Source organism: Myripristis murdjan, chromosome 21, assembly GCF_902150065.1.
Source record: "Myripristis murdjan chromosome 21, fMyrMur1.1, whole genome shotgun sequence".
NCBI lineage: Eukaryota > Metazoa > Chordata > Actinopteri > Holocentriformes > Holocentridae > Myripristis > Myripristis murdjan.
Window position 1 is genome coordinate 16,395,739 of NC_044000.1, and position 136,762 is coordinate 16,532,500.

The 136,762-nt window shown below is 40.6% G+C and overlaps 5 protein-coding genes across 11 annotated transcripts in view; 3 read left to right on the forward strand and 2 right to left on the reverse strand.

Annotated features, from left to right (window-relative positions):
* The first annotated feature begins 1,259 nt into the window (after positions 1-1,259).
* rapgef4a (Rap guanine nucleotide exchange factor 4a) lies at positions 1,260-37,057 on the forward strand. Of its 4 annotated transcripts, none has more exons than XM_030081426.1 (28): positions 1,260-1,367; positions 14,267-14,339; positions 18,930-18,994; positions 20,283-20,333; positions 20,459-20,565; positions 23,488-23,609; positions 23,706-23,889; positions 23,998-24,082; positions 24,695-24,755; positions 25,058-25,134; positions 25,295-25,441; positions 26,863-26,978; positions 28,209-28,294; positions 29,210-29,288; positions 29,447-29,597; positions 30,294-30,382; positions 30,647-30,677; positions 30,770-30,848; positions 32,372-32,518; positions 33,280-33,377; positions 34,219-34,344; positions 34,550-34,728; positions 35,160-35,250; positions 35,334-35,384; positions 35,575-35,662; positions 35,918-35,982; positions 36,097-36,151; positions 36,302-37,057. In XM_030081426.1, the coding sequence occupies exons 2-28, from the start codon at positions 14,282-14,284 to the stop codon at positions 36,427-36,429; spliced, it is 2,616 nt and encodes an 871-aa protein (XP_029937286.1). In that variant the 5' UTR covers positions 1,260-1,367; positions 14,267-14,281; the 3' UTR covers positions 36,430-37,057. The 4 variants fall into 4 exon arrangements, with proteins under 4 accessions (XP_029937286.1, XP_029937283.1, XP_029937284.1 ...); XM_030081423.1 differs by lacking the exon at positions 1,260-1,367 and adding an exon at positions 2,999-3,095 and having other exon boundaries at positions 30,614-30,677; XM_030081424.1 differs by lacking the exon at positions 1,260-1,367 and adding an exon at positions 8,595-8,913 and having other exon boundaries at positions 30,614-30,677.
* A 1,081-nt stretch (positions 37,058-38,138) lies between these two features.
* map3k20a (mitogen-activated protein kinase kinase kinase 20a) lies at positions 38,139-62,910 on the forward strand. 3 transcript variants are annotated; one of them, XM_030081014.1, is made up of 20 exons: positions 38,139-38,210; positions 40,111-40,372; positions 41,024-41,111; positions 45,219-45,320; positions 45,857-45,922; positions 46,024-46,052; positions 47,023-47,160; positions 48,504-48,590; positions 49,169-49,243; positions 49,351-49,457; positions 52,030-52,165; positions 56,625-56,669; positions 56,782-56,812; positions 56,934-57,073; positions 57,238-57,300; positions 58,803-58,892; positions 61,040-61,156; positions 61,358-61,432; positions 61,564-61,714; positions 61,965-62,910. In XM_030081014.1, the coding sequence occupies exons 2-20, from the start codon at positions 40,214-40,216 to the stop codon at positions 62,711-62,713; spliced, it is 2,448 nt and encodes an 815-aa protein (XP_029936874.1). In that variant the 5' UTR covers positions 38,139-38,210; positions 40,111-40,213; the 3' UTR covers positions 62,714-62,910. The 3 variants fall into 3 exon arrangements, with proteins under 3 accessions (XP_029936874.1, XP_029936876.1, XP_029936875.1); XM_030081015.1 differs by having other exon boundaries at positions 38,193-38,291; XM_030081016.1 differs by lacking the exons at positions 56,625-56,669; positions 56,782-56,812; positions 56,934-57,073; ... (4 more) ...; positions 61,564-61,714; positions 61,965-62,910 and adding an exon at positions 53,597-54,560.
* Positions 62,911-63,360: 450 nt separating this feature from the next.
* On the forward strand, positions 63,361-67,006 carry cdca7a (cell division cycle associated 7a). The gene is made up of 10 exons (XM_030081017.1): positions 63,361-63,515; positions 64,422-64,559; positions 64,675-64,797; positions 64,916-65,116; positions 65,223-65,300; positions 65,408-65,599; positions 65,715-65,843; positions 65,927-66,076; positions 66,179-66,315; positions 66,405-67,006. Exons 1-10 carry the CDS (start codon positions 63,495-63,497, stop codon positions 66,436-66,438), a joined length of 1,203 nt encoding a protein of 400 aa, XP_029936877.1. The 5' UTR covers positions 63,361-63,494; the 3' UTR covers positions 66,439-67,006.
* Positions 67,007-97,445: 30,439 nt separating this feature from the next.
* Positions 97,446-109,380, reverse strand: sp3a (sp3a transcription factor). 2 transcript variants are annotated; one of them, XM_030080769.1, is made up of 7 exons: positions 109,205-109,380; positions 108,748-108,845; positions 108,472-108,567; positions 104,347-105,601; positions 101,704-101,890; positions 101,372-101,568; positions 97,446-100,372 (listed from the first exon to the last, which is right to left on the reverse strand). In XM_030080769.1, the coding sequence occupies exons 1-7, from the start codon at positions 109,209-109,211 to the stop codon at positions 100,080-100,082; spliced, it is 2,133 nt and encodes a 710-aa protein (XP_029936629.1). In that variant the 5' UTR covers positions 109,212-109,380; the 3' UTR covers positions 97,446-100,079. The 2 variants fall into 2 exon arrangements, with proteins under 2 accessions (XP_029936629.1, XP_029936630.1); XM_030080770.1 differs by lacking the exon at positions 108,472-108,567.
* Positions 109,381-114,428: 5,048 nt separating this feature from the next.
* Positions 114,429-136,762, reverse strand: part of LOC115379886 (obg-like ATPase 1) — a 43,578-nt gene continuing 21,244 nt past the window's right edge. The window contains exons 6-12 of the mRNA XM_030080844.1: positions 136,617-136,762; positions 132,394-132,474; positions 131,939-132,036; positions 121,773-121,913; positions 121,062-121,158; positions 117,073-117,195; positions 114,429-114,921 (exon numbers count right to left, since the gene is read on the reverse strand). The exon at positions 136,617-136,762 is cut by the window's right edge and continues 30 nt beyond it. Of these exons, the coding sequence (XP_029936704.1) occupies positions 114,820-114,921; positions 117,073-117,195; positions 121,062-121,158; positions 121,773-121,913; positions 131,939-132,036; positions 132,394-132,474; positions 136,617-136,762 (788 nt within the window). The 3' untranslated portion in view covers positions 114,429-114,819. The remainder of the gene's footprint in view (positions 114,922-117,072; positions 117,196-121,061; positions 121,159-121,772; positions 121,914-131,938; positions 132,037-132,393; positions 132,475-136,616) is intronic.

Here is a 136,762-nt window from a genome sequence, read left to right on the forward strand (position 1 = left end):
TGAATGCTTAGAGAGAGGCATCACCTGTAGGTCAAACCACAACATCTATACAACTGTCATGTACCTGGAGACAAAATAATCCATCAGTGTGAATACAGGATTATGTCCTCTGATAAGAAATATTTTTTCCCCTCAGAAGGTAGTTAACTCATTCTTTATTTGTTTCTCAAACTATGCTGTGTTTCTTTAGTGTATCGCCAGGGAGACATTGGCACCAGCTGGTATGCGGTCCTCTCTGGCTCACTGGATGTTAAAGTTTCAGAGACAGCAAATCATCAAGTAAGACTAATATAATTGATGATAAAGCAAATTGAGCTTTTGAACAGATGGGAATGGCTCTGCTTATTTGTCTTTTAGAGTGTCACATTGATAGATCTGTCTGGTGTACTCACATTATTTTTTCTTTCACAAAAAGGCACTCACTAGAGCTCAGACATCCGCCAAGTTCCAGCTGGAATTTACAAATGGGGCCTTAAAGGACACTCCCCTTTTGGCCCCATTAAGTGGATGTGTTTGTAAACTAATGTGCTAAGCCACACCCATTGCCATGCCCCCTTGTAGCTGATTGAGGCCGATTAGCCAAGTTTTGTGCAGTACCTTCCAGTAATTTCCTGCTGATGGATGGACAGGCAGGTAGACAGACGAGGTGATCACAACCCCCTGCAGGAGGTGTCACCCTATTTGAGGAGATAATGTTTTGTTGTGCTAATTTTGAGAATGTGCCATGTTGTCATATTAATTTTACAATCTTGCCTCCCAAACATGTCTTTTTTTGGTCAATAACTCCCCAAATGATATTTTGTACTCATGCAAATGAGAATTCTCATCTAATCTCAAGTTTGTTTAAAGTGTGGGCTGTAAAGAGTGTCTAGCTTGTAATGCCAGTGAACAACATTGGTTATTTGTCATTATCACAGCCCTATGTGCCTCAGTCAGCCTGCCTGGGCGTTGATTGGAGTGATGCTTTTGGAGATTGCAGTGTAGCCATCTATCTAACACAAGTGCTCAGCCGAGTTGGATTACCTCCCACCTATGAGAGTGATCTGATCAGTGCAGAGCAAAACACTTGAAATACCTCTCATAACAGACTTTTTTTTTTTTTTTTAGGAGGATAAGCACATTTCATTAACTTAGCATCCTTGTCCTCTTTGCCTTTTCATCTTCTGCTTATGATATGGAGGAAACATCCGAGTAGAACACTGTGTTTGGTTCTCCTCCAGGATGCTGTCACTATATGCACACTGGGGATCGGGACAGCATTTGGGGAGTCGATCCTGGATAACACCCCCCGGCATGCAACCATTGTCACACGGGAATTTAGTGAGCTCCTCCGCATCGAACAGAGGGAGTTCAGGTCACTGTGGGAGGTGAGTGCCTCCATCTACTCTGCCTCTACTTTTACCAGCCCACAGGAACCCTCCAGCTACGTAACAGGTTGAGACCCATCTCAGAGATTAACTCTGTACTGCCTGTAGTAGGAAATATGAACAGGTAATGTGTTCATTGTTTGGTCTGTTTTGCTGTGTTGCCCTTTAACTGGTAGTTATTTCACTTGAGTCAATAAAATAAAGCTTTCAAATTTCTGATATAAAAAACAAGATTGTGTATAATTACATTCTTTGTTTCAAACAGTAATTTTACATGATAGTCCAGTGGTTTTCAAAATGGGATCCAGGGACCCACAGGGGTTCTTTTTCATCCAAAGGATCCACAGCAAAATAAGGAATAGTCTAATTTCTCAAAATGTAATTCACCCGAAACTGTTATAATACAACAATACATGTTTTGATTTAAACATTCAGTTTTCATCTCTCTACAATACTGTCCCAGTATTGCATCTAAACAGTTTAGTACACCAACCAAAATGTATTTTAGTATTGAGGTTTCTGGGGCAAAATCACTTCAAATTTGAGTCCACAGCTTAATAAAAGTTGACTTGGGGGTCCAAAACATGAAAATGTTTGAAAACCCCTGGCAGTTCCTGGTAAAAACTGTCTCTGTTTTTACATAGTTAAGCAGATACAATGCAGATCCTGAACAGCTAGTGGGTTGTCTCAAACCAGCAGGGATATCTGTCCCTTTAGCTTCTCACTGTTGATACAAATACATTGTCTGATCTACTGAGGGGCCTAGTTACAGCCAGAGGATCAGCCAACTCTTTAGCGTACTCTTAGAGAAAAATATGTTGAATGTGAAAACTGTGGCAAACTGGGCTGAGTGCAGGCCAACGTTTAGGTGCTGCATAGTGTAAATGCAATCTTGATCAGGTTGGATTAGTGCTGAGAACTTGTGCAGACTGAGGGAATTAATTACTGAGCCCCCTGCAGGTGTCATGTGAGGGGCCCACTTGAGAGACTGCAAGTTTCTGGGTAAGCAGCACTTACTGTAGTATTGGATGCAACGGCACGCTAGGGATGTTTTTCTATATATCCTTTGGCCACTAGATGGAGGTACATGGCCACACAGAAACAGCCAGTCCTGCTGTGTGTGTTTACTGATGTCTTGCCTCTATGTTCTTGTTTAGTATACTCAGCCATTAACACTTACAGACATCATCCCATCATCCACATATCATCACATGATAGTAGCACTGGATGCTAGCATATCTTGTTGGATCTGCACAAATGTGACTTTGTAATATATTTCAAAGAAACGTCTTCAGAGCATAACTTGCATGTGAGAAGACAATAAAGAGAAGCAGTGTTGTTTATGGCCAAAGCAAAGTGAGGAAGGGTAAAGATAGAGTGGGTGGAGGTCAGCAGCAGGAGAGATGTCACACCACTCAGCTGTCCACCTCCTCAGGCAGGAAGGCAGCATGTTGGCTGGTAGGTATCCTGCTGTTTAGTGGCCCCCTTGCCTCTCTGAGCTCTCCCTCTGCTGGAGCCACTGCTCTGGGTTGGTTTCCTGAGTCAGAGAGCCCATTTCCTCTGAGACCGGAGGGCATTGGGGCTGTTAAAGCTATGGCTTGTGTGTCTGTGTCACCACACTGGCCCACAGTGTGACTGGATACTTTACCCTGTCTGGATGTGCACTCAGGACCACGTGGAAATACTACACGTTTTACCTCCATCCAGGGGGTGACCTCTCCAGTAAAGGTTGGTCTCAGCTGATGTTTATGGCTTCTGTTTCTGACTGCCAGTTTTTTCCATCTTGTCTTTAGATCTTTCCAACCTTGGCAGTTTTTGAATAAGAGATCAAAGAGGAGAGCTGGTAATGATGCACTGTGAACTGGCTGTGAATTAAATTGGGACATAGTTATAGTACACAATGTTTTGCAGTTATTATCAGGCAAGTTTCTTTGCAAAACATCTATCATGTTTTCTTTTGTATTTCTGCAGTCTAGCTGTGAAGGAACCAAAATGTTTTCCTATCACTGACACTTTTAATTTTTTCACTTTTTTTTTTTTTTTTTTACTAATGCAGGAGTTTTTTTTTTATTTTTTTATATTAATCTAGTTTTTTGGCTGCAAACGAAATGTTTAAATACAGTTTAAAATTGTTGATCATGACAGTACTGGAGTCACTCATTTTTGATACTGTGTCATCTTTCAGGTTTACACGTAACACTCATTTAGCCACATTGCACTCTGTTGAAGTTCCCCTGTTCCAAATGTGTGTGATGCCAAAGTATGTGTCTGCATCTCTTAAGTTAATGTGTCTCCTTGGGCTTTCTCTCTCCTTCATCCCCCATGCAACTCAAGTTGATGTACATATTCTCCAACAAAGTCTTCATTATATTTGCTGCCAGTGGGGTTTATCGCACACAACATTCCCTGCCAACGGGCATGACCAACATTTACACCATTAACATGAATCTGTCATGCCTCTGCTGTTAGATATGCTGAATTAGCTGTGTCACACAAGTTGCACAAGCTGTGACGAAGGGGATATCAGGTCAGAATCAGCCTGTTGACAGATTAGCATTAGACCTGGCTCTTGACATTTCACATTGGAACTGAATATGTTGAACCTACAGAATTTTTACAGAATTATTCTGCCTGTCAATGGTGCCCATTTATTCCTGTCAGTGTTGCCGCAATGCAGGAAAATTGCTATTGTAGCACACTGTTACTGGTGACATCAAGCTTGAGACTTTTTGTGCCGGTTCTGATGTACTTGGTATTGCAATACAATACAATACATCACACTACACCGTGATGCAATGCAAACTAGTGTACTCCCAGTGGCAGCAAACTGCCTCCAGCTGCCCTGAATGTGTTACTGATAGCTAGGGTGAATGAAGTTCACTTATTTCAGCAGGCTGTATTTAAGCTGAAATGTATTCTATGGTGCACTAAATACTTTAAGCTAAGTTCAGTTTTCATGTCACTTATATCCCTGATAAATAGGACCAACTGTTTATTGAGGAAGAGATCCTAGCATTGATTGATGCCAACTGACATGGGAGGGAGATGGCATAGAAGTGTGGTTGAGAAACAGAGTATGCTGAGAGAAAGGAGCCTCGTACCGCGCTTCAGGGTTGAAGAAGGCCCTGGAACAGACATACACACCTCCTCCTCCTCCCACACAGATCTGTCTCCCTGCAGAACACCAGGAGCCAGGCGCTCCTACAAAACACTGCCAGAATGAACACAGTGCCGCTTGAATGAACCAATAATACCCGGTATTATTTTTTATTCATTGCTGTCATGTTAATTATTCAGCATACACATCCCCCCTCCTTTCTTTGCTCTTTCACCTATAATCACTAAGGAATGTATTCAGCGAATTTGAGCCTGTGTATATGTGAGTGTCTGTTTGAATATGCTTTTTTAAATGCCATTTAAAGAGTTAATGCATGTTTTCAAAAGGCATTCACTGCACTACATCTTTTTCTCGCAAATTCAGTGTTAAAATCTTGTTTTTCTTCAAACAAGTGAAAAAAATCTGCAAGCGGGGGTGAGATAATCTCTCTTGTTTCAAATGCTAATCAAATTGTTTCCAGGACTTTTTTTTTTTTTTTTTTTTTTTTATAAAGTGTCATTTTCTTGATACTTGTAGGCTAACCTGTCTTGTTTTATCATATTTATACTCCCAGAGGAATTCCTGAAACAAATGAAACTGGTGGTTTTTCACTTGTTGTAAGAACAAAAAAAAGATCTTAGGACAGAATATGAGACTAAATGACTTGTTAAGATTTTTTGTTTTGTTTTGTTTTACCCATTCCTCATTTGTTCAAACATTTCTTGCATGTGAATGTGCTATGTGACATAAAGCGGCTGCACATTACTCTGCATGGCAAAGTCACTAAAATAGCACGCATCCATGTTTGCAGCTGATGCATGCAATTTTAATATTCCTTTTTTCTCATGCCACTGACCACTGCAGCCACCATTAGCATGGCTTTTAAGCAGCTCGGCACATGACGAATGCTTGCTTCTGCTTTTGGGAAAGGCAGGCATAGCGCTTGTTTGTTTAGCAGAGCAGACATGAGCCATGCTCAGCACACACAGGCACACTGGCCGAAGCTTAGATGGCCTGATCATCAGTTTGTCTCTTCACTTTGCTTCCTGCTTCCGACAGCCGCTGTGATTGAAACAACACAGTTGTGATTTGTGTTTTTAGTCTCACAAGGCAGCTCTCTTACACGGCACGTAGTTGTGGTCTGAAAAGATTTGCTCTCGCTCTCTGAATGGTTTGTTCTGTCAGACTGGATGCCATGCATTACACACCACAGGTGCATGGGTTCTATAGAGATATGCACAATGCATGCTTTGAATTGCACAGCATTATGGATGATCATGGTTGCATGTGGTTGATGTTTGTGCTCAAGGCATATCTGCTGGCTGTTGAGCTGAGAGTGGGCAGGGGAATGGTTTGTCACTGTATCATCAGCCCATGGAGGCAGCCTGGTGGGCAGCCAGTACAAAACGATGATGAACAGGAAGTGGCAGAGACACAGTGTGCCCTCTGGGGTCTGAGGAGTGGGCGGGGGGTGGGGTGTGTGCATGTTTGTGTGCCTATGTGTGCACATGTGTGAGTATGTGTGTGTATGTGTGGGTGAGGCCACATGGAGCCTCTGAGGGGTCAACATCCAAGGAGCAAGCCACAACCCAAGCCAGAGTCCCTCCCAACACAAGCAAGCAGATTGTATCAGAACATTTCTGTTTATTTCCTTATCTCCGCTCACAGAGATATTACATCATCAAAAGCTTTGGATGTTCATTCCAACCTGAAAAACAAAACAGGACTTATGAAAAAGCACCACCACATTGCAGATTATTATTATTATCTTACGTTTAGCTCTGTATGTACCTCAAGTGATTGGGTTTTAGGAACTGTTTGTATGGGATTTGTTTCAGTGTCTCGTTCAGTCAGAGGGATTTAGTGACATTAGTTCAATGGGATGAAAAGATATGGGATGAAAGTGATCCGTTACATCATCTGTAACTTCACAGTCATGCATTATCTCGTACGGAATAATGCTTGCAGTAGATAGGACCATACTGAAGTGAAATCATTCAACTGATGCCAACTGGATTTCTAATAGCTTTCTTGGTGCCACGTAACTGTTTTTGACCTGTGTGTGCGTGTGTTTCAACTGTTTTGCCTTTGTGCATAAACGGTAGATCTTTCAGTTCAACAGGCATACACTGTTGTTGCTGAAGCGCATTATGTTTTAAAAGGCTATGCAGATGCACCGTCCATAAGTGAGGCATTTAAATTCTCTGCATGTTTAAGTTAAATGATGGCACCTAAATTCAAACAACAAAAGATGAAATGAAAATAAAAGCTCTTTCACCCATTATTTGATAAAGACATCACTAGTAGAAAAACAGGGCTTTTTCTCTTCTCTCTGCAGTTGATGACCTTTACCACAGTGCCACTATTGCCTCGCACAGAATCTGTTTTGTCTTTCGGTCATGTCCATAACTGGTGTGTGTTACCGCCATGTGGTCATGTGTAAAGCCCATTTCTATGTGACGGATCACCCATCAAAATCAGAAAACCAGTGGTATTGCAACACTGTCACATGATTTCCCCTGCACTATAGCAACTGATCTCTTACGGTGAGATCCACAAATCTGCGTCAGACCTGTCTGTTCAGAGGGCAGGGAGTCAAAAGTGTCAGAAAGTCGACTTTGACATGATGATTCAGTGACATGCATCTGCACCTGCGCCACCCTTGTCCTTGTTTCTTCTTCTTCCCAATCCCCTCCCTGCTCATCCTCTATGTCTCTGAGTATTTTTGTTTTCTTAACAACAAAGTCAGAATCTATATTTCCACATGTAGCTTTCTCAAATGTCGCACATCAGTTATGCTTGTTATGCTGCCATATTTATTTATGTTATGCCATTTGTCAGTGTATGAGGTGTAACATGCATCACTTCCTGCACAGTATAGGATTTTTCCCAACAAAGACCTACAGGATACCAGGTATTTAGAACAGCGAATGTTAGTGATACTTGGTGTCTTGGTGAATTGATTGACGGAATGATGGGTGAATGAACAAATGAATGAATGAAGACTTTTATTACCCCTCATAAAAACGCATAAATCATTTACAAAGGCATGCGGCCACAACATTAACACATCTACCAATTGTGCATGTAAAGGGACATGACATAGGCAGGGACAAGACATTAGCAAGGAACACAGAATAAAAGATGAATGAACACATAAATAAGTAATACAAATACATGAGAGTTTGTTAAGTAGCTGAATGTCACATGGAAGGCAATTCCTCTTCTTGTCGTCATTCAGATTGTTATATATTTTCTACAAGGAGGGTCTATTCAGCGAACAGAGGGTGAAAAGGGTCAAATATGATCTGCTGGGCATGCCTGTCTTTGCTTGCTATTAGATTATATTTATTATGTGACTGATGAAGCTTACATTGTTTCTTTTTAATCAATATAGTGTATATGCAAGAGACGGAAGTGTATATGTGCCCATTTATTAAAATGAGTGAAAGTTAAAGCTTTAATGAACTGGATGTTGAATCACAGTAATATGATGTCAGTCTTCAAAACAGAGTCATTTTCATGAAAATGCCGCGAGTTATTACTTTAAAGCCCAGCTCTCAGATATCTGTTAAAGCACACTGTCAAAGCTCTGGAGAGCACATTGATGGTTTGTTGGTCATTAAAAGTACAATGAGTTTTAATGCAGCTGTCTGGTGTAGCTTTGATCAGTAACAAGGTCAAAGATAAGACACCATCTGCCCTCTGTCCTTGGAGAGGAAGGAGCTCGGTGATGGCGACAGGGATACTGGACGTACTGTCTCTACATGTTAGGGTTGGGATTAAATAAGGAGCGGATAAGGGATTCATGACTCTAAATGAATGCTGCCTGTGTGTCCTCATAACCCAAGGAAATGTGTCAGTGGTGACTTGCTCTCAAGAAAACCAGCCACCCAGCCAAGACTTTTATTATGTTGTTTTTGAAAATAAAATTTGTAAGTTATTGGAAATTGCACAGTAGTTTTTACAATTTATTTTGATATTTATGATTATTGCTCTCAACATCCAGTCTAACTGATCAGTGATCACACACCCCTTCTGGCATGTTGACAGATTGACCATGCTTGATGTTAGCTCAGTTTGCTCTGTGTGTGTAGTGTAGCCAGTACTGCTGATAGAGAGAGAACGTGCACTCCTGGGTGCTTGGTGATTGGCGTAGAGTAATCACCTAGCAACCGCTGCTCAAAGGAAGTCAGCTGCCGTCTGGCACTCTACTGAGCTCTGGCAAGCTGGGCTCTCAGGCTAACGCAGTCTGCTCACACTCCTCTGACAGAGCAGCATGGAGGCTGAGGCAACGGAGCTGCTGGACTGTGCTGGATATGACCCGTGACTGGTTTGTCACAGAATTGGACTCACCTGCTTGGAAAGTTTGTTAATCTGGATTAAGAGGGTGTGGAGGACTTTCCAGGCATTAACAGTGCATACATGGAGAGTTGGTAGCATCCTTAGGTAATCTTTACTTCACCAAACTTCTTAGCAATGCAATGCTTGTTTGTTTAATGGGAAATACTGTACACGGTAATGGGAAAACAAATTGCGAGAGAAATGTTCAAAACCGTGATTTTGCAGATTACTAATTTATCTATATGACAATTATGAATTTACATTCCAAATTATAGAAATGAAAATCTGGAATCTGTGCTCCAGCTGTTTCTGTTTGGAGGAAAATCTAAGAATACTGAGGTGGAGTAAAATGCCCGGGAGGGTCTTCACCAATGTATTCCCAAATCGCTGTGCCTGTTAGGAGGGGGTCCAGAATAATTGGAGTGTGGCTTGAGAACAGAGAGTTTGTACTACGTGTGTTATGTAATCTGGGGTGAATTATTCAATGTACAAGTGTGCATTCATGCACAGTGATGCTCAGAACGCAAGACGTGCTCAAGCATGAACGACTAAAGAGGAGCCTGATCTGAGAATGCACTGACATGACTTGGTTGCATCTTCTTTGATTCTTTGTTGTGACACAGTTAATAGGATTTTCAAAGCATTAGCAGCCATGTGCATCAGATAGAGGTATGTATGTTCAGCACTTTTTTTCAATGCATGCAGACAAGTTGTGCACAATAGTTTGTAGACAATGTGCACAGGAAAAACAATAAAATTACACATGAATCATTATTGGAGGACAGTTTTCGGTGAGTTGGAGGGCTCTTTTCTCTCTGTGTGTGTGTTTGTGTATATGTATGAGAGAAAGAGAGGAGGGCAGTCAGTATATCAGAGTGAATTAAGTAAGACAGTTACTTGGCCAGGCCTCCCCAGAGGAATACATAATGGCACATCTGTCATTTCAGACGTTTATAAAACCTCTTTTTTATGGAGGGATAAGAGATGTTGTCTGGTGATAAATGCAGAATCACACAGGACTCTGGATGTCTCTGAGAGCTCTGTACACCCTGCATCCACAAATATAGTACTTTTTTCGGTAATGATGATGTCCAGAGAAACTCCTTATTATTCCATTTCTTGTAAAATTACTAAGTGAACACTGTTAGTCTCACATGTCATATATAATGTCTTCTGTAGAACATCCAAACCTGTACCTTTCAAAGATGTGTAAAAATCAGTGTGTCGCTGCTATTAATATATGGTAGAAGTTTATTTTTATTGTATGCATGTGGATATGAATTTAGGCATGTTCCAAATTCCCCATGAAGAGTATGGCTACAGCAAAAAGGACATAATTCTTATTCTGAGCATCATTTTAAAACCTCTCACCTGCTCAAAAGAAATCCGCTTGAAGCAACACATCTGATCATAATCTCTGAATATAATGGAATCAGTTGAGGGAGATTACATGGTGCTTGACGTGATTTGGTTCGCAAAGTGAAATCAGACGCTGTATAAAGAGTATAAGCTGTTTGACTTAACCGTTGTTTCTGCTCATATCTGGTTGCCATACTGTGACTTTGACAAGGAGCATTTGAGCTGATGGAAAGTCTATAGGCTTCAGATGCTGCATGCAGTCACACTACTTATCGCACTGATGAACATTGTGTATTTAGGTGTAGGTTTTTCATTAAAACATGTGTTTAATTCTTCAAACAGATTATACAAGTGGAATATAATAACTGCTGTTTAACATTGCTCTCACATATTTACATTGCTCCAGTATTTCTGCAGTTTTAATCTCTCTTGTTGATGCGTGAAATGAAATGATGCTCTAAATCCTCTGAGATATAAAATGATGGGGGCAATTGTATGGGCAATCAGACTGATAAATTTAACTGTTCTAGTAGTGTGAAATTGTACTCCTAATGCTATGAAGTGGCAAGAGCAGCAAGAAAGTAGAGGAGGAATCTAAATGGCGTGCTGTAAAAAGTGTTTTTCCACTCATGCTACACCTTACACAGCATTAGTGTTACAGGGATGCCCTGTCATTTGATAAATCACTTGTCCATCTTGCTGTTCCACTGGCAAAATAGACTAAAGTAAATTTTGGCAGTATGGGATCTATCACTATTGATCTCCTATAGCATCTTATAGACACAAGTGCACTGTGTCCCAAGAGGGAGGGACATCATTACTAACAAAATAAATACTGAGTGCTTTTAGCCCACCTGACAATAGTACTAATCATCCTCTAAAACAACATCCCCACCCTGCATTCAGCCCCTGAGGGACCACAGCTTTGTTGGTGCAAAGGACTCATCCCCTCAGTTCATTTGTTCATGTGCTGTCCAGTTTAAGTGCTCCTCCCGATCCCAAATCCTTTAATCGCCAACAAAGCGAGATAGACATGTTGAAGTGACTACAAAAGCTTAATTTCTGTTGCACTTCCTTGAACTGATTGACAAAGAATATTTTTTGTGTGATTACATTTGCATTCATTTTCAGTAGGAAAACCAACAAAAATGCATGATACCTATATCGTGACATAAGTGTGACATAAAAAAAAACTATCTTGAAGACGGGACAAGGGGTGTGTGAATTATTATATAAATAGCCAGAGACTGAATACATAACAAAGTAATGAATAAAATAAAATAAAATAAAATAGAATTGAAGGGTTTGAATTTAAAACAGCTGCAAATGCATTGCCATTTAGAGCCACTCCAGAGTTCAGGCAGTCATTTGGTTTCTTCTGACCAGAAAATGAAGAGAATTGGTTTGTCACTAAGTGATCCTCAATCATTTTGTTGTTGACCTGCAACCTCAATTCACGTGCATTTAACCATTTGTTCTAATGTTTTCCCACAACTGAATGCTGAACCATTGATTTACTGGGTTTACTTTGCAAAATGTGAAATAATTTTATTTGATTTGTATCAGTTTGTGTTGGAGTGATGTGCAAGGGTGGTAGATTTTATATGACGAAGGAGGGCTTGAGGTTTTTTGTAACTGCTGAGGAAATTAAGGCAAAATTCCCTCCCAGAAAAACATCAACACTGTTTAAAAACAGGGATTGGCGACTTATTGTACGTTGCATTTCTGGTGGCATTTTGTTGTTTTAGGCTGTAATTCCATTTCTCTGTTGGTAAATTCACCATGACATAATGCAGATAGAGAGCAGCTGCACGTACAGTGGAGCTTTAATGGGAGTAGTGTGCTCTCCTTCTTCAGCAGAACAGCACCTTAAACACCAACCCACCAACCCAGGGTTTTAAACAATGAGCTTTAGGTTGGAAGTTTTCCCTCTCAGTTTGTCTGTCAGCAGAATATGTCAAACATATATAAATAAATTTCCATGAAATTCCATGAAATGGACAGATAAACCCCATTAGCAGGGACAGAAGGAGCTGTAGATGTGCATAGACTTGATTCCTAATCTTAAAGGCATGTTTTCGGGATTTAAAAAATTGACTGAGCTTAAAATTTCAGTGATATTGAATGAATTGCTTGGTGTTGTTAGAGGTTTGTTCTGTCTGAGTTCCCTCTTGTTCTGCTGTTGATCTTGTCATGTAGTACATATGGCCTATCCTACTGTAACTTGTATGGTTCATTGATACAGGCTGATGTGACCTCATTATGCACCAGTGTCATGAGCAAAGATGTGACATTTACATGGGTGCAGTTTAATGTTCATTATGTAACAGTTGTAATGCTGTAGGCACAGTGGTGGTACAAACCACTTACAGTCTATTGTCATGCTCTGTTTCCTCTGTGGCTGTCTCTGCAGCTTGTGTTGGGAACGAGTCCTTTCAGACGAGCCCGCTGAGGAGAGTCATTCAAAATGCTTCACCTACACAGAACAAAAGACAAGTCAAGTAAAAAAATAAGTTGAAAAATAATTATGGAATAGCAAGGATCGAAGTTTATCTAATTTTCACTGTATTAAATAATAACAGTACTGATTTTTTCCTTTTAATTGTGACTGTTTCTCAAGGTTGAGAAACAGTCTGAATTAGGGTTGAATTAGGGTTGTTCACACTCAGCTGGCAAAAACATAATTGTATAGTTGAGTCCGCATGGTTGTCTGACCAATAAATTACGTGCTTATTGCACATTTTTTGTCAGTTGCATCTAAAGGTTCTCACGTAAGGCTGTGAGACACCAAGCTGATTGTCGGTTGTCGGCCGTTGTTTGGCTGTCAGTGAGCATCTGTGGCCCTACTTTTTGCGGTGCGTCCCATACCAGCTGGACCCCTGTGGCTTTTCGGCTGAATACTCATGTTGAACTGGCAGTGGAGCCAGTTTGTAAGAGCTCACTCTGATTGGCTGTGCAGCTTAGCGAATCAGTGCATGAGAAGAGAAACAGGTTTCATTTAACCCCAGTTCTTGACACAGGAAAACCCCCTTGAGCCTGTCGCTGTAGTAGCCTTGATATCACCCATTTAGTTTGATTTCTCCTCATTTTCCGCCTCTTCCTTTCTTCTTCCTCAACCTAAAGACCAATGGCTGGCAATGCCAGTACAACTTCTTATCAGATCTATTCTTGATTCTGAGAAGCTATTAAGAAACCATCTGTGCTGAGCGAAAGTAGTGTGAAATTGGTAAGCAAATGCTGCTTTTTTATGGTTTTTATGTCCTCATTCCTTGGTCTTCCGGTTTGCCTTGTTGAACGATGAATACAGACTACTGCCATCTGCTGGTATGGGGAGTTACTTCCTCTCACACAGGCGCACGATGTTTGTGCTCGTTGATTGGTTAGTCTTTAGCTTGTGTTCAATAGCAACCTTCAGCTTCAGTGTCAGAAAGACTGCTCTGTGATTCCCGCTGTAATCTGTGGTAATTCCTTTTGATCTTTGAAGATGACAGATGACTTAGCCGCTTTTATCAAATTAGAGTGAGCTACTCCTTGGTACAGCTAGTCTTGTGTAATGAGGAGTCAAATGCCCCATATAGGGTAAACAAAGACCACCCACGGCAAGTAAAGTCACCAGGAGCACACTGTAGTTCACCGACTGGTACACAGATTTATATCAGGAGCTTTATAGGACTTTGTAGAGATGACAATCTTAAGACAATGATTTTTAGCCTCTCCCCAAATAAGCCGTTGGATGTGTGGATTTGATTCTGGTCCTAATATTTGAAATCTCAGTATTTATCTTAACCGGCAGCTGTGAATGTCAGCTGGTGATTTAAATCCTTCCCATGGCCTTATAACTCTGCCACCATCTTAAACTTGTAAACTTTGCAATGATTGATTAGTAGTATAAGCTAAAATAAATCATTGTGAATGTTTATGATATTTCTGGTTGTGTTGCATTTTCACGCACTGGGTGAAATTGATATTTTGTTGATGATTGTTGAGCGATTGTTGAGTGATTGTTGAGTGATATTGGAGTCATTGTTTTGTTGACGAGCTGAATGACTGTGTTATAATTTATGTTTTGTACACTCATGTATCTTCTTCCTTCTTACAGAAATATCGTCAGTGTATGGCTGGACTGCTTGCCCCGCCTTATGGTGTAATGGAAAGCGGTCCAAACAGTGACAGTAAGTAGCCTGGCGTTACTGCTTTATTATTCTTCTGATTTCTGATTAATTCAGAACCAATCACACATTGTTGATTTGCATCTTGTTGAGCTCAGAGTAATTGTATCAGTCTTCTTTACAGGATAAGCCACAGTAGATTTTGAAAATTACTGTATATAATAACATGTTTTGAAAATATTTGGCTGTAGAGGATTGCAGTGCAAATGAGTCATCATCATCAACTCATTATTCACAGTAATAATTGGCTAATTAAAGGCTAAAGTGCCATATTTTGTGTATAAAGGTATACACAGGAAGAAATCAATAATTACAAAGTTCCAAAAATGCATTTCTTCAGAGTGCCTCGGTGTCACCTAAAAAGTATTCCCAGAGGTAATCCTTTAATTTTTCACAAGTATCTGTATAATTAGAGGACATTGTTGTTCTAGGCAATGTCATGGTTGCCTTCTCTGCATGTAGTATATATAACACCATTAAAAGTCACATTGCTGTAGTTTCCAACCCTGCCTGTGCTTCTATAGCCACTTGCATTGTGAAAAAAGGCTGATATTTCTATTTATGCATTTACCATTGCAAGTTAACTCAATATTGACTCAGCTTTCCTCAAACAGAGCACTTAACTTTGCTCAAAGTCACTCACCATAAAAAATTATGAACAGCACTGCATATCAGCTCAAAAAATCAAGAGTCTATTGGCTACTGGCAGTGGGCTTGTGTTGCTTTGTAGGCATTTATTATTGCAAGTCAACTACTGGTATCGATTAAAATACATTTAAACTAAGCAGGCATGCATCCATTTCTTTTCGGAGGATCAATTTACATGTGTAAATAAGTTAAGTGCTGTCAAGATCTCAGTATATGTGTCCGTTTTCCTGATCTGAGCAAATGCTGTAGCTTTGCTTCTCTTTTTGCTGCTGTCACATCGGCTTTTTGAAATCAAGCATTCATCAAAGAATGAACCAGAAAAAAGACTGGCCAGGATAGCAAACTACTTCAATGCCTTATTTTCCTTCCATACCACTGATTAAAGTCGACATTTCACATTTTAATTTTTTCATGAATGATGGATATATTATTTTTAAGCGAACGTTTCCTGCATTATTTTGCCCAAAACAAAAAGGGCCTTTAATCAGAATTCACAAGCTCAAGCTGACTCACACCACAAGATTATATTAATTAGGCCTCCAGGCTCCTGTTCAAAAAAAGGTGATGATGAGCACTTCTATAAGCACCCTCTGTTGCATTTGTGGGTCGCTTTGTGTCTAATGCTTTTTGTAAGTGCTTAAGGGAATTGCAGCATGTACTCTTTAAACTGCGCAGAGCCCCAAGAGCCCTGCATGAGGAAAATAGTGTGTGCACCAGCCAGTGCAGAAGACGTCACACAAACCTCAGCCAACTGGTGCATCCACATAGAAGGAAGTGGCTTGATTTTCTACCTGTAGTGGCTAAGTCGACATATGACTTTAATATATATTTTTAGCAGTTTTCTTAGTTACAACACTGTGTAAACACAGCACCTCAGTGTTAACAGGCGAAGATTTTAAAGCCAAAGTGGATTCACTCGCTGCAGTCATGCGTACACTACTCATGCACCCACCCCTCCACAGGTCCACCTGAATGGCTGGAAAGTGCCAACACACTTACTCACCATAAGTTCAATAGCAATGAAACGCCCATCTCTCAACTCACTCATACACGTTCACTTCACTGAACCTGGACCAGCGCTGCGGCTTGAATGACTGGAACTGAAATATTCATACTCTGCTATTTCATGTTCCTAGCGTGTGTGTTGGTGTGTATGAGGATTAAGTCGGGGGGTGTCATCCTGTTATGTTTGTTGTAAGCTTGTGGGCATGTAGAAGCCTTTGAGACTGTGAACAGTGATGTTGGGCTTTAAATGAACTGGAACTGGAACCTTAACTTTGGACTGTAGTAATGCTGTTTTTAACCAGTGTCTAGTTGGCTTGACTCTTCATTGCTCCTGATTAGCTAGTTAGATCATGGGGCGGGCGGCCAGCCAGTCCACCATAAAGAGCCAAAAATAAAAGAAAAAATCACCATTGCAAACAGCTGCACAACACATGCATGCCCACAATGACTTGTAGGTCTAATAACATAGCCACATAACAGTTTCCACTGGTCTTTTCTTAAGCCGGTTTTCCAACCAAATTACCCAGGTAAAGTAATCCCAGGGACTATTTCTCAAGAAGTAAAAAGGGTTCCTTCATCCCATTGCTGTTTGTGTTTCCACTGCGGCCTTAACACCTGCACAGATATACTAACTAGCTGCTAGATAGTAAGCTGTGATACAGTTGCAGTAAACACTGAATACAGACTGCTGAATCCATACATATGTACGAACAAGCCAACACACACACCATATGATGAACTAAATGACATTTCAACTTACCTGCGTGTGTACAGGTAGCAAGCCTAATTCACTCCCCTCCAGCTGAGCAATGGGTGTCACTCATGGGACTCAGTTAGGGAAATTCAGTATTCTCGAGAAGTCTGGCAAAAATGAAAATACTTATCGTATTAATTGTTTTTCCACAAAGGTGAAATTTTGTGTAATTTTAAATCACGCCTCTGTACGTACAGTCGCCATTACTATTCTTGTGAAGATATTCACATGTGAATGAGTTGATGAATGTGTGACAGCATCAAAGACTTACTGTCATGTTGGCATATAGACAGAAAGAGAGGAAGAATGTGAACGAAGGTGGACACCATAAATACACTGCGCTCTAATAAAAATGTTAATATTCACGCTATCTCTCTCCTCCTAATGAGGCTGTCATAAGTGCCATTTATGGTTCTTTTCACCACTTTTGCTTGCAGATATTTTTAGCCCAGTGGCCAGGTGGTCTGAAGAGTCACACATATTGCGTAACATAAAGTTAACAGGACAATCTCACACACACAAAAAAACAGGTTCTTGATTTTTATTCCTAGATATCTGGCCACCAGCATAAATGCTGCATCTCTATTTGACGCAGCTCTTGTTCCACTATAACTGTATTTTTTTATTTTTTTTTTAGTTTCTGTCTCTGTTTTTGTGGTATCAGCAATCAGAAAGGCAAGTCCAAAAATAGCTGGGTTTTTCCCTGTAGATACAATTGTGACTGAGCAGGCCTGACTGATTATGCTGTTTGTCCTGGAGGGTACAGTGCAACCTCCTGACACTGAGGAATAGCCGCACCCTTCTAACAAACCCTCTCTGGGACTGTTCACACAGAGTAGGAACACTGAAAAAAAGAATATAAATTTATGTATTTTTAAAAATTATTTTCCATTTTTCTTTTTTTGCTGCTTCTATGCGGTAATGTCCATAACTCCACATGTGAAATGAGTTTTAGCGTATGCTTAGTAAAGGAAGAATCTATCATAAACAAAATTAACACACAATTCAGTTGGTTTGGATATGTGAACATGACCAATTTAATATCGTCCGATGGCAAATATGTCAAACCACTGAAAACTAATACACTGAAAATTGATACTTTATGGACATTGACAGTGTATCATGGATGATTTTATAGGCTATGGGCACATTTTCTGCTCTATAATAGTTAGCATGCCAATGAAACATAACTCATTTGACTATAAAAGCAAATGAAAATCAATTAGAAAGACAAGTTTGAAAACGTAGGTCCACGTGATCGAGTACTAAAAGGTAAATGATTCAAGATTCAAACACTGAATTGAATAAAGCTCCGAGGGCCTTAAAGACACATAAAGACACTTTTAGAAAACCACATCAGCAACTCATGGTGGGAATTTTGCTGGGAAAAAAACCCTGTTTTGGTTTTACTCCCAAACTGAAGTCATTACTGCTTACCTAACAAGCACAGGGCGTTTCTGTGAGGGCTTTTATTTTGGCGGACTAGACTCTAGGTAATGGAGCTCTCCCTTTACAGCCTCTATAAAGCCTTTACAACAATTGTGCCACATGCAGCTCCAGGTCAAATGGACTCTTGCAAAATAGTAGACATGCTTTTTGGGCATGTCTTTTGTGCTTACTTATCCACATTCACTATGCACTCTTTCCTCAGAAATCACAATGTTTCATATAATTTCACATTTTGACATGATGCCGGTGTTCTGTACATGCAATCAGTTAACAATATTTTATATTTTTAGGCACTTGAAGGCCAAGTCACGTAACCTCGGACATTAATCTGAATCCATCATAGTGTTTTTAGTCTCCGTTATCTACATAGACTGTGAAATTTAAATGGAAAAATGTATGTATAAAATGTAAAGAATTCTGTACTTTTTTAGACCATAAACTGTTTTGTAACCAAGATGATGACTGTTAACTGTTGCTTGTTTGTTTTTGTATGGAAAAAAGTGAAAATTTAAAAAACAATCAAACAAAAAACAATAAGAAGGAAGCAAAAATATTTGCAATAATTTTGGAAGACCACACATTTAGTCTCAGATTTATTGTTAGTGGAGCAGTTCCAGAATTGGATTCCCAGTTGCTTTATTTTGAATGTATTTTTTTTTTTTTTATTATTATTCACAGTTTAAAGACAACAGTGTCAAAGTTACTTTACATATTTATTTTCTGCTTTTCCCATACAGGAATGCCGGACAAAGAGAACATAAGCCACAACTCATTTGTTTCAGTCTCCAAACATCAGAATAAGGTAGTTGCAACTCCACACACATTTTTAAGACAAATTGTATTATGTCATTTGCCGTTAATGCATCTCAGTAAAACTTGGGTGTAGCTCGCTCGGGCCATTGCTTAGGTTTTCCCTGATGTAACAACATGCTTTCCTGTTACTCACCTCTCCAACAGAGGATGCCAATATGTCTGGAATGAGGAGTTTGTTTAAAGCTTGTCTAAATATAAACACAGTCCTGTCTCCATTTCTAGGAGTTCCTGTCCCACCTTACTCCTCTGGTCATTTCCTTTGTCACTGCACTGATAACATGGCCCTTCAGCAGATTTATTGTGGCTGGTGTTTTGTTCCCCTGTGGGGTTTTAGACAGAGGTTGGCCTAAACAGGTCCTCTATAAATATCAGCAGCAGAAATGGAATTTATATCCTTAGCATGACCCTCCTCTGTTTGTCCCGTCAGCCTCATCATGGTATTAGCAAATATTTATACTATTTTGAAATTCAACATTTTGTTCATAATAATAAAAAACATGTTTTCCTTATGTTCATTCTTTGTTATGTAATGAAGAAACACAATACAAGTGTGCTGTGGCACTATGTAAATAATGACCATACAAGTCCAGCTTCTGTGGAGACTAAATGAGCTTGTTTCCTGGTAAATAAATGATGAGAATTTAAAGCCGTCACATTAATGCATGTTTACTGCACATCTGTGAGTTAAAATGTTCTCTGAAGCATGTAGAATGCATTTTAAATGTCACAGTTTCCCCGCACCCCATGCCTCACACACACACACACACACACACACACACACATGCACATGCACACACGCACACACACACATAGACATAATACATTATCATTATCCTATTTGAACAGTTTAAGGCATCAGTCAAGACTCTGGTAACAAACCATTATTTTATCTCAAAGACAATGCAGCAAACCATAAGTTTAATTAGATCTGACAACAAAAAAGCACATAATGCCAAGTGTGAGTCATAGCAGTGAAGAAGACATTCACATGGGCCATAGTGAGAGGAAAAATACTGATTATTTAGCCTGACCTATCAGACATGTTGTGTCGCCCAGTTGTCTGTAGGAGCTGCAGTGTTGTGTTTGATTTGGATTTATAAATGCACCGTCTTATGAAGGATATTAAGGCAACAACAGAGAGGACTTTCCTTTCATCCATTCCTATATTGTTGAGTGCTATGTCATGTGCACAGCCTTAATTTTTTGTCATTTCTTGTCATTCATTGTGTGTTTTTGTTCTCATTTGTAGTCATGTTTTGTTTCGTTTTATTTTGCAGAAGGCACTCATTGAAAGTCCAGCCAAACCCAACCCTAAATCCATTTCTCAGGTAGTAAAAATGATTATAGGGGCCTGATGTTACTGTTGCTGTAATACTGTAGATACTCAACAGGGCTCTATTGGGGGACTTTATTTTGTTTTTTTTTACTCTGCCAACCCCCTCTGCTCTGACAGGTGCCGTCGGAGAAGATCCTGCGGGCGGGGAAGGTTCTTCGTCACGCCATCCTCTCCCGAGCGCCTCACATGATCAGAGACAGGAAGTACCATCTGAAGACGTACAGGTGGGTCAGCATCCTGTGATTTGCTGTGTTTCACATACTGGAGTTACCAAAAGGCTTTTTTTGGTCAGTATTTCATCATTGACAGGTTTAGGTTTAGATTTGATTGCCATTACCAGTCACGTCATCAAAACTCTTGTCTTTAATTAATCCATGGACCCCTGTGTAAAGTGATTGTGCTATCAGGACCCTACTATGATAAGACTTTGTTTTAAGTATTGCCGTAAATTGTTTAGTTGAACAAGTAGTTCAAAAAGGGGTGCAGTTAAAACATAATGTTAAAATAATCACATAATCACGCTCACATTTTTGTGTAACAGTTTCTAGTAAGTTAAAATGTAGTCAAATCAAACTATTCCTCAGGGAGGGGAATGTGAAATCTCATGAAGAAAAATATTCAAAGCACCGCAAAGTCAAATTAATTTCATTAAATTTATCAAAGGTTGGCTAGACCAAAGAACCTTCTTCAGGGTACAAACAGAAAATTAACCCCCTTCCTTCATAAAGTTGAGCAGCAATCACAAGAAAAAAAAAACTTTTTTGAATTAGGTTCTTAATTAGGTTGTAAATACTTTATAAGTCATTAATAAACAAGTATAAATTAAAAGTTGTAACACATTTTGGCACGCTTAAGTCACTGCTGGCTGCATTTATTCTGTTAAATCACAGATCTTGGTAGCTGCTTAGCTTACTGGTGCGTTACTGGTACAACAAGACTACTCTCATAGTGAGCCTGCATGGACGTATGAAAACTGTGTCATAACTTCTTTATAATTGTTTGTTAATGATTTATAAAGTGTTAACACCCTAATTAATAACCTAAATATAAACCATTCATAAACCTTTTATAAAGTCAATGGGTAACACTTCATTCAAATTTCATGGTAAGTCATGATAATTATCAAGCAATGTATTTGAAATTTCTTTAAAACATTTACCAAAAAACGTCTTGAAAACTGAAACCTTTACTTATTCTGTGTCATCAAACTCATCCCAAATGATGTTGCAAACTGATTTCCTGCTTGTTGTTCTATGGTTTTCATGTAAAACTCCAACGAAGCTGCACAGAAGTGAAGCAAAGTCTGAAGATTTCATGATATTCAGGAAATTCCGTGACCAGTGACAACCATGGTTTCATTTCTTCTAATCTAATGAAACTGAAATATTCATCTAGAATGAGTTTGGTGATACAGTAAAGGTAAAAGTTTGGGTTTTCACTAAATTTTGAGGTAAAGGTTAATGTGTAATTTCATAGAAATTTTGAATACATTACTTGCTAATTATCACCGACATACTGCGGCCCACTAAAATGAAGTATTTTAGAAGTACTAAAATGAAGTATTACTGAGTAGTTTTAAGTGGTACCAGTGTTTCTCCACAGTAGTGTTTCTCTTATTTAGTACTGTTGTGTCAGTATCTGATAAGATTGAATATTGCAATATACACTATATTACCAAAAGTATTCGCTCACCTGCCTTTACTCATACTGTGAACTGAAGTGCCATCCCATTCCTAACCCATAGAGTTCAATATGATGTCGGTCCACCTTTTGCAGCTATTACAGCTTCAACTCTTCTGGGAAGACTGTCCACAAGGTTGAGGAGAGTGTTTATAGGAATTTTTGACCATTCTTCCAAAAGCGCATTGGTGAGGTCACACACTGATGTTGGTCGAGAAGGCCTGGCTCTCAGTCTCCGCTCTAATTCATCCCAAAGGTGTTCTATCGGGTTCAGGTCAGGACTCTGTGCAGGCCAGTCAAGTTCATCCACACCAGACTCTGTCATCCATGTCTTTATGGACCTTGCTTTGTGCACTGGTGCACAGTCATGTTGGAAGAGGAAGGGGCCCGCTCCAAACTGTTCCCACAAGGTTGGGAGCATGGAATTGTCCAAAATGTTTTGGTATCCTGAAGCATTCAAAGTTCCTTTCACTGGAACTAAGGGGCCAAGCCCAGCTCCTGAAAAACAACCCCACACCATAATTCCTCCTCCACCAAATTTCACAGTCGGCACAATGCAGTCTGAAATGTACCGTTCTCCTGGCAACCTCCAAACCCAGACTCGTCCATCAGATTGCCAGATGGAAAAGCGTGATTCATCACTCCAGAGAACGCGTCTCCACTGCTCTAGAGGCCAGTGGCGGCGTGCTTTACACCATTGCATCCGACGCTTTGCATTGCACTTGGTGATGTGTGGCTTGGCTGCAGCTGCTCGGCCATGGAAACCCATTCCATGAAGCTCTCTGCGTACTGTACTTGGGCTAATCTGAAGGTCACATGAAGTTTGTAGCTCTGTAGCAATTGACTGTGCAGAAAGTCGGCGACCTCTTTGCACTATGCGCTTCAGCATCCGCTGACCCCTCTCCGTCACTTTACGTGGCCTACCACTTCGTGGCTGAGTTGCTGTTGTTCCCAAACGCTTCCATTTTGTTATAATAGAGCTGACAGTTGACTGTGGAATATTTAGGAGCGAGGAAATTTCACGACTGGATTTGTTGCACAGGTGGCATCCTATGACAGTTCCACGCTGGAATTCACTGAGTTCCTGAGAGCGGCCCATTCTTTCACAAATGTCTTGTTTCACAGTCTGCATGCCTGAGTGCTTGATTTTATACACCTGTGGCCAGGCCAAGTGATTAGGACACCTGATTCTGATCATTTGAATGGGTGAGCGAATACTTTTGGTAATATAGTGTATGTTGCCATATTCCATACTTTATTAGCTATTATTATAATTAATTGATTTTATACAATATTTTGGTGTGTCAATGCAGTGATATTAATCTCTGGATATTGCCCGAGGTTAATACTCAAGAGTATGTTTCCATTAAAACTCAGCCCTGCAGTTAGTACTTACGGCATGGCTGCCGTGAACCACACATATCAGGTTAATTTTGCATCTGAAACATGTCGGCTCTGTTTCACAGGCAGTGCTGCGTGGGAACAGAGTTGGTCGACTGGCAGATGCAGCAGAGCTCATGCGTCCACTCTCGCATTCAGGCTTTGGGCATGTGGCAGGTGCTGCTGGAAGAAGGTGTTCTCAACCATGGTGAGAGCCTGCATGACGACAGTGTGTGTGCATGTGTAAAGGCACGCCAACCGTACTGAATTTAAGCTGAGCTCTCTTTATTGTGGTGCGCCGCAGTGGACCAGGAGCTGAGCTTCCAGGACAAGTATCTGTTCTACCGCTTCCTGGATGATGAGCAGGAGGACGCTCCTTTCCCCAGTGAGGAGGAGAGAAAGGAGAGCCAAGAAGAACTGCAGGATACCCTTCTCCTCCTCTCGCAGATGGGGCCCGATGCCCACATGAGGATGATCCTGAGGAAACAGTAGGGACCCACTGCAGCAATCTACAGGAGCAATGGCTGATGTTTAAGGTTTAAACTTCATTAATGTGAGACTGATCTTTTATTTTTTGTATATATCCTGTTTTCCAGACCATCAGAGAGAACAGCTGATGATTTGGAGATAATTTATGAGGAGCTTCTCCATATAAAGGCCTTATCGCACCTGTCTACCACTGTGAGTATAGATTTTGTGTCAACATATGAAGTTTGTGGTCATAGGAATCCTACTGAAACTGTGCAGTAATTGCATCTGTCTCCGTCCCCTGTGTCAATGAAAGTAATGTCCAGCTCTTCACATTTTCTGTCATGTTGAAGAGCAGAGCCTTTTTTTGAGTTGTCAACAAGAAGTAAAAGATACAAGCATATAAAATGACAGTGGCCAGTAAACACAACTTAAAAAAACAACAACAAAAAACCAACACCTGTTTTATGATAAATCTTGTGACACAAAACAATTCCCATTCCAATTAGTTAAAACAGAATTAGCACAATGCTCTTATTTGACTAAGAGCATAATCACATAATGTATGAAAATGCAGTGTATAAATGATACATATCTACATGAGAGGCTAGAGGATGGATACAGCACTGTTAAAAATAATATTGTGATACTCCATATTGATTTTTTGCAAAGTTACACTTAGGAGCACAATGTTACACTGGCAACATTTTAAGATTGCAAGTCATGTGCTAGCAGACTAGTAAAAGTTTGTATGGATCTGCTTTTTTGGTTCTCCCTCCTGCAGCAGTAAATAAAACAAAACTTTGTCCCCTGCCTCTTCTGCAGGTAAAGAGAGAACTGGCAGGAGTGCTGATCTTTGAGTCCCATGCCAAGGCAGGAACAGTGTGTAAGTAATCTGACAACAAAAGTAAGCAATGTGACTCGGACTCTGCTGTCAAATCCTAGTGAGCTATATGACCTTCTTACATAGTCAAGTGGCACTAATTATTGTTTTATAAATGCATTACCCAGAGGCAAATTAATCCAGCAAAACCCAGATTAAGCTATATTAGAGGACCAAAGCTTCTCTTTGTGTTTCTGAAATCAGTTTATGTAACCTGTCATTGACTTGGGGTTGATGCTTTGAAGGTGTTTGAAGGTTGATTAGAGGTGAGATGCATTTATGTAATGATCTCTTTTCTCTCTCAGTGTTCAATCAAGGGGAGGAAGGCACTTCATGGTACATTATTCTAAAGGGCTCGGTCAATGTTGTCATCTATGGCAAAGTAGGTATCTTTAATTACCCCTTTAGGTATAAAGATTTTGAAATGAAAAGAGAGATGAAATTATGTATAAGTACATTTGGCTTCATAATACCATAATGAAGTAATTTGCCAGGGAATTGACTCATTAGCCAGTAAGTGGTCAGTACAATGTGTTGCACAGGGTGTGGTTTGCACGCTGCATGAGGGAGACGACTTTGGGAAGCTCGCTCTTGTCAATGATGCCCCCCGCGCCGCCTCCATTGTCCTGCGAGAGGATAACTGTCATTTCCTGAGAGTGGACAAGGAGGATTTCAACAGGATCTTGAGGGTGAGAATCTGTTCATCATCTTCGGATGCAGAGACCACCAGAAAATGGCACTATCACCCTCTGTTGGTCAAAACTCAGTATTGCACCTGTAAATGTTCCACGTTAAAACTCCATGTGGTCTTTGAAGTAGCATGCCAACCCCAACACCCATTATCTTCCACATCCCATTAACGGTATATAAAATGGATTGTGTAACTTCAAGGTGAACATAAAAGGCAGATTTGTTTTTTCAGTGCCTGTAGATCTAAACTTGTTTTGTGGGAAAACTGCCAGCTGTGAGCTGTGCCTTCATTATACAGTTCCTCTTTTGGCTTGAAGACAACAGCAGTGTTTTGATTGGAAAAGGATGGTGTCCACATAGAGTTGAATCAAGGGCAACTGGACTTATTTGTAGATAGATGATTATGTATGTGTTGAGGGACAGAAGGCAGGCACGCAAATAGACTTTGTATATACAGTGTAAAGGAAGGGGCCACTTTGACAAAGTAGAGGAGGTTTCAACAAAGTGACTTTGTTTAAGCTCCTGTTGGCTCAGGCTGGCTTGGCTCAGGTCTGGCAGAGTGCTGACCTCCTGACTCTGCCTGTACACAGGACAAGCCCACTAATCCAGTCCGCTTAGTGACCCCGGCCCAGGCGTCAACGGGGAAAACCCACAGCTAGATTTGAGTCAGTTTGCAGAAAGCAGATTCTCACTGCAATTTTGGGATGATTGTGTGGTGGTCTTAACACTGACTTTATTACCAAACTGTTTTCAGTTGGTGAAGGAAAGGCCACTTTACCAGATACAGTTACATACCAGAATTGCACACAACCCTCCAGGATATTGCAAAAGTGCTTATGGCATGTTTTTAGTGCTCACGTGCCTTTATCCGGTCAAGTAGTTTCATCACCAAAATGTGAACTGGACTTTGTTGTCACTGAAACATGAACAACTCTGTCTCCTTTTTATTTACAAAATCTTGTTAGATGTGCTTACTCCTTACCTGACTTGTCCTCCATATTGCTGGATTGTAATTTGCTGACAGTACCTTGAGAATCATCTAGCTGGCACAAATCTGCCTTCAACTACTTTGTACGTTTTAAGTGGAATGATCTGCAGGATGCTCTTGGCCTAAGGGCTCTAGATACTTTCCCACAATTTGCTTCTCTTATTACATCATAACCACAATCTAACATACTCTTTTTTAAAATTGTAATTTAATTTAATTTTCTGTGTTTACCTTACATTATTTTTCATCTCCACTTGTTATTGCTTTGAATTTCATATTATAAACTGGGTTCCCCGTGAAAACAAGAGCTTGCTTTCAGTGTATCAGTATAAATAAAGGTGATTTGAACAGAATCAGCTCTATCGCGCATATGTTAATCATGTCATGGAAATAAAACATATATTTATGTGCATTTACTGTGCTTGTGTCAAGGATGTGGAGGCCAACACGGTGCGTCTGAAGGAGCACGATCAGGATGTTCTGGTCTTAGAGAAGAGTCTGAGCAGCAGTCGAACCTCCATCCATGGAGCCACTTCCTCCCATTACAAGTAAATATGCTCAGCTCACACACTCACTGTACTATACATTTACAGCACAATTGGTTTATCTATGCATTTAAGCCTGTTAAAGGTGCATTATGCACAGTTAGTAAGGGTGAGGTCTCTTAAGACTCAGCTGACAGAAAACATGGAATAGACCATCATTTGATGGCTGAGTCTGCATGGCTGTCATGTGCTTATTCCTCATTTTTGTCAACTGAGTCCTCACTTTAATCAGCCCTTTGCAGTTTTGCCTAGTACACCTTTGAATATGCTGGACTGTGCCACTTCAGTGTACCGAATAAAGGAAGCCATAATAGTGAGTGGCTTTAGTGATATGTTCTGTGTTAAGTAAAGGGTCAGTGACAGGACTCAATTACTGAGAGCATCTCCTGAATGCTGTCTGCACAGAGCAGCTTAGCCAACAAGTGGCATTATTGGAAATTACCACCAGCAACAGACTACATGCTGATATGAAAGCTGAATTGTAACCAAGGCTAGTAAATTTATCTGCTTTACTAGTCACTTAGGCAGGTAACCAGCCACCATGTAGAGGTGTGATACAATAAAAAAAATCATATTTGGCTGTTAAAATAGTGAAAGGTCCCTTGAAATTTTGAAATCCATCAGCCAGTATGGTTGGTGGATGAAAACAGTATTTTCTTAACTGCACCGGCAGCACAATCAGAGTGTAAGCCTGTGAGCGAAGCAGCCGAAGAGTGTTATCTTAATGGAGGCATCTGTCACTGAACCACGGTCGCTGTAATATAGAGAGACACATTAATGGTAATGATGGCCTGGCTCCTGGGGGAAAGGCAGGCCTGGCAAGTCACAATTACTTGGCCAGGGTCGCCCTCTAATCAGCTCCGCTCCTCACACATAAAGAGTGTCAAGCTTGTGTCCTCCCCCCTGAGTGGCAAAGACACAACATTCCAGCTCCTTCTTGCGATGCTGTTAGCGTGTAATGAAAACAACTGCGGCTGGATCGTGTTGATTCTCCTTCACAGAGTGGCTGCCGCAGCCTTTTTTGGCTTCTTTCGCAGCACTTGCCCACACTCTCCTTAATCTTCAGCCGGCCAAGATCTCTGTGATTGTAAATAGGATTGTTATCTAATGAAGCAATCACAGACACATATTCAAGTAACACAAATCAGTCAAGTGCCATAGCCGTGTCATTAAGCACTAAGAGCCAGTGTTTCATGATTAGTGAAGGGCGTGCTTTATTCTCTGTCACTCCAGATACACTGTGATGTCGGGGACGCCCGAGAAGATTCTGGAGCACTTCCTCGAAATGATGCGATTGGATTCTGAATTCACAGAGTCAGGTACCACTCAGCATACAACATTAAGATGCCATTTTAATACCATCTAATCTAGTTAATTTAGCTTGGACTGGTATCTGCTAATATTGAGTAACCCTTGCAAAAGTTGCAATAACATTGTCAGGCCAAAACATAAGAACTAAGCAAGACAGTTCTTTAGTATTTAGCCTCTTTTTTTTTTTTTTTTTTAAATGACATTATTCTAAATATTTTGTTATTTATATCAGTTGGTGCAATTTTCAGATGTTTGATGATAATAGTATATCTATGCTATTTTTGCAGTCTTTACCCTAAGGTGCTTCTTTGACTGGGTGGGATTGTGTGTGGGTGTCATGAATAAAATAAAATACAAACTAAAAATACATAAAATAACTTAAAAATTAAATTAAACTTAAAATACATAAATTAAATAAATAAATTATCTTTGAATATTGATAAGACAATATTGTGATATTACATTTTGGACACTGCCCAAGCCTGTAGTCTATCAATATCATGGCCATTAAAGATTTACTCAAGGGCGTCACTACCGCGCAGTTTATCTCCTCTCGCCCTCGCCCTGGCTCAGATTTTGTCTCCTGTCTCCTCCGTCCAGTGCTGACCTGTTTGTTCTCATCTATAATTAGCCTCACATCACGGAGCTGATCTAATTACTCTTGGTTGTGTGGACTCTTATGGTTTTCATTTGGCAGCAGAGGTGACAGAGACAGGGCAGTGTGGATCAAGGCCTCATGGGCCATAGTTGGCCTGCAGCTCTGGCCACTCTTTGATGTGCTCTTAAGCCTGCATCACAGGTGTCTGGCATGACCACCTCTCTCTCTCTCTCTCTCTCTCTCTCTCTCTCTCTCTCTCTCTCTCTCTCTCTCTCTCTCTCTCTCTCTCTCTTTCTCTCTCTCTCTCACTCTCTCTCTCTCTCAGATCCGGCCCTGGATGATTTTGTGCTCATGCACTGCGTCTTCATCCCCAACAGTCAACTATGTCCAGTGCTGATGGCCCAATATCCTCTCAGCATTCTCACCAGTGTTTCCTAATGTGCATGAATTGTCTTTCCCTCCTCCAGGGGAGAATGATATGAAACTCTGACTGCTGTGATACACTGCTGCCCTGTCGTACTGTATTTCACTGTTGTGGTTCTGATCTTTAACTGCGGCGCACCTACCATGCCCAGGCGTCTCAGGGCTCCGAGCAGGAGAAGCTGGACTACACCCTGAACAACAAACGCAGGGTGATCCGCCTGGTGATGCGGTGGGCCGCTGTCCATGGAGATCACCTACAGGAGGAGGACACATCAGTCGCCTTCCTCGAGGTCAGCTCAGCCTACTGTTACACTGTAGGAGCAGCACAGTAACTGTAACAGTACAATATAATTATCACTGGCAATAAAATTAGTGTTCTATAGATGAACATAGATGTGCTTATGCTTTTATCTAACTTTTCTCAGGTGTCCAGGTAGGTCCCATTGAGATTACGATCCTTTTTTCAAAGCCGACTTGACCAACATAGCAGCATCAAGACAAACCAAAAAGTTGCACACCAGCAACATACAGCAAGACACAAAGTCAAAATCTCACAAAGAAAGAGCAATCAAAATCAATAAAAAACAGAAACAAGTCAACAAGTCAGAACAACATAAACCCAGAAGAATTCACAGGGTCAGAACTGATTTATCTCTTGAAGCTAAAAAAAAAAAAAAAATGCAGACAACTCCATGTTGAGTTTGCCATGTGTTTTGTAGAGCTGGTTTTGAGAGCCACTAGGTGTTGAAGAATGGCTCTTATTTGTATACTTATATCATTGTGTATGAACAGTTGTAATTCCAGCAGGTTGAGCAATAAGGCCAGATAATGCATTTTTGTTACATTTACACTTACACTTACACTAGCTGTGGGAGCAAATTTCCCAATGTGCAGGGCCACCTCAGCTAGAGGAAAGTAAATGATGTAAATCCTTTCACTGCCTGGTCTGAAGCTTCCTCTTACTGAGCATGTGTTGCGTTTTACAGGAATTTCTCATCGCAGTATCAAATGATGCAAGAATGATTTTAGCCCTCAAGGATCAACTTCCAGAGTTGGAGAGAATTGTGAAGCGCAAGTAAGTATGTGTTTGCTCAAGGCCACAGCAAGGTGCATAAAAAAATCAATGATTTACAGGCCCCAACCTGGAGACTGCCCATAAATCAGTTTTTGTGACATGCTCTTAGACTAAATGTTGAACCTGAATCTGCTCAAAATCATGTCTTTGTAGGAGGTATTGTCCTCATGTTTCCCTTTCATTTAAAAAAAAAATCCAGATTGATCAAACCTGTCTTTCCTGTTTTGCCAGCAGTTACTTAACAATCCCTTTTTCACATTCCAGCACAGAAAATGCCAGATCCACACAGAAAAAGGTATGTCTTCTGCTTTCAGGTGCGAGTGCCCATTCAGTTATGGTCGTATGGTGCTGTGCTGTCTTGATCAAAACTGTTCTCACCTGTTACAGCACAAAGTCCTGCTGAGGCAGTTCAGCATGGGAGATGAGAAGCTTCAGAAGCGTCAGCCAATCAAGAGTAATGATGAGAGTAAGTAGAGGGCATGTCTCTACATGTTTGTGTCAGCTCAGGATACAGGGTTTGGTTTAATAAGGATATTTGTTGTTGCCAAGCCAGAGGGCTGCTGCAATTTCAAAACCAACTAACAATCCTGAAATTAACCTGTGCTTTATGGAGACTTTTGTACCTGTAATTCTATAAACCAATACCAAAGTCAATAGGCCCAGCCATTTTGCTGTTTTTCACCTCTTTTGTGCCTTTATTGTCAAATTATGGCCTGGAATGTAGCCCCGCCCACTTTTCCTCCTAGAGAATAAAACTGCCGCTTTCCCCCTCCCAGTTCACCTCCTCACCCCTTCAGCTTCATTCAGATCTTCTCTGAAAGGTCACATGCTGCAGATAAACCTATCCAAATTTCAGATAAGCCATAAAGTTCTTTCAAAGCAGTTGTTTACCTTGTCACTGAAAGTCCGCTTCACCCAATGTCTGAACTGGAGGTCAGAGACACAAGAATCCAAGTAATGCAACAAAAACCTTGTGAGGCTGAAATGAATCCCTCATTTCCGTCACAAACACACATTTTTTTCACCTTAACGTTCGGTTTTGTATTGCCATGTTGCCATGAACCCGAAAGCAGGATTGAGTTTGAGCTGTCATCACCCCCTGGTGGTCAGAAATCACTTAGTGCCGCTCTAATGAGAGTAAATTAACATGGGGGTCGTGTACGCACACTTGCAGACTTGAACAGGTGCCTAGTAAAAACAGCACGGCAGTGAAACAGAGAAAAGGTAAGGTACACTGGTTCAACACAGCATTCATGGTGCTTTGGTTTACTCATCAACATGGAGGTCAAGGTGGGGGAGGTCGGAGTTGTGTGATGGAAAAAAATCTTGCCACTTTGTCATTGTTTGTTTCAAAATAGCAGGAAACAATGTCGTTGCTATGTGGAACACTGGAAATAGAGAGGAAACATCACGAAGGGGTGGAAAAAAAACTCAAACAGAAACATTTTGAAACTGTGCTCCTAGACTCATAGAGTCAATGAGGAATTTGACATGGGGCCTTTTTGATGATGACCCATATTGATTGATTGTGTTGTCTCTCTTTTTTTGTCTCTCTCAAGTCTCCAGATGATATACTGGCTTAATATGAATGATTATTATGTGGTGATTTACACATTTGTAATTTGGATGATTCTGAAGTTAGGTCCATCAGGCTGCACATGCTCTGCTGATTGCCATTTTATACTAGAATGACAGCTTTGTCAGCAGATAGTTTTTGTTATTAATATCGATTTTGTGTGTAACAGGAAATTAATCAATTAGGTGTCCTTTACCTTGGTTATCTCTACACAAACACACACACGCGCGCACACATGCGCACACATACACTTGTCTAAGCATGTGCCTAATTCCTGACGGATGATTAATCTGTCATACAGCCTCTTTTTCTCCAAGTTAATTTGTTGTTAACGCTTCCACTCAGTTTTGCTCCACCACTCCTTCATTCCTCCTTGCCAATAATCCTACATTTGTTCTGTACCCCGTTTCCAGTTCTATTCAAAGTCTACTGCTGTGACCACACCTACACCACGATCCGGGTCCCGGTGGCTGCCTCGGTCAGGGAGGTCATCAGCGCCGTGGCCGACAAGCTGGGGTCAGCGGAGGACCTCCTGCTGGTCAACCTCAGTTCAGCTGGAGGTGAGAACGGCAGCAGCCACATGCTAATCAAATGATGGAAGAAACCACACAGTCAATCTGCACAAATCCTTCTATTTAGGGAGGCCTGTGCATGGTATTAAGCAATCAGCAGCTGATTTAGTGGGAAATTAGTGGCTTTTGGCTGTGGGTTGGCCGCTAGGTGCAAAGGAAGCAGCTGTGGACTGATGAGAAGCAGCTTGGAGAAAACCTCAGCTCAGTATTTCTCTTTGGCTCCATCTCATAACATTCTACATGAGGCTGTCTCTGCTATACCATGTGAGGATGTTCCACTGTCTCTGCCAAATTGCACTAATGCAAATCTTACTGGCCCGTGCTTGACCTGCACTTTCCCTTCACCGGTGGCAAGTAAATAAATACTGACCTGAAACTGCTGTGTTGTTTGGAGTTGGTAATTATGTTGCTGATATACAAATCATCTTAAGCTTTGCAATATAAAATCAAGGCTCCCGCTTCCCCTGTTTATTTTTCAGCTGCAAGGGGTCCATTAAAGGCATATATAATACTGCATTTATTGCATCTATTGCATAAAAGCACTATAATCTTCTGATACTGTCTCTCATATTTTTATGTATGATCCTGGTTGTTTTTGAGTTGGTATACTCCTGAATCTAGCCTCTAGCATCAAGTTGAATTTGTTAAATTGGTTGTGTGCAATGTTTTCCATTTGTTCTTGAAATGCTAGTTGCAAATGTACAAACTTCATTCACCTTCATGGTATCTTTTTTGGTTTTGTTCTTCAGAGAAAGTGATCTTCAAGCCCAATGATGTTTCAGTGTTCTCCAGTCTCAGCATAAATGGGCGTCTGTTTGCCTGCAGCCGGGATCAACTGGATTCATTGGTGCGTTAACGCCTCTCAGAATAGACACATTACCCAGCACATTATCACAATGTAAAAACAAGCGTTCAAACAGATTCAGTGAGGGCCTGCCCAAAGCTGTATTTTTCTGGCATCTGTTACCATGACCTCTGTTGCTATTAACATTTATTTGGTCATAGCATCTACATACATTTGTGAAATCTTGCATGCTTTTAGCCATAAACTAGCTTTTGAGATACTCTGTGAATAAGGAGGATATTATATTGGTTATTCCTTGCTCTGATGAAAGCTGATAGCTGAAATGTGTCCGAATGTGTGGCTACCACAATGTTTAAATTTATTGTAATAAAGACCTGAAGAATGGAGAACAGAGGTATCATTCATTTTTGGAGTGCTGCCACTCTATTGATTTAGACCAGTTTGTGCTTTAGGCTGAGCACCTACTCCTGAAAATACTGAGACTTGCCTGTTGTTCATTATTCTATCACTATTGTTCTCTATTCTGCAGAAATTTACCAAGGCTTCGAATATAGATAAACGATGCAAATGAAGTCTTTTTTCAGTACTTTAATTGTGTCTGATTGCCTCAGTGTTTTGTTGTTTTATGTTGGAATTCCTGTTTTAATTTGCACCGAAAAACTTTTCATCGTAAAATAATTGATCACACTAATTATAGGTACACTATCCAGAATTGCAGCTGGTCAGTTGAAGTGAGGAGCCTTTAGACTCAACTAATGAAAAACATCAGTGAGCCAGTCTGAAGATGAGAACCACATAGACTCAGCCATTAAATTGTGCACCTTTAAGGTCACATACAAATAAAGTATTTGCACACTGAATGAAGTTTTTTCTTTTCTTCTAGACACCTTTACCCGAGCAGGAAGGCCCCTCCTCAGGTTCAGTGTCCAGCTTTGAGCTGATGAGCTCTAAGGATGTGGCCTATCATATGACAATGTATGACTGGGAGCTCTTCCACTGTGTTCATGAGGTATGATAGAAAGAGCAGGAGCCATCAGCAAAATGGACTGACGTTTCCCTTAAGTTTGTCCAGATGGATTTTGAATAAAAGACAGGTGGCACGTATTTAATAAGGAGCATATCTTTGATTTCTTTTGAATGAATCCACTGTTTCACATGTTAGAGCAGCAGTTGTGTCTCACCTAAAGAAGCTGTTTTCATTTGGTGTCTAACAGCATGAACTTATCTACCACACATTTGGGAGGCAAAACTTTAAGAAGACCACTGTGAACCTGGATCTGTTTCTGAGGAGGTTCAACGAAATCCAGCTGTGGGTGATCACAGAGCTGTGTCTGTGCACCCCACTCAGCAAGCGGGTGCAGCTTCTCAAGAAGTTCATCAAGATTGCTGCTCAGTGAGTGCACTGTCTGTGTTTCAGCATCTCTGCTGCTCTCTGTCTCACACAACATACCTCTACTCAGTCACTGCTCATTCTGTTACTTCTCATTTGTGTTTTAAAGGGTGTTTCTCAGAATATTGTCACTGTCCAATGAAAAAATTGTATAACATTGAGTAATTGCATGCTTCTCTATGAATTCAGAAAGTTCTACAACCCTTGCAGTTATGAAACCTTCACAAAAAAATTATATAAACTGAAAAATGTATAAGTCATCAACCTGGATACAAGACTGTTTTCTGTTTCTGAAAAGTTGATAGTATGAGGTTACAGTGTTGTAGTTGGACAGAAGTGATATGAGAATATTCTCTATGAGTTTCAGTTGACTGTTGGTAAGACCATAATATCTTACTCTGAGAATACTTACCTTTTCATGTTTTCTTTCAAAGCTGTAAGGAGTACAAGAATCTGAACGCCTTCTTTGCCATCATTATGGGAATAAGTAACCCAGCGGTGAGCAGGCTGAGTCAGACCTGGGAGGTGGGTATCTGTCTGCAATCGGCACCTGCTGCCAAATTATACATATTCTGCCTGTTAACCTACCCTATCATCTGTGTTTACAGAAACTTCCCAGCAAATTCAAGAAGTTTTACGGGGAATTTGAAAACTTGATGGTAAGTTGAGACATGTCACCTCCCTGGTTTCTGCCCAACTTAACCTTGAATTGAATATCAGCATGCTCACGGCATCAGTTTGTCGTTAGATGCGTGTATGGATTTAGCAGCATTTCTCTTGGCCGGGGCTGTGATGGATGCTTTTGACACAGTGATGCTAGATCTCAGAACAGTGTGACTGTTTCCACAGGACCCGTCCAGGAACCACCGGGCGTACCGTCTGGCTGTTGCCAAGCTGGAGCCGCCCATCATTCCCTTCATGCCACTTCTGATCAAAGGTCAGGGCATCAGCATGACCTTGCTTTGATGTAGACACTCATTCATATTGCAGTTAGAGTAAAAATAATACTTACACCTTGGTCATACAATCATTTTTAGATGTGCATTAGGGACACTGTGTTCTGTAGCAGCACTATTCTCTGTGTAAATCACTTTCTTTGCTTTTACCACCTAAACAAAAAATCCTGAATGCCAGTTATGTTCCTCATTTTGCTCCAACCTCCTATTCACACTGCTCTTCCTTTTTTCCCCAGATATGACATTCACTCATGAGGGGAATAAGACTTTCATTGACAGTTTGGTAAATTTTGAGAAAATGGTAAGAATCTTAACAGATTGTTGAGTGAAAAATCGGAAAAATATGAAAGCCAGTCTGTTTGCCGTTCAGTTACCTGTTGACATCTGTTACTGATAACAGCTCTTTGTCTTTCAGCGGATGATTGCTAGCACAGTGAAGACAGTGAGATACTGTAGGAGCCAGCCATTCAGTAAGTAAACAATCAAAATGATCATGTCACATCTGTGACCATGAATTAATAAAAGCGACTGGTGAAAATACTCATGCAGGCGCCAGCGCTCTTTGTTGAGTCACAGAGATTCAGATTTAATTTATGACGCTCTTTTATCCACCCACTCAGGTCCAGATTCATCTCAGGCCAGCAAGAACCACCCAGAGGTGCGGAGCTACGTGCGTCAGCTCAGCGTGATTGACAACCAAAGGACACTAACCCAGCTTTCTCATGGACTTGAGCCTCGCAGGTCTTGAAACAACTCAGGGACAGAGGCGTTACATGCTGATGCTGCTGATCTACTACACATGAGCTTGTTTGGTATGAATTTATTCACATACAAGCAACTATATGGAGGACCTAACGATGTATAAATAAAGAGATATTATTTCAGATGCCATAGCTTGAGTTCTTAAGCCTTTTATTACTGTAATTTTGATATTTTAGCATCATGCAACAGTAATTGTTGGCTGGTGAAGTACCTCTCATATCACTGCGCTGCAGATTATCATCATCAGCTCAGAGTCACTCATGACGAGGGGCAGACCCGGGAGCGAATGATCCTTGGGGGACCTCATCCATCAGATTATTGTGTAACATTTCAGATGTAAACACTATGTGATGCCGATTCTTTACAAATGCAAATTCTAGATATTCCTGATATTCAGTTGTTTCATATATTTTGTATCAAATTATATTTATAAATATTTGAGTTTATGGCTTTACTATGTGTTGTAAAATGTATTCAAATATTTATTTTGACATTAGCATGCAAAGGATTTTGATGTTGGGCTGGATGTTCATGTGAGCACATTCCTCTTTGAGAGTCGTACAGTAAGTGTTGTTTGAAAACTTTTTACCCATGTCTGCTGTAAATATTAAAAAAAAAAACAACCTTAGATGTATCGTGTAGTATGTTGTCATTTACTGTTTTTATGTCATTTTATGGAGAGATTCATTATGATCATGCCTTTACGAGAATAATCCTTGCAGTTCACATATTATCTACGATTTCTCACACACAGTCAAACGGTTTATCACTTGAGTTATATTGGGGCCTTCAGTTAATACAATGGCTGATTTAGTGCTGGGGTTTTAAACCTTGATGTCAATGACACATCGGGTTCAAACACTTAGATAACAAACCCCAATTTGATACAGGCTGTGTGGATTTACGAGGCCTGTTGATACTGTAGGTGAGAAAGTAACAGCAGGAAGAGAAACCTATGATTAGCAGTTATGATTACTTTATTACACAATCTCCCGAATGCAACATCTGGTGCATAAAACATGAGTGAAATTAAGTCTCTCCATATTTTATTTGAACTTTTGACCAAACGTAGGTAACCACTGATTTAGTGCATGCCATCTCATCCTCAGTCTGGTTTCCTCATACACTTACATGTCATAGATACTTAAATCGACACATATTAGGCTTTGTGGACTATCCTGTGATTAGACTGAGTGTCAGAGACTTGAGGGATGAATAAGGTGGTTGGTTTAGTGCTGCACTATAAATATGAACACTGCACGGAGGAAATAGGAGTGGCAAGTGAAACCTGTGATATCAATATTAGCCCTTGTGTGTGCATCTCATGCCCATATGCTGGCTGATTATCTCTGATACACTGTTGTTTGCTCCTGTTGTAAGTTGGTGTTTGTGTTTGTGCCCCAGTAGACTGGAGAAACTGAATTGCCTTTTTTTTTATTATTATTATTTTTTAGGACAAATAAAGTCATCTGAATCTGAATCTGAATTCACGCATTCTGCTAATATCTAGTGAGATTAAACTCTCTGACACGCCCTTAAGGACCTGCTGGAGGACCCCGGACCCCAGCATGAGCACCACCGTATGAGGGGAGTACACAGCACAAGTATTGAAGTACCATTTTAGTCCAGTGAGGGGAGCTATTGCCATCGGAATTGTACAAAAAAGAGGCCTGACAGGTTTTGAAGGCTGGGGAAAGTTGGGCAACTTGTAAACTCCGTGCAGTGCGGTGAAGAAATCCTGTGAGTTCCCGGAAAGATTATATTCCAGTAAGTATTTCTTTTGCCTGCTCTCAGATGCGCTGGACTGTAAGCTGCACCTTTTCGCCTGTAATGTGACACTACATATCGGTATGTACGCTATACTAATGTCAGAGTTTTAAATGGCATGTCGTTCACCCAGTATTTATATCCTGCAGCCTCGGCGCTCATTAGGATGACGGTGTATGTGTTTCATGATGCAGACAGGCTGTGTACATACACACGATATGCAGTTGCTTTTGGTGCTGTTGTCCTGCCCAGGGCTATTCACAGTAATTCAGCTGATGCAGTTTCATGAGCTCTGTCAGTGCGTAACCGGCCAAACAACTTCAACAAATAATCCACATTATTTCCCACTACACCGTGTTGTGTTTTATTTCTATGTAGCGTTATGTGCCTAATTTCCATATCGTTTACGTCTTACTAAAACGTGTCTGATCAATCACGTCTTAATAAAGCCATCTATGGAAATCAGCCTAGGCATAATCAGTGTTCAATCATTGAATTCGGTTTGTTGAGATTAAAATCTGTAAATCTGTAGATGGCTGTGTGCTGAAACTCTCCTGAGTGGGAACGTCAGTGTGTCCCATAGGGAAGTTTTAATCACAGGTCATTGGGACCCCTCCCTCAACTTCATAAATGCACTAATGCTTGCCTGGCAGCTCACCATGCTCTAGTCCAGGAAGTACAAGTGAAACCGGGGAAAGTGTGTAAAGTGTCTGTGTTTGATTTATTTATTTATTTATTTATTTATTGTCATTGTTCTTGCTTTCCATTGAATTTGGGTTGCACTTGCTGTATCCACAGTGTGACATATGGTTATCTGAACATTATTATTCCAGTGCCCACCAGAGTGTTTGCAATGTAGTGAGAACTGGCAGGAAGCAGTTCAGGAGTGCTGCCATATCCAAGTAACCCTGGCTTCTTGAGTGGCCACACAATATGTCTATGGGCTGGTAAACTGAGTAGATTGGTGTGAAGCTAAGTATAGCATGAATACAAGTAAATCAGCAGAAAGCATTGGCTCCCCTCTGTGACAATGGAGGCATTTCCCGCTGGGCTGGATAGCAATCCCGATCAAGACCCAGGTAACAGCCTTTTAAAAGCCATAATTGCTTAGCTGTGGGACCCCTCCCACAGCTGTAAATGGGAAACCTATGAACAATAACAGAGCTACAATTTCCTGTTACGATGGGATTATTTCTTTACAAGATGCTTTTATGCTGTTATGCACAAACAAAAGGAATTGCTCATAATTTTGTGTGGGCACCACTTTGGAAGCATTGAGTTCCCATCTCTGTCTTACATAAATACAATATATGAACAATTGCATTTACATAGGCAGAGGTTGAACAGGGAATTTGAGCACTTCTTGAGGTTTTACATTTGTTGTTTTTTTCAGTTCTACACTCAGAGAAGGTTTATCATCACAGATTACCGTTATGAGTCTTGCATTATTCACAGCAGACTGTGCTAGAATAGTCTGTGCAACTTTAGCTGCATGATCACAGCATACCGGGCATGCCATAGTCCTTATACAAGCAGGCTCTGGATCCTGAGCTCATTGCTTACTGTTACTGATGAGGACTATGTGGTGTAACTCAGGGGTAGAGAATAGGACAGGGGATGGCCTATAAATCACAGGGCTAAAACCAGGGATGTTACACTGCCAGTCCATGCAGCGGTACAGTAACCAAAGGCAGAGGGGCCTCTGTAGGGTTAGGTTAGAACCCCATTCAATCCTCAGTCTCTAACTCAGATGGCCGGTTATAGAGTGAAGCTGTTCTTTTAGTATATTGTGCCACAGGGGCAGGATTTTTTGTTTGTTTGTTTGTTTTTTTTTTGTTTTTTTTTTACATTAAGGATTTGTGGAAATCTTTTTCCACCCTGATTTAAGCTCTGGCTCCAGACAGGGTTTTCTCTGGCAGACTTTGCCGTGGACTTCCTGCCTTCCCCCTCCCCACCCCCCACGGTCCTCCAGAAGTTGAGTTGGTGCTGAGGGTCATTATGAGATGTCGTCTCACAGTGCCTCCTTCGTGCAAATCAAGTTTGATGACATCCTCTTCTATGAGCACTGTGGCGGCGGCAGCTTCGGAAGTGTCTACCGAGCCAGGTGGATCTCCCAGAACAAAGAGGTGGCGGTGAAAAAACTGCTCAAGATTGAAAATGAGGTAGGAGTCATAATTGCCCGGGCTTTTCATATACTTTTTAATTGTCAGTATAGTAATCATTTTAATTGCTCCCCCATTTAGAGGGTTGTGGTGACTTCTGTACCCATCAGTCATAATCATTATACTCCCCCACTCTTAAATTGTGCATATGTTATGCTTTAAAAGAATGATTATTGCCAAAAGTGAGAATGTATTTGGTCCAATTAAAGCATAGGCGGTTCTTGAAATTGCTTTCAAATGACAGCCTCATTGTCTTAAAGACAGAAATCTTTTTAGGGAAATTCTATTACATTTGTTGGCCTATGATAGGATGTTCACAAAATTAGTCATAATTTCTTTTATGAAATTCCAAAAGATCACAGATATCCATTCAACCTCAGTCAAGTGTTGGAGAGATGATCGTTGAATGAAAAAAAAAAAAACAGTAGTCCTTTCATGGAACCAATTGTTCTTTTAATTATAGTGTTTGGTTACAAATGAATGAATCAATGTTTTTAGATTTCTTTTCACTCTGAATGGTTGGACAATAGACATTTCGGGGCTATGTATTATATTACCATAACTTTATATACATACACTCACATTTTCTGACCTCTGCTGCTATAAGAAAAGTTGCTAGTAATGTTGTGTCCTTGTGTGTTCAATGCACAGGCTGAAATCCTCAGTGTCCTCAGCCATCGCAACATCATTCAGTTTTACGGGGCAATCATTGAGGCGCCCAACTATGGAATCGTCACTGGTATGTTTTTTAATTATACAGCCTCAACACTCACACTGTCACACTATTTTTCAATGAAAAGCAGTATTCCAAAGAAATAACTATTGCTCAACACTGGTTTCCCATTATGGAAAACTTTGCAACTGCATCGTGTTTGTACGAGTTGCACAGTTTGTTTAACACTGAATGGTAGTGAGGTTGCTATTGAGGCAGTAGTGAATGCCCGAGGGTTCAGGAAGTGCACACACTGACAGTTGTGTGCCCCTATTTTTTTGTCTAGGTTAGTAGCCAGGAAGAATAAAGCAACCTCTAAAGCTCATGTAAACAGTGGGCTTTTTGCTCAGGGTGTGTGTACGCGCATGTGGGTATGTGTGTGTGTCTTGCTGGGGGGTTCTTGATGCTTGTGCACTAACTTTCACATGGCAGAATATACTGTACACTGTTAGACCATCCTGTGGAGAACCCATATGAATTTTAAGTTTTATTGCATTTATGTATTTATTAATTAAAATCTCTCTCCTGGATAGGTAGCAGCAGTACCACTGTAATGGTTAACCCGCACACTGGAATCCCAGACTAGATCATCCTGATTCTATCTTTGTTCGCTGTGCGCTCCTTTTTTGGTCACTCGGGCAGTATTTTTATCCCACTTCTTCTGATTTGCTTCTTTTCCTAGTTTGGCCTCTTTTTAATATGAGCAGTATGGCAAATTTTTATGTAGGCACAGTGTGCTCTACTGCACAAATGATGGCCCAAATCAGAGATTCAATTAACTCCACTGCAGCTCTGTATAGCCAACATATATTTTTTTCCATTGATGTGACAGCCATTTCCCTCTGGTGAATGTAAGTAAAAATATAGCTGCAAGCAGTATTTTGACAAGCGGAAGTTATATACCACAAAAACCTGTGTTAGACCACTGTCTACAGGAAGAATGTTTAAACTGCATTTCTCTCTAATAATGAAGTTAGAGGAGGCCATTGATCAATATCAGACCTCAGGTCTATCATTGAGGAGCAAGATGAGATTTGAGCTGTCATTCTGCCTGTGACATCTAACTATTACCACTGAACTAATGCAGCTTGATAATGACAAATGTCATCAAGTCTGGCATGCAAGGCAAACTGAGCAGTTTAAACTTCAAATATTCACAATTAAAATGTTGGCCACAAGAATCTGAAAAAAAAACAACCAAAAAACACACACACTCCTGCTAAATTCAGGTATATTTTCAAGTATTTTGATGAAATTTGATCAAACTTTGGGCAAAATAGAAAATGAGCATACAGTACAAATCAGAGTAAGATCCTGAATATCAGTGCGGACTCACTGTTTGACATATCTGAACAATATCCTTTTTTAAATGTGATATCGACGGTCAAAATGTCAATATGTCATCAAGGGCCAAAATGTAAATATGTCATGTTACAGCCCTGCCATCGGGCCAGTTGGTATCATTTTTGTTGCCTGATTAGTGGGTAAGATTTCAAACCTAGCTGCAAACTTTGGTCGCTTTAGGTGTCGGAGTTTCAGATACTTTCCAGAAGAATGGAAAGAAAGAATCAATCATCCGAGAAATCATAATAGGGCTGCTGAAGCCTTAACAAAGGATTTTCTGTTCCAGCACCACCCGCAGCCAGTGATGATCCACAATGCAACATTAGAGCAGCAGTTACATATAAATACCCTCTGGTGCACAGACATAGGAAGTCCTGCTGGAAAAAGGCTGTGCCCTTGGGCACGTCAAAGGCTGGACGCCCTGTGTTCCTATGTTGACTGAGAACTTTTGGGGTGAAGCAAAACTAAACCATGTTTATTATGTGTTATCTAACAGGCTATCATGTGTTTTCATCCGGTAATCATGGCTGTATGATGTTTATATCCTCTGCTGCTGTTTGTTGCTTTTTCCATGTGTTGTTTTTATGCCCTTGATGAAGTCTCAACACCATGGTGACCATACATAATGACTAAGTGCTGCATGCTGTCTCACATCCAGCTGTAAGACATGGTTTCTATAGAATAATAGTGATTATAATACTACTACTACTACTACTACTACTGCTACTACTATTAATAATAATGATAATAATAATAATAACAATAATAATAATAATAATAATTATTATTATTATTATTATTATTGGTATTATTATTATTTGTAAAGAACCTTTCAAGAACCTGCTGAACAGAAAAAAGGTAAAATGAAGAATAAACACTGAAATAATCAAAGTGGTAGAAGAATCTATCTATCTATCTATGTAGGTCTCTCTCTGATTCTGTCTGTAACTGTCTGTCAGTGTGGATTGGAAATGACCCAGTAAATGTGTTGAAATGTCTACCAAAATGGGCACATAATCACTTTAATCACTTTAGTGACGTAAGCCATTGCAGTATCTTTCCTTAAATTTTCACAGAAGATGTATAGTGGCTGACTATGCATGCAATCTCACATCCTGCTGCAAAAAATGGCTTTATATCTATATCTATATATGTAGCTATATCTACAGATAACAACTCTGCTCTTGGTAAGCCATTTTTAGTCACGCAGTAGTTTTAATAATTTTTCTTTAAGTTCAGCATTGTGTTTTGTGGCCATGAAAGAGAAAGGGTTGGTTGTCAAGGAGCTGGAGTCTCTATTTATCAAAGCAGAATCTAATTAGCACCAGATAAAGGAAAAATGTTTATGGCCATTCTGACCATGCCGTGTCCACATTCATCAGCTGAGTTACAAATTTCCTCTGTCTGCTGATCTACCAGGTCCTGCAGCTCCATCTTCCTAACAAACAATATCTACAAAGAGAACATATTTGTCTCTGTTGACCATCGCAGCTTCAGCAGTAATTGCTCTTGCTCAGCAGGCTTATAAACCTGATGAATGAAGAGGCTGGTCTTTCAGCTTATGTTTGGACAGCGGTACCTTCACCTGTTACACATCAGGCATTATTGGTTTCACTCAAGTCGGTTAAGCACTTTTACATGACTTCAGTGTTATTTGCTCCGTGGAGGTGGATGAGACCGAAAGTGAAATAAAGTTTACAACAGAAGCACAGGAAGTCATATCTATGGAATGTGGATGGTCATGTTTTAGGTGCAAAGTACAGGGGAAAACAATTTTTGCCCCCGTACTTTGCACAGGTGTTTTAGACATTTGTAACAACAAAGGGGAAATAAGGTGAACTTGTTGCTTATACACTGTTTTCTGCAGCAGCAATTTAAATTTTAAACACATTCATTTGTAGGTTTGCAGTTATAAAGCCAGATTTTCCCATCATACAAGCAGAAAAAAGCCATGGAAAAAATTATCTCTTAATAATAATCATCCTCGGTGTATTTATAGTAGTTTGTTAACCACAATCATGTCTTATCTCAGTGTCTGTGAATGTTTACATTACTCATGACATGATTGGATTATTATGTTGCACAAACATCATTTTCCTCCTAGCTGCTATCAGATAGTGTGTGATATAGACTTTTATCCTTTGTGAGGCAGGAGGTAGCTGTATGCCTCTGTCTATAGAGGCTTGTGAGAGGCTACATGGATGTCAAGATGTGAAATGTACTCAGAGCAGCTGTAATGACATTTGTGGGGGGAAATGGGCAGAGAGAGACTGTTCCTCCGTGTTTTAGAAGCGTCTGAATTTGACTGACATTGATCGTTGTAACGTGCCGGTCCTGTCAGGCCCTGGCAGAGCAGGAGAGTGCGTGTGTGTGTGTGTGTGTGTGTGTGCCTGTGTGAGAGAGAGGTGGGGGGTGCAGGGTGTTAAGTTGTGCCAGTATTTCTTCCAAGCGTTGTGATAAATGAGCTCATCGCCAGTGACAGGCCAGTGACAGGAGCAATCTGTAAACAAGACACTGTCAGCTTGCTTCCTTGAGTCTTCTGGCAGAAATTCAGTTTTCAATTGTTGTCACATAATGCTCTCACATACCGTGCGCATGTGTATAATGCAGCACCTCATGACAACAATTTGTCATTGTAGAATAAAAGTAATAGAATAAAAGTATATTTCACCCTCAAAAATGTTCATTCTTGAAGTCTGTTTTTCAGAATTTCAGCTGGATATCAGATGTTTAGCACTATGCCAACTCAAGTTACCAATTTAATTTGATTCTGATTTTTTCCCTCCACAGAATATGCAAGTGGGGGATCCTTATATGACTACCTGTCTAGTGATGAGAGTGAGGAAATGGACATGGGTCAGATCATGACATGGGCCATGGAGATCGCCAAAGGTAAACTTGAGGTGTATTTATTTGCTTGTGAACAGCAGATAAATCTTTAACAGCCTCTAGAAACAAAGAATTTCCCTTTTTGTCTGCTCTTTTTGCTGTTCCGTTGGCATTGATGATACCAGGTCTTGTGCGGTTTACTGTGTGCAGTCTGGCTTGGGCAGTGTAGGTGAACTTTTTGCATGGCAATTTGACTTAAGTAAAGCAGTCACTGATTTATTTATTTATTTATGCTCATTAGCAAGTTGCTCATAGAATGCATTTCCTCTCAAGGCAGCCTCTCCAAGGTCTCTCACAGCTCATTGTTATTCTAGACATATTTCAGAAAGCATGGGGTCCCACTTAGAACATGTGTGGTTGGAAGACGCATTACTTTTCCACGTGATTAATCAGAGCTGGTGGTTTACACAGGTACTAATGAGCATTGGGCTGGATGGAGGATGGTGACCTGTAGGAGAGAGATGAGAAGCATGTTGGATTGTTTCCTTCAGTCTGGTTTCCCACAAAAAAACAACAACTTTTCTTTATTTTTCCAACAGGAATGCACTATTTACACTCAGAGGCGCCTGTTAAGGTTATCCACCGAGACCTCAAGTCCAGGAATGGTAACAGTTCTTAATATATTTGGATATAAAAGATAACCTATACATTTTTTGAAGTGAATGGCTATTTTTACTGACTTAAACATCACTTTGTTCTTTTGCAGTTGTTATAACAGCAGACAGAGTCCTCAAGGTAACCTGAATATTGACCATTGATCCCGGTTGGGTGGTTCCGATAAAAATGCATGCTTTGCCTTGTAATATGAAGTAAAAACTCTGTAGAGTTTGACCTCAAGCATGCAGTGTTGCCGTGTGCCAGCTCTGATGAAGCACCATGATGCTGTAAGAAGGAAATTAGAGGTTTTGTGTCAGAATGTGTAAGGAAAATGAGCATGAAATGTATTATTTACCTACAATGTACGGACACAAGAGGGCAGTGGCTAACTTATCACACACCAGGGAGAACAGACAGCACAACAGTGTGTGTCGGGTGTTGTGGTGGATGTGACTGAGAGGAAAGGAGGTTCAGAATTAAAAAAAAAAAAAAAAAAAAAAAAAAACAGTGGAGGATAGAAAAGGATGACAGCAACACATGACTCTAGTGGTCACAAATTTGCTTATAGACAGGAAGCCTGGGGTGAAATTAATGATAAAAATAGGCCCACCAACATTACAGCTCCTATTTGCAAAAGAGGAAAGACGGCATATTTAAGCAAAACTCAAGGCTTCAAGAGGTGTGTGTATCATAGGCGGGACAACATTTTCTAAGATTAAACAAGAATGAGAACTTGCATTTCCCTGTGAGACTGCAGATGTGCGTCAACTCTAATGATGCATGTAGCAAGTGAAGTTATTACAAGAAACATGACAGATTTATGGCACACATGTATATCATTTGTTAATCCCAGCTTCACCACCAGATGCACATGTGACATATTTAAGAGTCCTTGCACTTTTTTTGATGGGGGAAAAAAATCCCCATGCTGTGTTGCAGGGTTGAGCTGTGCCATGTACGGTCTGGCCTTGTTTTGTTGCTTTGTTTCAGATCAAATTTTCCTTGGTGGTGTAAGCTCTTATCAAGCTATGAATCATGGGCTGGGTATCAGAATTAACATTTTGATTTTGCTGGAACATCAGCCTCAACTCTGTATTTGTCACTCCAGATCTGTGATTTTGGGGCGTCCAGGTTCCTGTCCCATACAACACACATGTCCTTGGTGGGCACGTTCCCCTGGATGGCTCCAGAGGTGATCCAGAGCCTGCCTGTGTCTGAAACCTGCGACACATTCTCATACGGCGTGGTGAGTGACAAAGACGGCGGCGAGACGCACAGCCTCACAAAGACGAATCTAAGTCCAACCAAAGCAGGAACCAATTTGTAAAGGGCTCTCTTGAAATAAAATGTTTTTTTTTTTCTGATTAGAATACATTTCATTTGAGTCTTAAAAGTCAGACTGGCCATAAATGAATCCAAAGCTTCTGTTCACTGCATTATCTTAGAGAATTTGCTGTGATTCTTCTCCTGCACACAGCATGGCTGAGAAAATAAACTGTCAATCAGCCAGGCCCACTCGCATCTGAAAGGACAGGACTTTCAAAAATGACATTTTCATTTCTGCATTTCTTCCTTTGCTAAAGTGGACTATAGCAGCGCTTTTGACCTTTGCAGAAGTACAGCCTCTTAGGAAGTTACTGTATCTTTCTTGTTCTTTGATTCTGGTGAAGTGGCTGTCGACAGAGTTCGAAAGGTTAGTTTCAAATTGTAATCTATTACCGATTACTGTTTATCTTTATTAAAAATTGTAATCACTAATACATTTGACTGTGTAAAACTACAGCTCATTATCATAATCTGAATGCTTTGGATTATGTCGTGTCTAAGGTTTGCATACAAGTAGACAATTTGAACAGACAATGCTTTCCACTTAACTGGCTGTCAGTTGAAATGCATCATTATCATCATCATCTACAACCGTGATTGCTCTTAATTTCAGGTATCTTGCAAGATGATGTTTTCCCAAATTCAGCATTCAATTTTACCATTCAAACATGTTTCCAGGTTCAGTTTCACAGTAAAATAGATACACGTGGTGAGATGCAGCGAGCAAGGAAAATTGCAGTAATAGGGTACACTTTTAGAAGCTACTCAATAACCCACCCATGTCAGAATGGGGTGTCTGAAAATTGTTGGTTTATCTGCCTTTTTATGACCTTACTATTTTGAGATGTTGATGCAGTTTTGTTTTGTAGACACCACTGAATGCCAACTAAAAAGAATTTAAATTATCCAGGAAATACTGCTGTTGCACTTCAGAAATTATACTTCTAACGTTCAAACAAAAAAGTAGTCGAATTCACTATATCCCACAGTAGCAAAAATAAAATAGGGTAAGATATGTCAACATTTACACAGTAAAAAGTCGAGTAAATCAAAACAGATGTTACAAAATTAAAAAGAAGAGGACATATTTATGTCAACAATGTATGTTTGAGTGCATAGATGAACAGTCAATATAGTGTGTGTGTTATTTTTTTAACCTCTTGGTGTTGATTTGCCTGTGTTCAGCAGCTGGTCCTGACCAGAGGAGAGGCTGGGATTTGGTTGTGTTTGATCACTGACCACAGCCCTTGTCTTTTGTCTCAGGTTCTGTGGGAGATGCTTACACGCGAAATCCCCTTTAAAGGCCTGGAAGGCTTACAAGTGGCCTGGCTGGTGGTGGAAAAAAACGAGGTATTGCACTGCCCCCCTTCCTCTGTTACACAGCCTCTCACACAGAATGGCTCCACTGTTCTCTCTCATAAATGCATTATTGTCCATGCATAAAAATCCCTCCTTCATACTGAATCAATATAATGCTTCATCATTCTGTGTTTTATGATATATTTACTGTTGTTTTGCTCTTAAATGTGGGGAGGAGATTAAAACACAAAAAAAGTTCTGTCTTCTCTTTGGGGACTAGATAGGAGCTAAAGGAACAGTTCACCCAAAATACATAGAAAGATGTTTTCCCACTTAAACCTAGAGTGATCTATCCATCCAGATCTACCTCTAATTTATACTTTTTGAGGGCAGGTAGATACAGTTTACTGGTGTTCTTTGACAGAAAATAGTTCCCAATGAAACTCAATTATGTTTTTGAACATAGCTGTTGCTGTCATCTTTTCAAATGTAAATTTTGGATGGTTTGGACCCATCTTGCCTGATTGTATTAGAGTGTTGAGAGACAGGGGAGACTGGAAACTTCACCAAATCACCTCACTAATCTCACTAACCACTGGGCCGTCCTGCTGCCTGCTTCTGTGTTTCAGAGGTTAACTATTCCCAGCAGCTGTCCTGCCAGCTTCGCCGAGCTCATGAGGAAGTGCTGGATGGCGGAGGCCAAGGTGAGAGAGCCACAGAGTTACAAGAGCCTGGCCTGGCTTGAAACAACTTATGTTTTCTTTTGAATGACACACAGGGAAAATGGAGGCTTGTTTTTTTGTTGATTTAGGACAGGCCGATGTTCAAGCAGATCCTATCTACTCTGGAGTCCATGTTAGACGACAGCCAACTTCCTCAGCAGTGCAACTCCTTCCTCCATAGCAAGGCTGAATGGAGGTAATGTGATCTCCCATTCTCCGGGCTGCTTTTTTTTTTTTTTACGAATATACAGCTTGAGCCTAAGGAAATTTGTAACTGTTTCAAAGAAAGATGTGGAAATGTAGCTGACGGGGGCTATGAAATACAAAAAAAGGACTTGAGAGCGTGCATATAGATCTTTAATAATTACACTGATAGCTACATAAAGGCATGAAAAACTCCAAAGAATCATCCATCTGGATATACTTCCTCTCTTTACCCATAAGGCCCTAAAAATAATCACCATCTTTTTCAAGTAGAAGTGTTTAATTGGCCTGTATGAGCAGCTGGAGGTTTGGTGATGTTCAGCACAGCCTGAGTCTCAGCTGTTACTTTATTCTCTCCCTCGTTGCCTCTCTCTGGGGCTTGTCTGCGCTCTGAGGCTTTTCCTCACAACTCCAAACGGTGGCATCTTGTCCAGGCAGCCATCTGCAGGTGGAGCAGGTGGAGTGAATCTCAATGCAAACTAAACACAGTCTGAGCATGTGTGACACAGAGAGATGGGTGTTTTTTCTTCCTTTTGTTTTTTTTTTTTTTTCTAAACAGCTGATCTTGTAGTATGAGTTCCTTGGAAGAGGGTGGAGCAGGTTGTAGGGGAATAGAGCGAGAGTTTTCCTCAGTAGAAGTCAGGACAGGCAGATGTTATGTTAACTCCAGGGCAGAAGGTTTTCTTATTGCCTGTTATGACTCTGCTCAGGTAGCAGATGTGATGCATGTATTACCCACAAGTAGACACGCTGTGCATACACAGTTCACATGCCTGAGCTCAGAGTTCAGTACTTACAAGCAGCTAATCCATCTGTTTTACCTGGCCATGAACTTGGATGAATGCATTTGCATTAAACCTGATGACTGAAATCCATACAATAGTTTTATTTTCTGATAGTATGCTGGACATAATATTAATTTATGCAAGAACACATTTATTAATGAAAATTTTTGCAACTTTGGCACTTTTTTGATGTTCAAAACATGTCCCCTATCCTTAATCCTGATATCCTCTTTTTTTCAATACAATCTCAGCTACAAGTGTATCTTATCAAAAAGATCAAGCTACTTAGAGAGCCACAGGGAAAAAACCAAACAAAGACACACAAAAAAGTAATAGTAGACAGAGAATTTAGAAATTGATATAAATGTGTTGAACGTACACCCATAATAATAAGAGAGCAAAAAAAATAAATAAATAAAATAATAATAATAATGACAGTAGGCATGTTGTTTTATATGGTAACTGCAGTTCCATGGGTGTTTAATGTCATGCATTATTTGAATGGAAAGTAAGTTTAAATGTAGTCTAATAACTTCCATTCTTTAATGTCACATGTGCAAAGCTGCTTCGCTCTGTGAAACTTGCACTCTGCATCCGGCCAGTTTGGACACAAGCCAGAAGATCAAGAGGAGCACGTTTATTTCCTTGTTTGTCTTGCCACGGTTTAGATGAGTTGCAGAGCAAAGCAGAGTTAGCCTGGTCATTTTTAGACGCGGCTGCAGAGGAGGGAGAACGCCATTCAAGTTATGAAAACAATGCAGGGTAGGGGGAGATGAGAAATGCCAAGGGCGCTTGTCAGGAAAGTGGGAAGCAAGAGAATAAATTATGAGGAAGTCGAGCGAGTGCAAGAGTAGACTTTCTTTGAGGTGGGAAGCGTGGGGGCTGAGGAGCTACGGGACTGGGAGGAGTAAGGGCGGGACTTCCTTTCTGGGTTACATGTGTTTATGAACAGTTAGAACGAGAACTTGGTTTTGTTTGGCCTGAAAGTCAGCATGGACTGACATGGAAGACTGTGCAGCCCCACCTGCTGGTCAAAACAAACCTCCCTGGCATGGGGACAAAATAATCCATTGCCCAGTCCTTTTTTTTGTATATTTCACTGTAACTATAGCACATATTATCATCTCTGCCATTGTACAAATTAGGGCTGAATGATATAGTAAATTAATCTATTTGCAGTTTTGACAGATACTGCGATTACAGTATGATTCAAGATTTTAGTGGTGATGATTATTTTTCCATCATAATTCCATCCTCTTTCCCTATTGTCCTCCTTTCTCATCTAATGTAAGGGGCGCAGCGCACGCTGGCTGACCCAAAGTTCTCCTGATCCTGTAACCCTGTATCTATCATGTCTTTTTGTATTTCTTGGACGGGATGTAACTGAAACCAAATTTCCTCCTGGGGACAAATAAAGTATGATTGATTGATTGATAATTCTCATTTTCACTGCAAAACCTGTTGAAATAATGATGGTGTGATTTTTGTGGAGGTTTATCCCAAACAAACATGTTTTCTTATGTCTGGAGAATACAAATTCTAGCCCAGGGGATCTTTGTACCATGGCAGGACTTCATTTTTCATAATGCAATTTCGTCGCACATTTAACCTTTATCAAAAAAATGCAGCTCCTGTGATTTAGATATTTCATATATTTTGATCAATTTCGTACTTTCACATTTATTTTGTACAGTATGCGCTGCAGTTTGCTGCAACAATGTGGAGATATGTGGTGAAACACTGATTATTCTGACAGATCTATTTCAATACGGTGTGTAGGTATGAAATTGAAGCCACACTTGAGAGGCTTAAGAAGCTGGAGAGAGACCTGAGTACAAAAGAGCAGGAGCTGAAGGAGAGAGAGCGGCGCCTGAAGATGTGGGAGCGCAAACTCGTTGAGCAGTCCAACGCGCCGGTGAGTTCCTCTTCACATTGGTCCACCTTCACCTGCGGGACAAGTGCCACATAGGTGTTGGGCGACAAGTGTTCACACAGCACCTCATTTTACCACCATTATTCACTATAGTGATTTCTGATTGTGCCACAATTTGCAATGGTTTTCCACACTGCCAACAGGGGAAGGACAAAATCCCCTTGCCTGAGATTGATCTCTTTCTAGGATGGAGTGGAAATAGGGAGGCAATGGAATGGAAATAAAAAGAGTGGAATAGAAAGGAAGAGAAAGCATCAAGACCATCAGTGATAGGCTTACTGGTTCAGCAGATATTGTTGTTGGTAGTGCTATACCCATTGTCTGCATAGTGCATGATTGCCTTTAAGTTTACACCATGGTATATGGTCATCATCGGTCATGATGCACAGTCTGGTTGGGACTGTGAACCTCCACCTGTTTCTGGCATTTTTGTTTCCTTTGTTTCTTCTTTTGCATGCAAAATGCTTTCCTTGCAGCACACCTGCATGGTTATTATTTTGCTTAAATCACATATAACACTGTAGATGTCTGAAAGCATTTACTGAATAACATATAAATGCTTTTGTGTGCTGTAATCCTGTTTGCTTTTGCTCGCTTTCCCTGCACTACTGTTACTCCACTGTTCTGGTTCCAGTGTTTTCTCCTTACAGGATAGGTTGGGTTTTTTCAATTAAAATGTTGATCATCTTCATTTATAACCATACATAACGCATCCTCTCCGCTAGCTTTAGCAAAGACAAACTTACGACTCAGCTGCAGCCTCTTACTACCGCTCAGCACGGTCCGACAGCGCGCTCGTTTTCAGAAAACCATCATAATCGTTCTTTGTGGAAACAGGAAACTCACAGCACAGTCAAATTCATCTCTAAATTGTTCATCACAACAATGGTCGCAAACGGCGCTTTCTAACCAGCTTTATTTTGCATTTATAGTCATACATTGTTCTGCTGCCAACTTGGCTGACAGGGCGTTCAGTGGTGTCAACCTGGCATAAATGAATGCAATTTTCCTCCATGCAAAATACTAAAGAAATGAGCACCCATGTTATCACATCATGAGCACCATGTTGTCACAGGTTACAAGTATAGCTTGCAAGAAGCTGCAGCAGAGTGTTTCACAATTTTCTCATCACTAAAGCCAGCAGAGATGTTATAAATGGTTATAAGAGATTGGTGTCAACATTTTAAAATAACCCTGGCTTGAAAAATACCGGACCAATCCTTTAAAAATCCCTTAATCCTCCTGTTCTCATAATCATGTCTTGTGTTGGGTGAAAAACAATTCACTTTGCTTCATTCCACTTGGTTTTTGTGGTTCGAAACTAATTTCCATCCTTCCTTTTCTTCTCCATTCTCTGTTCCTCTCTCTCTCCTTCCCCTCTGTGCTCTCTGTCCTCCTATCTGTATCTCTCAGCTCTTCTTACCTGTGGCAAAAAAGATAAGCTCTAAGTCATTCTATGAGTCTAAGATGGAGGAGTCAAACAGTACTCAGATGTCATGTCAGATCACATCCTCCAGTAACGGGGAGGTGGACGGGCTGAGTCTGCAAGCCATGATGAAGGGCTTTGAGGACATGTTTCCCTTGGATATTGGGCGGCCTGTCCTGCACTCCGGCATGAAGGTCAACATGCAGGCCAAACAGAACTCCTCCAAGTCCAGTTGTGTCAGAGAAGGACACAAAATCAACATGACTCTTGGGACGGGACACCTCGCTTGGTCTGACGACAGCGATTAAACCTCTCTGAAGTCTAATCTTGCCACAGCCGGTTCTGTTGCGTCTGTCAATCACCGTTATCTTGCAGAAGTCTCACAGAAAGCATAAAATCTTGCATTAGTGCTGTTGTGGAGGCACACTTTATACATTGATTGCTTGTCAAGTTTTGATTATTTTGGTAAACCATCAGTTTTTCCCTTGAACTTTTTGTGTCAGCCTACTAACCGTTACTCTTATTTTGTTCACTGTTTTTATTCATGATATGCATTCATGATGAAGCAAATGCTCAGCGTAGCACAAAAATGCAGTCCCTGTTATAGAATGTATTTGAAACCTTCCACCTACATGGACCTTATGGATGTCATTTATGCCTAATGTACTGGATGTATAGTGCCATGCTGTGAAGAAAGAGCCATGTGAGCCAGTTGCATAGAGAAGGCAAAGCTTTTATGATAAAGTGACATTTTGCTGACATTAAGATTGGCCAATTTGTTCAGGATGTGGTGGAGCGCAGTTGTTGAGATGGAGTCTCTCACCAGGATGAGAAAGTACATGTTTTATCCTGACTGACCCAGGTTCAAATCAGCAGGAGTGAGAAGAACTTTCCTATAAGTGCTGTTGGCCGCAGACTTGTCATCCTCTCTCTTTACTGTTTTAGACAGGTTCCATGCCAAGGTCTGTAGTTTTACTTAAAAAAAAAAAAAAAAAAAAAAAAAATATATATATATATATATATATATATATATATACTGGTGGTTGAATATGTAGGGTTTGTAACTGTGTGAGACTTACATAAATAATGTATTTGCACCAGTGACCTCAGTCACAAGCCACTGTTTGAGCAGCCCACTGCAGTGACTCATACATGAGTGTGCTTAAGCTTCACCGAATTATTCACAATATAGCTTTTTACGGAATTATTTTTGCATACATTCAGAAATGAACGTCAAGATCTGGCTTTAATGCAGCAACAGTCTCAAAGCAGGGAGCATCCTATTGGAAGCTGAGCTACCAACCTTGCAGTTTGCACATGTTCAGCGTTCAGGTTCGGCATTATGCTGCATCTGGGGAAGGGAGACGCTCTCTGGAGCATAGCCCATTAAATTGTCCTCTTCAGTTGGTATGATAGGTCTTCAATCAGTCTCATGAGCATGTAGTCCACTGTCTTCCTGTGTTGTTGCTTGTTAGCTCCCTGCCACGAGCTAATATTCCCATTCAAACATTATCTGTACTGTTGTGCCATCAACCCCTAGTCAGATTGTGCTAATTAACGCAGACTTTAACCGGTGTTTACTCTTCCCTGTGTGAAATGTTTAATCCCCAGACATGCCAATCATCTCCTCGAGCTTCCACCCCAATCCCTATGGAGACCATCAGCTTCTTGATGTGACTTATTTTCCTGCATTCTTCACTGTATTGTTTCTCAATAAAGCGTTTTCATTCAACGCTCCTGGCCAACCCATCTATCTCATATTGTTTGTTTTGCACCAGAACTGATCCAGTTGTGTCAAAGCATATTTAATGTCAAATATGTGGTGCTACCTCAATGTCCTACAGCTAAAAAAAAAAAAAATTAAAAAAAAGTCACAATGTTGTGGCAGTGCAGTAGCATATTACCACAGTATTCATAATAGGACATAGAAGATGACACTAGCTTACAATGATAGGATTTTACTATTGTGATATTAACTTCATACCACCATGTGACCCTCAACGTGCATGTTATCCATCATGCATTCAGTCCACATGGGGGCAGGATTGCATGAATTAAACCCAAATCCCTGTCATTCTTTACAAATTCCAAGTGCTTTGCAATTTCTGCTGACAACCCATCCCTCCCCCCAACACCCTGTCCCATTTAAAATCTGCTACCCTTTGTCAATGGCATGCCTTGGATTTCAATAAAAGAAGGAAGGCAAGTCATTTATGAAATACAGTAGGGCTTGAAATGTTATGTTATGTCACTCTAATTAGGCCACATCTGTAATGGGAGTTGGCAATGGAGGAGTGTTTTTGAATCTGTTTACTTCCGATTCACAGCACTGGAGTAGGCGGAAAATGCTGTGAGGGAGGAGGGAGTTTATCAGGCGGCTGGCTGCACAGAAGTGCACGGCAATGACTCTAAAATGCGATCTTTTGAAAACTGGCATTCAGTTCATAATCTGAGTCTTTATCAGATGTCGTGGGAAGAAGACAGTGAATGGGGATTACTCATTCATTTAGTCATTTTTCCTCCAATTTTCCATTGCAGTATTTCTGTCATTACACACCAGGCTCATGATCATAATGATGAAATCTTTATTTTGGCTGGCAAGTTTCTGCCTGATTACATTTAATGAGCAATAAATGATTTATCGTTCAAATAGATCACGCTAGATCAGTCAGATGGACATTTTAGTTTGATATAGACCATTAGAGGCAAGTCATCTTAATCGCACAACACAATAACTGGAAAAAGTAATTGCTTCAAAGACATGGAAAATATGTTGATTTTTCCATTTTAACAGCATCTTGTGGTTTTTACTTTATGATGGACTGTATTTACGAATGTGCTGTCATACTGTCCAAAAGTTATACTTCAGACATGCATACTGTACACACACACACACACACACAGACGCACACACACACACACACACACACACACACATACACGTCCTACAGTCTGTATTTCTCTGTTACATCAGTATGCTATGGTGCTACTTCTGTTTATCTTTTATCTGTGCAGCTTTTGCCCAGCCTTGACATCTACACCTGGACCGAGGAGCATGTGGTCAGTAGCAATGCATTTACCTTGTAATTATGTGTTATGCCTCAATAGAATGACTCTCATATCACACAGTTCCATTACTGATGAAAACTAATTTCCATCTTTATGTGTGCAGTATTTCTGGATGCAACAGATATTCAGAGGAGGTTGGTTTATTCCCTTTACGTAATAGTATAAGATGATTTCTAATGATATTCCTTGCCCTCTGACCCTTTATTTCTGTGCTGACTGTTTATCAGAAGCAGTTTGTTTCCGCGTCTCTCTCAGGGCAGGATGCATGTGGCATGCAGCTGTATGCGGACCTGTTTAAAGAAAACCACATCACAGGCAAGAGGCTGCTGCTGCTCACAGAGAGCGACATGCGGGACTTGGGGGTCAAGTCCAAAGGTCATATCATGCACCTAAAGGCAAGGCAGAGTTAACCCATAATTACAGCTATGAACTTTTATCTAATCCTTACAAGCTGTATCACTAATGCACAGCTGTAATATATGACTGCATGTTAAGAGGATGACATCCATATTAATATGTGTTTGGGATCACAATAAATGTTATATTTCCTCTCTGACAGAGTCAGATTGAGAAGCTAACAGACGATTACCTCGGGCTCCTCCACTTCCCCCCGCTGTTAAAGGTAGAGTGTTTCTTCTTTGTGTTGTGAAAAACTAAATCTTAATTAGCAGAAAGAGTGCAAAAATATCTAAAAAAATAAAAAAATAAAAAAAATACTACCAAAGCTAAGAGTTTATGGATGGTGTATAATTGGGTTATGAATTGGGTTAACATTTTACAAATCATTAATAAACAATTATAAACAAGTTATAACACAATATTCATACATAGATGCAGGCTCACTATTTGGCAAGATCAAGTAAAGTAATCTAAGCAACTAGCAAGATCTTCAACAGAATGGCTGTAACTTGGTCTTGCCAAAAAGTGAGCCTCATCGATGTATGAGAAATGTGCTGTAACTGGTTTAGAATTGTTTATTAATGATTTAGAAAGTGTTTACAACCTAATTAATAACATATGTATGAAGCATTCATAAGAGTTGTCTTATTGTAAAAAGGTGCTTTTTAAAGTAAAAGTAAACATACTGGTGCATATTTCTACTTCAATAAAAGTAATTTTAAATGTATTTAGGGTAAATGTTAACAAGTTACTTGGTGACACTTCACGGTAAAGGTACATGAATTATCATGAATTGATGAATGACTTCATGCAGGAAAAAAACATTAATTTTTGCATGTAAGACTTCATGAATTATCAGGAATGTACAAGAAGAATTAACAGCATCTCATGCATGCATACATGCAAGAACAAAACATCAATTACTGCAACAACTAATGTATTTCGATCATCATGATCTCCGAGTTTCACAGTTATGTCATCATTAATAACACATCGTTCATCAGTGTTACAGAAGGACCAATTCACCGCTTTAGCTGAGGGGCCACAAACATGATGAGGAGCTAATGCTCAGTTAATGATGACTGCAGTACATGGATTTCAACAGAATCCTTGTGCCCTGTGCTGTGATTGACTCATTTTCTGCTCTGTCCATTTACCTGTGGTCTGCTGTAAAGAAGACATGGCCATGCTTAATACCTCAGAAACCATCATGATAGAAATACATTAATTCTTACATTAACTGATGTATTGTTCTTGCATGTATGCATACATGAGATACTGTTAATTCTTGTATAGTCCTGACAATTCATTAAGTCTTACATGCATGAATTAACGCTTTTTCATGCATGAAGTCATTCCTGAATTCATGATAATTCATGTACCGTTACCGTGAAGTGTTCCCACTTACTTTTTTAGAAAAAAATAACATTACTAGATATGATTTTTCCCCTGCAGTAGAGTTCAGACGTGATTGGAAAATTTGAAAATTACAAAATGAAGTGCACAAAGTAAGGCCAAGTTCTTTTTCAAACTTCATTTGCTGCTTCACCTTATATCACTCTGTTTTTCAAAGAATGTACGTAAGCAAAAGTAAAATTAGTGACTGAACACTCAGAAAAGTGCAAGAAGCCAGCTGAAAAAAGTTACTCAAGTGTGCTACAGTAAGATGAATAAATGTAATCAGTTACATTCACCCTATTGGACCTCTACATCTTTCCCTTGCAGGATGAGCTGCAGGAGGAGGTGGAAGGAAGGAAAACTGTGAATCTGGAGCTGGTGTTTGGGCACCACTGGAAGGCAGGAACAGGAAACTCTGTAAGTTTGTAGTTGACACACAGCAACTCTACCAAAGTGAACTGCGGCAGTGAATATCTGATTTAGCTGATCATTTCATCCATGAAGAAGAAATATCGTCCAAAAAACAAAAAAACAAAAAAACAAAAAAACAAAGGGGCAATCATGAAGAAATATATCATTTTGTCAGTTTTAATCAGGTAGCTCTTTTTGATCAATAAGGTTCTTATTGATATTTTTTTAAAGGCTCTAAAGAATCGTGTTTTTGTCATGACTAAATTGTGCTCCTTCTAGTTTTTGCCTCTAAGGATTCCCAGTGACAACCCCCATCAAACTGTTGACCACTGTTATGCAGAGCATACTTTATAAAAAATCGAATGAATACACATTTCTTCTTCAGCCATGTACCACATCCACCTCGACTTGCTCACAGCCCTTTGTTAGGGTCTCAAACTGTGGAGAAAGGGTGGCTCTCCACTTGCTGTTTGAATTTAATCAAAAATAGCCCATTTAGCCAGAAGTCATTTTCTTTTTAAAAGGCAAATGTTATTTAATCTTTCAGCTGTTCATTGTCCCATCATAAATAGTCCTCTTTCAGTGTGTTCGGCAGGGCTGAAACGAGCCTGCTAATTGCCTCCCATTTCTTCTGACATGTGGTGGTTTAGTGGGTAGAAAACACAGCAGGGAGAAGGAAACAGGAGGCTGAGAAAATGAGAGCTAATTATTTTCCCCTGCCTGGTGTCAGGTTCCGTGTCAGCCTTGTTTTTACAAACTGGAAGGTTTTTTGCACTAAATAAAACAAACCCGCACTGCGTTTTTTTCTTCGCCCCTCTTTGCTGGCGATGTCATGGAAGCAGCTGCACTTCTCAAAGACAAAATGAGGGCCTGCGATTGTGCGGCCACCATCTGACAGCCACTGAGGGTCCCCTACTAATGAGGATATCACCGCGCAGCCAAGTGAAAGGTGCTGAATTATGTATGAGTTGTCATTAGACGCACTCGGGTCCTAGGCATCATTACCAGACATTGTTTCTGCTGGAGTGATTAGACTAGCGTGGACCTGGGAGCCCCGGTGCGACTGGCCAGGCCCGACACCAGGCCAGCGCAGGGCCACTGGTGTGTTTCTGAGCCAGAGGCTTGCTGACGCTCCCCCTTTGAGCCGTTTCCAACCCCTGGGGACCGAGCAGGAGAGGGCTGAGGCTCCTCAGACGAGTGTGTTAGTGCCACTCCTCTGATGTCTTCCTCTGTGATCCCCATACAATAGATTGGCCTGTGCCGTGAACCCTGTGTGCTTAAGCAGTGACCTGTGGCTTCATGGCAGGGTTTTGGGGATTGGCAGAATCATTACTGCTTCGTCAGCATTCAATATGCAGGAGAAGTGGGGAAGGGAATTGTTCGGTTTCGTGCCTCCTAGTGAGGATTTGCTATGTGTCATATGAAGCAAGTCATGGAAAAACAGGTTTTTGCTCAAACCGAAATAACATTAGCATTGCTTAAAAGGGATTGTCATCTAAAATTTGCCAATACTCACTTAACAAAGAAACTAAGCCTTGGCTCAAAAAAAGAAGAAGAAGAAGAAGAAGAAGAAGAAGAAGAAGAAGAAGAAGAAGAAGAAGAAGAAGAAGAAGAAGAAGAAGAAGAAAAGTACCACCACATGCCTGATGGAGAACAAGGAATTTACCATAGCTGGAAGAAAATTAATTGCTATTGTTGTCATTTGTTTTGTCCTTTATGTTATCATAATTTCACAAACAAGCCTCTCTGCAGTAAAGAGGTAAATCAGTCTCCAACAAGATAACACTTTTCTAAATGGTCTGCTTAAGCAATCAAGTGACAATGCCTGAATGTTGTATACAGGTGATTGAAATTATATTTTATTTATATTTTTATATAAATTATCCTTTTTGTCACCTTGTAATTTAATTGCATCATATTTTTGTAATGTTATAATTTCCATTTGCACCTACATTATGAAGCTGTGTGGCCGACCATATGTCATTGCCATTGAACTACCTCTAGGTTGTGCTGTTGGTTTATATACAAGAGTAACCAAGTTCTCCACACAGAATGGTGTAATTATGAACTTTTTCATACAATACAGTTATCGGGGCTTGGTGCTGAGTGTACCAGAAAACCTACAATTTCTCACCGCTGCCTCTCTTTTCAAGGACTGCAAATGGAAAATGTACATGGAACTTGATGGGGATGAAGTTGCAGTAACGTACATCAAAGATGTCACCTTTAATGCCAACCGGCAAGATGTGGATATCCTGAGGATGACTAAGGTGCAATTGGAAAAACATTTCTGGACCAAGTTAGAAAGGGCAGCTCTTTGTTTCATATACAGTGTACTCCTTCCTCACATTTTAATGAACATGAAAATGTTTCAATTCTGTATTTCTGATTATATAACAAATGATGGTTATATTTTTACCACTGTTGCGGTTTCCATAATTTGTCTGTGAATTGGTGCTTTTGGATTTCAGCCACCTTTTGTGATGGACAAATGGATTGTGGGAATAAACCAGAACCAGACTGTGGACTATGTAGTCAATTATGAGGTTAGTTACTCAGCAGCTATGGGAAACAACCTAATAAAACAATTCAAATCGACACAAAGCCCACTGTAAAACATAAATTTGCTATTATTATAATTATCCCCATATCTTTTCCCTTTGACTGGACATGCTAGAATGACGTCAAGTCACCAAGGTCTACCAGACACAGCAGTGCAGTGAGGTGGAGTCCCAGTGGTGGAGAAGATGAGATCAAGACTGTGGAGCTGGTCATAGAAGCAGCACCACCCAGCATCGACTGGAACATGAGGAGCAGGTCTGACTTTGGTAAGTATATCTGTTTTGTTGTCTTATGTGACCTCAAAGAGTGGCAAAGCTGCAGTGTCTATTGCGGGAAAAAAAAGAAAGAAATCCTGATTGTTGTTTTCTCTGAATTGTGATAATAGATAAATGTATTTATCAGTGTCAGCCACACGAGGTGTTTAGTATACAAGGCAGGCATCAAACTAACATAAAAATCTTGATCCAAGCTGCAAGAAAGAGCAGCCCCATTATCACGGCATGTCCTCTGTTTCAGATGTAGATCCCAGATGGATGTACAGCGTGAGGCAGAGGCAGATGATAAAACAACTATCACAGCGGCCGTCTGTTGCCGTGACCACCTCAGGCAACTCTGATGCATGCACTCTGCCTCAGTTCCTGTCTGCATATGGAGACCAGGCCTCGTCCTACGCTGCAGCTGTGCGCCGCTCTCCCAGCCGCAGCACCAGCTCTCCCTGGTCTGACTCACGCACCTCCTCGCCCACTGCCGGCCTCTCCACCAAGCTGGCCCCGCTCCACCTGGGGTCAAAGGGCAGCAGCCCCTCCAGCACTACATCAGAGAGCGCCTCGGAGCGGGACAGGGAGCGCCCGCTCAGTGCCGGGGCAGCGTACGACCACCACAGACACAGATACTTCAGCAGTACGTTTGGGGTGAGAGGAGGAGAAAGTAGTAGACATGCCTCGGCCTTCAGTAGAACTGGCTTTACTCAGACTAAACCCGGTAAAACCTCACAGCAGCCGGGGAGGCCACGGTCCAACAGCTGCGGTGTTACATCCCACAACCGCCCCCCCAAGTTGATACCAGGTATATTGACGGTGACAGAAAACCCCAGCGCACACAAAGAGGAGGGTAAAGCCAGTGATGGGGGGTGGATCAAAGTGGAGCGTCAAAAAAGATTACCACGTCTGGACAATAAACAAGTCAGAGGCCGACCGAGGAGAGGAGGCAGAGGCGGACGTGGAGGGGGTGGAGGGGCAAGAATTCAAGGCCTTCACATGAACTGAGTCTCCTCTTGTATGCTGGGTCATGTCATGCACTGAAATGTTTTTACATATGATCTATCCATTTGTATAAACAGGCCTTCTGTATGAAATTAATTCAATGTCTGTTTCCACTGACAGTTTGAAAAAAAAAAAAAATGAAATGGTTCTTGTTTTTATCCATTTTATGCTTATGGTGCAAATATCTGTTTTACCACCTACAATAGTGAATGGTTTTATTTAAAAACGTGAGAAACCTCACCACTGCCAAGTTAGTGTAAAATGGACAATGTTCAGTATTTATTAAAAATATCTAAAATGACAAGAGTTGTGTGTTTTTGTGAACTAGTTAAGTTAATAAGAGCCAGGCGAAAGTTGAACTGTTTATAAAGCAAGTAACCTATATAGTCGCGCGGCAGATTTTTACCCGCCTTGTATGCAAATTGCCAAGTAAAAAAACTCGCGCCACGCCAAAGTACCTGGAAGATAGTGCTTTTTAATTTTATAAGTACGTCAGAAACGTTTCAGATTACGATGTTGTATCATTCAAAAATACAGTTAACTTTTATTTATTAAGCATCGGTGTCTATTTTAGATGGTGACAGTGTCTTGTTGTTTTTGCGGAGGTTTATGTTTGCTTCAAGTTGTTATGCCGCTTCCAGGACTTTATCGTGGCGCGGGAAATGAACAGCCACCTCGGCGCTCTGCAGGCTGTAGGAGCTGCAGTCATTGTTCAGCTTTCTGCAGAGTTGCATGAGTGCTTTTTTTTTACTTTCTCTGTGTTGCAAGCTTTCTAGAGCCAACAATGTCCGTCACCCGCTCCAAGGTAAGAAAATCAGCCAAACACACCTCATTCGTTTGAGAGTGCACACCACTTATGGTATTTATACTGTGATATTATCCGGCTAACATTAAAACTTATTATTCACATTGTTCCTAGCTAATGTATATCATGCAAGGCCCCAGTTTCCCAGCGGGGAGAATTCGGGTTTCATTTAATACTATTTTAATATACAGAGGGCACAGAATTTAAAACGTGTAGGAAATGTGACTTTTATAGTCCAAAAGTGGGAATGAGAAGTTTAAGCTAACTGTAAGTTCAAACTTTGCCTCAAACTACGTAACCAGATATGGGAAATTTTCTTGTGTTTACATCAGGTTTGGGAGTAAAGACGTAACATTAACTTTAAAATGTGGTAGTAAGTTCACTTATTCACAATGAAATGTAGTTAGTAACTTTGCAAATACGACTTCCTGTGGCTGGGTTCACCACAGGGGTGTGTCTCCTTATCTCATTTGATAAGCACGCTGATTTTTTTTTTTTTTTTTTTTTTTTTAAAGCTAATGTTCTAGTCTTTTAGACCTCAAGCCAAGAGTTGCTGGCTAAATATTTTGTACTAAATTCGTAATTTGGTGTTTTTTCCGGAGTGATTTCCGACTTGCTGCTTCAGTGCTCAGGTAGTTGCGCAGGAAAACCACACTGAGGTCGGGTTGCGGCGGCAGGGTGAACTTATAGGTGGAGATTGTCTTTTATTCAGGTTCAAGCTTTGTTTTGGCAGCCACCCACTTACTGAGGTGTCCTTGAGCAAGACACAGAACCCCTCCCAGCTCTAGTTGGTGCTCTTCCTGCATTCACACTCCCTATGTGAGGGAGGGGATCCCCTCAATGGGAACAATAAAGCACTGTATTGTTGTAATTATGAATTTCTAAAGTTACCCATTTCATCCCCAGAAGCTGGCAGTCCAGCCTCCATCCACCAGGATGAGCCTGAGGAGCTTCCGCAACGTCCCGCTGGTTCCCATGGAGACTTCCTCTTCCTCTGATGATAGCTGCGACAGCTTCGGCTCGGATGGGGGCTTTGTAAATACGGTAAATGCAACACCAAGTCTTGCTGTGATTAGAATTCAGCTGAATGATGGTGGCTGTGTGTTTGCTCTTTTTAGTATTGCCTGTATCTAATGTTTTATACCTATCTGTTTTGTAGAGGAAAAGCTTGAGACAAGCAAAGAGGACAAGTAACAAGCCAAAGGTGTTTGAGACTACATCAGAGGAGGACACATGCTCTGGGTTTGAGGACAGTGTGATCAACAATCAAATGAGATCTATGGTGAGTTTTGTTTTTGAAGAGAACAAATAGTGCTGGTATGATGTGAGTTAGTTGCAACATATTTCAGAACTTCAACAAGCACCTTTCAACATTCTTCTCAAATGTGTTCTTGTTTCAGAAAGTAGACGCAGACCCTGAATCTCCAAGGCGCGGCCGCAGATCACACACCTTTAAGGTCGCCATGACGTTCCCCACCAGGAAGACGAGCAAGAAGAGGCCTGCATCTGAACCCCTCCCGCAGCCTAAAGCGTCTGACTCTGACTCTGAGGACAGCTTCATACACAAGAGGGCACTGAATATCAAGGAGAATAAAGCAATGGTACAACTCTCTGCATTTCTTTGACATAAATTTAATTTTGTATTTTCCCATCTGTGAACTGAACATTGGCCATAGCTTCCTAATTTTTTTTGTGTATTTCCTCTAGCTTGCAAAGCTCATGGCAGAGCTGAACAAAGTACCTGGTCTCTTCCCAAGTCGGATGGCAATGTCAGCATCCACTACGGTAATTAAACTTAAAGATAAATATTTTACTTGCAATGTAGTACCTCACCTGAACACAGGACAGATTTTAGTGCTCTGTTTTGATAAGTGTGTTTTGAACATCTTCAGCCCCGCCGTGCACCTCGACAGCCCACAAAATTCTCAGGTCCACGCAGGAAGAACCCAGAGCGCCTCTCTCGACCCCACACGCGGTCCCGCAGCCTGGTTGACGGGCCGCCCAGTCCTCCCCCAGAGGAGGATCCTGAGGATAAGTTCAGCTTGGTGCGCAAGAGCCGCTACTACGAGGAGGTGGATGAGCCGGTAGGTTAAACAAACCACAAGCAGTCTGTCTACACTCCTGCTGTCATGTACCTTAACACCATATTCACTTAATATTGAGGCAGTAATGAATTCCACATAACTGCCTATTTTTCAGCCCCGACGCCGTTACTCTACTGGTCCCATGGCCATACCTCATGTGGTGCGTCCTGTGGAGGACATCACAGAGGCGGAGCTGCAGCACATCTGCCATAATGTGAGGGAGAAGGTCTACAACAGCAGCACTGTAAGTACTGCATTAATCTAAAATAAAGACATGATTTTGGTTGCAAAGCTCTTTGAGTTAAAGGCATCTTTTCTGTTTATCAGGGAACCACTTGCCACCAGTGTCGTCAGAAAACAACTGACACCAAAACAAACTGTCGCAATCCAGAGTGTGTCGGTGTGCGGGGTCAGTTCTGTGGCCCATGCCTCCGTAACCGCTATGGAGAGGAGGTGCGAGATGCTCTGCTGGATCCGGTGAGTCCTGAGACGTCAAATCAGAAATCAGAAAAACAAAATCAGTCAAGGAATGATTTCATTTTGGACAAGTATGAATTTTCAATTCTGATCCTCTTGTAGGAGTGGCAGTGTCCGCCATGCAGAGGGATCTGCAACTGCAGCTTCTGTCGAGCCCGAGAGGGCCGCTGTGCCACAGGAGTGCTGGTCTACCTGGCCAAATTCAACGGCTATGATAATGTGCACGCCTACCTGAAAAGGTAACTCCTCTGAAGCTTTGTCAGATTTCAGATTTGCCCTTTCTAGTCTCAAGTGTCACTCATTAACCTTGGGGTTCTCTGCTCTGCAGTTTGAAGAAGGAGCTGGAGGAGAACAGCCAGTAAAGTGGAGGACGGAGCCCCTGATGATTCTTGACCTGACTGACATGCTGTAGCAGCCATGTTTACAGCCATACAAATGTAATATAGCCTTTTGGTTTTCTGAGAATAGTAAGGCCATGCTGTTCATGTTCCCATTCATGCTATTTTTAAAAGGTTGAGCATTGATTGACTTATAGAGGCGGCGTGCACACATTTTTAATCCTCTCCTTCCTGGCCTTAGCTCACATGGTGCTTCTGTTGCTTCTCCATGAATTTCCTGTCATTTAATGTTGTATTGAGCCTACCCATAGTGACTGATTATAAACAAAGATGGTGGAGGAGAAAAGACAGTCAATGCTCCTTTAGGAAAATTTCTCAACTTGTGAAAACTCCGTTAAATGGCCTTAACTTGAACAAGACAATGACATGTCCAAACAACTCTCCGCTAATGCAGCTATCACCACATTCCTCAGTTTATTCAGACTATGTTGTCTTAAGAGCCAGATATTGCTCTGTACATAAACAAAACACCTTTTTAAAAAAAAAAAAAAAAAAAAAAAATCAAGGCGTACTGCTTGCTGCCCTCAGATTTCAAGCTTTTTTTCATTTGTTATGAAATCACTATTAAGATTTTACATTGTTTTAAATGTATAAAGTTTATTCCAGCCCAAATGGATATGAATTAGCCTGCAAGTGAATCATCCCTGTTCTTTTTGTGTTGAAACTCTAAATTTGATTATACTTGTGTTTTTACAAGTTGTTTTAACCTTTTTTACTTTCATAGTTCTGATGAAAGGGAATTATCAGATGTTATGTTGTTGATAAATGCGAAACATGTTTGCTTTCCTCTTTCTGTTTGATTCAGAGGCCATGCTGTAACGGTTCTTGTGCGTCCCTTTGATAATCTAATGTTGTCGCCCCCAGTGCCACTGAGGTGGTGCAGGGAGAAAGGGCACAGAAACTGGGGGCCATTGCCTTCCCCTCCTGAACCACCAGGAGCTGTGTGATATACTACAGTGCCTAGTTAAATATCCTTCATTAGATAACTGTCACTAATGGTGTGGAAACAATTAGCACACTCTAATGGGAATCTCATACCTGTAAATCATTTTATCCTGTTTAAAGCACATTCTCGCTCTGCTCCCAGTCTTTTTTTTCTCATTTTCTGGTGATACCTTACAGTGTAAGTAGGGATGGTTTAAGGTGCCACTGAAGAGGCAATAGATTTTCTGTTCAAAAGTGGGATAATCCACAGGAAATGACATGGAATTAACCTTGGGTTGTCCATAGCCTTTGAAATGTACTTCATTTAACCTGCACCATTTCCAGTCTGTACTGTGATTACTTGACACCTTTACAAAATTACAGTCCACTCTTGATTTCATTTATAATTAGCACTGAGTTGTTTTTTTGAGTTTCATTTTCAAAAGTTGCAATGGGTGCGGGTTATTTGCTTGTTGGATCTGTAGTACTAACTTGAAGAGTAATGTTGAACTATTGTGAGGCATTTTCATTGTTTCTATGCTTGTTCTGTGCTTGTTGGCTCAGCTGAAGATCTCATTAAATTGTTTCACTGAAAAACCTTGCTATCATTTTGTTTGACTAGTGCACAGGTGTGCTCCTCGTGCATTTGGGGAAAAAGTCCTGAATGCTTGTGATGACACATTAAACGTTGTAGGTTCACTCCTGAATTTCTGTGTGATCTGCACCATGAAGAGAGAAAATGTCCTGCTAAAGTGAAATACCACTGCAGAGTTTGGATGTAAACTGTCTTTGACCAGAGAGATTTAGTCGAGTATGTTGTTTATTACTATTGAAATTACTGCAACAACAAAATCTTTCTCGATTTAAAAAAAAAAAAAAAAACTTCCTGTCATTTTCCTTGTTATGCCCACATCTAGTATGTATCAATTGTGTAATAATAAATGCATTGTAGGATTGCTGATGCCCAACCTCCTCCAATTTTCCAGGAAATATCTCAATCAGTATTTTAAAGAATGAGTCAACTAAAAACAGACCCTAACATATGATTGTTCTTCAAAGAGGACATGACTCTTTGAAGAACTCTTGGTTTCCCAAGCCTTTCTCAACAGAGAAAACAACAAGCTCAGGGTCTCGCCATCCCATTTTTCAGGGTTACATCAGTATAAATGTATAAAACTTGCATTTTGACAAGGATTTTTTCCCTCTTTTCTCCCTCCAAAGGAACATTTCAAAAACTATTATTAGTGTAATAAAGATGCACTTGAAAATACTGGTACTGTATTAAATACCAATGATCATCCACTTTGGGGTGATGAATATTTAGGGAAATAATTGTTTACGACGCTCAAGCATTGAGCTGATCTGGTAATCAGGCTATGAAATACAATATTTATTCATTAGAGCAGATTTAATGAGGCCTTGCGGCGCTAATTATGAAAACCAGTGTAGCAGTAAATGAGTAGCGCACGGTGGCGGGCTGTGGGGTACCTGTAAGGAGGGACTGGGGGTTGAAGTGCCCTGAGTGCCATGGCACAGTGAGCAGCAACACAGAGCCCTGAGCCTGCCCGTCCAGCCCACAGCTATACATCACTGGACCTGTAGACAGGTCACAGATGGGCCCCCCATCCCAGCATGCCCTGCTCTCCCAGCCACAGGAATTAGGGGCTGGAGTTCCCCAAAGCATCTTAATGCTGAGATTACCTTTGTTCTCATCAATAGACAACAGCCTTAAAATAGACCTGCAAAATCTCAATCCTGCTTCCGGGGGAACCGTGCCCAGGGCAGCAAGGCTTGTAAATATTGTTACACCGAAATAGATCGTAATGCAGGAACAGGTTGAGCAATTACTCCACAATTTCTATTTATATGCAGGTTTAGAGATATGTAGAAGGATTTCAAATCATAATTCTATGGGTTTTGATTGACTGATATTTTCATTATTGCTGCAGGGTAGCAAGAAGACTGTTAATTTGCTTGAGTGTCCTGCAGGTCTGCAGTGATTGTGGTGGAGCCAGAAGAAAAGCTGAATAAATGAAACTCACAGGGCACAATCACAATCTGTGGGTCAAAATCAACTGATTAATTATAATTTAGAACCAATCTGTCAGGCCTCTGCGATAAATATCCTTTCAGACTCGTTGCTTAATAACCAGCTTTATATGTTACTCCATGTAAAAATCTACAGGGTTTCAAAATCAAAATGATCCACAAAGGTATAATACAATTAAGTAATTGAAAGGGGTTGTACTGACTGTAAATACTTTAATATTTCCAATAATAAAACAGGAGACAGAGTGGGGAACTCACATACTGTGAAACCTGCTCTTCTTTTTTGACGGTGTCTTGGCCAGACAAGTTTCCAGGCAAGAATCTCCCTCTGCCTCTGATCCCTGTGTCCTGGAAAGTGTATTGAAGAGAGTGCTGTTAAATGCACAGTGAGTGACTCTGGGTGGCAGGAGGCTTATGACATGTTTCTTTCCTCCTGTTCCAGCCTGCGTAGTGATGGAAACAGCAGTTTGGTCCAGGTGTCAGGGACATTATCAAAGAAAAGGGCTGCCTGCAGTTGCTCCATCTCTGAGGAAATTGCCAACTCACCCTAACAAAGGAAGGCATAAGTGCACTTGCTGCTGCCTTCAAGGGGAGCGTGATAAGATGACATTATAAATAGAGAATTGTTCATGGAGGTGGAGGGGTAGGCACATCAGGCAGCTGAACTTGACAATTCTGTTTTTCATGTATACTTCTAAAGCCTGTGTGGGTTTATCTAAAACAACATCTACTTTTTATGTACTTGGGCTTCATACATTTCATAAATATATTACACTGTAATTGCACACTTTTATGCTTTATAATACTTGAATTCAACACACACAATGTCAAAAACAAGTGCAGTTCCAAGAGGATTGCAGTAAGACACAGATGACAAAGTAAATGAGTCAACTGTGCTGTATATGATGAAACATAATGTGACAGAAACTGTTGACAGCATAGTACAACTTTATCATGCAAATACAAAATATACAACATGATCTGCATACTATAAACCTCTACTTTATATTTACAATACATAATAAAATACATTGGAAATTATGGTCTTGTGGCCGTCCTTAGAACTGAAATATTGTATTTTTTTTTTTTTTTTTTTAGTAAAAATGTTTTCATTACAAATAAAACAAATAGTTTGCAAGAATTATTTCACATTTATATAGATACACTTCAACCTCTATTTTAAAATACTACAGTACAGTAGAAGGGATTGTGTGAAGGAGCTTTTTAAATGTATTTATTTCTTGTACATTTTACAGGCTACAAAGTCTTCTCATATGCACCTGTAAGCACAAATATTCAAATAAGCAACAGATATAGTGTGCTAAATTGCATAACATACTGCAAGAAAAAAGAAAATGCATCTCATTGCCTCTTCTAAGACTGGGAAATCATAATGTGTGCAGAGCTTCACTTAACATGATGCCTAGTGCATAGTTCTCCATATCTCCTGAAGGGGGAGCTCTAATACAGGCCACTTGCTGCACTTGATTTTGGTTTAACTTTCAACAAGTCCTGAGGACTCTGACAAAAAAGTTAAAAGTCTATCAGAGACATGTCATGAAATCATATGCGTCTATCATTGCAAATAAATATGTAAACACTAATGTTCTGCTCTGGAACAGAGAAAACACTAATGTTGTGTGTTGTTATGTCCATATGTGGATGTTAGTACACAGCTTCCTCAGGTTGGTCTTTGCTTGGTATGGTGACTGGATACCTGCAGTACCTTAGCTGAATACTCAGAGGCAGACTGCCTGATGACATTGGCTGTGCACGGTGTTGTGAAACTCCACATTAAATGTCTAAGGAGCCCGGTAGCACACTTTGGCTGTAGGAAGGGGAGGGGGGTAATTATGACCAGGGGAACGCAGGGCTGTAATCTGTAAATCTAATCTTACCCTAAGTGAGAACTGGTACATTGGATTGATTTTATTGAGATCATACATTATAAATGGGGCATGGAAGAGCTTACAGCCTTGAGATGGTGGTGCTCACGTGCTTCATTAATTTTTACTTCATTAACTCTCTCCTTCAGACCCTTCAACACACAATTCATTGCTGGCCATGAATCCAGACTACAGGCAAATGGACATCCATACAACTTTCCACAGAGTGGATACACTGGGGTAACACTGTCAAAACAAATCAGTAACACATGCAATGTACATAACCTCAGACCAATCCATGTTCATGGATTAGGTCACTCCTTTTGATTGTAAGGCTCCAGAGTTGAAAAAGATCTTTTGTAAGGGGATAAAAGTACTTCCTCTGGACAAAGGGTGCATGCAAACATCACAAGCAATAAACATAAACGCCATCAAATAAATTAAGTTGTGAGTCATTACAGACACAGAAAACAAAAGCACAAAAGAAAAGTATGAAAAAATGTTCAGTCTGACAACCGAATTTAAAATGTCAAAAATTCATATATGTATATAGTGTTTAGTGTTTATTCTACTGACGGATGTTGTAAGAAAATAATATACAGGGCAACACACATGAATGTCATTGCTAATGTTAAAATTTTTTTTTTAAAAAATGGTAGAAATATGGCATGATAATTACAGACATATTCCACATTCAAAGGTGATTTGTTACATATATAGCAAGTTGACTGTTTGCATCCAGATACAGTTTGCCTGGACTTGGTTACTTGATTTTAGAGAATTCCTGCTTTTACAAATCCATAGATAATGCAGCAGACTGCATCATTTCCACAGCAAGAAATTTCAAATTCCCCTGGTTCCTTCCCCTTTAGAATGGATCATTTGTTTAATATTATAGCCTTAAACCCAACAATATCAATCAGTCATGAAAGCACCTATGCATGCTGCTCTGCCCTGCGTCACCATTAACTCGAGATGAGTGACGGCCTCTGCTGGTTTACAGGTGAGTGAGAGGAGCACGTTGCGAGGTAAAGAGAGGGTACTGTGGGACGGACGGTGGTGAATGCAGCGGCAGCGCTCAGATGCTTTTTGGTGTTTCTGTTTGCTGATTGACTTATTCAGCGATTATGGGTGTGTGCATCTCAGTGATATCAACACTGGAGGCAGAAATCTTGCAAGAAAAAAAAAAGTTTGACTGAGACAAGATGTGGGTGTGTGTTGTTTTAACAGAAGGGCCTCACACGAAAAGTTGGAGTGGGTGTAAAGACAAAACCAACCTGTGGGAGTGAATTGGAGAGATAAAGTCCAAAATGAGAACCCCCCTTTTTGAAAAAGATGACTTTACAAAGTAATTATTCAAACAACTGAAACAAAATAGTTAAAGTTATTTGCTGGCTGTAGATATCTGCTGTCATTATTATATATTTTGAGGAATGGCCTACATATTTAAAATGCTAAATGATGAAGTCAGGTCACTTTCTGAACCTTTTCGAGCAGGGCCCTTGGATGTAGCCATCTGCATCAGTATTGAATTTTGCATGCAAGCTCTGTGAAGTTGTTCATCCTGCAAATCTGTTGTCAAACTCCTCTCTGATTGAGCATGAGAATAAAACACATCAGTGAGCATGCACTGAGTGCTTTTCCTCTGAGGCTGTGTAAGCCTCTAAACATTTCAAATCTGGTTTACGACAGCTGTCCTGAGGAACATAATGTGATCTGCTTTGCCACACATGTTGAAATAATGTCTGCTTCATTACAGTTACCATCAAACAATATCGCTAAAGCTAACAGTTGACAAAATGTAGTTAAAACATTTGGGGTAGCCTCTTAAAGCAAGAATTAATGGGAGCAAAAGAAAAACAGCTCTTAGACAATTAGCACCAGCGACCACTCTGTAATCTTAAGATTATTTTCACCACTTAAAAGCAGGACACATGGTTTATATTATTGTGGTGGGGCAGAATGAACAACACTTGAGTGGATTTGATTTGGTTTGCCTAATCTGCATTTCCTTTAACATGCCTTTCTTCTGTTCCAAAATGTCAGTGTTGATCAACTCCAGCTGGCATAAACCAGAGTGTCTCATCCTAGTTGCAACATCTTTGAGATTTTTTTTCCAAGGGGAGAGGCTTGGGAATGAAGCATTTGGTTTGTCATGTTTTTTTTTTTTTTTTTTTATTGGGTTACCTATAACACTGTACACATTCCACACTCAAGTAACTCTCTTTTCCCTTGCCACAATAGATCTGCTTCAAGTGAGGATGCATTTAATAACATATTTGGAATATATATGAATCACTGTGATTCAACTTAAAAATGGCTGTAATATATGTTAATAACCACAGCATAGATTCTCAAACTTTTTTTTTTTTTTTTACTGAAGAACCCCAAATATACATTCATTTAAATAAGCCCCACTTATATATAGACATCTTGTTGATGACCCCTAAATAGACAATGGATTCTCATTGTGTGAAATTATAAATGAAACTACAGTGAAATTAAACTATAACTCATTTTTCTGGGGAACCCCAAGGGCACTTTGAAGGACTACCGGAGTCCCAAGGCCCCATTTTGAGAACTGCTATATTGGATCTGCTTAACAGAAACATCCCAAAGCTATGTTCATTTAAATAACACATTGCATTTTTGTTGATAGAAAAAAAAAAAACTGTAATTGCAAAATTTGAAATTTAACCCTGGAGCTGGTTGCTTAACCAAACATGCTTTGGCTGGTTAGGCTTAGTCACAGAGGAAATGTCTGGCACACAGATTGAATTTGTTCTCTCTGGAGTCAAAGGCAAGAAAACAATTAAGTGTCTGCTGCACATTTCACTGTGTACCACTTGACACAGTTTTTCACATCACTGGGGCAATTGTCTGCAGAGAGCGACGAGACAAAGTCATTACTTCCAATGTCTCAAAAAGATGGCATTGTTATTTTCCTGATTTTGAAACATTTCAATTAAGCCACTGATGGAGATAATAAACATAATGGTGTGAGACTTCCAGTGTTTTCTTTTGTGCTGTCACGTCCCTGTCAGGATGGAGACTGCTGTTAAGCCAGAGGTGGGTAAGAGGGGGCACTGGAACCCAAGGGGCTTGTGTGTGTCCCCATCCTTAAGACCCCCGTCCCCTCCTCATCCCTCGTCTTTCATTCAGCATCCAGCCCTTTCAAAACAAGGTGAAGTTCAGCAAAGTTTCTCTGCAGAGATGATCAAACAGTCACATCACTAATGGTGATGGTTGACAGGGGCAGTGAATACAGATCAGCTTTAATTGTGGTGGGTCTTACTGCCACTGTCTGTCAATCTGAGCCTTTGAATTGGTGAAAATTTGCTCTGTTCATTCTGTTAAATGATGTATCCAATTAAATGCGTTAGAATTCATGATCTTCAGTCAAGGTTAAATGAAAGCAGTTACTCCTGTCAGTAAGGTGATTAAACGCTGCCTACATCAGGCACATTTTGTGCAAAAATTAAAATTTGGGTCTAAAGCATGAATCTTTATTCATTATCTGCAGTCCTGCTATATAAATGCCCAGCACATTCGCTCTTAATCATCTTGTTCATTTTAAATCTCTCTTTAGTCCTTTCTATTAAAAGGCATCTCAGACCTCAAATTACAGTGTTTTACATAGTTGCAGAGACCTGATGTTCAAATAACTTTTTCAGCAGCAAAGATATCTTTTTAAAAAAAAGCAGCTTTGTTTTTTTTTGCTTAGTTCAATGCTAGACATTCATATGCTTGGTATAGAAAAAAAAAACTTCAAAGGAAGTAGATGCGCTGTGGAGTAAAGATTTAGAAGGCTTTTCTATTTCAATGTTAACCAGCCTATTTAATTCAAGATAATATTTGTTCCACGACCCTTTCAACTATGATTGAAGGGAAACGACACATCCTGCTCAGCAAAACAAAGAATAAGGCCGCTGACAGTTGGCTAAAATGAACAAGTATGCATTGGCAAGGAAATTAATTTTGTCCCCTCAAGATGAATGCTGTACCAGGTTATTAATGAGCATATAATATGCTTGTGTGAGTAAGTTTTTCGTGTCGCTGTGATAAATGTGACGATGGTGGTGAAGAGCATGTTGACTAATGAGTATTGTCCAGGGACCTGATCCTGGTGCCCTCTGGGGAGTAAGCCACCGTCTGGATTTCACACATCACATGACATTAATACCCCAAGGTCCACCAGTCAAGCCGCTTGTTAAAGGATCATGCCAGTGACACTGAATTTTTTACTCAGCTCTGTCATCTCGGCACTATCTCAGGCCCGTCTATGCTACTGCTCCAGCCATATGTGAATTCAAAGCCCTGGACCCACAGCGACTCAGTGGGTCCTGTTTGCTTTGAAACCGCATTACGTTTCCTGCACTAAGACATCCTCATCAATATGATGTCAGAACTGCAACAGCACTGAATGTATTTGGAGAAATATCTCCCTCATGTTCATCTCAGGTGATAACTTTCAGAAGTTGCCGTGACAAGCGAGATGACTTGAACTGAGATGTCCCACTGCAATAATGCACTTTGCATTTGTGCTTACAGCAGTATACTGGTACTCTTATTGAGTTTAACCACCCAGCAATCACCTCCTTTAACCTTTACAAACTCTAATCTGAATAGGAGGCATATTTAAGATTATGTAAATTAAAGGGATTTTGCTCCCAAGCAGACAAAAATCAAGCAAATGAGTCAAAATGTTATTTTATATACTTGTAGATGATGCTATAGAACATTAATGCCTTTTATTCTCACACAGCAATGTCTGGCTATAGTTCATAATACATTTTTACTCTATAACAGAAAACCCCAACTGCATTATTATGATGTATAGCTACAAATCAAATGCATAGCATGTTTACTGCCCCACACAAGAGAATGTATGTATAACTTGCGGGGAATCTGACTTGGTGCTGCTTATATCTTGGTATGTGTAAGACTGGTTTCTGCATGGGAGATGCAGCAGAGGCCACAGTTAAAATTTATTGTGTGAATGATGTCATGTTGGATAATGCGGGCACAGATGGCAGTGCTACTTGTTGTGAGGGCATGAGGCAGAGAGAAGTCAGTAAATAATCATCTGAAGTCTTTGAAAGGTAACAAAACAAAACCTTGATGGGTTTCAGTATACTTTGAGGCCTATAGATAGATTTTGGGGCATGCAAGCTTAGACGTAGACTTGAATGGCTGCCAAATGCAGAAGCTAGTCTCACTCAGGGGTTCATCATGAATAAATAAAGCTGTGGATTACATCAAGCCTCTTCTCAAACCACTACTCCTGCGTGCCATTCCCAGTGTTGAGACCATTTAAACTCTGGAAGGGGCCAAACATCAGCAGTTGGTCTCCTTTAAACAAGTCTGAGTAAAGTAGAAAAATAAATAAAGCCCCCGGCGCTCTCCTTTAATGTATTCAATTAACTGGGGTCCCTCTAGAGAACTCCAGCGCACACTTGGATAAAGAGAGAGCATATCGCCTGGAGATGAATACGCTGAATGCACTCATTCTGAAGACCATGATTGGAAATCTTCCTCAACAGGTTCTTACTTAATTAAACTTCCCTTCATCTGACTTTTCTGTCGCTTTCGAAGGAAAATTGGGAGAGGCGTATTCAAAGCCTGGGAAACTTTGTTCACTATGGCATTTTGTTTACAGGGCCATTTGGGAACTTGTAGCGTTTGTGATAACTTCCCACCATCACTGTGGAAAGCCAACGGAGCTTATAAGAACAGAAAAGTATGTAAAATCTCCAATTCAATCATAGACAATTATGTTATGAAATGAGAGAAATTCAGCAGCCTTCAAGTCTGAGTGGGAGGGATAATTATCTGGCAGTCATTACTGCTCCCATAATAGCATTTAACGACATTCATATACTGTATAAACATATTGCACTTGTTCCCTGTAGGAAAAAAATGTGAGTTCAAAAATATGAGCCCAGCCGTATCCTGAAAATATGATATGAAATCCACTGTGCATCACAAGTATGGCGAGAATCAGACCATGTTCACCCCGTGCTTGGCTGAACGTGGCATGGTATTGTGAAATTTATCTAATTATCTAAAATATGTCCGGTGAGAATCCATTTAGCATCCCTTTGTACCTTGCACTATTTTCCCCTGCAGCCCCATTGTGCAGCAAAGCCCCAACAGAATTTCCTATCTATTAAAATCAATCTCTCATTACATCGCCTACATCCAGTATTTGCCGCATTTTTCCATAACAAATCAACTTAATCAAGCTCATTAAGTGTCATTATTAGCTATTTATTGTTATCTTTTTCTCTGTACTCTTGACAGGCCCACTCCGCCCACCCATGTCCCCCTGATACCGGGGCCTTTGCTTGTCACCACGGCTCCACACTCAGTTCTAATTGGCCCTCATTGTGTTGCTCTCATAAGAGAAAAAGAAATGTGACATCACTCGGCTCCACAAGTTTCACATCTACATCACACCTCGCTGATGAGCATCTCTTTATCGTATTAAATTCCCTGGCATTGTTTAAACAAGTCCCATGACGAAAGAAAATGCTGAATAAGAAAAATAACATCCCCTCAATAAACTTTAATACATGGGAATATGCTGCCAGAACTTGGGAAACGGGCACTGGGTTGCCCTCTGGGGCAGTGCTTGAGTTATAGGTTTCCTTTGTGCTGGAGTGCAGTGCTGAACGCTTGTGGATGCTCTTAAATGCTGCATGTCGAATGTATTTCCACAGCTGTCAGAGTGATGGACGGAGGGGCGAGACGCTCCATTGCAGCAGCGTGCTTCTACCTGCACACAATAGGCCTGCGGGATGGGAGTGATGACAGAGAGAGAGAGAGAGGGAGAGGAGAGAGGGAGTATGTGTGTGTGGGGGGGTGAGGTGGAGGGTAGGGGAAGTTTGTCCCATTGCAGGAGTTATTAAGTTTGTCTCTAGGACACACTTGGTTTCACCAGGGTGCTCGTCCCTCATTCATAATAGATGCTAATCTGTTCAGGGCTGACTGATGACAGAGCTTCCTGCCCTTCATAGAATTAGTCCTCAGCTTTATCAAAGGACCCAAACTGCCTGCTAATTAGACTCATTTCCTCCAGCATGAATTATTTATTTCCATTGTAACTGATCGTGGGCGATTGTGACGCATCATGCTGCAACCAGTTTTCACACAGATGCGCATGCCGCCGCAAGTTCCCAAACTCTCACCTCAGTATTAACTGTGGAATTTAATGGGGATAGGGACTGCTTGAACTGCCTCTGTGAATTGCTTCCTCCCAAAATGAAGGGTTTTCTCAATAACTTCAATGGCACAATAGAAAATAGTGCCATTCATACAATCACCAACTTCTGAATGCACATTAGGATTTAGGAGAGATATGCAGGGCTGTGTGCGGAGGTAGCCGTTATTTAAAAAAAAAAAAAAAACATCCAAAATATTTGTGTCAATATTTGAGAGTTCCTCCTGCTGTTGGACATGAGGCACACTGCGCAGATAAATGCCATGCAGACATCAGAAAGCTATAAGATGATACTTTCTATAGCTTCCATTCTACAGTGTGAAGGTTTATGGATATATTCCATAAGTTCTGTTCTCCTCATCAAAACATCCACTCCCTAATTACATCTACTTAAGCAATTTCATGGAGAAAAAAAAAATGTTGTGCTTAATTGCATTACTATCTGGAAGGCAGAAATATGCAGAGCGAAAAAACGTATAGCAACGTGAGGGAATTGCTAATTAGTCAGATATTTGGTTTGCATTACCAAATAGCACATTAAGCCCCAAACAGATAGGAGGCTAAAGAGTGCGGGTTCTGTTCTTGAAACCGTAATCAAACAAACACAGATGTACAGATAAACAGTAGGGGAGGTTTGAGGGGAAGTTTGGAATAATCATTCATCTGCTCTCTCTGTCTATGGTGCTGCTCTGTCTGTATCCTTCAGGGATCAGATTATCATAGACAGTTCCCCTCTTGTGTTTTCACATCTATAGGTTCCAGGCGGCAGATACTGTCCTGATAAGGTTAATAAACAAAGTCAAAGGATTACAACAGCAACACGAGATGGAACAAGTTGAAATATTCATGACAGATTACTGTGCTGTATTTCAAAAGCTTATATTTACAAATCAGCCTAACAGAAAATGTGCTCGAGAAGCCTGCCATTTTCTCTCTCAGCAAGGGTCAGTGCATAATAAGACTCAATTTCAGCTCATGATTTGAAAGTTTAATCAGACTTTAAAAGAGTCTTAAATGGATGCCCTTCTCTCTACAATAACACTTAAAATGCTCTTTTGTTTGGCTTTTTCCCATGAACAATAGGAAATTATGTAGCTGTAAAAAAATCTTTTTATAATGAATACCACATTTGATGATTGCAAATAATTGCGTTAAGCGGCTTATTTGCCTTAGGTTGGGGAGGGTGACTCCAGTATAACTAATATGAGGATCTGAACCCTCACCCTCACTGATGAGGCCTATTCACAGCTCTGCTGACCTGTGCCCCCTCCTGGCTCCTTACACTTCAACATGATGAGGAGTGTGTTGTTAAAGTTTTTAAGCGATTATATTGCACATCGATATTCATCCCTCTTTCTTCTTATGCGATGTAGCAGAAAGTAATCAGGTGTGGCTCGAACTGCCTCTGTCCTCAGTGTGAAGGAGAACGGCGGGGGTCTGCAGCATGCTGGGTTTATAAAGACACCGTTGAGCTGCAAGACGTAGCAGGCATTAAGGTGAACAGGAAATACAATGGACCGATATTAATATGTAGTGCAGCTTGGTGCTAAAACTACAGTGCATTGTATTACAGCTGTGAATTACGCTTGTGAATTACGGACAAACTCTTTGGAAATAAAGACTGAATCCTAACATTTTTTTTTTTTTTTTTACATGTTAACAATATAAATTGATGCTCGGAAGTGGCTGTAAATAATGCTTGAGGTTATTCCTGTTCATTTGATCAAGCACAAAAAGAACTACTTGCTAAAGAAAAATGTTTTTATTAAAATGTGTCAGAATAACTGCCAGTGCCCAGTGTTGGTCTGGTCATTCTCTGCAAATGCTACACCTCTTAACTCACTCATAGACCAGAAATAAACACCTCTTTCCTGCCTCTGTGAGATTTATGCTCTGCGTTGACTCTAACCTATCTGGCTTTCTTTCAACACAGTCAGCTCGCTTGAAAATAGTGCGAGTTGATAAATTCTTGACCCCAACAGCCATAAAGAGAAGCAGATAAAATTGTTTTCCAGTTTGCTGTACCTCACACTGAGCTGCGTGTCCATATGACAAATGGTTTTAAAAGGAAAAGTAAACCCAGAAATACAGACAAAATTACGACTCGAGGTATTGAAACATTACAATGTGTTCCACGTCCAGCCAACATCTGTTCATCTGATTTGAGCAATTTGATCTTGAAGCAATTTTTTGGAAATAGATCGTGCTGTCCATTAGTCCTTCCAGCGCTGGACACATGCCATGCAACATGAATCTCACTCTAAAAACAATTTCAAAACAAAAAACTTGATCTGTTTTGTTTTTAGCACTGACCTTGCCATTCGGCTGTGCTCAGTTACAGTTAACCTTTAGGAAAAGCCTTTATGCATAGGCACTGGCTTATTAGCAGTATTCTGGCTGATGATGGAAAACAAAAATATAGAAATGATTGTACACATTGTCCTCTGTTTGAAAAGAGATACCCAGGGAAATCATCAAGAGAACAAAAAAACACAAAAATTCAAGATGCTACAGTAATTACTTTAGGGTATCCAGTACTCTCTAATGGAATATATCAGTGGCCACCATGTCTGCGGTTTGACCCACAGATGCTGAGGAAACCACAGGCAAACACGGGACAAAATAGAGAACTCCCACCATGGACAGCTTAACCAGTCCCCAGAGAGCAAAACACCCTGCACAAACTGACCAGTCGCTCAATATCCCTGCAGGCTGCCCGCCATTAACAAGGCTTATATGCATTTGTGTCCTGCTAAAGAGAAAATTAAAACAGTCACTGCTGTTCATAAGCAGTCAGCTAGCAAACATCAAATGTTTGTGGGGTCCCAAATGAAGCTCGGCTTACAAAAAATAAAATATATAGAGGCCCGTTTCATGATCTGAAAAATATATTCATGGCAGGGTTTTCAATCAAACAAGATCACATTTTGTTTTAAACTCTTTTGGATCAAATGCAATTTTGTCGTTGCTTTGGGGGAAAAAAAAAAACAAAACACGTGGCTTCCTGATGTAAAAATTCAACACCATACAGTTTTCATTATTCAGCTCATACTAAGAGTGATATTCCTTGTAATATTTTGCAAATGAATGCTGATCAGTAAACAAAAATTTAAACAATTTAACTAAAATTTACTGAACAAATTCTAGGACTAAGTTTTGATTGGAATTAGTCCAGACCATCCTGTCAAAAAAGGACAGAATTTTCATAACTTTAGATGTAAACACATATATTAAATCAATTTTTAAAATGTCTCTATATATATCTATGAACAGAGAGCATTTTGAATTTCTACAACAGGGCTCCTTCAACAGCTATGAAAACAATATAAACATTACATGTGTAACACAGCAAGTTAAAAACGAGTTTGTTTGTGTCTGTGTAACACGGCCATAGGGAGCTGGAGCGCTAACTAAAGAAATGGACAGAACTTTATATTTGTCATCATTGGCCTCTCTTTGTTCTTTATCCTTTCTTGTTAACTTTGTGGCAGCAATTGGACTTGGTAAGGTTCAGCAAGATCCTCAAAGGGTTTATAAGGATGGACAAATGTTTGGAAACTGTGTGCTCAGACCTTTTGTGTCATCTTTTATTGAGTCCTTTTGAACTGTTTGAGCTGAACAATGTCTGAACCTATGTGATTTGGTGGACATTTTAATCACAGTATGCTGGATGGACTCAGCATGAATTGAAACACTAACCATGCCATGCTATTGCTACTGAGCTAAACGGGACCATGATATAGGACATGTCCTTTTCATCATGTGGATTTGTCTCCAAAAAAACACACCTGAATGCATTTCTGCTTTGGGCTAGAGCACAATTACCTGACATGTTGCCTGTTTAAAATTTTACTTTTGACAGACACCACTTCTAACAGCTTCCCCAAAGGGTGATTGCACTGCACACGAAGATTCATCAATTTTAGATTAAATTTAAATTAAGTAATTACTGATTATTTGTAAACCATTTAACATGTACTTAATGGAATAATTTGCGAAGAAGGAACAGTTTCATCTTTAATTCATATTTGTAAAGTTACACAAGCCTAATATTTTCAGATCACACATACATGTGTTTAATTCAGAGAGCATAATTTCTAAGGTGATTAAAATAATGAGCAGAACGGGGGTGAGGGTGTAGGGATAAGGAAAGTTTTGCAGTTCATATGCAGTTCATGCATAGTCACCTTAGGAGCTGGCACTTATTAGTTACCCATTGGAGGACTAGCACCACAGCAGCATGCAATTAAGTGTCTCCATGCAGAATGAGCACTCAGGTCAGGTTTAATGGGCAGAGAGCTAATAAAGGTTGGGCTGAGCAGGAGGAGAGGTGATTCACCCCACTGTAGCACCACAAAGGTGTCTCAAAGACGGAGCAGAGAGGGACGCTGGTCACCATGCAGTCTCCCTCTCCTGCTCTGGCACCTATCATCCTCCTCACACTGCCACGTCTCCTCGTAAGGAGCTACACCCTGGGCTTTCACACAAAGTGCCATGAAATATGAATTTCTCCTCACTGTGCAAGTCTATGAATCACATCAGCCAAAAGCTTGATGTCAAACACGGAATAAACCCAAGATGGATAGATACTGTAGATAGATAGATAGATCGATTTTTAATGCACTTTCCATAAACGATATACATACATAAAACTAGAGTATTTACATTTATATTCAATTTGGACGTTTACAGTACATTACAAGTACAAAGCATTCATATTTTCTCCCAGGTGTTATGATGTTATGAATGTGATATTTACTTTAGTTGAGACAAATGATTGCCGTGCATCATCTGTATTATGCATTCATGGATCTGTAACTTCATGCTTTATATTCTCTCAATAATAGTGAAGACAAAGAGACAACACAACATAAACCTTTGCGTCAATACTTTGCTTTTAATGGAGAAAGATGGAAATATCAATAGCTACTCATTTAGGAATGTGTTTTGTTGCCCAGTTACTTATAGTAAATTGATTTTAACAGCCATATGGGAGCAAAAAAATCATTTGAGTGCCTAAGTTAAGCAGCTGCATAACACATCATATTGCGGTCAGCCAATTCCACTTTGTGAAGTGAATCTAAAAAGACAATAGTCAAAAGGAGCCAGGCAAAAGAAGTGAACATGGGCATCTTTTAGGACACAATACCTCTCTCCACAACAGACTGAATAGCTGCACCACACTGTCTCTGGTGAAAACATGAGATGAACTGGAATAAATTCTCCTGGTAAATGTTATTACAAACAATATGCCTTCATGAAAAACAAGAGTCGGGGAAGAGCAATCTGCACAGACTGACCCTTCTGCAAACCGTTTATCAGCTTGAAATGCTATTTCATGCATTAATACTCCATAAACTGCATTCCCCCCAACATTTTCAGTACAAAAGCCCTCCGATTTATGATTACCAGTCAACTAAGCAATACCCTCTGGCCCCCGCCGACACACCACTTCCTTCTACTTCCCTCACTCCAAGCTTGTCTCAGGGCCCCTGCAGGTTTGGGGACAAGGCTGTCAGGATAATGTGATCAAGGTGGATGCAGGCTGAGAGAATTTAAATCGTGGCTGGGGGATGACGTTCTTTGATTTTTAACCATTACAGAGTTTTCATAGAGCTGCAGTCAATTTATTTTATTTATTCTAATGAAGAGCATTAGGAGTACCATAGTGTGCTGCAGCGCACATTGATCGCCTCGTTAATCACACTTTGCAGACACTCGCAAATCAAGTTCTAACAGCAAGCACTGAATCAAGGGCAATGAAGCATGAGCTCCTTCACAATTTATGATCTTTCAAATTGCATCTTTTCAACCATTAAATTGCAAGATACCATAAATTTTTATCCTCTCTACTTCAGTCCTGGTATTGATTCTGTCGTGTGAAAAATAGAATAGTAGTAAATTCAGGCAGTTAGACAAAATTTAAGCCTTGTCTTCAGAAAGGAAACTGAATGGCACAAGGAAGGCTGTTAATTTTCCATTGAGAACAAATATCAGGAGTGATAAAAGTCCAGCAGGGGCTTAAAAGACGTGGCTCGGATGGGTTTCAGTCCTCTGCAACCTTGAGGTCTTTTACTTCACTTCCCCCAAAATGCCAGTGCACCTTCAGGGTCTTTTACCTTCCATTTTTTAAGATTAGGTACCTGATGTGCTGCAGAATTAGAATTAAGTCCTCACGCTATGTGAAAATGACTCCATCCACATTTCAGACGTGAGACAGTCACACACTGGATCCACCAGCTTTTTAAAGAAGTAGGAAAATTGAAATGGAAAAAGGGCAGAGTTAAACCTTAAGAGGTGTTGAAGTGATGAAGGTAGACAATTTATACGCTATTATACATTCTCTGCAGAAAAGCGATGCACATATTTCTTTATCCTTTCCCTTTAGTCGAGAAAAGTTAGTTTAAAATGAACAGGTTTGAATTAGCAAAAGCAAACAAAAAAGAAAAAAAAAAACTCTCTACAAACACTGAAGTGGCCATTACATTTAACCTGTGGAAATATAAAATGGTTCTTACCTGCCACATACTGTTCTCAGGAATTGGCATAATTGTTCTTAGATTACATCTCACCCGCATCAAGCTGTACGGAACACACTTGTCAAACAATATAGTCAGATTAGCTTTTTGTGATTGAGCATGTTGAGGATCTAACCAGCACATTATATACCAAAGAAAAGAAACAAAAATGCTGTTAAGGGTCTCAATTACTGCGACAAAAGGAGAAGTAACAAAGCCAGTCCATGGGGTCCAAAAGTGAAGAATTAACCTCTGCACGTCCATAAGGGGAACAACACTTTAGTTATGACTGAAAAGGGTGGCCTGCTGCTACAGATGGCTAGACAAATACAATGCTTGCAAGATTGTAAGACCCTGGGTGAAGTTCTGAGACAGACACAACTGTCTGTCTCATGTAAGGAGGACTGCCTTTCTGTATTTTTAATTTTTTTTTTTAAATCTCATTCTCTCATCATGTGGTAAGAATTCATCTGCCATGAAAACAACAACTTTATGATTCAAGGACACAAATATCTTAATGTAAAGTGGAAACCCGCATGGAAAAGCAAAGGTCAATCACAGCAAGTTATAAAAAGCTCGTAAGGGAGCACTATAACAGGACAGTTTAGTCAAAGCAAATGATGTTTTGAAACATCTAAACTCATTTTGAACTAAAAAACAGCTCCTATTGCTCCTATTAACTACTGCAGACAAGGGAGTGGGGCAATATTAGTCGTATAGCACTGTGCCAGACAGTGCAGCTCTAAAAGGTGGGCACTAAAGCTGCAGCAGCATGGCTGACAGGCATGGACAGTGATGCCGCTTCAGTCACTTTCACAGGAGGTCCTGCGCAGATTAGAAGACACACGATTTGACTCTGGGCCGTGATACAACCAGTGCTGGACAGACAGAGAAGTGTTTTGGACCCAGACCCTCCCCAAGGGAAGGCAAATCAGCAGGGGAAATTACACGTAAGGAAAACAAACCATAATAAAAGGCATAAAAGCCCACAAACATTGGATTGATCAGACAATTACAACCCATCTGGCTTGTTAAACTCAATCTGCTATCGCACACAGGCTGGCAGGATGGTGTTTGTGGTTTTGTGGTATCGATGCACACAAAGCAACGTCTACATGACAAGGACTGTCCCCAGACCTGGTGACAACTATAACTTCTGTGGCGACCATCAAGAGCAAAAGGTTGAATTTAGACTTGTAGTATACTGAACAGCTCAATCTGTGCATGGAAAGCTTTTTTAGACAGCAAATTCCACATCTGATAACTGCATCTCTGAATAAGAGATTTCCTCCTGCTCCATTCTGTTCTGTACTACACTGTACACAATATAGCACATACTCAGTTCCTCTTGTTCCACTTTATGTGATGATTGAAGTAGATAACTGGCCCAACACAGTCTGACTCTCTACTATAGGCAAGCACACATCAACAGGCACACAATAGTGCACTCAGAAAAATAAAAAATAAAAAAATAAACACTTTCACCAGCCCAACAAAGGGGGATGCTGCAGGGTTTGACAACTTTTAGTGAGCGACAAAATGCCGCCTGACAAGCTTTCAAGGGATGGCTGAGCTCTGGCAGATTACAGAGATCTTTATCTTTTCATAAAACAGAGTGCAGCATTTAAGTGCCAATGACTGAGAATACAATCTGAATTGTAAAGTGTGTCACAGCCATTACATGGAGATGTAGGGCCAGTAATGGTGAGAGTAATTGTGTGATGACAGTTTCACTGCACAGTGACGTTCTCCAGGGCATTGTCATCATCGCTGACAGGTGATTCGGGTCCACTGGGAATGGGTATGTCTTACAGTAGGAGTTTCTTCTTCATAAACACCCCCGCCACACACCCACCCACCCGTACTTACAGCTTTGTCAAAGCCTACAAATCGCAATAGCTTTTCAATATAGCTGCAGGTCTGCATAAGGCAATTAGGTATGCTCTTCTGCAGGGTTTATGTGAAATAAGGGAATCATGGAGGGGTGTGGGGTGGGGTGGGGGTGGTTGTTACATAGGGAGAAATACAGACCTTAGCATGATCTCCAAGTGAAAAGCACAATTGCTTAAAAATCAAAACATGCTGTCAGCGGCTCACCTAAGCAGCAGAAAATGCCCTGACTTTGGAATACATTACAAAGGTAATTGCTCCGACAAAATTACCTTGTCTAAGATGAGCTCGACCAGACATCTGAGACATGCATGTCGATTGGCTCAATTTCGTGATCATTTGGAGGCTGATATCCAGGCCTCTATATATGAGAGAAAATCAACGGGGAAATTGACATAAACATCTCATTGGAGACATTATGGTGGATGGCAGGCAGAGCTTCATTTCTCACACTGCATTCTGAATTAATGTGGTTAAAATAATGCTGCTCATTAAAGTAGCAGATGAAAATGGTGAGCAGGCCATATTATACTGCAAGACATCAACATTTTAAAAATATGTATATAGTGCATAAATTATTTATGTGACATATTGCAATCAGAGAAAAAGAAGAAAAGTGGGAGTGTGGTGCTCCCCCTAGTGGATAATTCTTCCTCTTTTAAAATTTGATAAAATGTGTTTTGATGTATTTATTTATTTACGTGTGCAGTCATAGATGTAGGAATTAGACTCTCAGCTAGGCCTCTGCTGTCCTGCAGTACTAGCTGCCAAATCTGTTGTTCTGCATCTTTAAAAATGGCCGAGATGGCGGACAACAGCAAAAGCTGAGTCTGTAGCAACTTAAACAAACTTAAAATAAATAAAAACAATGTAATCCACAGCAGCAGACATGATGTGCTGCTTTGCTTCTTAGCTCTGACTCTTTATGTCCAGTTTCTGGGCTTTTTGTCATGCATATCAGAACAGTGAGAGTTAAAATGCCTCCCGTGTCTGTGATCTGATGAGGATCACCTTCATCCATTTGAAAGGTGATTTCCAAGCGAAATTGTTTCTCCGAACTCATGCTGCTTGAGCCGAGAGCACATTTTTCCAGCATGTTAACAAACATGTAATTTCCATAAACACGTCCAGTAATTGACAGCTTGATTTGGGCTCTGCCAGGAAGCTGACAGACAGCTCTTGGCTATTTTAATGCAAACAGTACAGGCTTAGGGCCTCACCATGCCATAATGAGCTTCTCAGGGCTTTCTGTGGATTAGACCACCAAATGCAGACAAAATCTCATATAAATCCCATCTAACTTGCTTTATCTTGTTAGATTAATGCCATATAATTCAGAATTACCTAGAAATTAATACCAATTTGGAGTCAAATACCAATATTGCCAAAAAAAAAAAAAAAAAAAAAAAAAAAAAAAAAAAAAAAGAAATCACAGTTAAATAATAATAATAAAAAAATCAAAGGTGGTGAGTCTAATTGTTCAATATATAGATCCCAGTTTTATTTGAAACATATTATTAAAGATGAAGTAAGCACAACAGGATTCATATGACAAATGGCTCTTCACTTTTTACTGATGCTTAAATTATGTCATACTACTTGGTTCAGCAAGTTGTGGCCACACATTAACTGGATTTCATCAGTGAATATTACTTTGGGGAAGTCTTTAAAATGGTCACACAAAAAAAAGAAACAAACAAAAAAAAACAATACAAATAAACTGGGCTGGGATTTGGCTCATCTGCTTTAGTCAAATACAACCAAATGGAGTCTAAATTGCACCCTGCAGTATCTACAGGCAGAGGTGTGTTGCTTGCATATCGGCGGCACACTGACACCTATTCTGTTAGCAAAAGGCCGTGGTTCGAGAGCAGCAGAGAGATGATGGTGCACACAAGAGGAAAAATAGAGTCTGATAAATCTGTATTGAACAGTGTGTGAAGGATGTTAATACATATTAATGGTGACAGGAGTATTTGCAAGTGAATACACTGGCAAAGGGGATTAAACATAACTCTCCATAGAAGGGGAGGTATCATCACTCCCATTCTGGCGTGGGACTCGGCCATATCAGATTCATCCCCATGCACATTGCCAGCAAACACTAAGCCCTTATCTCTCCACTGGGCCTCTCCGGAGAGTTTACAATTTCTCGCTTCGTTGGAGCCTGAGCTGAGCTTGTTACCGGCACAAAGGCTGAGAGGTGGCCTGGTTGAGAGCACAAAGCCGCCCTCACCTCTGGACGGACACATTTCCCTCAGATAACGGACGACTTGTTGGACAGCAGCAGTAGAGTGTCCCTCTGCATTAGTATGACAGCCATTCACCCTCCTCATACTGGGATTCACAATAAAGTTAAAGTTGTGAGAAGACATGACACACTGACATGACTTCAGTAAAGGGTCCTTATTAATGCGTTGTCTTATGGGTGGCCGAGGGACATGAACCCAGCAGATGTGGCCCGGTCCCTGCGAGACACTTCCCCCCGTCCCGCCTGGGGCGCCAACGCAACATTTGCTACACTGCTGATCCCGCTGGTTCCCAAGGGCATTAATAACAGGAACATAACCATTAAATGTAGGATAAATGTACCTTTTAACCACACCTAAACTGATATTCAGTCATTTTACATATATATAAGCCCATTTTGCACTGAAACTTATGACGCTGGTGGGGAGTGCACATACATTTTCTTATCCCTGAAAACCTCTTTTAACAATAATATATTCCTAATCACTGTTCTTAGCTGAACTATGCAGTGTCATGAATATCAATTTTGTATTTTTATGACAACAAATGATACAAACATCTAAAGGGGTATTTTTCTTTCAGCAGTTTTGACCTTTGTTTTGAAAAATGCCCTTAATTAAGTCCAATGATGAACCATTATAGTCGCAATACACTGACTTTGGATAAAAACGTAAAATTAGTTAAATAACCATTGTATGCATTGGTAAGGCAGTCAAATATTCAGAGACTGACACATTTAAAAAAAATTTAAACTGGAGGAAAAAAAGGAAATTCGGATAAGGCTTTGAATGTGATTTCAGTGCCTTAAAGTGTAGTTTGTGTTACTGAAATGTACATGCACCTCACTGTCAGAGACAAAGCAAACTGTCATGGCAGAGAACAGCTCAACAAAGAATAAGCTTTGTTTACATCACCTACCACTGGAAAATGAATATATGTGACAAATGGGGATGTAATTACAAAAGAAGGAGTAGGTGGAGTAGGAGTGAGTGTAGAGAGCATTTTGTGTTTGTATCATTTGAGACTTAAAAGTCAAATAACTGCATAAATAAATAAAATAGATTAAGTAAATAAATTTGCCCACAGAGTCAGCCTTCTAACCACTGTTTACTCACTGATGACACCCAAGGTTCAAGTTCTCTGATTTCTGTCTGTGCAGGAATTATTAATGTTCACAGACCTCGGTTGCAATGTCTCAGCCCACAGGAATAGCATGAGTAATGTCTCTAAATGAGTGGAATTCCCCTTTAATTGGTGTCTTAATCGACCGGGGGATACAGGGGAAACCAGAAAAGACTCTTAAACCAAATGCAGCTGAGTTGAGTACACTGAAAGTGCTCTGCTGAGCCACGGTGTGCATGTGCACCGCGGCCTTACCTTCCCGCAGACAGAAACACAGTGAACCTGACTGACAGAACGTGCTCTTTCCCTCTGTTGCATCACGAGGACTGAGGTTCGATTTCTACCTCTGCTCATTAAACTCCACAAGCTGCTTCGACAGAACATGTACAATTAAAAACGAGAGAAACTGTCAATATGGTTTCAGTAAATGGTGCCAGCCGAGTGTTCTTGCAGTACAGTAGATGTACAAGTCAAGCTATTTCAGCAGACATGTTGCTGAGACAGCTCCGGCATTGTTTTCTGGGACACGGTGAAAATTCTATTTTCAGTTTTACTTGGTGCAGTAATTATCTGCATTGTTGGTGAGAATAAAGAAAATAAAGTGCATGAATATGTGCCGGTCAATTGGATTCTGTCAGTTCAAGCAGAATTGGGTACACAAGCGAGCAGCTTGCCAGCTTGTAATAACTATGGTGTTTGCGTGGAACAATTTCCCCTCTAAACAGCTCATCAACAGCAGAGAGAGTCTGTCACCCAGGGTACGGAGTGACAAGTCTTCTGCATCTCCGTCTGTTATTAACATGTCTCTTACGACAAGCTCAATTATCTGACACTGCCCGTAATTTCCATTCCTTTTTCTGGCACAATGTAAAGTTCCTCTCCTTTATTTTCGAAGCTGATCGTTTTGGATCAAGAAAACACTGATATAAGACATGTGTGGGAGGAGGAAGTGAAAACTGAGGGAAAAACATCTGCAAGTCAGAGTGAAGTTGCTACAGGCTGGGTTTGGTTGGTGTTGGCCCAAAGCCTTGACAATTTCAGATATTTGTTCATTTAAGAGGTTTTGTGTAGTAAAATGTATTTCCCTCATAATGCACAAATTGACATGGTGATGCTGTGGTTGGTTGAGAGCTATTTGAGAACAACTGGTTATGCAGAACCCGGGAGCTTACATAAATACACCAGCAACACAATAATTTGGAGAGTTAACAGGAACGTTAATAATCTTAGCTTTCAAATTGGAGCATAATGCATGAGTCCTTATGACAATTAAGTGCAAATCTCAGTGTTCCAGTCAGCAAGATGATGCTGATGCTCATAAGATTTCACCCGTGCCTTCCTAAACTGTTTGAGACACTTTAATTGATGCTCATCTTGTCAAGATCTGTTTCTTTTCTTTCTTTCTCTCTTTTTTGAAGAAAAACAGATGTGCAGATGTGATAGTCCCTCCATTTGTTTATTCACAGGACTGAACGCATACATTTGCTCATGGATCTGAATGTTTAGAGGCACCTAACCCACTCTTACAGCACAAATACTCAGGGCATCACGGTAGTCCTTACCGCAGCGGCCTGGGATCAGGTCGGGCCTGGGGCTCTGTGCTGCATGTCATCCCCTCTCTCGCATCCCCTTCTCTCTGCCCTGCCTTTCCTGTCTCTCTCTCTCTCTGCAGTCACTGTCCAATAAAGCAGAAACGCCAAAACAAACAAACAGAAAACTTTAAATAAGTCCTTTCAAACAGGGTTGGGTGATAATTCAATTATCATCTCTCAGTCGAATTGCATAATGATGATATTGTGACACACATCTCTGCTGTGTGGGTTGTTGAAACCAAGCAGATTTGTATTTAAAGCTCTTAAAGAATTAGTGATGAAACATTTTAAGGAATATTATATGAGGTTTTACTCAACATCACATTTAACATTATTATTTTGTGCAGTGAGTAATTTGATTATTTAACATGTTTTTGCACATAAGTCACATTGAGAATTGTGCTATTAATTAATTAACCATATTACTACTTTCAATGTTTTTGATTTAACCAGACATTAGTGACCTGGTGGCTGAGTGGATTACAAATATCTTTATCATGTGGCCTTGTGACAGCACAGGTTTAATTCCTGTAGCTGCACTCATTTTAATATAGAAAACATTTTTTATAAGGATTGCTTACAGGGTGCCATCAATATCAAATTTTGCCGAAGACAAGAATAAAATATGAAATTGTAGTCATAGGTGCTTGCTAACTCCATGTCTTGATTAACTAAAACTTAGAAAGCTTGTTCCCTTCTCAATCCATTTTGATTAACCATTCAAACAGCATCTTTCACAGTATTGCCTAATGATTATTTTCAGACTGCACAATCACACCGAATAATTCTGAATCACTCAACCAAAATAGAAAATGTCAGTCAAATGAGTAGGTGATCACCTCATATTTTCTGACACCGAACCTCCTAGAAAAAAAGGGTAATGACACCTTTTACAGCCTTTTATTCTCAAGAAGCCTTTTGTTACAAGCGTGGTTCTCCGACTTTAAAAGTTCAAGCCACAATCGCACCCACCTCCTAACAGGGGACCTCTTTTGGAACCGTTATTTTTTAGTGTGCACCCCAAAGGCCTGTTAAAGGTTACCCCACGGCTTCAAATCTTAGGCTAGACTACCTTTACTCCCATATGGAGGGATGCATGATAAAAAGTGAAAATGTTCTACCAAAGTGAAATATCGCTGCAAGTGGGAGTGTCTGGGTTGCTGTGGGGAACGTTAGAGGAAGTGGTAATGATGACAGCTCTAACTCAGTGCAGGTGCAGTAAAGCATGGCAGGTTGGTCAATTGCCCAGAACCCATTACTTCTCCCTTGAGACCAACCTTCTAATGTGCTAGGTACCTTCTGTAAAGGAGTGACCTATTGTCAACAGAGAAATCTCTTAGGTTTTATAGAAAGAGCAGCGTAACTCGCAAGGTTACAAGGGCAGGTAAGTGCATGTTAACCGAGTGAGTGCGCTGTTTATAAACATTACACATTATGGAAGGAAAAGGCCCTTGAAATTAATCTCTTCAGACTCTTTGAGGAAGCAATGGAACGCGTTTCTTTGCAATAGCACCTATCTGCAATTTATTATTATTATTATTTTTTAAGCAAGATATTTGGGCCTGTTTGGCTGTGCACAGGTTTAGTGTTAGCCTGTTGAGCTTAAGGAGGTATTTTTCATTTTGTAAGCCCAGAACACAATGCTGTGGGATGTAAAATTCATGATATTGTTTCCCTTTCTTTGTGAGTGTCTTTAAGAGAGCAGTGAGCATTTGAGGATGTACTGGAGATGAGAATAGGATGACCTTGGGAGCCAGATGTATCTGTGTTCCTGTGTCATCTTCAGACAGCCAGTGTTTGACCACTATCTACCAGATGCATTCCATCCGACACTTGTAACAATAGTGTAAATGGGACGAAAATTGAGCTCACCTTAAAGGCGGACTTCAGTCCTCTTGAAGGCTGAAAGCCCTGGATGAGCCCAGTGCCCAGCGGCAGCTCAGAGTCCTTGTTTTGCTCCCTGAGACGTGTGTAATCAGAGAGAAAGTCCAGCACAGATTACAGTCTTCAATCAGTCAGGGAGGAAAATGATATGTACATCATCGTCTCTGCCGCACATCCTGGGCACTGTCAGCCTGCATGCATATTACCTGTGTCAAAGCTGCCAGGGACATGACGACAGAAACTGAGAGCCATCACAGAGCTGCCACTCAGGGGGGTGTCGAGTCTTGCCTCCTCAAACGCAGCCAGATTCAGTCTCCACAGGGACTCTACTCTGACCTCTGGGATGTTGTTGACACCATTTAATGTACATTTTCAGATACGGAATGGTTCCTTTCATACCTGAAATCGTTTTCAATGGGCTGAATAACACTGAAGGCCAGCTCTTGTCAGCGAGAGAAAAATATTGAGCACATACTCACGGCTTTTCCTGGACTCAAGTCCAAGCAAGTTGAAGCCATTTTCACATCTGACCTTGAGGTGTGCAATGCAGACAGACAGAGTTATTAGTTACCATATTCTACAGTGGCAAAACTCTGTTATTGGCTTGAGGAAGGGTATAAATTAGCAGCCTTTTTAAACATGAATTTCAGCATCAGCTTTCACAGTCGGCACGTACAATGTGTATACAAAGACGAAGATAATGTGGAAAACTTGACAGCAATACACTATAATTCCACTTTTCACACGAATCTGTACAGTAGCAAATGCAAAACAGTGTGAAATGTCACCGAACAACTTCACAGTAAACTAAGATGGCAAAGAGTGATAAAACCTGAATTCCACCCTCCTCAAAGAGAGCAGTGTGTCAAACCAGTAATTTCCATGAAACAATAAAAAAGCACCTAATTGCAGAAAGATTGCAGTTCACTTAGCCCCCCCCAACCCTCTATCCAACACACACATGCACACACCACTTTCACATACTGCATCTTTAAATTTAAATATTCACCTTGACACCCCTAAATAAATGCTGATGGCCAATAATGACAGAAAATACCTGGCAAACCAAATCCAGGAACACGCGACCGCTGGCTGTTGCTATCAGGTTTGCATAATAGCCCCCCTGTCCCACACCAGGTATCTGTTCACCTTGAGAATCCAGACCTAAACGCAATGTCAACACAAGCACTTTCTAGCTCACCGCTTCTGTTTGTCTCTTCTGGTCCTGCTGGGACTCCAGAGGGAGGTCACCAAATTGTCTCTGGAATAAAAAAAAAAGGCACTGACCTTCTGTTAAATTGGCCACATTCAGTAGACAGGGAATATCAGGTTATTGAGTCGATCCATGCTGTGTTTCCTTGCCTGGGGAAAATGATCTGCTCCATTGTCTGCCTTTTGCAGTTGATCAAGGGCAAGAATGTGTCAGGAATGTAAACACAACAAGACATGTTTTTGTTTCTTTCAAATTTCCAAATGGTTTAAGCGAAAACTACTAATGCCCTGGACTAAACAAGACATTGAGCAGGATGCCCAGAGTTTGTCACTTACAAAGAGACTTGCAGTTTATATTCAAGTAGCAATGAAATTAAAGCTTTATGCTTTGGATTCTGTGGGATTTTTGACAGAGAATAGATATTGTAAATGAATGCAGCTGCAAAACCTCAACAATTTCTTGCACTGTACTTTCAAGTTGTTGATTCCTTGCGAAAAGCAAATAATAGTCATTTTGCAAAATTGCAGGCCTATCCTTCAACAACTGGGGGAAATAGTTAAAATTGGGCAAGGATAGGGAAGAAGGACCCCTCTCGCTGAAGTATTCTGTATATTTGGGACAGAATAATGAAATAAGTCATTTCTGCCAACAGTTCACATTACCTCCCCATGGTTAAGAAGCATAATCCCTATGGTATTTTGAATTCTATCATACATACAGTGGGAATGTTATTACATTATTACAGTGTGTTCCTATCTCGGCATAGTTATTGTATTTATGTATTTTGCACATGAATTGGAATGAGAGAAGTTGGGCGCCATGTACAATTACATAGCTATTCAAACTGAGCTAGAAGAAGAACCTATCACACCAAAGCCATTTTGTACAATACAAAACCACAAACAACTTCAAGCATAAGCACCACTTGAAACGATACCTTTCCATCACAAATCACAATACTGAATCGCTATAACTGAAAAGGCTTTCCTTTTACTCTCCTGTGTGCAGATTTCACAGAAGATTGTTCAGATTTCTGGCTGCACTGAGTGTTTTGCTTTTTTCATAAAATTCATCCCACATTATATTCAAACCCCATCAGCAACGATGAGGAACCAACTGTGTACAGTCAAGACCTGCTCCCCTCTCTAAATCAAAGCAGCCAGAGGCTTTACCTACTGGGCACTAGTGTCAATAGCAGAGGTGCTGTGTCTGTCTATTTTCTTCAGTAGGGATGCTATGTGACCAGAAATAGTTCAAGCACCAAATTCATCAGCCATCTCACCATGTTCTGTAACTGGGCTAAAAACTGTTGAAGCCACTGTTTCATTGTACAACTGGATGTTTTCATATATACGGGTAAAAATGAAAAAAAGGGGAAACAGTTTGGTGACAAAGTTCCAAGACTTCCACACGGCACAAATACTTGTGGCAACTTCAAATGACAGGACAGTGTGGAGCTGGGACAGAGTCACGCTCAGCAGCTCCCTGATCTCTATTCCTCCTTTAACCTGCTGAGCTGCTGGGGAGGATCGCTCACTGATGGCAGCTTTTATCTGGCATGGCCAGAAGAATCATGCCTCTTCGTGTTACTGAAGCAATGACACTTTATCAAGCAAGACAAACTTGTGGCTCTCCAACGTTGGACAATCACCCTCGGTTTCTCTAGCACATTTCCAACTGCGAGCATGTTTTGCATCATAATGGTTTCAGGTGGGCCGTACGCAAACCCAGTAAACAATATTCAAGGATAGGACATAAATCCATACAATTCATAGTAGACAAACCTTTCTGAACCTGAATGACATTCCAGATTTTTTTTTTAAAGATCCTCAAACATTTTTCAAAGCTGCCATGCACCACAACTGGAAGGACCATGATTCTCTGAGCAGATTGTCCCAGAGGTCTGTGTATCATAGATTTCATTCCTGCAGGGGAGCAAAGATTATTACAATATTCAGATTACCGAGCAGGGGAAATTAATTGGACTAATTAACATACAAGTAAATGATGATACCGTTAACACATTTCATTAACTCAAACTGTCATTCTATGTTCCTGGTGCACTTCGTATTGCATTACAATGAATTGAATTCATTAAATTATGCAAATGAAAGGTACGACAAAATGGACGAGTCCTTTTAATGTTACAGACCACATTTTCTGACTCGTTTTCAGCAAATTGACTAAGACTCAAAAAGCATGTGCTTCTCACTCTGATTTACCAGATAAAGGCTTTCATACAGTGTCATTTTAATTATGTTCACAGATACTAAAACCAGGTGGGCTATAATGCATCTCTAAGTCTTCCATACAATTGTCTTGAGTGCAATCTTAAAGCGAAAAATGGCAGTAGAAATAATAGCTAATTTGAAAAGTGGTACTTTGTGTACAAAGTGAAGATAGTGATATGTGCGGCTGGAGTGGGTTGGCAATAGCAGGAATTCATTAGTTTAATATGTACTGTCACAATAACAAGCAATTACCTATTTATTTCTTTGTAAAGCATTATGACCAACAAAAAAAAGAAAAAAAAAAAAAGAAAAAAAAAATTTTAGGCACTCTGTGGACACTTTTACCAGAGCTGAAGAGAAAAGCAAGGGAATGCAGATTAATAATAAGGCTTCCTTGATATTTACTTGTCAATAAATGACTCCAGGTCATAAAAACCAACAGCCTGTGTCTCAGACAGTGCTGTATATCATGTTCAAAGTCACGATGAGACAATACTTTGTGCTCCAGCTGCAGAATATGGTCATGACATTTCTGTGTGACATTAACTTCTGGTTAAATTAGGGTCCACACCTCCTGTTGGCCTCTATGACTTGTCCTCAACTTAGCTGCGCCACAGGGGATGGTCAAGGGGTCAAACATACCTCTCATGCTGCTCCCTTGGCTGCAGTGACATCTACTGGACTACTAACTCAGAGTCTGTGCCGCTGGGGAACAAATGAACCACCTGACAGGCAGGAAAAGTCTTTCAGAAGAGACAAAAACAATTAAAGGTTCCAAAACTTAAGAGCAAAACAGGATAACTTGGTAATTGTCCATGTTTAGTCATTTTAGTATGAAATATCAAGCTGCCCTCAAAAGTGGACATTGTACAACCATGATACAAATTAAAAATGAATTTTAAATAAAGCAAAAAAAAAAAAAAAAAAAAAAAAAAAAAAAAAAAAAAAAAAAGGAAATTCAAGTGTTACAGAAAGGTTTATATTGACGTTATATTGACATACATTTATGCAGAAGCTAGATCAACTGATTTTTTGAAAGTGAATAAAACCTACAGTGCTTACTACATATGGTGACACTATGAAATAAACTCTAAAGAGCATGTCAACAGCGTCTCACCATCTACTACTTGGGGTATCGTTTAATCTCCTGCAGATGACCTCGTGTCAATAATATGATACCATTTGAAAAAAAAACACCCCCCCACAAACTTAGTGCTCGTTAAATGTCACAACATTCCAACAGTAAAGTCACTGCTAAGAGTATACTTTCAGAATTTTTCAATTTAACATGGGGGAGAGGGATTAAATAATAAAAATAAAATAAAATAAAAATCAAGAACAAACAATATGGAACAGGGAAACCCAACAGATTCCAATCAAAAAGAAACACCACAAAGACATAGACACTGTTTTTACTAACAATGAGTGTGAACAGTTTCTTGGAAGTATACAAAATATTTCATACAAAAAAGATTAACGACAAAATGAACGTGATGAGAACAGTGCTGTTGTTAAAAAGAGTACCGCTTCCAGCAGTACACTGAAACCATTTCCACTGCCTGACGGGGCTGATTGAGTGAGACACTGATGAAGAATTTGATGACGCTACTTGATTATGGTTGATGGGGATTGATCTAATTTAAACAAAAGAAGAGGAAAGAAAACATGGTCAAATTCAACAAGCATAGTTAACATGGTGACAGCTTAATTCACCTCAGCTTTTGGTCCATCAAATAATATCTCTTAACACAACACCCCGAAATGGCCTCAGGAGCTACAGGGGAGATTTACTCTAGTATGCACTATGACACAGTACTGCATGACCAAGTCACCCTGAGTTTGTAGTCAAATTTGGCAATTACCTCCCAAAAATGGCTTTTTTTTCTTCATATTACAATGCAACTTTTTGTTTTGAATTACTCAAAAAGAAAAACAAAAGAGTGAAAAAAAAAGTTTTTACAAAAACACATGAACTGCCTATGATGAAAAAGCCATCTTAAAGAATTTTGGACTTTAATATCACAGATTCTATGCAAAGCCTACTATAAATAGCTGTTCAGTCAAAATATCTGATATGCAAACAATGCACATCATATCAGCTGTATATGTTCAAGAGGAATTATTATACAAAACATTTTACTTACATGATTGTTTTTCTTTTCACCTGCAAAATTATGGTAGGTGTGAGTAAATAAAATAGGGGAAGGAGGGCTTGCCAATTTGATAGACAAGCGCAAAGACTACAACAAGGGGAGGACACTGAAAACGAATCATAACTACATAATATAAAAAATTAATAACAAATAAATTTGCATGAAGACACATCTGGACGTAAGCAATAACATTACTTCAGTTGAATAAAATTAGCTCTGTTGTGAAATTTTGCTTTGCTCAAAGGAATATGGAGCAGACCTTGCCAACCAAGGACATCATCAGAATATACTATCAACAAAGGCATTACACCTGCAGGAGCAAATTGCTCAAATTACCATTCTTTTTTTTCCTTTTTCCCCCCATTAAAAACACATCATTAACAAATAAGTAGCCTCAAAATGAAACAGCATCCTACAATTCCAACTACACAATATTGTACAAAATAAGGCATTTCCTTGTGTGTGTACTGCAACCACATCTTTTTCCACCTTTATCCTCTTTTTGCCCCTCACAATTCCTCATTAAAAAGACTGCCTATGCACATGGATTGACTATTTTCGTGTTAAAATATATATATGTATATATACTGTTTTTTTTCTTCCAAACTTGAATAAAAATGCAGGTGGGAGTATATGAGAGAGGTTGTAGAAGTTCATAAGCTGGGTGTAAATCACTCCATGACTTCGCTGGCTGCTACGGTGGTGACGAGCTGGAGAGGGATCTCTGCGTTGGCCAGGATGTCCTGGGCGTTGCTGGAGCCCTGCTGGATGTTGGTGAGGATGAGGGTGGTCCCGCCTGCCGTGGTGATGATACTGTCTGAGGACCCCGCCGATTCCATCGAGGCCACCACAGCGCTACCAGAGTTCACGCCTTTTTTGTTCTGATGAGTTTTAATGTGCTTCGCCAGGTGGTCGCTCCGCATGAAGCGCTTGGAACATTCAGGGCAGACAAACTTCTTCTCTCCTGCCAGATAGAAAAGCATAGTTTGAAAGATAAGTGTGTGTTTACACTGGATAAATCTGAAGAGGGTCAAAACGGTACCCTGGCACTTTTCAAGGGGATCTTTTTAATATATCAGGGGGTAAAGAAAATTTGCACAAGACGCTGTGATTTGTTTCTTTTGTTACTTGTTGAATGTCACCCCAGCTTGTCTTTAACAAAAATTATAATGGATGTGATTGATTCTGTATCACTGATTACAATATATCAGGGTTAAATTTATGATGATCCACTTGCAAAGTTATCTGTGGGAACCAGTTGTGAATATCAAAGTGTGATGACATGCTACTTGTAATGAATCTGGGTGGCTGTGTCCCTTTTTAAAGCATGGTTGGGTACAAGACGTCAAAGTACGTTTTCTTCGTTTATTTGACTGGATATTTAACAGGGTACTGCTCGTTGCATAAAAGCAACACATTCTGATTGGCTACGAATTTCACTCCATGGTGAAAGATAATGGGAACGGCAAGGGAATATATAAAACACAAAAACTGATCAGAGAAACAGATCAGGCGAGCAGCTACACGGCTGCGCAACAAGAGTGTTCACATTAAAGGAGAATCCCAGTGGGGGTGGGGAACTGTTGGCAGGTGCAGCATGCTACTGGCGGCAGTTATAAAACATTTTCAGTGGCTACAACAAATCCTGCAGATAATGATGCAAATTAGGTTGCAGAACACACAAATCCCCCAAATGGGGGGTGGGGGTGGGGGGTGGTGTTACCAAGTCTGTGAGATTCTGCTATGTTTTTCAATTATGAGCTTTGATTCAAACCTGAGCTAGGCAAACCCAGTGCTGCCTCTGCTACCAAATTTAGTAATTAAATCCACAGTGGATGAACAGTGACTTATACTTTACATGGCTAAAAATTAACAAATTTTACTCATAGCCAGCCCATGATAAAATCACAGCCCATTCAGGTGTTTTCCTAATGTGCCAACATTACTGGAGCAAAGGGGGCACCTGTGTGTGTCCTCCTGTGTCTCTGCAGCTCATCACTGCGTGTGAACCTTTTCCCACAGAACATCCAGCTGCAAACGAAGGGCCGCTCCCCTGAATGCCAGCGCAGGTGTGCTCGCAGGTGGGATGTCTTTCCGTACACTTTCCCACAGCCTGCGATGTGGCAGATGTGCTGCTTCTTCTTCCCCATGCTGGATCCTCTGAGAAACACAGGTACGAGCGGTTAGGATCTCTGCATGCCCCTTTCACATATAGAGATGAGAAGCTGCACCCGAGCAGCTGTAGCACTACAGAGTGGGCGTTCAAAATGACAAGTGCCAGTCTGGCGGACTCACCTCCCACCAGACTCTTTACAGTTGGGGCAAGTACACGCTACCCTGCGCAGTCTCTTGCCCTCCTGGCCGAGCTGATCCTCCTCGTCCACCAGCCTCACACGCAAGTGGGACAGATCACTTGTGTTGAGCGTGGAGTCAGTGCTGAGCTGCCAGTCCTCAGAGTCTGGCTCTTCCTTTATATGGATATCTGGGCAATCAGGGCAGAGGAATCAATTTATTCAACAATACTAATACAAACACTGATCATGGTGCTCCAAATAGCCTGCAAATACTCACTGTAAAATGCTTTAACATTATAAATTATTAACTCCCTGACAGTGTGGCAGGGAATTTCACAAGTAAATCTCCATTTTGAGATTAAGAGATGACTGACACTTCTTAAAAGAGACAGTAACATGTTTACTCCTATGCTGCACTTGTGTTTACATGCTAAATGCATTTCCCTGGCTCTGTAGTTACAGTGACAATAAAGTTGACACTAATCTAAAACAAAAGTAATATGTTGGGGTTCCAAATAAAACGTATCTACTACAGGCTAAAATGAGATGCTCTTTATATCTTACAAGTTCATCGATCCATTAGCCACTGACCATAATCTGCTGATAAACAGGCTATCAGTGATTGGCTGATCACCATTTCAAATGTAATTCAACAAAAACAACAACAACAACCGGCATAAAGAAAAACAAATACAATATACTAAAAGCATACCAGACAAGCAGCTGACGATATGGTGTACAAAAAATGATTTTAAATTTATGGCAGCAGAATGTTATTAGTGTATCTGTCTGTCATGAACAGTTGAATTCTGACCGTATTCTGTCTATTTGGCATTTCACAGCCTACAATCGCAGATCAGAGCCAGTTTGGACAGAAAGCAGAACATACTGTACGCTAATGTTGTGAAAAATATTTTGCGCACTACAGGTGAGTAAGCACCTCAGACATCAAGCATGCCTTAACATGATTATTATGTTTGGATAATATGATTTATTTGTGCATGACAGGCCATCTATGTCCTGCAGCAATAACAACAGCTTGTTACAGTGCTATCCTGCTGTTTTTCTAGTTGTGCTTGCTGTGCACCTTTACATGATGTGCTACTGTGGGTGAAATGCTATTTCACTTGGCTACAAAAAACCTATCTGCGTACCCCCTTGCACAGCGCTAATTTTGTTTACAACATTTTGTTATTAAAAGGTCATGATTTTTTAAAAAGATTTTCTTGAATACAGTCATACAAATTACAGGTTGAAAATGTGGGAAATTTAATATTGTGCTTAAGATTCAAATGGCTGGAGACTTGGTTTATTAAGTTTGATTTTCTACAGGCAATCTGAGCTATCTGTGAAACAACAACAGCAAACACCCACACGTGCACACCACCTCTCTTCATACCTCTGACTTCATGCCAAACCAATCCTGAATCTAATTATGAGTATTCATGGTAGGTTTGTGCCAGATCTGCTGATACCACTTGCGGGCAAAAGAGTCTCTACTCACTTATGAGTGTTCACCGATACCAGCAGCTTTCTATGTCACTTTGAAGCTCTATTCTGCAACTGTAGCAGGCTGTCTTTGGTTAAAAACACTTCTGGTTCAATGTAGGCACTATTTTTATTTGAATTAATGGAGTTTTATCCACTCCTAACTTTAGTAACATGTTGTGACAACATGTGACAACTAAACAATGGGTTTTATATATATTTTGAGACTGGTTTATGATAACGTAGACAGTAGCTGCTCTTGTTATTCTCCTCTGTCTGAACTATAACAGCGCTCCAGGAGGGTTTGCTTCAAACCCGTTCCAAAACAGCTATAGAAGTTGGCACTCACAAAACAAGAAGAATTTCCACCAATTACAGTAATGTTGGCTTGCCAGAGAATAATATGGATGTGTGTGTACAAAAAATAGCAAACAGAAATGTAGGTAAACTACACAGAGTAGTAGCTAACAAGCTGTTTAACAATTGGCTACAACAGAACTTTTAAAGCAAAGGACTGAATGTACAATACATGCTTCTAAAATTGCTAAGCCCTAATCCTCCTGCAATTTATTTATTTATTCTTCACTGACAGAATAGCTGCGACCAACGACTAGCCAGTTAGCTGGAATCCACCAGGTATTCTGCAATTCTTACAGCAGCTTAGTACCGCCTTTCCCTCAAACTGACACTGAACTAAATCAGACCTATGAATTAGTGTTTATCAAAGATGCAAAAATGTTTTGTTCGCAATGTAGGGAATCCTTAAACAATCTATTGATAAACGACCCAGCCTATCTATCAACTTCCATCCAAAACCAGGTTACACCAACAAGTTACAAGCTACAAAATTTTAAACTGTAGGATAACTCCTGGTTTTGCCTACAATGGGCAAAACGTATATGTGGTGCATTTTTATTCATCAGATTAAGTGAAGTATTAAAAATCTAGTGTTAAAGATAAACACCAATACAAATAGATAAATAAGCAGCCTGAAGCATGTCTTCCAAGAGGACCATAATTAAAGCTACAAAAGATGATCGATAGGCTACAGTGGCAACACGATGACATAAATTTCAACTGATGGCAACTTCTTCAAGACTCATCATCTATATGCTGCGTCCTATATATGTTTTGATAATGGAGAGAGGTTGTGTACCTCCAGGGCTGTCCATGTCGCCCTCCTGCTGGGCCACTGAGTTGACGGTCACCGTCTGCAGGTTAGGGATCTGCCCTGTGCCGATACTGACCGGACTGGAATCCAGGGACAGGGTCTGGACCGGAGCCAGGGTTATCTGTTGGGGTGGCGTGGTGGGCAGCTGGAGATTCTGCAGGTTCTGCACACCCTGCACCTGGAAGGTCTGCCACTGGATCTGGCCTGACAGAGTGACTGTCTGGGCTTGGATAATGAAGGTCCCTGGGTTGATCAGCTGCACATTCTGTAAGCTCTGCCCCCCTGCTGCCACCGACTGCACGACCTGACCATTGCTGGTCTGGACGGGCACCTGCTGCAGCTGGATGATGGACTGAGCCGAGGACGCCTGGATGTCCTGCACCTGGTTCTGATGGATGAAGCCTTCCGGGAGAGCAGAACTTGTGTCACTTTGCTCTGTGGTCATTGATGACAATGAAGTGTCTTGTGTCAGCAGCCCTGATTCACTTGCTGTTTCGGGCAGCTGAGAGGAAGACGTTGGCACATATATCTCCGGATTTGCATTTGACTCATTTATTGATAATGTCTGTGAGAGGGGATCACCAGTCTTCTCCAGGCTCTCTGAGCCATCAACAGGCTGACTAGCCATAATTAGTTGGCCATCAGCAGTGACCCCTGTTGCTATAGTCTGAGCACCAGAGAGACCCAGGGAGTCCAAGTCCACACTGTTAATAGGAACAAACGTAATGTTCCCGGGCAAACCCACAGGCACATTAGTGACAACCTGACCCTGGTTGTTGAAGGTGGAGCTGCCAATAGAAACTCCCTGGATCTGCTGGACATGACCAGTCTGTGATATGAGGTTCTGGTTGTTATTAAGGATGTCTGCAGCTGATGTCACACTTAGACTCTGGCTGCCATCAGGCAGGATCTGAATCTGCCCCCTGGCATCCTGACTCAGAGTAGCTCCTTCCACAGCAGATGTGGAGAAGCTCAACTGTCCATCAGCTGTCTGAATCTGAGGAATCACTTGGTACTGAATGTTAGGCACTGAATTGGCGGACGAGGCATCCGTTCCCGACGTCACAAAGATTGGTTGACTTGGAAGGTTCTGGAGAGGAACAACATACTGTCCATTTGACGTTAATATCCCTTGACTCGGGATCTGTATCATTCCAGAATCATCCTTCGCTGCTGTTGTGGGAGTTAACACCTCCCATTTATCAGTCCCAGTCAGCTGTATAGATGTAGGGTCTGTCGTCTGAGGAAGACAATGATTGACATTTGAAAATCGCAATGATAAACCAGCTCACCTGTCCTAGATGAATCAGCTTCAATATGCAAACCAATTATTCTGCAATATCTGGTGATAAACTGCCTTTTATATTTCAAGAGTTGCTTCACAGACCACAGTTTTGAAGGGAAAAAAACTGTTTGGTGCTGGTGGTTCACACGACTGTATCCTTTTATTCTTGGTTGAAGTATGATCAGCTACTTCAAAAACGTGCATATATTTTTTAAGGATATAAAATGTAACAGTATAATGTTTCAGGATCAATGCAATGTTTGGATGACTACTTCTTAGAAGATCACAAGTCACCACTTAAATGTAGCTTCAATTAAAAACTCATCAGTCTACTGAAAACCTTCTTGCATTTATCTCTACTTTCACTTGAAATTGGTACAGCCAGCCTTAATGGGTAATTAGTCAGACAGCGGGGGAAAGGGAGTTGTGTGTGAAATGTGCCTTATTCCTCTGTTTGATCTATTGGAATACTGATGGAGTTGACACAATTTAAAAAATATATATTTTGGTTGCATTTTTACTGACTTTAAGCAATCTCAGTGACTTTGTTCAGGAGCTCAAAGCTTTTGCTCAATTACCTGTAAGATAATAATATGGGTCAACACTGTGCTGCAACATCATTATTCAAGTACTGGACTACTGCTAATTTTGTGGAGCAAATTCAAGAACAGCTTTTTACAAATAAGTTATATCTTTTACATAGCATCAAGTCTATCAATAGGCTGTTTCATACTTTGCCAATCTAAATGATTTATGTTGGCACAAACTCAACAAGACTGACCAATGCGCTGCATCATAGGCACAATGAATTAGGCCTATAGCCGCTGTAGTCCACTAACTTTTTTTTATGTACAAAACTAAGGAGAAATTACATATATGGATTCTGGCTTACATTACCACTGTAAGCCAGCATTTAACTTGGTGGTTGTTAATGTGCCTAGAGGGGCCACCAAAATATGATCAGTGTCTGGAAAACCTTGTTATCTGAATGCCACTTGTTCTCAATACAGAGGCAGGGACCACTGGAGGACTCTGGTATTATGGGGTTGTGAGATGGTTTACAAAACGTAAAAAAACATACAAATGTTGCTCATATACTCTACATTTTCTTTCATTTACATTTTTGTGAAAATTATTTTTTGAAGCCTCTATGCTTTCTTGAAATTTTAATCACACAATAGACTGAAAAAAGGACATCTCTGTGTGCACACCTGTGCTAAAGGTATATAAACTAAACAAGGTTGGGTGCATGTGTTTAAGGGTTTCCTGCCAGGTGGAGATGTGCCGGTTGGGCAGAGTTTGTTTGTTTTATAACGGCCCTCCAGGCAGCATGCTCCCAACCTGCCTGCTCTGAGTCAGCGACAAAAACCAGCCAACAACCAAAACACATGCATCATGCATGTTGTGGAGGTCAAGCAATCTGACAAATAAACATTCTGCTATTTAATGGTCAAATGTAAAAAAAAAAAAAAAAAAAAAAAAAATCAAACAATTAACTGATTAGCCAACTGGCCAATTGAAAGAAAATTAATTGATTATCAAAATTATTATCAACTATTTTCATCATTCATCAAATAAAAATACCAAGCATCTACTAGTTACAGGTTCACAAATGCTTGATTTTCTCCACTTCATATCATTAGAATATTAATACTATTTATTTTTTTGGCAGCTAACAAGAGGCAATTTTAAGACACTGCTTCAGGTTCTGGTGAAGTGATAGGCAGTGGCCATTGCTTTTATAGACATTTTACATTTTAGACATAAATCAATTAATAATGAAAATACTCCTTAGTTACAGCCCTACAGTCAAACTACATGTCATCTTACATTTCTTTTTTGTTGACTATTACAATCTGAGCCATGGGAAAGCCATTTTATTGGAGTGCACAATAGTGCACTTAAAATAGTGGCTGGCCTATTCAAACCACATTCATCAGCAGTAATGCTTCTCTTTGCATTAGATCTGTCATGTATACAGCCAAGATTATTTTGTCATTGCTGGCGATTTACACAGTAGATTAAGGCCCTACACTCCAAACTTAAAATGTGTCTGCCCATCACCTAATCCAAAGGCTACTAGGCAACCTCAAATGAGTTTGGCAATTGCACGCGAGTAATTAGTAATGAGTTTCATGCCGGTGCTATATAGAATAAGACACTACTGACGTCTAAATAACACAATCTCCCAGCTTATGCTGCTTCAAGACATGACTTGTCTTATCATTATCTACACGTTAACATGTGAGATATTAATATCTCAAAAGGCAACAATATGGACGATAGCACATTAAGGGTTGGGGTTAGCCTAAGACTTTGACTGGTCTGTTCTGATCAATGAAACACTTTGTAAAGTAAATGCATTTTCTGAATCCATTTGATGGCATTACGCTGTTTTTTGAAGAATGCTTGATTTTCAGTATTGCAACATTTAAAATTTCAGAAGTGTGAACCCACAGTTTTAGCGTGTATCATATTGCTATCAAGATATCTGGTGTAAATAGAGGTATGAAACTTATCCATATCATGCAGCCCAGTTGAACGCCATAAACACAACCAGCTGCCATTGAAGCACTACTTCAATGGTAATATCAGCTACAGGACATGTGACATATCACTGATTTTAGACAAGTAAAAAATGATTTTGGATGTGGGCGTTTCCAACATGTGGATGTCTCAAAGTTCCTAGCAACAAGAGGTCATCCCGTTATCACCCTGACAGCTACACTTCCGCCACCACTTTTTTTTCTGATTATGAATTTTGATTGAAGATTTCAATTGTGCCTTAGGTCGATCAATTCTAGCACAGGTGCTGACTGACTTACCACATCAGCGGTAGCACCTCTATCCAACTCTGACGATGGTGACCCGACCTTACTGCAGGTAGTCGCTAGCAGGTCAAGCGGTGACGGCTGAGTGTCCTACCCACAGTGGGGCGGGTTTAAAAGGAAGAAAGTGGGTGGCCGTTAGTCCGGGCCATGTAGGAAGTTTATAGCTAGCTAGCAAAAAGTTTGATACGTGTGAACTTCACTAAGCACCACTCAATTACTGAAAACGCAGCAACGGTGTGTAAAGATGCCAGACCAAGAGCGAAACGTTACCTGATCTCCTCTCTCACTGTCCTGCTGCAGAAAGTCGCCTTGACTGCTGTCCACGTCCAAGGCAGCCATTTCCTCTGGCTTCACTGGCTGTTCTGGGGCTATGTAAAAAGCACAACAGCGGTAGGGCTAATGTTAGCTTGACAACAAACATGCTACTAACGAAATCGTGCGGGTTTACCTCCAGCGTCAAGTGTGAAACCACCGCTTGACGCAAATTAGACGGACCGAGCCGTACAAAACAATGATGTGACGACTCTTTGCTAGTTTGGGCTGCTCAGAACAAGCTAGTTAGCCTGCTAAGCTAACAAGCTTAACATTAGCGGCTACTGCTAACTTAGCAGGCGATAATTAAGAAAATGCATGAATGCTAGCATGCTACCGAGCTAACTTAGCCTGAGGATGCCCTAGGTTAGCTTGTTAGCTTCCGTGGGCTGAGAATGAGATGGATGTTACATACCAGTCATTGTGTGACTCGTTGTAAATCGGAGAATCTGGATAGTCACACACCACCAGACATGATCAGCAAATTATACTGATTGTGTGCGCGCAGCAATAGGTGATAACTGTCAAGATTTTTTTCTATTTTGATTGACGGGCGATAGGAAACACAAAGGGTGGGGCCTCCAGTGTTGACTGAGAGTTTTTGCGTCACGCGCAGGAAATCCCGCCGTTCTTCCTCAAGGCGATTGGATAACAGTTTTGTGTCCCGTGTTATTATTTGCCAGGCGAGCTGTCAATCACTTTCTCTTGAATTCATTTCCTGTTTATGCTACCTCCTCAGTTTGGAGCTCGTAACTGTGTTGGTAATGAGGATGCAGCAGTTTGGACACAATGTATCTTTATACTTAAATGACCAATGATTTTTTTAAGACAACTCTTTACTGTCGTCATCAAGTGTCATTTGTCAAAAACACGTCAAAACTGTTCATTGAAAAGTGAATGCTTGCATTAAAAGTCCATAAGCGTGTGCGGCGAAGTTCCTGCAGGACTGGACAGCTACCTGGCCAGAACAATGTTTATTAAAGCTGTTTTTTGGATTTAAGACGTGTGTGTATTGTGAGCATTAGATGATCAAAAAATGGGCAGAAAAATGTGTCATCAGGCAGGGTTTGGTACCTGTCAAACGATTTTAAGGTTGCAGGGGCTCGAACCCTCACCACCCTGCTGAAAGGAACATGTCATGCTTGGCTATCACAATCACTATTTTCCCAAGCCACACCACTCTGATGGTCCACTGAGCCATTCCACCTCTGACATCATCATGGCACCCGGTAATCATGGAACTTGGACCCATTACCTTACGCATCCAACTAATTTTGCCACGCCAAACATAGCAATTTCCATATATCTCTAAATAAATACTGGGGTTTTCTTGGTGATTTGACCCCGCCAACAGATGTCATCAAGTTCCTCATCTGCTCCCAACTAGTTATGCTGCAGAACACCAAAACAAGGTATATTGCAAGTAGATTAATCAATGTTTTTCTCTGTATCGTGTTATTTATTTATGGTTTTGGAAATCAAGGTTAATCTGTTACAAATATAAAGTCTTGCCACAAGAATAACTAATTTGTTATTCTTGTGGCACAAACACAAATCAAACTCTTTTGAGTTTGTATGCTCTTATGTTCTCATGCCAAGTAGATAATGTGCATAATAATGTCTTAAAAGTGGCACTTTCTCAATCCGAGAATAATAAAATGATCAGCAACTCATTATTAAGATGTCTTTTGAGTTGACTGTCTGGAATAAATAAATCAAGACAGAAATGTGATTTGTATTTGGCTGGATATGTCTTCCACCATCTGATATTCAGCATTATAGCATTGCGAAACTGTATTGAAATGAGAGCCTGCATGCAATTGTACATGGTTTGTGCCTGTGATGCTATCAGGACCCCACTTCTGAGTATTATTTGTGGTGTGTCAGTTCCTCACAGTGCGCGACCGGAGTGAGGCTATTTCTTTCAACCTTCAATTCAAACTTGGCCCATTACAGCCAGACTACAAAAGCACTTTCCTTGCACTCAGGAGCTCACGGCAGTGAATGGTGGATATTTCCAATCACTCTGCTGTCAATCCAAGTGTCAGGTAAACACAGGCCAATGGAAACAGCCTTAGAAAAACCTTGCAGCTATGTCTGTCTTACTTCAGTAGCCCTTGGAAACTTATCAGCAATTTCAACAAAGACCTCCAAGTTAAAGGGAAAAGTCAAATTTCCAAATAGCCCCACCAAATCCAACATCCTGGAGGACACAGTGGCCTACACAAGACGTATAATTGCCAGAGCATTTGTCTTCAGACCTTTGAGTGTTAGTTTGTCTCCAGGTACATCTGTAGACAGAGGAAATAAGATTGTATTGACAGACCTTGAATTCACCTGGTGAGAGGAATGTGCGAAGCAATTACCCAGTGGGAGTTTCAATACATCTATGAGGATGCACTACAATAGATACATGGCTGCAAAAAGGGGCATCTATGTCAGTTTCACTGCATGCATGCAAATGTCTAACACCCCTCTAGGTTGTTTTTTAAGTGTAACATTGAAATACATTTTTATTTCTTCTAAACAAAGGTGCACAACATGAATTAGTACTAAGGAATAATAATCAAAGTATCATTATTCAGTGCAAAAGCCTCTTCTCAACATCTTTCTCCAGAGTCAGCGATGAGAGCATGTTGCGGTGAAGAAGACAAAATATGAGGGATCAGAGGAGCGAGGGTCTACAATGGCTCCAAGTGTGTCATATTAACATACTGACAGTTGTTTTCGTGAAGGCCAGTCCAAGAGAGAGTGACCCCATGGAGAGAAACTGCCCGGCTGGAGGCACCTTGTGGGACACTGTAAATGGGACCTCAGAGAGAAAATTGAAACTGGTGCAGCAGGGAGAAGTGTGGACGGAATACCAAATGTGTGTTACTGACAACTTTGAAGCACCAGTGCAGACAGAAACAATCACACCGTGTTGCGCTGATCTGTCAACAGTTGCACATTAGCGTTGGGTTGAAGTCACAGGCAGGTGCATGGCAGGCTTTTATAGAGTTTGTGGTCTGTTTCACACATGCAGACACATTATTGTCCATATTGGGTGTTCATATTGATGCTTAACTCATATTTTTGCTGTATGATATCAGAAACTTGTTGCAAAAAAAAAAAAAAAAAAAAAATGCTTTAGTTGCACAGATAACCTCACATGAAGTCATCCTGTGGTTCAGGCATTTACTACAATAACAAGACTAGATGCAAACAAGGTACTAAATTTGTCAACCTCTGGTTATGCGTTAAACACTCCTTTCTGAGACACTCCTCTCAACCATTGATGGCATTCTTTTCACTCAACATTGTCCTGGCAGGGTTTACTCACCCCGAGGGAGAGTGCAGTAAATCAAAACCCAGGTTATATGATGATTGTATGACACGAATTGGTGTGAACCTATTGCATAAACATGCATCAATAAAGAGTAACCATTTGTCATTTTAGGCAAATAATTATTCAAACTGATTTTAAGTCTGTTTCATGTATCTACAAGTGTTGAACAGGGTATTCACAGAATGCTGGTAATTATAACACTCACTTTTAAGAGTTTATTGTGATCCAAAATAGGGTTAGTTTCCTCTCTGTAATGATATGATACAATACTTTTATAATAGCCATGGAATTTCCCAACACAAATCCCTCATGCATAGTTACTGCTCCGAAAAATGCCTCAGTTATTTATATGTTTATTTGTCATAACTCATAAACTCTTTTTTTAATTCTCAGTGTTCTTTGGTGTGCATGTGATTTACAACAGCAGGCCGTGGTCTTTTATGTGTGTACTCTTTAAGGCAGGCTTTCCATTCTATGCCCTTCTTGGTTTGGTGCCACTGTGGTTTGCCTGTGGGCAGAATGGCACCGCTTGATTGATGGTGCTGACAGAACATTTGTACCAACAGAGAATTTTGCTGATTTCTGGAGTGTAAGCCAGTTAATTTCTGAAAGAAGCTGGCCTAGTTTGCCTGTTTTTAGAATCCACCTACTGCACTTCACCTGATATCGTGATTAAATACTTCTATAGCATATTGAACATAGCATATTGCATATATATGTAATGAAAATTTGTTCAGTGAGATGAGGGCAGATGAAGCAATCCAATAGAAACAGCACATCAAATGAGCGCATAATTGATTAATCCTGGTCCCTCCCGTGATAGCAAGGCCGCTGGTATCAAGTCCTGAACAGCCTACCGAAGACATAATTAAAGAACAGAGGACTTTTTGTGGTGTTTTGTTCCTATATGGAACATCTCCATGATTCTAAATAGCTTTATTACTGTTCCTGAAAAGATTTATTGTCACTTTATGAACAACAAAATATTCCGATCCAGACCACAGGGAACAACTTGTCAGTCCGTGAGCCTCAAAACTGCAGCAGATGAATGATCTTCTATGTGGAGTTTCTAGGTTGGCCAACACCACCACCCCCAGAGGAATGTAAAAACACTTTTGTCTCAAGCCCCAATTGTGCTCTCAAGAGGATTTGGATGGTTTCGCTTAGAAAACAGTCAACCAAAAGCACCCAGTTGTTGTATGAACACAGTACATGGTAAGTGTAAATGTTGCAAGCGTGCACGTTTCCTGTGTCTGCCGCATGATGTATGTGAGTGATCACAATCAAAGGATAATGGTAAACCTATAACTAAGGCAAGCTTAATGCTGTCTGATTCAGGTGTCATCATCTGCCTATTCTTACATCAAACCACAATAAACACAATCCTACATTTTTCTTTGGATCTCAAACCATGAATTCTATAATCTGCCTTATTTCCATGACAAACACTATGCTTTGTGGCGCTGGTGCAGGCTTTGCTCCGAAAACACATCCTTTCTAAAACTTGTATATGCAACACTATCCCGGTAAAAATGACCATTTTTATTCAATCTTTTTGTTCCCATCAAAAGACCATTTTGCTCTCTGCAGTATTAATAGATACATGATATTCAGCTAAGCACTGCTGATCTACAGCTCTGTGTTGTGACTCCCATGGTGAATACAATCTAACTTTGGAGCACTGCAGCCGCAGCCATACAATTCCATCAGCATAAACGCTTCGCAAACACTTACACACAAAGTATAGGGGCGAGAAAAACACTACCTCAGACCACAGGACCCGTTTTCTGCTTGTGCTTGTGGATTGTTTCAACTTCTATTTCCTTACTATACGGAATATCACGAAATGAAGACTTTTCTGAAAATGTAGTTCAAATGAATATTTCTTTTTGTGTAAGGTGCTGTTTGTCTCCATTGTTCAGGGACGGGAGTAAGAAAACTGTAAACATAACAAAGATATCATTTCTGTCTGCATTTGATGATTGCAGTCGGGTAGGGAGACTGTAGAGCACACATATTCATCGCTCACAAATGAAAGGCTAACTCAGACACATTAAAATAATTATTTCAACTGACCATTTTGTTTTCCTGAAACAATCAGTATCAAATTCACCCTCTCAACTAAGAACCGCTTTATGGATATAATTATAATGGTCCCTCTCTGCTCCAGCCAGTGTCAGTTGTGTCTTTTAATTCTGTAATCAGTGGCCGGCAGGACTCCTATCACCATCCCCATGCAGCACCCCACTCAATACAGACATCCCAAAACACACATGGACTGGTTTTGTCAAATGTTTTATTGAGTGTAGACATCTGGGCTACTGTAAAACATGCATTATCTGCAGAAGGGGGAGAGGAGCAGGTGGCATTGTCCCTGCTGTCAGCTGTGTCAGTGCTGGCACCAGTGATGGAGATTAATGAAGTATCTGGAGAGTAATACGCTTCTTCAAATGCTGCTACAATTTGGAGTGGGGGGACGATCCTGATCTTAAATAGCAAAGCTGTCAGGGTTTAGTGAACCTGTGCTTTGGTGAAAAGGCGAGATTCAATACCACAGGACAGAAAGCAAACAGTGAGAATGTGGCAGTGGACATCAGAGGCTTTAGTGGCATGGTAGGCGGCAATTTGAATAAATAGAAAAAAAAAAAAAAAAAGATCAGTTCCTTAACAGTTAACAGTAGAGTACAGCCATTATTCCTCAGTCACTTTTTCTTTGGTGCGTTTGGTGTGTTAAATTTGAAAAAGATGATGTCTCCGTCCTCAACAATGTAGTTTCTCCCCTGCTGTCTGTATTTCCCTGCAGCCTGAAAGATATCAAATAGAAAAAAAAATACTTGTTGTTAATTAATAAACAAAATATGTATATGTAATAAGAAATAAAATATGTGATAAATTATCACATTTATAATTGAATATGAATATACACAGGCCTATATAAAAATAAATAATAATAAAATGACAGAGCAGGATGGGTTTATACAAATATCATCTGCTCTAAACAAATTGAACCTCCACTGTAAACATCAAACACAAACACATTCTCTCCCTGTCTTACACCCTCTGTCACTCACACTCTCACACACATGTACATCCACACCCACACGCACTTACTTGCATCCATGTTTTGTTCAAGGGTTGTCTAAATTCCCATTGAGTGAATAATCCTCTCCTCTGCCCATTTCAGTTTTATATGCACGAGCACAAAATGTTAATAACTCTTTGATTACAGCATCATTGCACTCCTCAAGGAAACAAAATAAGTTCTAACATTTCTTTTGTATACAATAAGTGTTTGTTCTCCTTCCCACAAACTCAAAATAATTGACTTGAAGTGCTAATATGGACAGGTTTATGCATTCTGGTTCTGCACAGCGCACAATTAATTAGAAGAATCAATGTCCCTTTAAAGGCTCAGGAGACCATTTAATCCAAGCTCAATACCACCAGAAACACTGGTTGGAGAGGGAGAGAGGGAGGAAAAAAAATCAATGGCTATTTGTGATTCCTGAGTATGTATTAAACCAGACACGTCTAACTGGTTCATTTGCACTTGAAAGCAGCCATCTGGAGCAGCAAGCTTGGCTTAAGCAGATATGATTACTAATAATGTGATATCCCCATACACTGGCCCTATTCAGACAGCCTATTCCCACAACTGGCATTAAATAGCATCGACCTTAATGCCACAGTCAGAAATGCTCCATGTTCTTATGAAGCCCAAAAAAGGGATTAGTAAGAGAGCATGCAGTAAGGACCTGACACTCAGATCTTAACGCCGGATAACAATGGTGGAAACCCCCAGAGGCCGACACATTTCACCCTCTGTTTGCAGCTTATGAAGGGTGGGAACAATACACTGCCGATGAATTAAATATTAAATATACTTAAAAAAAGGCTTGAATATTAAAACGGTTTAAATGTTTTTGTAATACTTCCATTCCATTCCAGTCCTTTCAATAACACATTGTAGATCCCTGTGTGTCACTGTCATTGGATTATTAGACTCTGTAAGTGGGCAGAGGGAGCTGGTGGTGGTGATAATAGGATGTTTGTACAACAGCAATATCAGGGCTTACCACTGCTGATCACAGATGTCACCAACAGCAAGGTAAGAGTCATTTTAATTCAATTGATTTAGTGTGAAATTTCTTACCTCTGTCAATACAGAAACAGTATTATCAAAAAAAGGCACCTCTGACATGAAAAGCATCCCAGAGTGCATTCAAACAACTACTTATTAGCTCTCCAATCTTCAATTACTAATTCACAATTTGCTAATTTGAAACTGAATTGATGCCAAACTGAAATGTTGCCACTTGGAGTGAGGAAAAACAACATTTTGAGCATTTCGCCGTAATACCTGCTGTATTTAGTGCTCTTCACAAATTCACCATGAAATCAGTTATTATAGTTGACAGGGGTGTGCACGTGTAAAAGCCACAGCCCAGTAAAAAAGGTCAAAACAAACACTTGCCGGTTATAAAAAGAAGATATATGCAAGTCACATTTCTGCGCTGTTCACCCATGAAACAGTCCTTATATGAGGAATTTCACACTTTATTTAACTTGCCTCTTTATATCACTGTCACATGCCTATGGTGGCTTGGGGATTTGGCAACAGAGAGCTCTAAGCTAACAGCGCACTCTATAGATCTGATAAACGCCTGGCGAGGTGAAGAAGTGCTACCTCTGAGAGACTGGGCTGAGCTATGAGTGAGACCTACCATGAGCCAGTTAAGGCACATTGTGATAAAGATATGCACAGCTGGAGCAGAATGGCAGTGTTTAGAGCCAGAATCAGCTGGCTTGTCAGGAGTGGTGCTGGAGTGTGTGCAGTAATTTCTTCCCCTGAGTAAAGGTGAAGAGCAGTTTGCAGTAGGAGCTGTGTGGTGACTGTCAGCTCCACTGATCACAGGAGACTTCCCCTCATCTCCACTGGCACCCTGACTGCTCACCTTGACAGCGCTCTCACTGCCTTCCTCTTTAAAATCCTGGAATTTCATTACTTCCGCCATAATGAAGCCCTTCTCAAAGTCCGTGTGGATCTTCCCCGCAGCCTGTGGAGCCTTAGTTCCTTTCTGTCACAAGGAAGGAAAAGGAGAGGACACGTAAGGAAAATTAATTGTTTTGGAGAAGATGGATTACAGCACGTGGATGACACAGTGTTTGATAGGGAGGGATAGCGATGGGAGCATCACTGAGGGGTGTGTTCGGTCTGGGGTATTCTTGCGTCAGTCCTGATTTCTGGATAGCTCTCCACTCTGCTGTGCCCTGCTAGGGCGGCCAGGCGACCGATAAGGACCCGACACTGCTATCAATGCTTTCTGATTCCCATTCCATGGTGGTATTGATTTCTGTCCAAGCAATCTTGCCTCATTGTGGGTTGCCGCTCTGCTCTCTGGTCATAACAGCAAGACCCAGTGTTGCAGTGGCCGGCCTGGACAGTATTGACCTCACTGTATCATGCCTCACTATTTTCAAACCCCAAAGTTTGGCCATTCTAATACATGCATTTAGTAATGTGTCACAGCAGCACATGCACTCTGAGTAAATTCAGTGCAGAGTGAAGCTGCTTTGGTTTGTTTAAACTGAAACAAACAGTTGTGATTTCATCTTTTTCAAGCACGCATTTAAATGCACCCTCAGTCACCATGGATTGACCATGAAAAATATAAAATCATTTCAGCTGCCAATTCAACGAGGACAAAATAACATTTTAACAGTTTCATGAATTCTTTGTACACTGAATCCTCTCCACCCGAAGTCACAACTGGTGACTGATAAAATGTGCAATTTATATGCATTGAAATAATGCTTGGTGGAAATGACAAATGACCCAAATAAGTGACGTGGCCGCTCTGTATCATCGTGACTCCTGCCTGTCGACCTGCTCCCTCTCTTTCTGCTCTGTGGCGCTGTGCTCAGGAACTGTTGAGCAGTTTTAATTATGTATATAATCAGGTTGGGGTCAACATATTTCATGCCAAAAGAATGATGCGTATTTAATGACTCCAATACATTACCATCCCTACGCAATCTCATTGACGGAGTGCTTGTGAGTTTAACTACCATTAATCAGCATCAAGGTTTGTCTATCTGGAGAAAAATAGATTAGGGGAGGGATTTTTTTCATATGGTGCATTACAAGAGATCCACATTGTCCTAGTTAAGAGCTATGCAGAGCAGGCTGATAGATAATGGTCACCTCGAGGCTGCCTAATAAAGCATGCTAAAGGACTTAGGAACACGACATTACTGAGTGTAGTTTTTACAATGCAAGATGTATTGGCTTAATATAGTTACTCACTGATGCTTACCTGACTAAATGCCCCTCACACACAATCAAGGCTAGCTGTAATCAGTTATGTCAAGGGGGACAGCCGTGTTTTTGAGGATGCCTTTGAAGTGTTGCGGGACTTTCTTGCAAACAGTGAGGGCATCACTCATGCTGAGATGAATTAACACCTACACACGATGATGTCACCTGAATAAAGTGTAATGTTTCCTATAAAAAGAAAGTGAACTCACCTTCCCTTTTTCGTCTGTTAAAGTGAGAAGCCATAAAACACCCCACAAAGTTCCTGTACACAAACTTGTGTTGGCATGGGTCTCTGCCATGTGTTAGTGACCCCACAGCAATCAATTCAATACTAATATAAATCATCTAGGTGAGTCTGTCTTAAGGTGGCTGTTCCTCTTCATGATGCCATTATGCCATTATCTATTTTTTTTAATGAATGGAACATGATACAAGTTAACAGAATGCACAACATGAGGGTCTGAGTCTGTATGTTTATTTGTTTACATGTTGAAATATCAGGTTTTACAATCAATTCCTTTAGTCTGAGCAGAGCAACAATATCAGAACAAAAAAGTAATTTAAAGTAGTGAACTGGGTCACATATCCTTTACTGACAATAACTATGTGAAGTTTGCAACCCGTCAGCACCACCAGCCTGTTGGTATCTTCCTCTGAGATTGGTGGGCATTTCTTAGAGGGATTTATAGAGCAAACGTTTTCCAATAGTGCTTTATTTTAGTATTGAATGAATGAATCTTTAGTTGCTGTTAAGATCCTGAGCTAAAGTTTCAGCCAATACCCTCCCACTGCCACACCTGAGGTTATCCAGGGTAACCTCAGCAGTGGGGCTCCCCTATAGGAAAACTGGCCTCAAAGTCACCCAGAAAAACATTAGTTTTGGTGTTAGCTTTGGGTAAATGTTTTTTGGGTGGTACAAAACATCCCGACATTCCCTTGTCTGGGCATGAGTCACTCATAAAGCCATTTGTTTCACTCTGTGCTAAGCTATTACTGGGTTTGAAATCTCATGTATTATGTACCCCATGTAAATCATGATTTATTTTTTTTTTGGAATAAATAAACTGACATGCAGCAATCTTTAATAATTTATTTCAGTGCTTAATCTCACCCAAGATCAGAGAGAACTCCTTCAAAACTATCCTTTCCTTAAACATGTAAGGAGAAAGATTTTTAGCATTTTACCATTTAACACCTATGTTTGCAAGTGACTGTATATTAAAACATGCTTTTATTGAACATTTTGGAGAAAATCTGTGGAATCTGTGTATGAGCTAAAAAATATCCCTAGTGGCATCTTCAAATACTCAAATACAAACAGTATTTTCTCCTGTGAAGGGCATATAACACACAGTCCTATTGCACTCAGCAGATTAACAGTTTACCATCATTGTGGGTCAATTAGGAATGATAAATTTAGAGCTAATTTAAAACTTTTAAATAGTGAAAATATCCACAATGAGTGAAGTTTTCTGTCATTATTATGATGATAAAAACAGCTCCCACAGCAGCTTATTCAACATAGCGCAAGACAGTGTTTTTTGTATTTGCAGTGTTTTACTTATTTATTTATTTATTTATTTATTATCATGCTTGCTCTAAAATTGTGGGCAGTGAGTTGACATTCAAAGCACAAAAATGCAACGATCTGCTTGGTGACAAGTGCATTGACTAGATGCTTTTGCTGTAAAATTGCAATGATTTGTGAAAATTGTAGTCTGTTTTATTTTTTAAGGACTTAAAGAATTCTATACTGCATAAAGTTTGATGGTGTATCAAAATTGCAATACTTTCCAATATATGAAGAATTGGTGACAAAAAAACAGGGGACAGCAGTAAAAAGCCCTGGGAGAATGAATAACCATAACAATGGTACAACCCCGGTCTGCTTTTAAATTTTCAAAAACTTTCACATAACTTTCCCACATTTTTTAACCCGCTATGTGAAGTGTATGTTTCTCCTGACAAGTCAAACACCTTGTCATAGCTGCACTCAATCCTTTCATTGCTCAAAAAAAGAAAAGAGATGGAAAAAAAAAAACTTTTACACAATAGCAGCACGCCAAGCCAACATCTGTATTGATGTAAATTCTGCGATCCCGTTGCACAAAGCTCTTGGCGGGCCGGGCTCAGTAAACTGAGACACACAGGGAGGAGGAGCCCCCAGCAAGGCCCACAAACAGTCGAATGAAAAGCGACATCAATTTCAGCACAGACAACCCCCGTCACACAGATTAGGCAGGCACAATGCACAGGCCCCTTATCTCTAGCGGCAGGAGGAGGGCAGGCAGATCTGCACAGGATGGAAACATTCTCATGGACGTAATGGGCAAAATCAATTGTTGCCCTCCTCAATCAATGTAGCCCCCACTTTCACTGTTCAGCAGCTCACCAGTAATTGAAGTTATCCTTGGCCTGTAATGACTAGCTAAAGCACAACCATGACAAAGTTGAGAGTGTGCGATATCAGTGAGGGTGCCAGCAGGGTGGAACATGGAACACTGTATGTGTGTGTGTGTGTGTGTCGAGTGTGTGTGTGTGTGTGTGTGTGTGTGTGTGTGTGGAGTGTGCACCCTCGCACTCAATGATGCACATATGCCCGCACAACTGGCAGCCGGCTCTTACCCGAATGGTCCATGCACGGACCTCATCTGGTCCAGCAGTGAAGAAGTACTCAAGTTGCAGGGCTGAGTAGCCCGCCTTGATGATCTTGGTCAGGACACTGGTGGAATTACGCAAAGAGAGAGAGAGAGAGGGAGAGGAGGAGGGGGAGGGGGTGGGGGGGATTTCAGTTTGAATGAGATTTTAGCAGAAGCAAACACAAGGACTATTTAAGGATTCTTTATTGGCACTGATTCCTAGTCAAAGTTCACTTCAGTGGCAAGGCCCCATTCATTCCAATATAAACTCATTAAATGAATAAGATGGGTCACTTCGTTTCACACAGGACATTCAACTCTCCAATGGTTTCTTTGATTAATTGGAAAGCTCGTAGACTCATTTAGCATTTTTAAGAATTCAACCCGATGCCTCGTTCTGCGCCCAGAGAGAAAAAAAATCTGCTGTCACAATTTCTTTCTCTCCATAGAGGTTTTCACATGAGAACAATAAACTCAAAATGCCCAAGTTATAATTATACCTACAGATGACAGATGACAGTTAAAAACTTAATTTAGAGGAAAACCCTTTGACTGAGTTGTTCAGTAAAGAGAGGGATCCTTTGCTTTATAATGGTAATTACTCTGCCATTTATTATTCTATCAGCACATGCAATTAAAGGAGTGCATGGAGGACACAGTTGATAATAAAGTGTGGGGAGACTGAATGCTAATTAACCTCTGCGTCTTGTGCTCTGTGCAGTACTTCTGCCTCTCCTCTTCGCTCATGTCCTGTAGCTGGCTCTCCAGGCCTCCGCTGAAGGGGATGACCAAGGCCCCGGGGTCATGACTGTCCACCCACTCCTTGATTTTCACCAACCTGGTTAAAAACAGCAGCCACAAAAACTAGTTGGGGGGCTTGAATGACATGTAAGTATTTGTTATCTGCTGGCGCATACATATTCATAGGAGCAGCTGAACATAGGAATGTTTACTGTACCGTTGAGGGGAGATTGTGCCACAAAGGTGGCATTTAGAGTTTCACTTTCTTTCCATAAAACTTTCCAGCTAAGAATTTACATTGAATTGACGTTCTCATATGAATTATACTGATTCATGATGAAAAGAAATACGCACTTCATAACTGTGAGGTTCAGACTAGGTCTAGACTAAAAGTAAAATGGCTTATTTTGATCATAATAGACGAAGAAAATTCATCCCACCAGTTCGAGTCTAACCAAACAATTACAGCAAGGCTGGAAGGAGAAGAAGGAGAAGTAGAACTACCTGCTAAGTGCAGTTTTCTCACTTATAAATGTCTTTGTTGTTTCCTTAAATGTTTGAGAGTTTTTTTTTTTTTTTTTTTTTTTTTTGCTTTTCAATTCAGCAGGGCACCTGACATTGCAGGACAAAGATATCCTCGCAGTTAATGGTAACTCTCAGTCAGAACAATATAAGGGGGTTAGGGCAATTATGAGATTAGCCCCACATGCTTTCAGGTTGTGATTGGACAGGTCTCAAAGAACAGCATCACACAAATCCATTTTCACACGGCAGGCCTGACAGAGCTCCTAGGCTGGATTGATTCTACGGGGTCCCTGTCATTATCTGTAATCCTAGTTTCCTGTTTAAAGCCTATAAGAAATCAAAGACTGGGAGGGACTGCACCACCTCAATACCACATCTATTCCAATAACAATGTCACTGCTTTATTACCTACAGTACCATATCACTGCTCCTACCAAATGATTATCAATACGCAATATCTGACAACGGAACGCTTCTCCAAGGAAACCACAGTTTTGCTTTTATTGGATGCATTTCCAAACAAGCCTGAATAACACTACAGGCTAAATTTTAAACGTCTCATGCGTCAGTGTTTCCGTCCATTCAGACACACATCTATTAAGAACCATAACCTAATATTTCCCTTTGTGTTAGCGCCATGTATGCAGAGTGGAGATTTGACAGCCGCCTCAATAAGGTGGTCACTGTGTCTCATAAAGGACAGAAAGAAAAGAAGAAAAAAAAAAAAAAACACACACACATTTAGTCAAAACTGAAAACTTGAAAACACAGGAGATGTCTGGCTCTCCAAGAGGGGAAAAAATCCAATCTGAGATAATAACAGCTGTAGTTTGTCACTTTTAGGAGCACAGCTGTCTATTTGGTGGCACGTTATTTGCATTCCTCAGGTATCGCGTTCTCTACAGGCGGCTGAATAATGATTCACAAATCACTCTCCCCACACCAGTCAAGGGCTGTGATCCTGTGAATAGACCATTGTACCTGAGACTGTAATTGGTGAAGACTTGACAGAGCCGAGCCAAGCCAGCCAAGTAACAAAGAGGCTCTTGGTAGAAGGCTGAGGGATGATTTTAATAATGTGAAGCCGAGATGGAGAACGTGAGCTGCAAATGAGCATGGGGGTCTCTGGGTCCTTGCACTGAGTGACATAGGACCAGACAAACACCTTGCCACAGGAACAAGAAACACCCCCTTCCCTCAACTCCAGAAACAAAGCACTGTCAATTAAGAGCTTTGATGCTCCGTCAACATGACTTCCAAAACCACTTCTGTCAGCTTCTCCTCTGTCTAGTCATGGCGCTCGGCAATTTGTGTTTATGTCCTGTCAAATTATTTGTAAGAAATTTTGCATCAATGCATAAATTGGGTAAAATGTTGATGTACAACATGCTGCAATTTTTTTGTTCACATCAAAGGATTGCCAAAAGGTCTCTCAGTTATGCATGAAATTCTAAATAATAATCTAAAAGTGATTTGTGTTATTCTGTGTTTCACTGAAAGCTGAAGTATCAATAAAAATTATGTTTTTCATGGCGCCAGGCTAAAAATCACTCGGTGCTCAGAGCTTGAGTCTGTTCTATAGCATCTATCTCATCTCACTCTAAGTAAAAATAATAGGCTTGTTTTTTTTTTTTTTTTTTTTTTTTCATTTATTCTTCAAGGGAGGCTTAATTGGAAATACCAGCCATTTGATGATCATTCACATCTTTTAAAAATCAGGTCAAAGTGTTATTCAAAGATCTGTGTAATTACAAGAAAAAATAAAACCTTTGTTGATGTAGGTGTTCTCTAAAAGAAGGTTTTATAAGTGTGAACTACACAAAATCCAACCAGAAAGATAGTGTGTGTGTGTGTGTGTGTATGTGTGTGTGTGTGTGTGTGTGTGTGTGCGCATGTGTGCGTGCATGTATGTGTGTGTGTGTGTGCCTTGTCAGTCTCCCATTATGTCCTAGCATTGAGTGCCATCTCTCACTGCTCCGTTAATAGAAAGATTCAGCACTTTCTAGTCTTGATATCCTTCTCTGAACAAATGATGCCTGAAATTTTTATTCTTTTTATAATGGAATTCCAATGGCCTTTGCTGCAAATCTAGTGGAAATTTTTGCATATCAAGTGGGAAAAATTAAATGTTAACCACGTTTTAATGTGATTAAGGGTGACAGGGACATTATTTCTGCTAATCATTCACCAGCTTAAAAGGCTCAAACAAGACTGAGGAACAAGCTATGTTTGTGCTGCTTTTCCTGCCGCTCTCAGTTCAAAAAAAAAAAAAAAAATTAAAAGCAAGTGTAAGTAGCTTTTTCTGATATGTGCTTTCACAAATCTATAACATAATACGCCTTTTTAATTTTTTTTTTTAGTTTAGGTTAATTGGTAGACTGAACATTAAACTGACTATGCAAATCACTCCTTTTTTTCTGCTTGTTTTACAGCAAGAAAAACAGCTTTCAGGAGGTATTTGTTGTAAGCTTTACATGTGATGCCTGCAGCACTTACTACAGCACAATTAAAAGCACAATATATAGTGCAATAATGGAAAAACAAAAAACAAAAAAACAACACAAAAGGAGCTTCCACAACAGACTGGGTCTGAATGGAGATGTCCCACAGGGGGCCACCCTCTGGGGCCAGTCTATTTGTCTTTTTGTGTGGGAATCCTGAAGGGGGAATAATTCCTGTGTTTCCGCATGCCTGGGGCTTCCCTGGGCTTTGTCACAGCTTTGATCTGCTTAAACGACTCCAAGGTGGGAAACAATGGGAGTTCCTAAAGTACAGGTGCAGCTACCTGAGACAATGACCTGCGCCTGTGTCTGACATGCATTCATACAGACTGGCTTTATTATCAGTGCTTAGCCAGGTAAGCCTGTAAAAGGTGGGCCATCACCTCCGCTCTAAGTGCATCCTTTCAGATGCAATTGAATGCTGACAGACCCAAGGAGTAATCCACTAGCAGCCTCACCCTCTATCGCAACTTCATCACCAACCCACCCACAGGTGCACAGACAGACCTAAAAAAAAAGAAAGAAAAAAAAAAAAAATCTGGCCCAGCACCTGATCCTGGTTATATCAGCCTGATGCTATTGAGCCATTTCGCGTTTCTTGGCAGCTGCCGGCTTGCATGCTAGGCTCCAACTCATCAAGTAATAAACCTAAGGGTCCCTTCTGTTTTGCTAGTCCCCGGCTGCAGAAGGCACTGTGGCACGCAGCATCCTAACCCCCTCCTCTTCCCGTCCTCTACGAAGGGAGACAGAAATGAGAGGTATGAGCTCATGGTGGCTTTTGAGGCTGGGAAGTCGGGGGCTCTGTGGGACGCTTTTCATCCTCCCAGTGGTGAGCTCCTGAGAGACATGAGTGCAGACGCTCTCTGCTCCCTGTGGCCATGGCCGGATGGAGAGGCATTACACACATCGGTCTCTGAGAAGGAGGCAGATCTGACACGCGTATACACACTCACACACACACACGCACACACACACATTGCCAATACTGTCAACTTCTTTCACTCTTCAAAGCAATCGGGGGCTAGAGGAAACAGAACACAGTGCAGGCACAATGGGAACAGCTTTAATTAAGAGCATCATCTCACATCCTGTCTCAAACAAACCTCAAGGGCGTGCAAGTAACAGGCTTTTTTTTTGAACAACTTTCTTTCTCTTCTTTGATAACCACATCCATTAAATGTTCAAAAACAAATCCTTGACTTTAAATATTTACACATGATGGACATAATAACCCCAGCAAACAATTGTTCCCCGTTTTGTCCTTATAATGATAGATGGGTATGCATTATCATAGCTGTGGCCTTGTTTAAGGCTATTCGTGAGGAGGGGGGGGTAACATCAGATATTCAAACTGTAAGCCTCAGGAGTCCATACTACATCACCCAAAATAATATATCTATCTATATGGTGTATCCACGCTGTCATTCAGTGCAGTTTACTGGGAGAGAGAAAAGACGGGGGTTGGGGTAGAGTGGGGGAGTCATCAAGATGTGACAATTGTGACAAGAGCAGGCAAAGTGTAGTGCAGCAGAATGCTGCATGGATTTCTCCATCTCTCCTTTTTTCCAGGATGACAGCTTAATGTCTACCACATGCAATATTTATTCTCATCGTGTGTCAGACTGTCTAGCTGTCCTAGGGAGTACAAAGAATGTCACTTATTAGAATAAAAGCAGAAGGAAGATAATCAAGGACATATGTAACATCAGCCAATCATGCCCCCTTCCAATCCTGCGTCCTTTTCCCCCATTCACAACAATTCAACAATCGCCCTGATAATAAGCGTTCAGGAGCTGTATGTGGCAACACTAAATTCATTTATTTATCTCATTAGAGCTGGCAAGGCTGCCGGCCACTTGCTGTGACATGTGTATTCGGTTATAACCTTATCACAAAGATGATAAACAGCACAGCTCAAAAAAGCCAGCACTATCAAAATGTATCATTAGCCAGACTTGGAAACTCACAGAGATTTCTTTTTATGCCTACTATACCAAACAGGAGACTTTATAGGGGCACTATTCCCAGGAATTCATTCGCTCCAGTATAAAGCTTCCCCAGTACAAAGCAAACATATTTTGTTCCTACAGAGACATGTAAATTAACAATCTTGATTAAAATGATTTTTCCAAGGTGCTCTAATTTGTCAAACGGCACTATAGGGATAAAATGTCTCCCTACAGGTCTTCCATTCAACATTAGTGTCCTTGGACTGGACCTGGTAAGCGAGTAAGAAGTTGTGATCTGTGTCACACCATGATTTCTCACAGGTTCATTATAGAGAGGAAGATGCAAACAAGAGGCTGCTTTGCTTCTGTGACAGAAAAGAATTTGTGACCCTCCCCGAGTTGGGATCTTATTAATAAAAACAACAATACTGCCTCACTGCCACCAGGACACAACAAAGACAGCATAACTGTGTTTAAAACCCTACTGTACATATCCAACATCGTCACAATGGGGTGACGAGTGACATGTCAACAGTGTCCTTTCATTACCTGGACGAAGAACGGTCAACCAGGCTGACTGAACCAACAGGACTTTATTAGTGCCATCTGGTTCAGTTTTACTATACAACCTCTCCTGTTGTTTTCTCTCATTGAAAAGCTAGCTAAAAGCTTCCATTAGGATTGACTGTGGGCAGCAGGGTACATTTCTTACCATGGGAAAGTGTTTTTCAGGATTCCACACTACACAAGAAGAGAGTGGACGACTGCACACAAAATAAAAGGAGTAAGTGATCGTATATCTCCCACATGGCTTTGAAAAGCGAACTGTGACTCCCTAGACAGTAGTTCCTAAAAAACTTGGATGGAGCCAGTGGTTTTGCACTCAATAAAGTTTCAGTTGTGTTTATGGGAATTATGGTTTGGAGTAGCCGAAGTGGGCTGCAGCGACTGCTTTCATGAATTGGTTCTCAGTGAATCATAATAGGCTTCCCCACCAGTTTTTCTTCTGTCTTTAAGTCTCGAGGGGTACTCAGTCAGAAATGGTCCATCAAAATGATTGGACAAAAAGAAAATACATGCATAACTTATCATTACACTTCTTTAAAAGTGAAAAATGGACAAAGTAAAATACAAGTCAACATGCAGTCAGGCAAATGAAAAATCTATTCAACATGTGGACAATTACACAAGCTTTTGTCTGTTCTGAAAAAGCTTTGGGGAAAATGGGCATAGGCTCTCAGTCACTGGGTCCAAAACTGACAAGCAAAGACTCCACTTTAATTGTCAAAGCTCCTCCTACAGGCAAACTGTAATATGCAACACAGCAAAGAGAATGTCCCTTTTCTCGTTCTTTAACCATGGCTGGACTCATCTAAACATTTCTTTAGACGTTGGTACAGATTTACATCACATTCGTCATGTAATGGACAAACGACTCCAGAGAGATTTGCTATGAGGGAGCAGGTAGGGGTTCAATGTCGTGCTCAAAAATTCCTCAACAGGACACACAGCTGTTGATGAGATCAAACCTTGGAGTTTTCAATTACAGGACAGTCTCCTGAACTGCTCTGTAGCAGTGCCTTTGTTGTTCAAAGCTACTGCCAGCTGTCTTTTCAAGATCATAGTTGATGAGAATAATCGTGGCATGAGATTTTCTCAAATTACGCCATCCCAGACAAATTTGGTGTGATTAATTGTGGATGTTCACTGCATGCCTTAGTGCCAGAAAAAAAGATCATTAAAAAGGTTGACTGGAAGAGCAACTGCGGTACTTAATTGTTTCAGGAAATCTTGCTGTGTTTTCCAGCCTAAAGCACAAGTCAAGGCAAGCACCTAATGTAATATGTGTGGGGAAACAAATAGAACAGAAAGAAAGTAATAAAGAAGTTAACATTGTAGGTATAGCATACATGCACAGGCATATATGCCATATATATATAATATATATGCTTGCATACAGACAGACAGACAGACAGGCAGACAGACAGACACACACAGAGTTAATAAAAGCTCCAAGCAAGGAGCTGTGGTACCCCGCCGTTCTTACACTCACTAGGAGAACCCACATGGCAGACACACTCACAGACAGGTCACGCTTACCAGTTTCGTTAAAGGTCAACACACCTACTTAAGAGGCACCAATTACTTTAATGGACATTATCAAAAGAAAAGAAAAAAAAAAACAGCTACCATGACAGAAAATCAGGAGGATTTTCAATTATGTCTTTTGCCTTTACAAAATATGACTTCTTTTAGTTCTCTTATGAAGATGAAATATCTGAAATCAAAGCTAATAAAAGTATTAAAGGTTGATAAAGATGGTGAGACCACAAGCTTGTAAAATCATCCATTTCTCCCTTGACAAGTGAAAACAAGCTAACACTAGGCAGACTGCAGCCACCACATCATCAACAGTACCATAATGACCCTCTCTAACACACAAACTATGTGGCACAGACAAAAGTCTTCCAGGCAGCCTACTGACGCCGAGGGAAGAGGAGAAAGCCTCTTGATAGACTCTTGTAGATGCCATTCCCTATCACGCAATGCCTCTCAGTCATAAACACATGACAAATGCGGCCTTAATCATTTTTTACGAGCGGGGATGTGCAGGGGGCAGCGCATGGCTAGAGGGGAGAGGGGAGCGGTGAGCAGCAGGCGGCCCCCTCTACACAGAGGAGAGGGCCGTGTGGTAAAGTCCCCTCTGGAACATCACTCGACCAGCGCGCCTTTGATCTCCACACCGCAATTACGCCAGCATCCAAATGAGCATGGAGTCGCCTCTGAAACAGACTTCAAACATGCACATGTACACATTCTCATACACATACACATGCACTGTACTGTATAGGATTGGAGCCATGTGCTCCTCTCAACAGTAAATGATGTACTGTCTCCAGCAGAGAACCTGGGGATGAAAGGAGGCCCTGCTCCTCCTCTGATCCCTTCATTAATGATGGCTTGCTAAACCTAATACTGTGTATTCTTGTCTAAACAAGGGCAGCCTGCTATGTGGTTCCCGTACTCCAAACAGGATGATCTCTGTTAACAATGGACCTTTTTTTGGAACCTCAATAAGTCACTACACTGCAGCACTACTGCTACAGCAGGTATAGCTAGTGTAATGTACAGTGCTGTTCAGGGATAATCATCTCTTTCCACATACAGCTGAGTATCGTTAATAATGAAACCACTTTTATTTCTTTTTGTCTTTCTTTCTTTCTTTCTTTCTTTCTTTCTTTCTTTCTTTCTGCATAATTTAAAACCTAATTAAATGTGCAGTATGGAATAACTGCAACAAAATTAACAGCATCAAACTTAAAACAGAAAGATGAAATGCAATAATCCCAACAATGCAAATACATGATTGTACTTCAAAAAATGCAGTGAGGTGAGCCTGCAAAACGGCCTGAGTGGGTGTCTTGAGCGACATAGATAAAATTTGCCTCATTCTTGGATTCTCCTTCTTCCCTCCACACATTAAAGCTGAGATTGCAATTTGTCTTGCTGTTTGCTTTGAATAGTCCTTAACCGTATCATCATCTCAACTGTGCTGGTGGAAAAACACAGGAGCATGGCGACAGCCAAATGGCAGTCTGGCGTCTCTGCAGCAGACTAGCTGCCATTAGGGCTGAGAGCAGCATTTATTGTACAATTAGGGGCAGCCAGATCTACCTGTAATCATCTCAATACAGGTGTGAGCACTGCTCTGGACAAGGGAAATGACTCATCACTTGTCAAACATCAACACTTTGATGTTGGCATTGTTCAGCGTGAAGCCCTCAGGACACCTGAGCACTACTGGTTGCCTGTTTAAAACACCCCAAGATTTATTGCATTTCACGCAGTTAAAAAAACACGAGCAACATGAAAAAACCCTCTTCCTGCTGATGACTGATGTTCCACATGTCATGAATCATTTGATTTATGTGTTCTCTTGCAATGTTCCTCCTCCCTCTGTCTGACAGTCATACTTTTGTGTCAGGAACACTTTAACAAACAGTCATAGGTAAACAACTTCCCTTTTAATACAACGCTGCCAAGTAAAGCACTGAAAAACAAATGTTGTAAGAACTGTTTGACACCAGAGGCCCAGAGGGCAATTGGAAAAGTGTGATAACAATCCACAAGTTGTTGTTATTGACAAAATGGCTGTTCTGTGGATAAGTATCCCTTTCACAAATAATGGATGTTTCACACTGATCTCCTAGATATGCTCTGACTGTGGCCAGGTCATAACATTACTATAAAAAGTGTGTTTGATGAAATAGAACATCACACATGTGGAAAACAATGGAGAAGTTTTATATTAGTGCGTGCAAAGTCATTCTCAGTCTGTTTAGTGGTTGAACAGAAGTGCACCGGAAAAGTAAGAAATAAACAGCCTTGTACATTCAACATAAAGAAACTACATACATATAGCCCCGTTTCCATTATTCTGTAATATGAACAAAGCCTCAATTGTGATCTATGGGAATTTATTGCCTGTACAATGAAGCTTGTAAGGCATGCTACTAATATTCTCTGTATTGAGCAACAACATCTGAAGACAGTGGGCTCCTCAGACAAAACCAAATATTTGGAGCAAAACAATTTTGAGCATACAGTATTTAAAGAGTGTTATCCTCATGATTTATTGGCCCTCTCCAGATGATATTAATTACTTTTTTTGGCTTTGAATCCATGTATGTTTATTTTTTTGTCATTTAAAGCCTTTAGCCTCTTTGATATCTTATGGAAATGAGAAATTTTTGATGGAAAATAGAGACCATATGCTAGTAAGTGCTTAATGAAGTGCAGAGTCTGGGGGCTGGCTGAGGTTTGCAGAGCTGGATGTTGTGTTAGAGCATACTTAGTGCCACCTCCAGGCAGATCCTCTCACAAAGATATGACTGTTGTTGCCAGCAGGAGACGAGAGTCAGTAGACCAGTGTGGGTAATTTGCACACCATTCCAACACACACAAACACACACGCACATAAAAACTTTGGATGGTTGATAAGGAGGAAAAAAAAAGTATCAAGAGAACATTCAGTCAAAGTTAGTAGAGATCATTGTAACAGAATACATAAGTAGAGGGAAGGCTCTGTGGTGATGATTAATAGGGAGCGCAATGTGTCTGCTCCCTCCCTACTTCTAAGCACTTACCATTTGTTCTTTTTCCTGATGTAGTCTTTCTCGGAGAGGTTAACGAGGTAAATCATCGGTTTGGATGTCAGAAACAAGTATTTGTTCAACACTTCGATCTGTGGCAAACAAAGAGAAGTACTAAGAATCCAAACTTTCCACAGTGGCCTTTGAGGACCACGCAGGGAGAGAAAAGTGAGGCTGAATCAAATTAGGATCTGGTGCAGGCACCGTGGGGAGCGTCTATAAAGCCTCTAGATCAAGATGAGCACCGACAGATGTCAGGAGTTTGGAGAAAAAGTGATGTCAAAATACCAAAAAAGACAGTGTGCATATTAACGTGGGATTTGCATAGAAGACCCTTTGCGCAAAAAAAAAAAAGAGAAAAAAAAATAGCAGTTGGACTTTCAGGCCAGATGAAATGATCACCAAGATAAATCACATTAATAAATCTGAGTGTAACATCAAAGGCTTACCTCCTTGTCGTTCCAATCGTGATAGTAGCGGACATGTTTCTTTTCATCCACTACCCAGCTCTTGATTTTGCACATTACGTCCTGTTTGGGATTAAAAGAGAATGAACAAGAAGCCATTAAAGGAGATGAAAAAGAATATAAACCCAGCAGGGTATGGGGTAATTATTTCCTAAATGCATGGCATCCTCATGCCAAAATGAACAATGGCTGTGCTCGTATTCAAACAGGAGTGGCCTGGCTTTGACAGGGACAGAGCACACAGGACCCCCTTCCCTCCTTTAAATCATGACAAAATGCCTTCTGGGGAGTCTCGCTTAGAGTCACACTTATGTACATCGATATTCCATAGGGACTGTTTGATGAAAAGGATAGGGAGAGGACGAAATTGGAAAGAGAAGCGAACTAATTGCAAGTTGGTTAGTTATGTGTAAATTATTAGTTCTTCCTCAGGCACTCTACAACATGTAGTCAAATTGAATATGCACTAGTGAGGTACAGTACTAATTATTCACTGTTTCTTCTGGAGAAAATATTGAGCATTTCCAGCTATGTATGCCACATTCATTATTGAGGTACTTGTGGGTTGAGACCACAGGCAAGATTGGGTCTTGACAGGATCTGGAAGCGGAAAAGGGTGGGAAATGGGAGGGAGGTAGTTATAAAATTTGTGATAAAGAAATTGAGCCTATTATTGTTGATCCAGCCCCACAGAAATTAGCGGAACACATTCTTTTTGTTCCTGTCAACTTAACCTCCCCCTTCATATAAAAACTCCCCCACCCCCTGCAACACTCCCCCTACCTCCTTTTTCCTCCCCAAACCCTTGCAGCACTTCACAATCATACTCCCTTTTGAAAGAACTGAGGAAAAAAGCCTGCCAGAGCCTCAATTACACAATGGCAGAAAAAGCTCCACACACTGACCCCCAGCCAGCTGCATTCACTCTCTGCACATCTCTCTCCACAGGAATTCTAAAGGCCTTTTAGTCAGGCAGCCAGAGTGCAGCCAGCGGGAGAGAGCGCAGGAAGAGCGGCACACACTCCGCCCGCGCCGGCCCAAGTCTTCACAGAGAGATTAATCATCTGTGAAATGGAAACAGCAAACGGCCAGTGACACAGGCTGAACCCGCTCCAGGTTTCCCTCATCAGCTCGCAGCCTCCGTGCAGCGCTCCTCTAACAGGCAGGTGTTAATAAAAGGCATATAGGTCCCACAGGGGTCAAACACATACGCCTGCCACCATGAAACGCTGCTGGTGGGCCGGCTTCTTATTATTTTTTTGATGGAAAGGGAATTTAGGGATTCAAACGGACAAAAGCTAAAAAACATTGTTCTTGTACATGCAGCACTAACAAAATGGATTTAAATCTTTATGAAAATGCATACTGTGATATGTGCTGGTTAAATGTTCATGAATTAAGCTTGGGATTCATTTGTACTGGCCTGCTCTTTTCTGGATATATAGGATCCATATGTAGCAACACCCAGATAACCTGCCATTTTGTGCTTTAAGACCATTATTAACAGGTTGTAAAACACACAAATTCAAATTTATACTTTTGCGACAACATGTGAAATGTATTAATTTGAACTGACAATACATGGCAACAATATCTAACCTTGTGTTGTTTGCATTATTTGTATGGTCTGAATCACTTTGAAAGTTTACAGTTTCACATCACATTTTTACCTTGCTCAGAAGGTTTAAATGATTGATATTTGATTTTTTTTGGGTGTACAATATAATTATTATGTGAAGGGGAACAAGAAATACAATGCTGACATGAAGTCTAAATAGTAGTAATAATACTCAGTAATTGTGTTTCTGGCTAATATTTTACCACGTAAGTTACATTTTGGGCATGCTCTCTCTAGACGCATGCTCCAGAAGTCTCAGTCTGGATGAACTCAAATCAGCTCTCAAAGGCATGGTTTAAGTAGTCCTTGATTTAAACTGGTCTGGACTTGAATAATTTGTTTTCACAGAAAATAATTAAATCCACTCTAGGACCTGAGGAGGGATAAACCTCAACTTTCAAGAGGGAAGGCTTGACTTCAGTTTTAAGCTGGTTGATGGCAGTAGGAGAACAGAGCAGACTGGGGCAGTGAAAACCACTCAGCACCAACAGAGGCAATAAAGTTCAAATGCAAATTAATCCAAGATGCTCAACTGCACTGAGCCAGATATATGTACATACTGTATTTTCACTTGGTACACTCAAAATCCAATTTCTCCTGTTGCTGGTGGTGCATAATCATTTGAGCTGTTATGCTGTTATGTTATGCTTTTTTTTTTTTTTTACAATGCCTCTGATTGGTTGGTTGCTCACACTGCGTTTCAACTGTAGCAGCACAAAAACACTTTTGTTAACGATAAATTCTGTATTTTTCTGAAACATTCCACACCAAAGTCCGACTGGGGTTTGGAGATATCTAAACCAAATTTGGGCTACAGTCATGAAAGCTGCTTAAATGTTCTGTCTTAGCTTTTACAAATTCAGGTCAAAACAAACCTTTACAGAAAATGTGTCCATGAAACCTGCCACATGAGTTTGAACATCATGTTGTATCATATTAGATTTACTATTAGGTGATAATAATCAACTAACTAGAGGGTAATTTGTAAAACAGGTTGCCCTCTCCTCCCCAAACCATTAAAGTAATTCTTTAAAATGGTCACAGAGTGGATAAAAGCATTTCTTGTGCATGAAATCTCAGACAACGTCAATGAGGCGCAGACACAGGAAAGCTGTGGGAAAATAAGGTGCAGCTACGGAAACTAAGAACTTCATTTAAAGTTCTTGCAAATTAGTCAGTCAGTGTAAAATCTCTGGATGTAATTACATCTAAATAGTTACATGGTATTTACCTTGTTATTTCACTGTATGTTGTGGCACCATAAAAAAAGCACAAAGCCTATGGTAGTTGTGTTTTTTTTTTTTTTTTTTAAATGGTAAATTTATGGTGGTAGGCATGATGCATACATTCTGCATGTAAATGTTGGCATAAACATGTGTACTCTGGAGTGCATGCAGCTCAACATGTCAAACGCCACACTCAGCCTGAGAGACAATCACACAATCCCTCCCATCTGAGGCTCGCTGCAGCCTTTGATAAGCACCATTCTTTGCCGTTTAAAGAGGTCTTCTATAGATTTCGCTTGCCGACGTGTGCACAACCTTTGACAAGTAATGTAGATCATTTTTATTCATTGCCTAAAATTGTTAGCAATTATGTGCGTAAGCGGCCACCTGCCTGGCCTGAATGGCTCCTGTCTGTGGGGCTGCTGGGGTGTGTGGGGGCTGTGTGTGTGTGTGTGTGTGTTGGGGGGGGGGTGTTACTCTGAAGGGAACCAACCAGGCAAGGGGCCTCTGCAGCAGGTGAAATGGCCCCTCTCGTTAGTGTAATGAGTGGTCAGAGCCACGGTGTGTCGGGGCCTGAAATTGGGCATGCCGCTCCAAGTGAAAGGCCAGATTACCTCGCTTGCTGGCCCATTCTGCATCGGGGTCACCCTCTCTCTGCCCTGAACACTGATATTGCGTGTCACATCACTGCTTGCTATATCCCACCCTGCTCCAGTGATGGAAGGGCAATGTGACACAGTTACAACCAAATCACTGCTAACCATTGGCTGCTCAGCCTCATTACCTTAACAATATGACCATGTGAATGTGTTTTGCATCCACATACATTTTGATCTGACACGCAAGATGTGGATTTTTTTCTCTCTCTCTGATCTTGCCATGCATTTTGCCCTGTGCCTCATAGCATATAACCCAGGAATGCTCTGTCAAAGAATATTCCAAACATTTACTGTATTCATAGCGAGATATAGGCTTGCGTGTCACCTATTGTATGGCCTTACACAATTTTCCTGAGCTGCTGTAGGTGTATAAGCATGAGCGAGAGCTGTACTGTGATTTGAGTATTACTTTAGATGAAAAGAGCCGTGTGGAAACACTTTCATTAGCCCAGTGCTGTGACCCAGGGTTAGCAGCTGAATAAGTAACTCTCTATTAATGATTTCTACAGCAGAAAACCCCTGACCCCTGATCACTTTCAATCTCAGGAAAGAAAAAAAAATGGGGCAGGGGGAGGGGGTGAGACCTATTGGAGGGAGATAGAAAAAAACATACTTTTTTCTCCTTGGCCATGTGTGTGGGAGGGTTATTATTTGTGCCTTGCTGTGAGGGGGAGCAACGGGCAAGCTGGGACATTGACTCACATATTCAGGTTTGAGTTTCTTGTCACCACCTCTAATAGCCGTCTTCTCCAGCTTGTCAATAATAGGTTTGATCATCTCTTCATCCTTCATCCTCAGCTCCTCGTGGATGATCTCTATGTCCCTCACTGGGTCCACTGTCCCCTCCA

Bases quoted from the DNA above. Each gene is read 5' to 3' on its own strand.
- rapgef4a (XM_030081423.1), top strand. From the start codon at position 14,282: ATGGCTGGACTGCTTGCCCCGCCTTATGGTGTAATGGAAAGCGGTCCA. The intron at 23,890-23,997 runs GTAGGGACCCAC...CCTGTTTTCCAG, and splicing joins AGGATGATCCTGAGGAAACA to ACCATCAGAGAGAACAGCTG. The intron at 32,519-33,279 runs GTGAGAACGGCA...TTTGTTCTTCAG, and splicing joins CAACCTCAGTTCAGCTGGAG to AGAAAGTGATCTTCAAGCCC.
- map3k20a (XM_030081014.1), top strand. From the start codon at position 40,214: ATGTCGTCTCACAGTGCCTCCTTCGTGCAAATCAAGTTTGATGACATC. The intron at 41,112-45,218 runs GTATGTTTTTTA...TTCCCTCCACAG, and splicing joins CAACTATGGAATCGTCACTG to AATATGCAAGTGGGGGATCC. The intron at 46,053-47,022 runs GTAACCTGAATA...TTGTCACTCCAG, and splicing joins CAGCAGACAGAGTCCTCAAG to ATCTGTGATTTTGGGGCGTC.
- cdca7a (XM_030081017.1), top strand. From the start codon at position 63,495: ATGTCCGTCACCCGCTCCAAG. The intron at 64,560-64,674 runs GTAAATGCAACA...TCTGTTTTGTAG, and splicing joins ATGGGGGCTTTGTAAATACG to AGGAAAAGCTTGAGACAAGC. The intron at 65,600-65,714 runs GTAGGTTAAACA...CCTATTTTTCAG, and splicing joins ACGAGGAGGTGGATGAGCCG to CCCCGACGCCGTTACTCTAC.
- sp3a (XM_030080769.1), bottom strand. The intron at 108,568-108,747 runs GTAACGTTTCGC...CACTGTGGGTAG, and splicing joins ACAGTGAGAGAGGAGATCAG to GACACTCAGCCGTCACCGCT. The intron at 101,891-104,346 runs GTACACAACCTC...CTGATTGCCCAG, and splicing joins CGACATGGACAGCCCTGGAG to ATATCCATATAAAGGAAGAG.